Genomic DNA, 135625 nt, shown 5'->3' with positions numbered 1-135625 from the left:
ATCTAATCAGGGGTCATCTAGTCAACCTGACACCATTCTTGAGATGCCTAAACGAGTTATCAAGAAGCCTGTTAGATTGATTGAAGAGATGGAGGGAAGAAATTGCTGTGTTGATGCGATGACAGGTTATGCATTGAGTGTAGCTGATGATGTAGAGTCATTTGAACCTGCCACATATAAACAAGCAATTAGTTGTAGTGAGTCTGCGCAATGGCTTGCCGCAATGGGTGAAGAGATGCAGTCTCTTTACAAGAACAGAGTGTGGGAACTGGTAAAGGTACCGGAAGGGAGGAAGCTTGTGGGTTGTAAATGGATTTACAAGAAGAAAGAAGGGTTGTCGGAAACTGAGCAAATACGTTTTAAGGCTAGGCTAGTTGCTAAGGGGTTCAGTCAGGTAGAAGGGGTTGATTTTGTTGAGATATTCTCACCTGTGGTTCGACATACTTCTATCCGTGTGTTATTGTCAATTGTAGCACATTTTGATCTTGAGCTGGAGCAGTTGGATGTTAAAACGGCTTTCCTTCATGGCGATTTGGAGGAGGAGATTCTGATGAAGCAGCCCGAAGGATTCGAAGTTCCTGGAAAGGAACACTATGCCTGCAGATTGCTAAAGTCATTGTATGGACTTAAGCAATCCCCCCGACAGTGGTACAAAAGGTTTGATTCTTTTATGGTTTCACAAGGTTTTGACAGGAATTCATATGATTGCTGTGTGTATCATAGTAAGCTGGATAATGGTTCCATGATTTATCTTTTGTTATATGTTGATGACATGTTGGTTGCCACAAAGAATAAATCTGATATTGCTAGATTAAAGGAGATGCTTAACTCGGAGTTTGACATGAAAGACTTGGGTGCAGCTAGGAAGATTTTGGGTATGGAGATCTACAGGGATCGGGCTAGAGGTAAGCTTTTCTTGACTCAGAAAAGCTACATTGAAAAGATTTTGTCTCGTTTTGGGATGGAAAAATCGAAGCCTATAAGTACGCCAACTACTGTTAGTTGTAAGTTGTCTTTGTCTATGTCACCTCAATCAGAGGAGGAGTTGTCTTATATGTCTAGAGTTCCATATGCAAACGCGGTTGGTTGTTTGATGTATGCTATGGTCTGTACTAGGCCGGATATTGCGCATGCTGTTAGTGTTGTAAGCAGGTTTATGGCTCGACCTGGGAGTGAACACTGGCAAGGGGTGAAAAGGATTTTTCGCTACCTGAGAGGGACAACTGATATTGGTCTTGTGTACGGGAATGGTAGGGAATGCTTGGTCACTGGGTACAGTGATTCTGATTATGCAGCTGATGTGGATACCAGGAGGTCTGTGACTGGTTATGTGTTCACTTTGGGTGGTTCTGTGGTTAGTTGGAAGTCTACATTGCAGTCATCAGTTACGTTGTCAACTACTGAAGCTGAGTATATGGCTTTAACTTCTGCAGCTAAGGAGTCTATTTGGCTCAAAGGCCTAGTAGGTGAACTGGGTATTGCACAGGATTTTGCTACAGTGTATTGTGATAGTCTAAGTGCGATTTGCTTAGCTAAAGATCAAGTACACCATGATCGGACGAAGCACATTGATGTCAGGTATCATTTCTTGCGTACTGACAAGAGGATTAAGGTGAAGAAGATTGGGACTGCTGACAACCCGGCTGATTTCTTCACTAAGCCTGTTCCGTTTAGCAAGTTTAAACATTGCTTAGACTTGCTAAATATTGATTACTACGTGATGTAGTAGGCCCTGAGGGGCGAAGTTGGGGAGCTCCTGGTGTAGGTGTGTTGGCCTTAAGGTGGAGCTTGCCCGGGGCTTGTGATGCAGGTGGAGCATTATGAGTTGTTATACTTGGAGACGAGTATGTGATGGGTCTTGGTTGAAGACTTATCGGGATGTATGGCTTATGCATGAGTCTTGCATCGGGTTTGGCTTGAGATGTTTTTCCACTATGTCTTGATGGGGTCGTTTGCTGACTACGAGTTCTCGTCAAGGTGGAGATTGTTGATAAGTATTAGGTGACTCGTACTTCGTAGCTTTGTCCGCCCGATCGGGCGGACATTGCCCGGTCTGACCGGGCGGTGGGGGTTGGATACGTTGAAGCATTCGTATGGAGTTTTCTTCTCGCGCCCGATCGGGCAGACCTTGCCCGGTCTGACCGGGCGGAGAAGGAAAAATGCGGAGACGCGGATTTTACGATTTAAAGTTATCTTTTATGTTATCTTTTTGCCCAAGTATCTTTTATTTTAGGGATTAATATAAAACCTCCCTAATATTAGTATAAGGGTTAAGAGAGAGAGAGTGAGAGCCGTTCTTGAGAAATACAAGAATCATCTTTGTAATCTTTGCCAGTTTATAGTGAAATCATTCGATCTCGGTGCCCGTGGACGTAGCTATCACATCGATAGTGAACCACGTAAATTCTTGGTGTTGTTCTTATTGTTTGCATTGAATTTCTTTATTGTTTTCTTGTTTGTTTACGACCTTTGCTTCCGCTGTCGCACAACAATGTATAAAAAGGGAATGTCGTTAATGGAAAATAGTAGCAGCAGAAGAAGAGAAGGTTGTTAGAGTGCCATTCATTGTCTGGGGAATGTTCTAATTTCAAATTTATATACACCTTTTTTTTTTATATGATACTGGTATTATTTTTTATTTTTTTTATTTGTTTTAAATGGGAATGAAAAGGAGGGAAAATTTAATAATAGTGGTGAAATTAATTAAATAAAGAAGGGGTTTGGTTTTGTTTGCATGGGATGTCATGTGTGGAGTTTTCTTTTTAAGTAGAGTGTATGGGTGATATGTCTTTTTGTGAATCTTGTTATAAAGTTTGCCAACTCTATTGATTGTATTAGAGTTGGCGAATTTAGAGTACGACATGTGCGTTAAGAAAAAATTGAGATTGGTTAGGGTCTGTTCGGTTTGTTTTGGAATGTAATAGAGTGATATGTGTTTGATCTTAAATCAACATTTAATATTCAAGTTGAGATGATTATGAGTTCGGAGGTGAGTTGGATGGGTAGTTGATTTAGTTTAACTAGGTCTAGTATTAACGTGGTTGATATAGAACTATAGACGTAAATCTAGTTTGAAAACTTGTTCAGCTGTCTCGAACCGAACATAATCTAAGCAACCCATATGTAATGTCTACCTCTTAACAATTAGGCTCATATTAATTAATAAAAATAAAATAGAATTAATGAAGACAAGGGGATCTTCATCTTTGGTGAAACAAAAAATGGTGGAAAAGGAAAAGAGAGTACAAATCAAGTAACAAGGAAAGGACAAGGGAGATGAGAACAATTAGTTTTGGATACAAGTGAATACAAGGCCAGCAATACATGTTTTGGTTGTTTTATTGAGTAATGCAAGTAATTAAAAAAATTAGGGAAAAAATTTGACAAAATTTGGAGTTAAGGTAAAAACAAACATAAAGTGCAAGGGAAAGAATGGTTAGGGAAAAGGAAATTACAGAACACAAGGACTAGATAATAGAGACAAAAAAGGGTAATCTAATGGGCAGTTGGAAATTGGAATAAGGTAAAAATTATTTTCCAATTACCACCCTTTAAGTATGTTAAGTTATGTCATACAATTGAATGTACACTATTCGTTTTCAAAGTTGGACTCATTTACAAAATAATACTCCGTAATTTTGTTTTTACTATTTTTGTTTCATAATTTTTGCAACTTTGTAATATTTTATATCTCATAAATTGTATCCCAAAATTGCAAAAATATGAAATGAAGGTAGTAGAATATTTGAAAAAAGTGAGTGAGGGATGCTAATTAGCTAGAGAATTTTTTTTTTAAAAAATAAAGAAATGGAATTTTGGATAATGTAAGAGAATGAGTAGAAGCAATGTGTAAATATTGTGAAGGTAGAGTAATACAGATTGCTCCATAATTTACAATTGCTATAAGTACATTTAAAATTTAGAAAAAATAAATTACTCTTTAAAACATCATGGATAGTATAAGTAAAAAGTGAGTCGAACTTTTATTTTAAGGGACCATAGAATAAATGAATAGAAACAATGCAATGTGATCTCCGTGAATTGGATCAAGATGTACTACGACGTTGCACTTAAGCCGCCAGTTTGTGACATAAAAAAGTCATTATCAAAATAGTGATAGTCTGTAAGAAAATTAAACATGCATTTGTCTGTTGGTGATGATCGAAAACTTACCATTGTATGAGGAACAAGGATGTGGTTGTCATTTTGTTATGTGTTTGATGATTATTGATTCAACGACATCAAAAGCTATTCATTGGGCCTTTTCTTCATCTTGCTCTTGTGTTTCTGATCATTGATGGCTTCCTGGACTAATGGTGTACGTTCTCCTACACGGATTATTAAACAATCGATTCGGTATAGTAAGTAGAGTTCGTTAGATGATAAGTGTAGTGGAACTCGAGCAATGCTCGGTATGGTAAGTAGGGTTGATAGTAAATTTAGTGAAAGAACTCAAGTAATGTTCGGTATGGTAAGTAGGGTTGATAGTAAATTTAGTGAAAGAACTCGAGTAATGTTCGGTATGGTAAGTAGGGTTGATAATAAGTTTAGTGGAAGAACTCGATCAAGCTAAGGTTAACATTGATATATCAGCATTAGCTAGGGTTAACTTGAACCAAACTCAAGCTTGTCGAGTTTATTATAGTATCAGACAAGACACGTACATCCTTAATTAAATATAATGAAATTTCAAGATTACATAACTAAAATTACGATGGTGTACAAGAATTTAAAATTTGGATTGAAGGAGATTTGATTAATGTGGCTCGTAAGGTTGATAAGAACACGCAGGGTTTGTTCCTCTCCTCTCTGGCTAATCTATGAATCTGTGATGATAGATATAGGAAATTTAGCCCTTGATTTTGATGTGTACGTTATTTTGTTGTTAGGAGGGTAGGTAACACGGAAACCTTCTTGTGGCAAGATGGGATTATCTTGGTAGTTCGGATCTAATATTTTGAATTTTAGCCCAATATAATTTTCACCTATACACAATTAAAGATATTAATGGTCAAAGATGCACACTGAAAATCATGCAAAAGCCAAGTTAAACTTTGAATGAAGTATTCAAGATATCACTTGTGAGAAGTTTAAAATCTAGAACATAATAGTATAATAAATACATGTAAGTTTTTCAAGCAAATATAGTTATCACAAGTATGTTGCATTTTGTACCAAGCTAAGCTAGGTCTAGTGGAAAATATTATACCTTTCAATCTTGAGGTTGAGGGTTCAAGTTCCACAAGAGGTACTTTGAGGGTGGGGATCCCTTACCTTTCCCCCTTACTCTCAAAGTGTCTGACCTGCTAATATCGGACTAAAATAACCGTGAGGATTAAGGTTCGATCAGGGTCCTTCCCTTATCGTAATTAAAAAAAAAAAAAAAAAAAGGTATGTAAAAAAGTTAATATTATAATTTTAATAAAGTCTCATATGACTATTGTATACTTCGTATTTGATATATTTGATCATGAATTCATAACTACGAGTATGTCAAATTAAAGTTTGTTAACTAGCGGGTAGAGTAATGAAACCAACCGTTATCCCTTTCCTTTTTTGCAAAAATTGCAACAAAAACGATAGATAACTGAAGATTGAAGAATGCTTAGTACCCCACTCTTAACCTTTCCCAGATGCAAAACAACCCATTTTCAGCAAATAAAATTTAGAAATTGCAGAATTTTCAGTTTTTATTCCACCAATTTCAAATTCAATCCCAAACCCAGGTTAGCTGTAATCTTTTTATGCAATCAATTGTTTTATTTTATTTTACTTTCTCTTTTTTGTCAATGATTATAGTTTTATACACTATGAATATATAATTGTATCAATCCAACACATTTCCGATTACCCACTAATTGATGTTTGAAGATTATAATAGAATTATCAATTTTATCATAAAGCAATTATTTTTAGAAGTATTATTAGTATATTAATTATCAATTTTATCGTAAAGCAATTATTTTTAGAAGTATTATTAGTATATTTTTAAGAAATTTTAGCGTAAATGCCTAAATGGTGGGTCATAAAATTCAGGATTTAAGGGATTTTGTCCTGTAAGTTGATATGTGACAACAGCTTTTGGAATTTTAAGTTTTAATTACTAAAAAGAAGAGGCTGATATTGAGATTAATTCTGCCCTAAAAGTTGTATGAAGAAAGTGTGCAATCAGCTGTTTAATGGGCAGTAAAGAACCTCCATTATAGGGTATGGAATTGATAACTATATTGTATGGATTTCGTCGAAAGGACAGCTTAGGGTATGGAATGAGCATCTTGTACATGTAGGTTTTTGAGGTATAGGTGGTAGCAATGATAATTGATCCTTTGAACCTAAGTTAGGGCTTGTTCTATTCAACTTAATTTCAGCTCACTTCAGCTCAGCTTAGCTCAGCTCAGCTCCAATCACTTCAGTTCAGTTCCTAATTTCCTTCTCTCATAAACAATTCGTTTCAGTTCAGTTCAGTTCAGCCACAATCAGTTCAGTTCAGTTGTTTTCAATAAATCGGAACAGGCTCTTAGAAGTTAGTGTGATAAAATACATTGAACACATGTGAAATTCGGAATGTGATTTGGTTTGATTGATCAAGGTTAGAGCTTTTCGCTAATCCGGAATGCGAGGAGCTTTGTGCAAGTGGGGATTTCAAAGCTTAACAAGTTATGAGACTTTATAAAGATTTGCCTAATGTAATTATAGAGTTGTGCTTTATTGAAATGTTAAAATGGGATTGGACTCTTGATGTTGTATGCATTGGTTGCCGTTGAAAAATCAAAGTTTAACAAGTTATTAGAGTGATTTGCCAAATGTAATTCTGAACTGAATTGTGCTTTATTGAAATGTAAAATGGTACTGGATTCATGATGTTGTATTAGTCGTTGATGGAGAACATGGTATGTTATCAATTTAAAAATATAATTATTATTATCTTCAGGGTGTTTTTGAAGTGGACATTTTCTTGCATCCATGACAATATGCCGAGATTGGCTTCCTGTATTATCACCATATACTTGCTTTCCCTTACCCCGGAAGTTAATGCCCAAGACCATTCACCATATCTGGTTAGGTACGCTTGTGAAGATGTTAAAACTTATTACTCTAGCATCGACCATCTGAAAGGTAAAGCCTTAAGCAGAAAACTGAACTCCATCATAGCAGGGCATCACTCATTGTCGTATAAAGAGGTGGTTATGTGTCTATGCTGTTTGTTTTTATATGAATATCTGCGGAACTGAAGATTATCAGCCTTAAATTAGGTATGGGATGCTCTTAAGATTCTTGACGCTGCTGATATTGATAAGCCAGAGGCATCATCTGGGATGTAAGTTCCTTATCAGTATTTTTCTGAATGTTATATAGTTGAAATGTACAATTTTTGAAGTTATTGCTGACTTTTTCTATACAGAGTTGAAATCTACTCGTCCAGAGTTGCGCCAAAGCGTTTAGCTGGAAAACTTGAAGGCTGGAACAGTGAGCGATTCCCCTGGCTCTTTTGGTGCAGCTTTTGCTTCTTTGTAACCCATCGTGCTTAATAAATTGTCAAATGTTAAATTATATCATCTGCCGCTGCTCTGTGCACTTGAAGTATAATTATTGAATTTGTAACATTTTCTACCCCATATTTTAGATGCACATGTTTCTCTAGTATATCCATTGCATTACGCTGGCCTAAGCACATGACACTAACATTTTATTTCCCCACCGTGGTTTAATGCAATCTCCCATGTTATTTGATTGCTTTTGACATTTAGTCTGTCTGGTGCTTATTTAGGAGAACATCTCTGGCCTCATTCTTATGGGCTAATGCGTAGTCCATCTTTAACTGATTTGCATAACATTCGTCCAGCAGATGCAAATGGTAAGAAGTTCTAATCTCATTCTTTTATGCTAGTGAGGCAATACTTATTTAATTGATTGAGGTTTTAAATTTTTCCAGTGAATTCATCAAGGGGGAATAAGTATTTTGGAGAATGCCAAGTTGGGTTAACTCACTGTATGAAGCCTGCAAATAAGGAAGCTGCTTCTGACACAGAAACAGATATGAAGATATGGGCACCCCCTCTACGGTACGTGCCTGTACGTTCTATAGGGATTTTGGAGCTGTTGCTCCTGTTTTAGTCACAGTAAACAGTGTCAGCAATAATTTCAAACAACGGGGAAATAAGGCAAAGATCACAAGTTGTTTTAACAATGTAGACTTTTTATAGTAGTTTTTTTTTTTTTTTTTATATCTGAGAACATGTTTACTGCTATTAGTTTCACTTTTCTTAAGGTTATGTCATCAATTCATACAGGGTAATTGTTAGTGTTGCAAAAATAAAGAATTATACTTCCTCCGTTTTTATTTTATTGCACCATTTGGACTTTGACACTATTCATTTAATGTTCTTTGACCATCATTTGTGATTTATCCATTAGGAAAAATATAGTCATGAGAGATCTACTTAGATTCGTCTCGAAATCTTCTTTTCAAATATCAAATTTTTATAATTTTTACAAAAGTATAATAGAAGATATTAACAGTTAAAGTAATGCATTGGCAAGCGTGAAATGCCTCATGGTGCAATAAAAAAAGAACGGAGGAAGTAGGTAAGTTGATGTATTTCTGGTTTTCTTCAATGCCTCCAGGTTAGAGGAGATGTTGCACGAGCAGTGATGTACATGGCTATTCGCTATGGGTTTCATCAACCTGGTGAAGGTCCTGTTCTTCGCCTGTCAGACTCTCCAAGCATGGGTAGGTTGAAAGTTGAGCAAAAAAGTTACTGTAGATAGAATTCTGCAAGAAATGAAATTGTCTGAGGAGGCAGTAATACCTTCCCCAAAGGCTTCTTTTAACTGACACATACAACTCTTGGAAAACTCTTCTCACTGTCTTACTGAAATGCTATTTGTTGGTCTATGGTTTTGGTTACCTTGTGTAACATCCTTCAACATGAAACATACTATTCTGCACTTAATATTTTGTTGTGGGTACCTCTGAAGGACTTGGATTTCAATACTTTTATCAGAATTCAGAAGTAGGGATAGTGGGCTTTGCTAGACAAGCTCCTTGGAGCTAAACTATGATGCTCGTAATGGTTTAGAAAATAGAATTCCAAATTTGATTATAGACTTGATCATACAACGTTTACTTGATTATTTTCCGTATAATTGTAACCCACCAAACTACTAGGACAACTATTCCTACTATACATTTTTTTTTTCTTCTGAATTGTCCATGAAATAATTCATTAGATGACTTATAGAGATAACTGCTGGGAATTTTTGTAAGTAGATGTTCAGAATATGAACTTGAAACTATATTAAGTCTGCATTCTATGATATGATCGTAGGAGTTACTGAAGCTTTTGACTAGTTTGCCTTGTTGACTCTTTGCAGTGAAGAAAAAGATGGGACTTCTCTCTGTTTTGTTGAAATGGAATGAGTTTGATCCTCCATCCCAAGAGGAAAAGCAGAGAAATGAAAGAGTATGCAGGCTTTACCAACACAATCGAAACCCATTTGTAGATCATCCAGAGTATGCCAATCTGATATGGAAACATGTCGTTTCAAATCATCAAAAGTCTTCTAGCACCTTGAAGCTGTTGTCAATCATCCAGAATAAGGAGTCTGAAAAACGTGAGGTATGTAATACTGATATCGCTGTGTTGCTTTTACAAATAGCCAACAATAGTCAAATCTGAAATCTCGGCTGTACGACAGTACGAGTGCAACAAGGAAATATATTAGATATTTTTTTTCCCATTCACCTCTTATCCTTGATGATTTCTTTTATATATCCTTATGTCCTCTCTTGATTAATTTAACAGCGTATTACTGTATTCATATACTCCATATCAGGTATCGCTTGATTTTGAATAATTCACTTCTGACAATTCTGTTCTCACAGTAGGAATAGGGAGCCATATTGGCCCATATGCCTCTTGCTGCAAGATCATAGAATAGTCCAGCATACATGTCAACACACATGTAGTGATATTTACTATAATCTTCTTAGAAGCTTTATGATTTATCAATGATTTTTATCTCTATCTTCTTGGTAGGTTCTATTCTTAATGTTGGGGTCAGTTTCTTATGTACTCACATGCAAGAAAATTAATACTAGTAACTAAGAAACCCCTTTAGTAAGCTATACAATTCATTGATGTAGTTTCCTACACTATTTCTCACCTCAGCTTGGCTTGGTTTCTGAGTGCAAGCAGCGCCAAACACTCGAATAAAGTTGTAGACATTGTTACATCGTAGTTTGTGTTATAGTTTGATACTGAAAACTTAAATAGTATAATATTACATATATGAGACATAATCATTCTTTCCAGCCTCCAAAAGTGAAGTGTGGCCAAACTTAATTCTTTACTAATTAGGATTGCCTACTATGCAGTAAAAAATTTACTTGTCCTTTGAAGTTCTGATTACGTTTACGAGCATTATCAAGATGGAAATCCAGAGTTCGTGTGTAGAGCTATGCCTAGATTATGGAAGCGATGACAATTTGTATCAAAATCTCCTTGTGCTCTGCTGATGAAAGGTGTTATTCTATCATCTGTCAACCGCGCTCATGTCAGAATTTCAGAAGATGTTGAGCAGCTGAGAGCCAGAACTCTCATCCTGTGCTTGAGCAGCAACTTATATACTTCGTATCCAATTTCAGTAAGGTTGCAGATTTGTATGGCATCCGTCTTTGAAATTTGTTTAGGATTGTCCAAATTATACCCAAAAAATTGCCTTAGGCTGTTTTTTCACCATCAGTCGACCAACTTATGCTTGTATTTGATCATTATGATTCTGTGAGTTATATATCTGTAATTGGTGTTATGTCAGTTGGAGTTCAGAGGGTGCCGAATTTTGAAGATGCACTCCCTTTTGATGATTAGTTTAGAAAGAATACAAGCATGGCACTGATCATGGTTGAAATTGGCATTTAAACATAGTAGATTACTTATAAAACAAACGAGGGTCATCATAAGCTTAATTTATTTAGTGGCGTAACATGTTACTTATAATCAAAGCTGAAAATGCTTCACTTTAAATTCGAATGATGCAAACTACTACGTATTTGTATAGTTGTATTACTTATGAAGTTGTAATGATGAAACCCATGAGTTTAATGAAACCATAAGAAATCTCTCATCATTTCCTGTAATCTATAATGGTCCATGTTGAAACATAAACTTTTGAAGGTCTATTTCACCAGTGCAACTCTAACCAAAACCTCAATCTCCTCCCTCGGTGGGAACAACGATGTCAATGATGGCGGCGATGAAGGGGCAGCGACAACACCTCACTACTCCACTAATGTATTGTGTATACGGCAGGAACATCAGCTTGGAAGGTGAAGGTCATATGAGGTACACAAATGAAGTGTTAAACACACAAAAATATATTGGGGTTTAGCTGAAGCAGCCCAATCAAACTTGTGAAGTAGGAAGGCCCATAAAAACTAATAGAAGGCCATTTAATCATTAAGAATTCAAGGTCACTTGCGAAATTCTATGAGCATAAGCATAATAAAACTCAACACGATGAGCACACACATTGGCGCGCCACCTACCTGAGCTTAACCAACTCTTTGACACTCGGGTCTATCACAACCCAATGTCATCTTAACCAACCCTTTAAACGCTACTTCCGACATCTAGCTACCTAACTAGCATTCCTTTGGAGCCATATCAAAGTAGTGACTATGGATGGCAAGTGGGCGGTGTAGATGTGGATACCTCTTCCTCCATATCTACAACCACCTACAATTTCTATACCTACCACCTATGTGTAGCACCCCTGATGACTCCACCTTGATCTGCTAATTAGATTATATGCTTTACATTTATGTTTGTGTGATGGAAGTCAAAAGAGTCCACATGTATTTGGAGTCCAGCGTAATTTGCTCATGTATGATGGTTTATTTTGTCTCTTCATATTTTGTTAGAAGTCTTTATAAAGATAAGTTTCTGACTTCACTTATATTTTTATCCATATGCTATGATTAAGTTTGTTAAAGATAAATATATTTCTTAGTCATATTATTTATCTCTTTATAACTACTATTTAATTTTTCAGATTATTTTTGAATAATTATATCTTGTGCTACCTAACCTAGTTTCAAGGATATTGTTAGTTTTATTGTTGCACAGGGTAAGGCTGATGTTTTATTCAAAGATGAACGTTGAAACAAAACAACAAGATGAATCCAACGTTTGAATTTTGAAAGCTGCTATTTTGAAGGAGCTGTTTTACAGGAATTCTGTTGAAGTTTTTCAAACGTTTTGAAACAGCTCTACATCGTTTGAAATCAGCCCTAAAGCCTTATAAATAGCGTGAAGACTTGCTGGAAATAAATCAACCGAAATATTCAGAACAAGAACACTCAAGAATTATCAAGCTTCATACACTATAGCAAGAGTGTTAAATATTTTCTCTCTAAGTTCTTTAATACCTTATTGTGTGATTAGATTGAGAGAAAAGAAAAGTGTATCTAAGAGTGGAAAAAGTATATATCAAAAGAGTGATATACTTAGAGTAAATTTATAATACTCAAAGTATAGTAAAAGTGAGTTAGCTTTTATTTTTGGGAATTGAGTGTCTATGGTGTAGCTGGGGTGATGTGGAGAGAAGATAGTGAGATCTTCTAGGGTGCTTTAGAACTCTAAGGGAAGAAATAAAAGTTGGTTTAAAATCCTACGGGTTGGACAACCCTAGACGGAGACGTAGGCCTTTGTGCTGAACTTTGTAACAATTTCCTTGTGTGCTTTACTTTCTGTTCTTGCACTTATTTTTGTGTTGCTTAAACTGATCATTTGCTAAATTCAAACAAACGCATCTAACATTCTGATTAGCAATCAGCTTCTCTGTATCAATTGTTTTCAAAGCCTTGACTTTAAGTCTGAAATTAGTTTATTCCGCCTAGAAATTAATTTCAAGACCTTGACATTTTCAGTTTTGCGAAAAACACTCATTCTCTATTCAACCCCCCCTTCTAGAGTATTATTGTGTTCATTCAATTACCATTGTGATCCTTTCAACCCCAAATCTTCCTCTACGGAAATACTAGAATAATATGTATAAAATATCGTAGAGATAGACTTGTGCGTATTACCGCCACGTGAAAATGTAAGGCTTTCTTAACTAACAAAAAAAAATGGCAGCGGAAAATAACGACTTTTATTAATAACTATAATAACCATAAGATAAATATTGTTTGAAAAATATTCCAAATAAAAACTTGTCTGGCTCATGAATAAATAAATTCCTAACTAGGTGATCCCAATCCCGACTCGAGTATGCGCACGATGAACTCCACACCTGAAATCAAAACTGCTTACCTATAATGGTAAACAGGGCGAACCAAAATAAAAAGGAGAACGGATTAGCAAAATCGCTAAGTACATATAAGTGCGGGGCATGTAAATACTTTTATTAGGCAAACATGCTTTAGAAATAATTACTTTAAGTTAAACATACTAAAATATGACTTCTCAAAATTCATCACTTTTCAAAATTAGACTTTTCAAATTTAGACATATTTCCACAATTAATTTTTCTCACCTAAGTGTGCACACCCCCCAACCAAGTCAAATTATACTCGAGGAAAGACCAGATCATACAAAGTTCATGGTCTTACTTAACCAGTCCCGAGTAGAGGGACAATAAATATTAAATATTCAGGCCCATAATGAGCTGCAATCTTTAAATTAATTCCTTTAATTCAATAACTTGTAATCAAGTGATTTATAAACAACTTTTATTAAATTAATCAACACTTTAAAAATCAAACCTTTAGATCATAAAATTATATTTTAACACATCATTAAAATCATCATTTCAAATCTTCCATACGTAATTCAAACAATCTTTAATTTAAACATTCACCAAAACATGCATTCAAAACTTGTATCAAAGTCCTAGTCACCTATACGTACCTGATCACGGAAAACAAAGGTACGACTACACTTGATCACGATCGAGAGCATCCTCCTACAATTTAAAATTTGCCTTAATTAATATTAGGTTAACAAATAATCCCAAAATTATATACACTACTCTACTTGTGCATGAACTACAGAAACTATTAACCTTATCAAATCAAAACTTTAATTATTTTTATACAATAATTCATGTTAGTATTAAAATAGTAATTTTAGTATCTAAATTGTAACATTAGTATCAAAATAATAACATTAGTGCCGTAGTAGTAATAATCATGATGATCATAAGGAGTAAGAGGAAAGAAAGTTATATTTATTTTGTTCTTGCGATAGTAAAGGAGGGAGGTGCTATGCACCCAGTTGGCAGCAAGCTACAGCCGCAACAAGTGGCAGGACGGAGTAGTAGCAATGCGGCAAAGAGGTTGGGGTTGGTGGCGGCAACGGTTGAGCAGTGCGTTTGCGGTGTTTGTTTAAGCAAGATAACAAGAAAGAAATAGAGGAAGAAGAGGTTGTGAGTTCTTAAGAGTGTAGAGGGAAATTTTCTTGTTTTTGGTGTGAGTAAATGGGAGGAACTAAGAGTCTATTTATAGGTGATTAAGGGTAGGAAGATAGAGTTCAAGAGAGTGTGGGATTAGTATGAAAACAAGATAAGTTTAGCTTAGTTAAATGAATTGGAATGCAATTTGGTCTAGGTTAATTTATGTGGGAAATCAAATGAAAAAGATGAGAGAAAAAATAAGATTAATGTTGATTTGGTTGGAGGAGTAAGGATTGAGATCAAGATAATTAAAAGAAATTAACTACTTAAAAGTGAAGAAAAACAATGCCATCATACCTAAACACTTGGCCAGCAAGTTTATAAAACAAGAATCTCTCTCTCTCTCTCTCTCTTTTTTTTTAATTAAATCAAGAAAATAATTGATTAAATCAAGTTCATCTTTAAAATGCAAATATATAAAATATTTTAGATGATATCAAAACCAAGATTAGTTGTGAATCATAAGATAATAATTAAGGTTGTTAAGTATTATTAATTAAGATAAAATTCGGAAAATAATATAATTAAGTTCAAAACAACGTACAACATAAATTTCGAAATTAATAAAATATGGACTGATTAAGATTATTAATTAATTTAGAAATATGAAAATAGTTAATTGTTCGAATAATTAGATACTTATATTTTGGCGCCAAAAATTAAAATTTATTTTGGCACCAAATTCAAATAATCAAAGGAATAATTAAGAAAATACCCATAACGGGTACATTTAACGTGTATGTTTTCTACATCCAAAACCTGCCCAAGTGTGTATAAATCTAAATCCACACCTGCTCCACCACTTAAATCTCCACTAGCTGGGTATAACCCGCACATGCTCATCTATTATCCAGCTACTACCCACATATACCTACTTGGAACTATAGAGTATATATTTTAGAAAATATATAAAGTACATATATGGAGCATATAGTTGTGAAATCAAGGAGGAGATTTGATGAGTGAGTGGATACGAGGCAGATTAGGCGGAAATGATCTCAAATCTACCACCTACCCATTGCCCTTGATGGATATGACATTTTAATATCCATACTCACTCACTATTCACCTACGTCATACCCATACCCACTCCAATTGTGATTTGTACGGTGCAAACTCCACAGAATTATACCCACTTGTCATCCCTAGATTCTACCGTTTTAGTGATATACTCACACATATTCATACTAACCGACCCAACCCCAATTCCAGACAATTTTTTCCGACTAAACATCGGTGACCTGTATTCGGGTTTCAAATTGATATTTTTTTCAACCCAAATGAGCTTAAAGCTATTTTGTCTACAAACCCGTCTGACCCATCATAGCATGGCCTAATTTTACTCTCAACAAAAATATGGCGTTATTTTGAGCAGATTTCAACAAAGTAGAGTACAGAGTAGAACAAAATTCAAGAGAGTAGAGTAGCTTTAATGAACAGAGCCTGAATATAGGTTTTTTGACCGGCCCGACCCTAAGTCCCGAACATTTACACGTGACACGGCCGTGCGTCCGAGCCCGTGTCTGATAGTGTTAGGGTTTCCACCCTAAAAAGAACTCACTCGAACTCTCCATCTTTCCCTCCTCTCTAAAGAAACTCAACCCCCCAATTTCTACGGCTTCTTCTTCTTCCTCCTCCTCTTTCTCTCTCCCCCTTTCTCCGTCATCAATGGCGGCCGAAGAACCCTTAGCCTTCACAGAAACCACCTTATCTACCTCCCTAATCAAGGGTTTAGCCTCCTGCGACACTTCTGTTCGATCCAAATCCCTAAAAACCATTCTCAATTGGCTTTCTTCCCAAACCCTAGTTTCCGACGATGAATTCAAGAAGCTCTGGAAAGCTCTTTTCTACTGTATGTGGCATTGCGACATGATTGAAAATCAAACCCAACTCATCAATCGTCTTTCTACTCTTCTCCCTATACTCCCTTACCCGCTTTCTCTCTCTTACTTCTCTCACTTCCTGCTTACTATGCGGAAGGAGTGGCCCGGCATTGATCATCTCAGGTTAGACAAATTCTACCTTTTGATTCGTTTTTTTGTTAGGAATTTGTTTGTTTTGTTGAAGGAATTGAACTGGGATTTGTCTGTTTTGGGGGAATTTGTTGGGGTTTTGGAGAAGAAGGCGTTCTTCTTTGTTGATGATGAAGGGAAAGGGGATAATGGGTTGGGAAATGGGGTTACTTATCATATTGTTTCGGTTTTTTGTGATGAAATTAAGCCATTTTTGCCATTGAACTTGGAGGTTTTGAACTTGTTGTTTCGACCGTTTGTTGGGGTTTTGAGTAAGAGTGATAATAAGGTGTTGGTGGGTAAAGTTAAGAGTAATGTTTTTGGTAATTTGATTAAGAATGGGAAGGGTTTGTTGGTGGCGAAGAAGTCGGGTGATGCCGAGGTTGATGAGAAGGGTGAGATGATTTTATTTGGAACAATTGGTTTAGCAATGGGATATGGGACGAGGTTTTACGAGCTAGGTTCGGCTCCCGATTGTCTTCAGGGGAATAGGAAGGTGATATTTGGTTTACAAGAGGAGTTTTCGAAGTTGGAGAAGGAGAAGGCGGCTTTGGGTATCGAAGTTTCGCTTCCTGAGGTTGATGGTGAGGTGCCCGTTCTAGTTTCTAGCAATGGTGATGTAAATGGGGTTGTAGAGGTTGAATTGCCTAAGAAAGAAGCTTCCAAAGAGAAGAAGTCAAAGAAGAAAAAGAAGAAGAATGAGGTTGCTAATCCTGGTAGAGCAAGTGGGAATGATTCTAACGGCGATACTGATATGGTTAACATAAGTGTGAGTTCGAGTGTGGAAGTTAAAGATGTAGGGAATGAACTAGAGGAGAAGAAGTCAAAGAAGAAAAAGAAGAAGAATCAAGGTGGAGCAAGTGGGAATGATTCTAACGGCGATATTGATATGGTTAACATAAGTGAGAGTTCGAATGCAAAAGCTGAAGATGGAGGGAATGCACTAGAACTAGAACTAAATGAGGACATGATGTCGAATCTCCAAAAGCAGTTTGAGAAGATTGCTGCTGAGTCTGGATTGGATGGTGATGGATTGAGTGCACTTGATTCTCCGAAACCTGTGCAAGTCAGTGGCAAGCCTGGTAAGAAGCGTAAGAGATCAAAGTCAGTGGCTAATGCCGATACAGGTGGCCATGATGATATTGAAAAGGGAGTTATGCTGAACACAGAGGAGAAGAGTGGAAAGAGAGTTAGATTTGCTATGAAGAATAATATCGTTTGGAAACCTCATAATCCGTTACCACCCCAAAATGTAAGGATACCTCCATCTTCCACACCTAGAGGCAGTGCCCTTAAGAAGGGTGTGTCCCCGGGACCCATTAGAGATTCATCTCTAGATGCTAAGAAGAAGAAGAGGAAACCTAGTCCGCTGAAGAAATCTAGGAAGGTGAAGAGCATATCCCCCTCAGTCAAACGTGTTAAGAAGAAGAAGGTCAAGTCATTGTCTGCCTAGATGCTGCTCCGTCTTACATTTGGGTGCAGAAGTTAGAAGCCCCCCGTGTTATATGGTGTGAAATCGATGAGGTGACTGTATTGTGCTTTGTGGATTTCTGTCTTGTTGTGAGCCAGATAGTAGAATGATGAATGAGGCACAGAGAGTATGCTTATATATTTGGATTTTCTATAATACCATGAATCTATGATTGCCGTTTGATCATATGGAAAGGTAGATTATTGAATTAATTCTTTGCCTATACTTATGCGACATATTTTGTGATGTGAAATACTCGGCTTTGATCAGACTGATACTAAGTTTCAGGTGAATCAACCATAAGTTTTGTATTCAAAATTTTTTTCCCCAGATTCTACTTCAATTTTACAACTTTGTAACTTTTTTGTTTTTGTTTTTCAAAGACATTGTAATTTGCAACATGTTTACTTTGTTTTCTAACGGTCTAACCCAAAGAAGTGTGGTTAGCTTAGAAATAGAAGCTGTTATATTTAGGAAGTAGATCCTCTCAAAAATGCTGTTCTTTGCAAAACGAATATCTCTTTGCTTGGTAAAAAAAACTCAGATGAAGCTATTGACACTCTTGGCTGTTTCAGAATATGGATCCTTAACAGTTCAATTGGGGTAAGCGACATGCTTTTCTTAGCAGATTATATTATGAGGGCTTGAATCCTATACTTCGTATTTGTTATCTGGGCAGTGGATGTGTAGTACTCCGTATTCTTCATATGTCCACTGATCCACTCTGTGCCTCTGCCTTTTGTTACAAAGTTTGCAAGCAATGCAGCAACTTCTCCAATTCGTGTTTTGCTGTTCTGTTTAAGTTTGTTAGTGCATTTGTTGGCTTACGAAATCATCAATTGTCCTGTTACATAAGCTTTTCACGTTCCTAGTCTTCCTACTGCTTAATGCTGAAACAATTGTGCATTGCTTAGCGGGGGAAGATGGTAGCTAGCCATCTTCAAATCCTAGCAGGAGCTTTTGCTTGTGCTATCTGAAATCGTGAGCCCTTTTGACCTTCAATGCAAAAGTGTCAAACTACTCATAAATCTTCGGTCAATTTCTATGGTATTAGTCTCTCTATCCCTCTAGAATAGTAGCTGCTAACCTCATAATAACTCTGTAAATATATGAGTAAAGTTTTGCCTCTTAAATATCTCTTGTTTGTTTTTGTTTTTTTTTTGGGGTTGCACAAACGCACGTTTTATTTCTGTACTTAGAAAAATAAAAAAAATTCAAACGACTCACTTCCTACTTCATCTCCGAGACAAGGGAAAATGGCAATATCGTGCATCATGGTGATGACTGGAAAGTGGGCAACAAGATTAACAACTTATTCAACGAAATTAATTGGATACAATCTTAATTAAATAAGGCTGGATGAATCATCTTGTTTAGTGATTTAGTCATCGCTGTATTTTTCTAATTACCAAATTTCTATAAATCAAAGTCTAATGCTTTCTACATTCAATTAACATTGATAATCAATAATAGTAAACATCCCTTTTTTTATTTTTAAAAAAAAAAAAAATTGTTTCCGTGGACTTCAATTGCATCCGCTATTTTAAATTCTATGATGACTGTTTTTTTTTTTACTCTCTTGTGGAGTATTTGGTCTACAACACACATGGGACTCGGTTGAATCTTTCTAATAATATTTTATTTATCTCTTTTGTCTAAAACTAAAATTACCCCAATATGGATAATATATTATACTCCGTGTGAGTGATGATTTGACATTCTATAAATTGATCTTATTATTGTAAGAACACAATACTTGTAACTAAAAGTGTCAAAATCATTTTTCAAAAAAAAAAAAAAAATAATTCAATTTTCATGGTCTAAACATCTTATTCTCTTTGATCTTTGTAGAGCATAGCTCTATTCATTACTTTATTAGAGGCTTTTCTAAACCCTTTTTAAGGAGAGGACAAATACTTAGTAAAATAAAGGGAAGTCCTACCTTTAGTTTCAACCCATACAAAGTAGTACTCATAAACCCATGTGCATATAACTTAGTAAAAACTCAATTCACTTAATTATTTACCACTTTCCTTACAAAAAATTGTAAATCCTAGCCTAATGTAATAAGTGAGATAAATTAGTACAACAAGGTGTTATTAGGGGGGGCCTAATCCAAAGGCTAAAAGGGTGTTAAAAAAGGGCAAAAGAATGAAAGAGTATACCCCACAACTAAGTCACTTTTTCTTGGGCTTTTGTTGTTTTTAATTTTAAGAAATGAAGGGTCACTTTCATGGGCTTTGATTCTAATTGGCCGGTCACCGCCCACCTCTCATTCTCTCTCCTCACAAAGCGGAAGTCAGCAACATTACCAGCCTTAAGGTTTTATTCTTCTACCATCTTTTTTGCCCTCAATATTCTTCTAATACCCATATCATTATTCCATATTTTAGTTTTTCATAAACTGATTAATTTAATTAGCTTCAAAAACAGGATTAAGTGAGCTCAACAAAGAAATCAGATTTTAATACTTGTTGACTAGTCAAACGGGTCTCAAACCGGGTCGGTTAGTTCATATTTGAGCAAATTTAAAAGTTTTTCTATGAGTCATTATAAGTTCTTGTGTATTATATGAAATTATGAAAGTGATTTATAATGTCTAAAACACAGAATGTGTACGTGTAAAATACTTACACGACACATTATATTTTATTACTCTATAATTGTTTCATTTCGAATTTTTCAACATTTACCCGTATTATTTTGACCATGTTATCTATTAGTGGTATATATATAAAGTTAAAATAATTTTTAGCATGTAATTTTGTTTTTATTTATCACAATGTATATTTTTTTAAGATACGATTATTGTAGATAAGAGTTTGTTTATTTAATTCAGTTCTAAAAGGAATTAGAAATGATAATTGGACTAAGAGAGGGTTTAGATGGGACATCCAATTCTTGAGAATCTTTAATGTCAGTTTTCCAATTTTATTTGGTTCAAAACTTGGAAAAATATTGTTTCAATTGGTAACCCAAGGTCCTTTAGATAATAAATTATTTAACGAAGGTTTATGATAGAAACTTATGTATTTGTAATTTTTGTAGTGAAATTTTTTTAAAATTAATGTGATTAGGATATTTGATATGCTACAAATATTTTTGTGAAAAGAAAAATTACAATTTTTTTGTACAAGTTTAAACCCAAAAACTTGATTCAAATTTGGACTACAATTAACAATTCTAATTTGATCTTGATTAACTAATAGGAACAATTTTGATAAAATCAGTTTCGATTTAGTTAGATTTTAAATCTGCACACAACCTTACATTAACATGTAAAATTATATGCCCAAGACAAATTGAACAAAAATTTGATTCGACAAATAATATATAATTAGCATGTATCTATACTGGTAAGTGGCACAACAATGTGATATCAATATTAGGTGTGATGTTTATCTCGAGGATTTAAAACTTTAGGCTTAAGGCCCTTTGATCTACATTAATTTTAGAAATAAATCACAAGTGATATCAAATTATTGCTAATAATATAAGTGATTTATTGTGTATATTAAGGAAAGTTATAATTTTACATCATTAATTAAAATCTAACGGATTCGTATTCGATCGACTTTGATCTATATCACCGAGGATCAGTTTGACAATATCAAACAAAATCGAGTTTATGGTCATAAAATGTTCAATTTTTTTTTTTTTTACACCTAGTACGATGTCATATTTTTCTTGTCTTCTCTTTAAAAAAAAAAAAAAAAAAAATCTGGTTTTTATCTTGTCTTGATGTTGAATAAGAACAAAAAAAAAAAAAAAACAAAAAACTAAATCAACAATTTCCCACACCTGTAAATGATTCGCTGTAAAAGAATCCAAAATGGCAAATTACCCATTTATTAATTTTACATTATTTGATGTTTTTCCATGTCACTTTCCTTAATTAATTTTCTTCATCCTTAACCTCTCTTTCTCTCTCTAAATCTGGGCACATTTCATTGATTTTAATTTCCAAAAGTATGTTTGATTTTCTGATTAATTTATGATTTATCAAGATTAATCACCCCCAAAATTATTGGCATAATTTTTTAAATATAATTTTTGTTTTTGCAACAGATCATCTCTGTATTGTAGGGGCCGTTAGTGATAAGCACGCCTGGCACTCTCATAATTCCCTCCAAACGCCTTTCTCTCTCTTCCTCTCTTTCTCTTTCCTTACTTTCTCTCTCTTCCCAAAACCATTCAAGGGTCTTCATTTCACAATTTCATCATCAAAGGTTGAATCTTTTTGAACTGTTGCAGATTTTTTAGCTTTGGATTTCTACCCTCTTCTTGTAATAAGGTAATTTTATTGACTTATTTCTTTTAATTTGTTTAGCTGCAAGCTCTATTTTTTTTTTATTTTTTAATTTTGAGAATTTTTGGATTTTATTTGATAGATATGTTCTGCTTATTGTTAATTTTGAGAACTTGGGTGTGTTAATATTAATATTGTTTTATTGTTAATTGTTTTTAATCTATTGACTACTTTTTTCTGGGGTGGGTTGAGGTGGGTTCTTGTTGAATTTGGGTTTTTTGATCTGTTTGAGTAATGTTGATCTAGAGAAATGGGTTAGATTGATATGGGTGTTTTTTGGGTGAATGTAATTTAGCTCATTTTGTATTTGATGGGTTTGTTGGGTGTGGATTTCAATGGTATTGGTTGGGTTTTGTTGAATTTTAATAAGGTGGAAGAGGGGTGGATTTCAGTGTCTTGAAAGAAATGTTGTCTGTTTAGATTAGATGGTTGTGGAATTTTTGGCATTTTCGAGATCGAACAAAAATGTATGTTCCCATTTCCATTCCTTGTGTCTGATTGAGAGCCAAGCTGCGTGACGGCACCGGCTAATGACATTTGCTTTGAGATTTGGATGACATGAATCGTCTATTTGATTGCCATTCCCAAAGGGTTTTGTTTTTGGATGAGTATCAACCAAATGCCGTCATTTCCTTTTCTTAGTAAGTTCCAAGACCATTGGATTGGGTGTTTGCTGCCTCCGCCTTTTACTGTAACTGAATGTCTCGGGATTTGGCAGTCTATCCACATTTTCCTGTTTTCCATGCCTTGCTTCTCATCTTGCTATATGCTGTTAACTGTCAACTTTGGCCTAATGCTTCAAAATTGTACTTGAACTTGTTGGAATGACTAGAGTTTATTGCATGGCTTATTGAATCAATCTTTTTGCCCTGCGGGATGGGGGAGGGGGGGGGGGGTTGGGGATGAGGATGTTAGTTTCACCATATCCTGAAGCTTCAGAGGAATAGTTTGGGCTTTTACCAGACTCTATGCAGTACATGCTTCAGAGTTCAGTAATAGATTGGGGTTGATATCAAAGGTTCTGTGCTATCTGCTGGGGCTATTTCCGTGGAAACTAGAAAGCATTTTAAATGAGGAGTCTGTGAGAAGACAAGGTCTATAGTAATGAGGTGTTTGCATAATAGTAACACTCGTTTTGGGTTTCTCTTTCGTGCCTTTATGACCTGTTGATACTTTGTTGAAGTCATGAGAAGCACTGCATTGAGTTATAGGCACCTGTGCTGTGCATATGGCTGGAACACAAACATCCAAGCTTGTTGTTCAATGTATATTGCAAGGTAGGGTATCAATTAGCATGGACAAACATTGTGTCGAGTTGAATCTGTTAGAAAAGCAGAGGTCTGCTTTTTCAGAAACCATACAGGCTCGTTGATTTGATATCATTTAGAATGGCTAAACTGTTGATCTGTCCAATGTTTCTGGTGAAGGAAATAATTTTGGTATTGGGTTTTGCAGCTGGAAGATGGTGCCTGTTTGATAGGTTATCAATACTTTTAAATGTATTGCCCCTTGACGGATCATAATATCTTTGGATAGTTTGTCCATCTGTGTTTTAATGAGGGGGTTTTAGTACACCTATGTCTACATGAAAGATACTTGTAGCTTTATATTTAAACCAATTGGAATGGCGGTAGAGGCTATTTGCCTGAAGAAAGCTCCAACTTCATTTTTCTAACCAATGCTGTATCACTTAGGTTCAGGACGAAATATTTTATTAACCAAAATTTAGTCTCAAACTGTCTAGGGAGTATGCCTTCCTTGCTAATGAGCAAAAACTTTATATGCTAGTAGACTAGTGGGTGCCTGAAGGTGCAGACAGAGAGGATATATGGATTATCGATCACAGTTTCTATTATTATTGTGGTTTTTGAAGTGCTGAGTTGATCCTGATTGTGCATACACCCACACTTATTGGGATCCAAGGAGAAGATTTGTAACACACACACTGACGCACATATTGGGATCCAAAAAGAAGATTTTAAAAATGAGGATGAGGACTGATGTGCTGTTTTTTTCATTTAATATGCATGTTTTTACAACTGAAATGTGCATAATTTGATTTCCGAGCTGATAGTATTTATCAATTTTCTTAAAAAAATGAAACATATATTATATATGAGTGAAAAAGCTGCACATTTGGTTCAAAATATATGCGCTTTCAATAATATATATATATATAATCCTTCTCATCTTTCTCATTATAAGGATTTACTCATTTTAACGTATATTAGTAGCTTCACCTGCTTTGATTCAACTGAATGAAGTTAGCACCAAGGCCACCAAACTGCCAAAGGGTCAAATGCCAATTGGGTTATATGCTGGTTGACTTCAATCTCATGATTGAAAATAGTTCCTCACTTCTTGAAGAGAGCATTCTAATGGTAATTTGGAACACAACTGTCACCTAATCTTTATGATGCAAGCTATGAGAGCATGCACAAATTCAATAGTTAATAAGCATTGCATATAAAGATCTCTTCTAAATACAATAAACATGTATATTCGATACAAGAGGTATACCCTCAGAATTTGGTGATAAAAAGATTAAAGGCTTCCCATTAATTTGATTATAGTGGACTTTGCTATAGTTAAGGAGATTCATTTACAGGTCTTACAAGTCCCTTAGCTATTGAAGCATATCTTTGTTGTTGTTTATACTTTTTCTTTGATTTTGTTCCTAAGCAGCTAGAAATGTTGATGCTTTTATTTGTTTACAATATTAATTATTTGTTTTAATTGTAAAAATTTCTATCATTAGTTTTGGCTTTTATTTCTATTGGCATTTCTGTCTCTTTTTCTGCTTCCTTCTTAGGGAGAAATATGACACAAAATACAAAGAAGTTTAAACTTTTTCTGATGCATTCTTTGTATTTTTTCCCAGGTTTTTTTTTTCTGCTACTTGATTCAAAAGTTCTGCTGTTGATCTATTCAAAAATTTATTAATTCCTACAGTATGTCTGTTTCCCTGAGAGATCTTGATCCAGCATTCCAGGGAGCCGGTCAAAAGGCGTATCCTTTATTTTATAAATATATTTGAGTATCTGCTTTATTTATTTTTTTTTTTTTTTGCTTTGCATTGCTTTAATATCTTACTCAAATATTCAACTACTTCGTATATGACTTATATTACCATTTTAGAGCATTCTCTTTTCATCTTATTCTTGCTGTGTCGAACTTACTTTTGCTCAACTGAACTTATTGTTTTTTGAACTGGTTGAATAGAAGGGGATGACCATTTCATTCAATATACACAAATATATATTTACTAGGAGAATAATTAGTCTGTGATTAGAGAATAAATTAACATAAATCTTTAAATTAGTGGGCATTATATATTCACCAAATTATTGAAGATATTGACCTTGATTAGCTCAATCTTTATCACTTCGCAGCCTCCCACGCCGTCTACTCGATGATGATGATAATGAAGAAAGTGTTTATGTGGATGGTGGGTCACGGGAATACAAGATGGTAGTGGTAGTTTTGGTTGTTCTGTTGATAGAAGAAAGTGGGTAGTAGGTGGTGAGCATGGTTTTGGCTATAATTCATGATTGGTGGTTCGTAAAATGGTGGTGGAGAATTTGATTGTGGTTGGCATCGATGAAGGACAGCAGATGAGGAGAGTAGTTGAGTGGTGGTCATAAACGTGACTACGGTGGATGAAATGAGGGAAAAGTGGAAAACATAGGAGAGAAATTGAGTGATGAACCATGGCTTAAGGAGGAGATAGAATTTGGGTGGTGGGCATAGTAGATTTGTGGATGGTCTGGTGGTCTAGGGGTGGTCAGGTATGATGGAGGGAGGAGAGAGAATAGGAGGGAGAAGAAGAGTAAACTAACAAAAAAAAAAAAAAAAATCAAAAAATTACTTGTTTTACAGGTTGCAAGTCATTTTGGACGTTTAGAGAAGGGGATGCCTAAAGTTGGGATTATCTTGATATATGTATTAGGGATTAAAATGAGAAGAGATGCAATAGTTGGGATTGTTCATGTAAAATTTTCCTATTATTTATTAGTTGAAGTATTATCTTACAGCCCCTGTTGCAAAAAACATATGCAGAAATAAAACTATTATATTTATAAATCGAGATCAAGATGTACTTAACATCAAAAAACATGCTAAGGCCATGTAACCTGCAATGATCATGTGAATAATGTGATTATGGTTAGTATGAAGAATGTATTGGGACTCTTTGTATTCCTTAAAGTCTAGAATGAAAGATGTGCTTCATAAAGTTCTTACAACGGACATGAACTAAATTTTTAACAAGCAACATCTTAATTAAGTTCCACAAGGATAAAAGAATGTTTTATACTCCCTACATTATTGAACACATTATATGTTGTTGTTGGAGATTAAACTCTAACTACATATTCCTCTTAAAGTGTAATGATGAAAGTTATAAAAAAGATAATATTATGAAAGTTTTAAATACGAAGTATAATTTTAGCAGCATACTATATATGAATTTATCAACGTTGTTTGAGAGCAATTTATCATCAAAGTTAAGACGGAAGCAAAATGCCATCTATATATGGACGGAGGGAATAGTGATTATAATTTGTTTCAAACTGATTATTTACTGGATGAGATTGAAAGTTATTATAAGAGAGGGAATTTATGTTCAAAATTAAGCAAACAACTTGATTAGCTAATCTTCACAATCCTTTTTAGATCAGCTGAAGAGGTTCCTGTGAAATTCTTCCATATATGTGCTCTAATAGTAGCCATATATGACCCCCAAGTGAAATTTGTAGAAGCAGCCTTTTTTGGCAAAGTCCTGGTGCCATCCTAATCTTGGTTTTCAGGACCTTGTATATTTGTATTTCAGCACAAGCTAATTTAAACATAATGAAATCGAACATTTTGGCCTTATCATTATGTTTAGTAATCACTATCATATTATGGGGTCTATATGGTCTACTAAATAGAATCTGTAACTATGATGTGGGTAACAAAGACAAGATGCTTATGCCATATAAAAGTTATGAGTATATTTTTATGATGTGCAACACTTTTATTTCCTTGACAACTTGTAGAGGATTGGAAATATGGCGCATTGAGAATTTTCGTCCTGTACGTGTCCCAAACTCATCCTATGGGAAGTTTTACACGGGAGATTCTTACATTGTATTGAAGGTAAATATTGTTTGTAGCTTTGCCTTGTGCTTAATTTTCCCTCCTCCATCCTGGTACTTACTAAAGTTTTAATCCTGTTACTTTGTTTTGAGTGGCTTGGAGTTGCAGTTCTGACACTTTGTTTTGGCTGCATCTCTTTTCCTGGAATTTTTGTAGTTTACAGACCCTAATATTGTTTATTTTTTGCTTTATTAGACAACAGCATTAAAGAGTGGTGCATTGCGTCAAGATATACATTATTGGCTTGGTAAAGATACTTCTCAAGTAAGTCTCTATCCAATTTGTTCAGTTTGCATTGTAGAGCATTATTTTAGTTAGCCCACTTTATGGAACTACTGTTGATAAGAATAGTAGAAATTCTTGACCTTGTTAATTGCCTAAAATTTCTAATACAGAGACTTTTTTGGGATGAGTTATATATTTAAAGTTATAAACATTGATTTTCATCAAATAGGATGAAGCTGGTGCTGCGGCTGTAAAAACTGTGGAGTTAGATGCCGCTTTGGGAGGTCGCGCTGTTCAATATAGAGAAGTGCAGGGCCATGAAACTGAGAAGTTTCTTTCATATTTTAAACCATGTATCATTCCCCTGGAAGGGGGAGTTGCATCTGGTTTCAAGCATCATGAAGCTGAAGAATATAAGTCACGCCTTTATGTCTGCCGAGGGAAACATGTAGTTCATGTAAACGAGGCAAGTTAATGACCTTCACTGATATGATGATGGATTCATGGGCCACTTGTTTTATATGTGCCTTTGACCTGCATCATTGTTTTGTCTAATGGCATGATAATATGATATTGTGCTTGCAGGTTCCTTGCGCCCGATCCTCTTTAAATCACGATGATATATTCATTTTGGACACTGAATCAAAAATCTTTCAATTTAATGGCTCCAACTCTTCCATTCAAGAGAGAGCTAAAGCATTGGAAGTTGTTCAGTATATTAAAGACAACAATCATCATGGAAAATGTGATATAGCTGCAATTGGTAAGTGTATCTTCTAAGATGGATGAACTCTACGAGCTTAAATCTATAAAAAGACAACATCAGGTGACTAATTTGTTGCAATCTCTTTGTCTAAAACATCTCACTATTATACTTCCGCTGCAAATCAAAGAGTGGTTTAGTTTTGCAAAGATGGGTGGCAATAATAATCTCTTTAGTGGAAGTTTGCTTTGAAATTCAGTCCCTCTCTTCACAAAGTTATTACAAGCTTGTACGAAATTAGGCTTTTCTAAAGTAAACCTAGGAAGTTTAGATTGCCTCTTATTTTTTTCGGAGTTAATGTAGGGGATGGTATATTGGAGTATGAGCATGGGAGCAGGTCTTCTCCATTCTCATTTTTGTCGTCTTTCCGTTCAATCTTTTCTGATGGTAAATGGTGGTATTCCTTCCCTGTAATGTCTTTGTAGGAGGTATCCTCAATGTGACAATAGGAAAATTTATAATCTATTGGGCCTAGGCCTTCTTTATTGTTAATTTGTTGTTCTTCATTAGATTTTATGGACCTAAGAGCGTGAGGGGGAAGATTCCTCTGTCTTTTCTGCAGATTCCTACTAAGTACCCTAACTCCTAAGTCTCCTAAGTCTTTCCTTTTTCCTTGTCTCTGCCTAAAGTTGCTACTTGAAGGCCTGCAACAGTTGAAGCCATGAAGGTTTAATGGCTCAAAGAGCCAATGATGCCTTTATGTGATGTATCTTGCTAATGAAGTAAATCTCTAGTGGTGTGTGTGTGTGTGTTTAAAGAATTTCAAGCTTGCTACTTAGTGCCGTTAGTGGCATCAGCTTTTAGAAGGGATATGTCCTTCTATATTTGGAGTACTAGCAGAGTAGCAGTTGCAGCCTTGCAGGTTCTTCTCGTGAGTTTAAAAAGGCATAGATGGTAAAAAGTCCTCTGCCTTTCAGCTTCTTGGTTATATTGTAATGTGGTGGATAGTGAGGAATGATAATGTCTTCTGAAATCAAGTTTTTTAATAAACTTTTGTCTGGCATAGAGACGATAGAGTAGAAACTCCTTTTTCCCTTCTCTTTGAAGTTTTGCTTCCTGGATTTTTCCTGGAATGTCGGTTACTAATGTAAGACATAATTGAAGTTCTTGTTTTTATTGGACGATGCCTATCCAATGATACTTTTCTTGTATTGGAAAAATCTAGTCATCTAAAAAATAAGGTTGTAACTAGTGGTTGCTTTTAGATTTATGTGCTTCAATGCTTTTACAGAGGATGGGAAACTGATGGCTGATGCTGAATCCGGTGAATTTTGGGGGTTTTTTGGTGGGTTTGCTCCGTTACCAAGGAAAACAGCTAGTGAAGGTCCCAAGAGTGCTGATCCTACTCCTGCCAAGCTTTTCCGGTAAGGTTTATTCGTTATTGTTACTTTTGGCTCTTATGTAAATATTTTGGCTTTAAAACAACCGATTGATTCTGCTCTTGTGTTTTATTTTTGTCTTTTAAGCGTTGAGAAGGGACAGGCAGAACCAGAAGAAGCTGATTCATTAACAAGGGATATGTTAAATACAAATAAATGCTATATTCTGGACTGTGGATCTGAGGTTTTCGTATGGATAGGAAGAAGTACCACTCTTGATGAGAGAAAAAGTGCAAGTGGGGCAGCAGAAGTAAGTTCTGATCCTTATTTTATCTCTTTCTATATTGATATGGATACCTTCTTATTTCTCTTGTCGTTTCTGAACAGGAATTGCTTCGGAGCCTTGACCGACCAAAGTCTCATATAATTCGTGTAATTGAGGGATTTGAGACAGTGGCCTTCAAAACAAATTTTGATTCATGGCCTCCAACTGCTGAGGTTGCTGTATCAGAAGATGGAAGAGGCAAGGTTGCTGGTAAGTGATTGGGATTTCCTGATGTAGTTTTTGAAAAGTATTGACAGTCAGGCTCTTGTGCCACCAGTTAGCTCTTATTTCACTTCATTGTTTTGGATAATGATTTTATTCGGAATTTCACCTTTCATATTCCTTTGTATTTGAAACTTTCAACTCTTTTTTGTCTATACAGCTCTTCTCAAACGCCAGGGTGTCAATGTAAAGGGCCTTGTGAAAGCTGAACCTGCAAAGGATGTGCCTCAAGTTTACATTGACTGCACAGGAAATTTGCAGGTATAATACATATGGATGCATTATCTTTATTTGTCAGTCAGATTTATGTTACCCAGACAAGGGACTAGCTCTGGGTGCCACAACCTTGAATCTCTGACTTTGACACGTCACTACTCAAATTTTTTTTGACATAAGGACTTGTCAATTTTTATATACACAAATGTGGGTATGAAGCACTCATGAAATACATCCCTGGTTCCAAAAGACTTTTGCATGTACCTTTTTCATGTAATCAGTTTGCAAGCAAACATTTAGTTCAGGCTGACTTGTTTGATTGTTTTTATACTTCTAGTCTTGGGAACATGTTCAAAAAACAGTATTTTGTAATATCTAAACACTTCAACTACTTTATTTTTTTTATTGTTTTTTTATAAAGTAATAAAAACATATATGGAGTAGAAAGACTAAGAGAGTGTCACCCACTCACCCTTACACCAAAGGAGGGCTGATTAGAAGAAGTTCTCAAGCTGTTATGAGACTATTTATCTTTAAAATCAAAATATGTCAAGTAGTGTTCAGATGCTAAAACTTGACTCCAGCTATACAAAAGCTTCCCTAAGATGGTGCTGGAATTCTTTTAAAGCTTATCACTAAATTTCCAGCAGAACCGTCTTCCATTATTCGGCAGGCCAACCTTCATCCTTATTTTCCAAGCTACAAGAACATATCTTACAGAATAAAGATGGACCCAGCTTAACCCAAACTAGGATAAAGGTGAGTGCCAAAGAGAAAGAACCCAAGGACAGATAAGCAACAGTTGAATTTCTATTTAAATACAAACATAAAGTGTGATATTTTTCCAAGTTTTGAATTCTTACTGTTATGGTATCAGTGTGCAACTTTATCACCTGCATTGACGCTCTTCTCCAACATTGCACCCAATATAGCAATTGCTACCACATTACTTTTCCTGCACTCACAGATACTGCTTCTGCTGTTAATCCCATGAGTGGTGTAAAAATATTGTTATAGCTTCTAATGTTTTTGTTTACAATGGTTGTGCAGGTTTGGCGTGTAAATGGTAGTAAGAAGAGTCTCCTCTCTGCTTCTGATCAGTCAAAGTTCTACAGTGGAGACAGCTACATCTTTCAGTATTCTTACCCTGGAGAAGATAAGGAGGAACAACTTATCGGAACATGGATTGGGAAGCAAAGCATTGAGGTTAGTATTTAATGTTTCTGTTTCTTAGCATAGTACGCAGTCAAAGACTTGCTTGGATCAGAAGTATATTTTGGAAAATGAAATGAAATAGCAATTGTTCAACCACTAATGCTTATAAGACTTAGAAACTAAGTTTGATGTGAAACTCTGAAAGATGACTGATTATTGAGTAGCATTGCTATTATGAATTTGAGGATAGGCGTAAGATCTATTCTCACCTTATTTTAACTTATCTCAGGCAATATAAGTTCATACAAATTAAGCTTTGGGCCAATAAAACCACTACAATAAGTTCTAATAGGTGCAAACAAGTACAGATAAGTTTAGGCTGGTAACTAAGATTAGTCAGGTGTAGAGAACACAACCTTGGTGTTTGATATATGTGGAACACAGACAACAGTAAACATTAGTTGAAAAAAAAGGAAAAGAAAAGAACCAGGAACCCACAGATTTCATGGTTCAGTCAATTTGACCTGGTCCAAAGTTGGGAGGTTGATAGCTTTTAATGACGCCTTTATATAAGACATAAAAACCCTTAACATCCCTTTAATTTCCAGAACCATATAGAATATCTAAAATAGTAAGCTGTAACCATCTCGGACTTAAATATCAAAATTGGGTCTATATAGAAATCTGCCCAATAACCCTTGTGAGTTGTGACAGCAATAATGCCCCATGGTTCGATCAGTTTGAGGCAACGATGCCCATAATCATCATGAAATAGTCACATGCACAGATTAATCATCAGAAAAATATAGTTTGGCTAGGTGGAAACGATTTTTATCTGAACAAATATGAAATAGTGCTCTCAATCCTGGTGCCTTTTCATGTCCTTTTCGTGTATAGATGTATTATTTGTATTATGTTTCTATGTTTGTATCCACACAAATACACACATACAGATACTTTCAAATAATTTGTGGCCATGTGAATATGTGATGGCCTCCTTGCTTTGCGCTGATCGTGCATGTTGTTTATGCCTACAGGAGGAACAAATATCAGCCACAACCCTGGCTAGCAAGATGGTAGAAACCATGAAGTTTGTACCAACTCAGGTACCATATCATTACTGTTACACAACCATTTCCCAATTTCTCTGACGAGGCTTGTTTTTATAACCTGTATCTGATATTCAATGTTCTTTTTTTTTAAGGCTCGATTTTACGAAGGAAGTGAGCCGATCCAGTTCTTTGCCATCTTTCAAAGTTTTATTGTTTTCAAGGTGTGTAGATACTCAAAATTTTCAATCGTACCAGTAGAATATTCATTAGTATCTCTACTTTGATTGTGCATGAAATTTTATGAAAATTCAGGGTGGACTAAGTGAAGGATACAAAAAGTACATTGCTGAGAAGGAGGTTCCTGATGACACATACACAGAAGATGGAGTTGCTTTGTTTCGAGTTCAGGGTTCTGGACCTGAGAATATGCAAGCTATTCAAGTAGATCCGGTGTGTATGTTTACTGTATTTCTTACACTTGCATAATTATGACATATCTATAGAAATAGTAAGGCTATAGGCCTATAGCCTTTCTCCAGAAAAATCTCTATGTGAAAGTCTTCAAAGTGTAATTTGACATCAGGTCTCATGAAGGCAAATGCAAGTATGCAATTTCCCTTAGCAACTATGATGTCCCCAGGGAACTTAAATGGGGAATCTGGCTCTTATTCCTCACATAATCATCATATGTAATGTAAATCCAAATTGGCATGTTGTTTGGTGTTAGCCCAACCTTTGATATAAAATCAATTTCTAGGATGACCTCAATCAATGGATGTTTCTGGCTAAAGAGGGCGGCTTGGAATAGTAATCAAAGGCATAGAGATATACCTCGTTGTCCCACCCCTAAAGGTTGATAAGAACTTATTTTCTGAGATATTGATGCATCAGGAAGGAGAATTTCCTTTCTAGTTTAGATCTTTTGCAACTCTTTTGAGGGGTATTTCTTCTGAAATTGTCAAAGCCTCTTTAAAAAAGCCTATTATTTTTGTTGGGGCAGGGGAGAAGGGTGTGAGAAGATGCTTGGGTTGTGTTCAAGCTTTCAACGATTATAATCTGTTTTTTTATCATGCGATTTCATTTTTTATCATCATCTGCTTATTTCATATTACTTGCATTAATTAATCATGGTTAATTGCATCAGGTACCATCATCTTTAAATTCTTCATACTGTTACATATTGCATAGTGGCTCCACTGTATTTTCTTGGTCCGGAAATCTCACGTCAGCAGAGGATCAGGAACTTGTTGAGAGGCAGTTGGATATTATCAAGGTTCGGAAACTTTGCTCTTCCACTCTAACCCAGTAATTCCTTAAGGCAAGGAGGGATAACTTGTTTCTTTCATTTGTGGTGATCCCTTGTTAAGTTGTTATTTAGTTTGTATTGCTCATTAAATTTTTAGGAGAAGTTCATTTGTGTTAAACTATCATTATTATCATTATTAATTGAAGTTTATCTTTTATGTTTGTAAGATATTTTTTTTTGGCACCATCTGGATTCTGGGGTGTTCACCACTTATTCTTTATGCTAGCTGGGTTGTGGGCACTGGGGAGTGAATTGCTTGGATGTATTTCCTCTAGCTTAGTATGATAAAAACCAATAATTTATTCTAGTCTACATGTTTTTCTGCAGCCAAACTTGCAGTGCAAAACACAAAAAGAAGGAGCAGAATCTGAACTGTTCTGGCAGTTGCTAGGAGAGAAATCCGAATACCCAAGCCAGAAGATTGCCAGAGAACCTGAAAATGATCCTCATTTATTTTCTGTCCACTTTTCTAAAGGTCTTTAGTTATTATTCAGTATTATGTATTCTATCTTATATGACTCGGTTTTTTAATTTTATATATCCACTGACATTTTCCTGTTTTTACTTCTCTTTTATTGCTGGTTGATGAATTGCTGCTGGCGCACAGGAGTTTTGAAGGTGTGTAAATTATGCAACTTTATCTTATGTTTAAGCATTATTATTTTCGATACACTCTTCTGTTATAGTTCATTTTTCCTGATTAGACTAGTGGTGTTCAATTTTGGACAAAAGCATTTTTATGTATCATGCTGGAGTAGTCTTCTGCACCTTCAGCCCTCTATAAGGAAAGTGGGATGACCTTTCATAAAACATTATAATTTGTGAGCCTTTTCTGTCTCATTTGGAGCAATATTATTAGTAGTCAACTATAGAAACACTTGTAGGCTGAGTTCTAAAACCCAATATCTGAGAGAACTTGATGTGGTGGACAAGCACTTCTTTGCCCTGCAAAAGTCATCAACTAGTCTGATACAATATTACGTGAATATGTGATTTTTGATTGTTTGTTGATTGTCTTGGACTCATAATGGATTAACTAATACCAAATTAATTTTCGATTGGGGATTTAAAATTTTAAATTTCTTTATGAGGGCAGACTCACTTTTCTCATGGTTAATTCCATGACAATATCTGCGATTGCAAGTTATGATATGGACTTCGTTGAGTTACCACTGAATATTTAGTGATATTCATCACTTTACGATACATAATCTGTGAAATTCTTCGTGATTTAATAATTTATTTTAGTTTTTTTTATGAAATTTCTGCTAATGTAATGTTAATCACAGGTGGCAGAAATATATAACTTCTCTCAGGATGATCTAATGACTGAAGATATATTTATATTGGATTGTCACTCGGATATATTTGTGTGGGTCGGACAACAAGTGGATTCCAAGACCAAAATGCAAGCTTTGACTATTGGGGAGGTAACTTTTTATTTTGTTGGGAGCTACACTTTGCTTCAGACTTCACTGCAGATTGTCTTGAAATATTGCCATGCTGTTTTATATTAATATTTAAGACAGAAATATATCATTGGATCAGAGTATTGAGAATTTTTAATGCAGCAGAAGAGGACAAAAACACCTCTGAAAGTTAGTAATGAAAAGTTGTCTGCCAGTTGATCAGTCATACTATACATCATTTAATAAACACTCTAAAATAAAGGGACATCCTCCAAGGAGCTATAAAGAGTACAAAATATCACAATCAGATGACTGATGATTTACATCTGTTATTTTAATTTTACTTAGTAGGTTCATGGTATCTACTCTAGGGTTTTGCTGTTTTCACTTGGTAATTAATTACTTTACCTGATTATTTTTATTCATTGGGAACTTGGGACTTATCTGAGCTTACTGCAACTTTTCAGTAGTTATTATAGATGTGAAGTTCACTTTACTTGCCGTCCTTTGAACTTATTGGAATTTATCTAGATGTCTTCTAAAGATCTAAAAATTTATTTGTTTGAGCTGAAATAAAATCTTACTCAAATGCTGAATCATAATTGAGTTATCTAATATTCTTCCAGGCCCACTTTCTTACACCATCCATTTCTAGACTTTCATGTAAGAGAACAGTCGATTATTTGAACCTTTACTGGAAGAGTGGGCTGAGTGCCAGTTATTTATTTTTTTGATGTTAGTGGAGCTTTGGAATGAATACTGTATCAGTGACAGTTTCTTATTCTAACTAGTGACATCAAGCCACTCATTCATTCGTTTATTCAATTTCACTGAAGGATCATCTTCTGGAGGTTGATGATTTAACAGAAAACCTTCCACAGATTGTGCTGTACGCCTGTACTTTTATAGCAAAGAATTTAGTTGTGCCTCTTATAAATTGGTTTCTAGTTAGTAGAGCCAACACCACTCTTGTACTTGTCATGATTTCTATGAATCTAATCTTTTAACATTTTTATTTTATCAGGATGTGTTCCCTTGTGATAATTCTGAACTGTGATCTTGTTTTGTGACAGAAATTTGTGGAACGTGATTTTCTTCTAGAGAAGCTCTCCCCTAAAGTGCCTATATACGTGGTCATGGAAGGGGGCGAACCCCCTTTCTTCACTCGATTTTTTACATGGGACGCGGAAAGATCAACTGTTAGTATTACAGTATTTTTGCATGATTTCATTATTGAAAGCATCATTTTAAACTCTGCATTTACATTTTACTGTTTATTTTCGGACAGATTCATGGTAACTCTTTCCAGAGAAAATTATTATCACTAAAGAATGGAGGGACCCCCTCAGTGAATGTAAGTACACTTCAGTAACCACTGCAGTTGCATATCCATCCTCGTTATATTTCATTTAACTTGTATCACAATTGTCATTGTTGTATGCTTGATATAGTTGAAAAGGGTAACAATTTTATCTTGTGATCCTGTTTTATGTATTGTCTGATTGATTATTCGATGTGTATCCAGAAACCAAAGAGGAGAACACCTGTATCATATGGGGGAAGGTCCAGTGTGCCAGATAAATCTCAGGGCCGTTCAAGGAGTATGTCTTTCAGCCCAGACCGTGTGCGGGTGAGAGGCAGGTCTCCTGCATTTAATGCACTTGCTGCTACTTTTGAGAGCCAAAATACCAGAAATCTTTCAACACCACCTCCGGTTGTTAGAAAGCTTTATCCAAAATCAGTCACCCCTGATTCCGCCAATTCAGCTCCAAAAGCTGCTGCTATTGCAGCACTTACTTCAACTTTTGAGCAAACTCCACGAGAGCCTATTATTATACCCCGCTCTCGTAAAGGTAAGCATCCTTGAAGTTTCTGTGTTGAAATATAGTAGAATTTTATTCCTCTGTATCAAACTTATAAGAATCCTTTGTTCTATGCTAAAGTGAATTCAGAATCTCCTAAAGAAACACCAAAGCCGGAATCAAATTCCAAGGAGAATTCCATGGGTAGCATACAAGAGGATTCCAAGGAGGATGAGGCTGAAGATGAGGAGGGACTCACCATATACCCATATGAACGTTTGAAAACAATATCAACTGATCCTATTTCTGATATTGATGTCACTAAGCGGGAGGTCTGTCTCTTTATTGCTCGCTTTAGCATCCACCCCCCTCTACCAAGAAAAAAAAAACACAGAAAAATTTTATTTGGACATCTAAAGGCGTGGTTGTAACAAGTTCAGGCTTCTTATTTGAAATTTGCTATGTTTGTGCAGACTTACCTCTCTGCAGCGGAGTTCAAGGAAAAATTCGGGATGGCAAAAGAAGCTTTCTATAAGCTACCTAAGTGGAAGCAGAATAAGCTAAAAATGGCCTTGCACTTGTTTTGAGCATCGTCAGCAGGTCTCAGTTTTCTCTGGAATTGCGTATTGAAGGATCTTGCCTTATGAATCTGTATGAACTATGAACTCCATCTACAGTTCTTGGGATCTTCTGATTCATCTGTCACTGCTTAACGGCAATTCTGACTATCCTGTGTTTTTCTGCAGTGATACTTCATTCATCTTGGTGTGAAGGGACAGCATCAGTGTTTTTAGGCTGCTTCTGCTCCCAATAACTTGCCCTTTTTTGTTTTTTGTAATAGATGGGTTATTAGAAATTTATTTGACGAAAATATTTTTTTCTCCAATCCCTGCACCGGAGCAGCTGGTTTGGTACGTAGTTTTGGTTCAATTTAGCGACGTCATATTCTTTAGGTCACAGCATGGTTGTGAGCTTGCATTTTTGTTTTGATTCCATTCGGGTCTTTGTTGAAGATTTATTGAGGAATTATAGGATTTTTAATGTCAGTGCCATTTAGGTTGTACTGAAGAGCCAAGGGGTTAAAGGTTTGTACAGAAGAGTGTAAAAATCTAGTCATGAGTTAAATCATTTTTTTTTTTAATAATAATAAGGTGTGTATTTTTCTCTTATAATATTTCACTTATAATTGTTATCCTTTGGTTAAATAATTGATGCATGTATGTGGCGATGAGTTTTTTGACACCAATTGAGGTGAGTCTGTTACACAATACTAGGTGCATTTTTTAGTTCGAATGAGCTCCAAAGGCATTAGAAATTACTCCCTATAATTTACTAACAAGCCTTTAAAGTTTGCCACTAGGATTCAAGACCTCATTAAATTAACACGCATAATATTAGTCTGGAGATAAATATGCTTAATGGTAAATGCGAATATCATCTTATTTTTAACAAAGCTATCAAAGCCAAGATTAATCAAATAACCAAACTATTCAAAAATCCAGCTTACAAGCTTCTGTGGACACGAGTAAGCAAGTGATTGGTGAAAAAAAAAAAACCAGCCACCACCTCTCCCCTCCCCATCTCCGGCAGCCCCATCCTCCCCAGTCCCCACCCCCACCCATGGAAACCGATTTGATTCCTACCCCTACCTGCGAAGAACCACCCCTCCTCTCCTATCCCCCACCACAAAAACCACCATTCTCCCCTTTCCCAACACTAAAACGCCTCTTTTGGAGGTTTTCGAGGCTGAGGAAGGGGTGGGGATGTAGTTTCGGGGCTAGGGAATGGGTTTTAGGGTTTGGAAAGGGAAGATGGTGGGGTTTCCGGTGGTGGGCTAGGGGAGGAGAGGTGCTTTTGGGGTGGCTGGATGAGGAGGGGCGGTGGTTTTGGGGGGTTAGGGGTGCCGGAGGTGGTGGCTGGGGGTTTTGGATTGGTTTTTTTTTAAAAAAAATTTGTATTATTTATTTGATTAGTTATTTATTTATTATATTTTTTTTTTGAACCAATTGGGTGATGAGTGATGACACGTGTCTAATACCTTATTATAATAAGTTAGGTGATGATGGGACTAATAAAAGCGAACACCCTTGAAGTTGGGATTATTCAATAATAGATTATTAAAAGTGAATGGACTAAAGTTGAGATTATTAAATCCAATATTTTTTTTTCTTTTTTTTTGGAACAAAACAAAAACGCAAATAAAAGTATAAGGTAGAGTAAACAGGACGGATGAATGCATGTCAAACTACAACATCAATCCAATCAAAGCTATCAGACTTTATTCGTTGATCGATTGTGTGTTTGACATAATCACGCAAAATGAATCCTCCCGCTTCATGTGAAGAAAATGCTACATAAATAGTTTAAAAATAATTTGATACCGGTATTAGAATAGATGTATACAATTCCTCCACCAACAGGATAGGATGAACAAATTGAGCAACTTTTGGCATTTGGGAAGAAAACTGGTCTATGGAACAAGAAAATTTGCTGACCAATCTGTAATACCCCTTAATAATTCTATATTCTGTCTACATATATTTTATAAAGAAAAGTTTAATTTGGTTTTTACTTTCTATCAAATTTACGAGTAAGTTATTTTTTTTTAAGTTTCGTCCAAGGAGGGTAGATTGTAATACCCTAATATTTAAAGAATTTATCAAATATATTTTATGAATAATATATATATCTTAAATTATTTTATGAATTTTATACTCTATAGCTATCAATTGTTTTACTGCATTATGATTTATTTTCTTACTTTGCCGTTTACTTGTCACTTTTGCTTTTGAAACAATCAGAACCTTGATTTTCTTATCAAGCAATACCTTGATTTATGAATTCACCCAAACTTTTAGCATCAAGCCTTTTATATTTACCTTTGATACAAATTTTACGAGAGCTCATGTACACCATTTCATTTTCTCATGATCAATTATTGGACGTGAGTTTCGAGTGGCGTGCAATTGATTGACTTAATTATTTTGCTCATCACTCACTGTGCAATTTGCGTGTCATTCTACTTGGAGTGCTGGAGTAATTGTTTTGGTATTCGTCGGAAAGGTAATCACACTTGTCGTTTTGGAGTCGTATGTTTTTATAATTTTTTTTTTATTAGTAATCACACCAATCTTAATCTTTAGAATTGTTTAATTATAAGTTATTGTTTTTATTGATTGTACAACGTAGTATTGTGTGTAAATTTTATAATTTGTTATTTGTATGATAAAAGATTTATATATACTCGTATGTGATTAGTGTGCTGTATCTTTTATTATATGATTTAAGTGTCGTATCGATTGATTGTGTTATTTATGCTAGGGTTTCTAATGTTGTTGCTATAGGGAGTATTGTTTTATATTATTGAGGTTTTAGGGTCATTAATGCAGAGTATTATTTTTGGGTTGTGAGTTAATTATATTTGGGAGCTAGTATGTTTGCCCTGTAAGTGTTGAGATATTATATGAATCGAGTACGTCATGTTATATAATTTGGGAACCTGTGCCATTATTGAGATATTGTTTATTAACTTGTGAATGGTTATTTGATCAAGTATGAGACCAAAAGGTTGAGATAATTATTTTGTTCTTGGTTTGAGGCTCGATGTTAATTACCTTAGTCCTTGGCATGGTGGTAAGGAGATGATAATCATGAGTTAAGAATGAGGTACAATCTTTATTTATATATATTTTTTTATGGTCCCCTACAGTGGGATTTGACCCATATTGGTCATGGTTAAGGTGTTTTCTGGTTATTGAGAGTATTCAAGTTTTTATACTTGTTGGTTTATTTATTCGAATTACTCATGTCCAAGGCTAGGTATAAGACAAAGAGCGTGGCACACTTATGGGATAAATGAGTTAATTGAGTAAAAGATCGTATTATTTTTCGAGGTTGGATTTGACAAAGGTTATTTCAGAGTACAATGTGTAATGTAGTTTCGAACTACATTGTTTAAGTGAGTTATTTATATTAATTATTCTATTGTTCTTTGTATTTTGATCAGTGGTGATTACTCAGCTTTTTGCTTACGTGTGTGTTGTTTGTTTGCTTTGCTACTTGTGTTTGCGGCCATGTCTTTTTCTTATGGTGGCCCTGCGACAATCTATTTTGGGATTTGTCCTTAATGGTGAGCAATCAAGTTTGTCTAAACAGGTTGATCAAGTGATCGTAGCTAAAGGAGCTCAAGTGTTTCGATTAGTATTTTATAACAAGTTTGTAAAGTTGTATAAATAGCTCACCTAGTTTATTGGGTTGTAATTATTGGGATTTTGTGAGCCTTAGCATTTGACAAGTTGTTGAGTGTGGCGGTAATACCTCCGATTTAGGTGTATGCTTCCGCAGTTTTATTCAAAGTTTGTTTATTTTTCCTTTATTTATTATTTATTATTATCTAGTAAATTGGGGGTGTTACAATCAGTATCATTAATAATGATACATCTTTTAGTTATTTCTATCGCATAACCAATCTTCAAAAAGAATGAGAACATATTAACAATAGATAAACAAAGTTGTCAATTTTGATTAAACTGATGTCACTGGCACCGAATATGCATATTATCATAAACTGATTTTACATTGGGTTGATTAAAAAAATTGTATCCATTTTAATTTTTTTTTCATGTAATTTGTAATTTCGTAAAAGTTTTTCTAATATTCTTTTTGTTAATTACAAATCACTACTCTGGTAAGTCGTAAGAAAACATGCAAGAGACTGAGAGAAGACCCTAACGCTCTCTAGTGAAGAAAATGATCTTTTGCAAAGATCAAACAAAAAATTCAAGAAAGTCACTAATAACATAGAAGATGTTTCTATGCTAGAGGCTGATGATATTCAAGCGGAAGATGAGGAAATTCCGGTGGTAGCACCAAACTCCTACATTAAGGCTGGAACAAGGTTTGGTGACTTGAACCTTAAAAATAGGCCCTATTTGATGAGGAAGATGAAATCTCTGATCAAGAGGATCCCTAAAGGGAGAATCTGATGATGAAAGCTGCCGGTGATCCGAATTTCAAAAGTGGAGAAACAAAGGTTAAGACAACCTTGGAAAAATTCATTGATTGTGAAGCTTTTTGATAAAAGATTGAGTTATGATATCTTTGTCAAAAACTGAGACTAAAATAGTGTTTGAAAGGTGTAGAATTTGTATGAACTTATGGCCTAATTCTCAATAATGAATTGATATATAGGTAATCCTAACCCTAGAATTACCATAACATTGGTAACTAGAGATTAGAAAACAATATAAAAGATAACCCCAAATAACTACCAATTATTCCCACAAAATATTTCACAAAATATATCCTCAATACCCCTCTGAAGTTGGAGCATGAGTGTAAAAAATGCCCAACTTGGAGAGAAGATAATCAAACTGGGATTTCCCAAGGGCCTTCGTGAAGATGTCGGCCAATTGGGAAGAAATAGAAACGTATGATGGAGAAATTAAGCCTTCATTAATCACATCTCGAACGAAATGACAATCAACTTCAATGTGCTTGGTTCTTTCATGGAAAACCGGATTCTTTGCAATGTGCAAAGAAGACTCACTATCGCAAAACAACTTGATTACCTTTGGGTGTCGCACACCCAAGCTCAACAACAAGGCCTTAAGCCACTTTAGCTCACTTGTGATTGCCGCCATAAACCGATATTCGGCCTCAGCAGAAGACTTTGAAACCGTGTGTTGCTTTTTATACTTCCAAGAGATAGGCGAATGCCCAAGAAACACCAACCAACCTGACAAAAAACGACAAGTAAGAGGACAAGCCGCCCAATCTGAATCACACCAACCTTGCAAGGTTAGATCACTCTCAGCACTCAACAAAATACCCTGACTTGGGGTACCTTTTAAATAACGAACTATGCGCAGAGCCACTTCCCAATGTTCACTGCGAGGCTCTTGCATGAATTGAGACAAGATATGAGCAGAGTACGCCAAATCAGGTCTAGTGACCGCAAGGTAGATCAAACGGCCAACTAGCCTACAATAACACTTCGGATCCGTAAGAAGCTCACCTGTAGCAAGGCTGAGCTTGTGGTTTTGCTCAATGGGAAAACCACTCGGCTTTGCCCCCAACAAACCTGTTTCAGAAATAATATCCAAAGTATACTTCTGTTGGCACAAAAACAGACCTGTAGAACTACGAGCAACTTCTATGCCCAGGAAATACTTCCAAGGACCAAGGTCCTTCATTTTGAAACAATCAAAGAGATAAGCTTTGAAACCAACAAGTGTAGCGGAATAATTCCTAGAAATAATAAGATCATCAACGTACACTAAGACATTTATTTGAACAGTGCCTTTAGTATATGTGAAAAGAGAACAATCAGAGTAAGATTGTAGGAAGCCGTACCCTTTCAAAGCCACGAAAGCTAGGTGAGAGATACTCAATCCTTTTCTACTAGTTCTTGCCGAAATCTAAGCCCCAAATCGAACTTCATGCTCAATAAGATGAGCCAATCTCTCCATACAAATTACATATAAATATGGCGAGAAAGGATCTCCTTGTCTAATGCCCCTACTAGGAGAAAATTTTTCCGTAGTTTCACCATTCCATAAAATCTGTAATTTAGTTGAAGTCAAAAATTCATCACAATATCCACCATGGACTGGGGGAGCTTCAATTCCATAAGGGAGTCACAAATAAAACTCCATCAGAGTCTATCGTAGGCTTTTTCGAAGTCAATTTTTACCGCCATATAACCTCTTTTCCCTTGTTTCCTACACATCAAGTGAAGCATTTCTTGCACAATAATTATATTATCAGTGATTTGTCTTTGAGGCACAAAGCTACACTGTGTTGGTGAAATAATACTAGGCAAGATGGGTTTAGTCTATTAACAATCACCTTAGTTACCAACTTATAAACAATATTGCACAAACTGATTGGTCGAAATTGCTTGGGGCTATTGGGCACCTCTTCTTTAGGAATTAGAACAAGATAGGCATCATTCAAGCCCTCTAGGAAGCATTTTCCCACGACGAATAATAGTAGACAAGTGGAAGTACCTCGTATTTTGATCTCCGTCCCGAATAGCTTCAACCCGGGATTTTTGGAACCAAAGCATCTCCTCTTTCTCAAGAATATCATCCATCTTTCTACGAAGCTGAGCTTCTAATTTCAAAAGGTGAGTGACCCTTCCTCGAGACAACACTCTTTGAATTCCCTCCAATCTCGCCCAAATTTCAGATTTCTTGCAGAATATATTATGAAACACTTGCTTCTTCCAGTCATTTAGGAGATGAGCAAACCTCTGCAAGAAACTAATTAGAGGCTCGGTATTTCTCCAATTTGCATGCACAAATTCATCAAATTTCTCGTGACACATCCAGGCAGCTTGGAACCGAAAAGGTTTACAAGCCGTAGGTACAGGAGCGAAACCATTAGTGTTAATTAGGATCGGATAATGATCTGATAATTGACATTATAGTGTTGTTGATTGTTATATTTTGATGTTTGTGATTGCAGATTTTATTATATGTGTAACGTGATGTGAAACTCACGTATTTTTATTACTTTGTGTTATTTTGTTGTGTTGATTGATCGTGTTATTATTTTAGGGTTTTAATGTTCTTGTTCTAGGGAGTATTGTTTTAAAGTTTTAGGGTTACTAATATAATCTTGGGTTGAGAATTAATTATATTTGGGTATTAGTATTATTGCCCTCAAAGTTGAGATATTTTTGAATTAAATTGTTATGTTATTTGGGAACCTGTGCCAATATGAGATATAATATATTAGTTTATGAATGATTGTTTGATCGAAGTATGAGATCAAAAGGTTGAACATTATTATTTTGTTCTGGGGTTGAGGCTTGGCGTTATTGACCTTAGTCCTTGGCATGTTAGTAAGGAGATGATAATCATCAGTTAAGAATGAGGTACAATCTTTATTTATATTTTTCTATGGTCCCCTACAGTGGGATTTGGCCGTATGTATCTGGTTCAAGGTTTATTTTTTATTTTTTTTATTCTAGTTATTGAGAGTATTCAAGTTTTTATACTTGTTGATTTTTGCATTCGAATTACAAGGCTAGGTATAAAACAAAGAGCATGTCACACTTATGGGATAGATGAGTTAATTGAGTAAAGGTTCGTATTATTATTCGAGGTTGGGTTTGACAAAAGTTATTTTCATAGTACAATGTGTAATGTAGTTTTGAACTACATTGTTTAATTGAGCTAGTAATGTCAATTATTTTATTATTATTTGTATTCTGATATGTGGTGAATACTCGGCTTTTTGCTGACGTGTGTGTTGTTTTGTTGTGATATTTGTGTTTGCTGCCATGTATTTTTCTTATGGTGGCCCTGTGACGATCTATTTGGAATTTGTCCTTAATAGTGAGCAGTCAAGTTTGTCTAAACATGTTGATCAAGTGATCGTAACTAAAGGAGCTTAAGTGTTTCGATTAGTCTGTTATAACGAGTTGGTAAAGTTGTATAAATAGCTCACTTAGTTTATTGAGTTGTAATTATTGGGATTTTGTAAGCCTTAGCACTTGACAGGTTGTCAAGTGTGGCAGTAATACCTCCGACTTTAGGTGTATGCTTCCACAATTATTTTATTCAAAGGTTGTTTATTTTTCCTTTAATTCTTATTTATTATTAGTTAGTAAATCGGGGGTGTTACACTTCTTTTCGAATAACACTAATTGGGATATTTGAGAGGCTATATGTGAAGAACTCAGGATGGAGTCGACAATGGACTTTGGGAAGTACTTAGGTGTGCCAACCATTAACAAGAAGGTCTCGAAGCAGGACTATAATTATTTGATTGAGCGAATTGACTCAAAGCTGGCAGAGTGGAAAGCAAAGACCTTATCATTGGCTAGCCGCACCACTGTAGTCCAATCTTGCTTATCGACCATCCTTTTCTACACTATGCAAACCACCAAGCTCCCAAAGGCAACTTGTGATGATATTGACAGAAAAGCTCGCAATTTTCTTTGGGGTTCTGCTGATGAAGTGCGAAAGACTCACCTGGTGGCGTGGGATTCTATTACCAAGCCAAAGAAAGAAGGAGGGCTTGGCTTACGCTCGATGCGACAAGCTAATGCGGGTTTTCTCACTAAGTTAGGTTGGAGAGTTCTAGCGGAACCTAATACCTTATGGTCTCGGTATCTAAGGAATAATATAGATATATATGTTCAAGGATCGACCCGATTCCTTGAATGCTTGGAGAGGTATAATGGCTAATGTCGATGTTTTTAAGAAGGGAATTGGCTCTGCTGTTGGTAATGGGAGAAGGACTAAATTATGGGTTCATCGATGGGCTACCAATGAGCCTCTGTTGGCTTTGACTCGATTTGAGCCTCCGGAGGAAATCACTGATTGTACAGTGAATGATATGTGGAATGTTAATACTGGCTAAAAGTATGAAATTTTTGCAGATTATCTCCCAGCGACCGTTCTTGGAGAAATTGCTTCCTTCGATTTATGCGAAGATGAAAAAATGGTGGATGAGATTTTTTGGAGGGGCACTCCTTCGAAGGGCTTTACTTTAAGCTCTGCTCTTAACCTGATACGCAATGGTGACTCACCTGACATTGCCAAGTAAAGGGTTGGAAGTGTATTTGGGGTGTTTTAGTACCTTAAAGAATTCATATGTTGCTTTGGCTAGCCCTGCGGGACAAACTCATGGCGAATGTGAATCGTTTTGTGAGAAAGATGACCGATGACCCGCGGTGCCTGGCGTGTGGTGAAGTAGAAGGAATTGAACACCTATTGCAGATTTGTCCAGCAGCTAGGATGGTTTGGAGGAAGCTTGGTTGGTAAGCTGAAAATATAATGAAGGGGGGATCGTTCAAGGAGTCGGTTGTGGCTAATCTTCAAGGGAAACATGGAGCGTGTGGAGAAGACTGGCCGATTGCTTTTGCTACTACTTCTGGTGGTTGTGGCGTTGGCGAAATGAGAGATGCTTCTCTCGAGACATCAACTTTCCTTTAGACCAAGCTACATTCTTGTTTGCTTGCATTGGAGAAATTAAGAGAGCAATGTCAAATAAAGTGCCCTCTCATGATGAGCGTGTAGCTAGGAAACGTGAGCAGCTTATTAGATGGAGCTTTCCAGGGGAAGGTTGGGTGAAGCTTAATACTAACGGAGCTTTAAAAGGAAATCCAGGTGAGCCAGGAGCTAGATCCGATCCGTGGGCATAGGGATGAGCTGTACCAAATGTTTGCTACTAAGTGCGGTGCTTGTTCTTGCACCAAAGCTGAGTTATTTGGGGTTCTTCGTGGCTTAGCAGTGGCGTGGAATGGTGAGCACAGGAAGGTGATTTTGAATGTGGATTCAGAGGTGGTATTGCGGTTGTTGGTGGAAGATGAACCTATGGTCTCATCGTATATTCACTTTATCAGAAAATGTAAGGCTTTGATTCGTAGACAAGGTTGGGTGGTGAAGGTGAGCCACTGTTATCGTGAAGCAAATAGAGCTGCCGACTAGTTAGCTAATCTTGGGGTGCAGCTAACGCAGAAGTTTGTCTGGTTGAGGCGGTCCCGGAGGACCTTCGGGCCGTTTTATTGGAGGACTTGGGGGGCGTGACTCAAGCTAGGATGGTGCCAGTTGCTGTTGACTAGTGCTAGAGAAGCTTGAGTTGTAGTAGTTTATTTTTGCTTTGTTTTCTTTTTCGTTTTGTCTTTCTTTTTGTTGCTATTTTGCTTTGTTTTCCTAGTGTGTGTTTCTCTCTTTTTTAGGGGCTTGCCCCTCTCTTTCATAAAAAAAAAAAAAAAAATCACTACTCTTTTTGTGATTGAATCTAACCATAAAGTGAATCTCAAACTCAATATTTATTTTAAAAAAAAAGTTGAAAAATAATTGTGCTAAAAGAAAATTTTACTTGATTTTAGAATCAATTTTAATTTGCCGAAATTTGGGTACTCGTACTTTTAAAATCTTCTTAAAATATACACTTTAAGATATTCCCAAAATGTGAACATGGATCATCCATTCGTGTCTCCATAAAGAAATAATGTTTAAATATTTCGTAAAATCGAGTCATTAATAATTTTTTCTCCTCATCAGAACAAACATTGAAAAACATAACTAAAAAATAAAACAATTTTGAACAAAACAAAAACGCGAATAAAAGTAAATGCGGAGTAAACCAAACGGATGAATAATGCATGTGCATCAACCCAACAAAGTTATTAAACTTTATTTTCAACTTCAGTAACACCTTGATCGATTGCGTGTTTAATGATATCACGCAATCTAAATCTTTCCGCTTTGAACGATGAAAATGGTATAAAGTAGTTGAAAAAAGAAATCTGATATCACCATTAGAATAGAAAAATACAATTCCTCTACCAATAACCTAGCTTTTCTATGTGATGAAAATGAGACATTAATATTATTAAGGCCAAATTAGAAAATAACACCTGCTAAAAACCCCGATTTTGATAATAACACCTGTTGAAAAAAAAGTTTTATTATAACACCTACAAAAATCCCAAAATTTTGGTTTCACCACCCACTAACGGACTTTTGGATGGAAACCGTTAGTGGGGCTCGCCATGTACACGTGTCAATAAGATATTGGTTTAAAAAAAAGATAAATAAAAAAAAAGTAAAATTAAAAAAAAAAAAAAAGAAAAACCCCTAAACCCTAACCCAGCCACCACCGGCGACCGTCACTCCACCGCCGAAGACCCCCACTGCCGCCGAAATGAAAATTGCTTAAAATCCACCCAGGCGGTATTAAAATCGGCTAAGGGTCTGAGGACATTTTTTGTCAAATAAACTCAGAAATACCCCAGGCAGAGCATCACCGGCTGAATATCTTGCAAAGAAAAGATTAAAAAAGATAGAAAGCACCACAACCGGTATGGATGCCGGCTGTAGGCACTGAAAAATTTACCAAGGTCACTCAAAGATACCCCAGACAGTTGATTCTGGATGAGGGTATAGTGGAACCTGTTTTGAAAAGAACAGAGATTGCTCAAACAGGCCCCAGACGGTGAATCACCGGATGGGAGTATGTTGAATGCAACTTGAAAAGATTTTGAAGACACCTCAGACGGAATGCTCCGGCTGAGGTAGCGTAGATATTAAAGTCATTAAAAATCGAAGAATGTAACCCAAGCGGTATTAAACTCAGAAGTACCCCAGGCGGTGTTTCACTGGATGGGGGTACATTGAATTCATGATTTTTGAAGGTTGAAGACCCCTCAGACGGAGCTATGCCGGCTAAGGGAGTGAATTCAGTATTTGGAAATGGGTTAAAGACCCCCCAGGCGGCATGCAACCCAGATGGGAAAATCAGTCAAGATCCTTAAAATCAGAAGTCAAAAGTGAAGAGAAAGGGGCAGCCGGTACCTTGTTGAAATTGAGCAAAATATACTCAACCGGTAGCCGAATGTGATTGATCTACAAGTGCCAGATGAAAGAATTCTTGAGGAAATTAAGCAGCCGGTGTCAGAGCTCTCTCAGAATTTTTTTTGAAAATTTTGTAAAGTGTGGAGGAGAGAGGTGATGTCTCCTATTTATAGGAGAGGGGCAGAAGGCGAATCAACACCTTCTGCCCTGAAAATTGAAAAACTCAAAAAAAGGAGGGAAGTAGGCGAACCGTCACCTCCCATTCTTCCGACGCCTGTCACAGGTGACACGTGGCTATGCCACGTCACACCTGTGAGGGGCAGATGTTTAGGGTAAAAATACCCCTAGACACGTGGCCCTATAAAGGCCTGCCACGTGTCAAGGTTGCAACGGTCAGCAAAGGCCCAATCCCTTTGCGACACGTGTCCATTGTACCCTAATTGAGGTGCAGTTCTCCCCTACTATAAATAGTAGGGACAGACCTCATTTATGGGGATCGATAATTATTCCAACAACCAACCAAACACAAAACCCATTGCAAAAACGCTCTCCAACCAGAGAAGCATTTATTATTCTATATACCTCTTTAAGAAAGATTATAACTTAATCTTCGGAGGCGGAACTCCCACCCCCCATCAGGAGTCTCCGTTATTTGTGCAGGTACAGGCGAAGGAAGGAGCATACTAGGAAATTGTAACTCTCCCGCAGGACACATCAAAAAACCCCGAAACAGCAACAAACTTATTCTAATAGAGAAGTTAATTCATCCGTTGTTGTAAAACAAATTCAAACAATTTATGAAAGTATTTGATCAATCTTTTAAGTGACGAAGGAAGATCATGAGAGTAATTTAAAAGGCATAGAAGGGCAAAAGGTGCACAAAGATCGGAGTAACTATTTGTTTATTTGTCTAAATCGTTATAACAATCCTTTTAATGTATTTAATATGAACTCCATTCCAACCCTATCACGCGTCCCATTTATACTATTGGTAACTTCTATTTGTGTCACACGACCCGCATCACATCGTTGGATCAAAGGTGTCAAAAATTAATTCGACTTGGCTCAATCCGACACGATCCAATAATAACCAGATTCAGATTTAAATTAACATGAACACCGCAAATTCGTAGCTACACAAATTAGCTGCACCACTACACCCATATATGAACATATAGTAATTCAAAAATGAACATACGTTTTTCTTTTTCCCTTCTTTATATCTTAACTCTCTTTCTTCTTCTTTCTTACCTCTATTAATTTTCTCTCACCTCTGTTTTCTTCTCAGTCTGAAATTTTCTATCTCCTCTTTTTTTCCCCTTTTTTATAAGTTAATATTCTTTCTTACCTCACTTTCCTTCAATCTTTATACTTCTTTGTCCTTCTAATTCGGATATTCTCCAATTCGTCACCATTGTAGCACTCCATCATCATCATCATCATCATCATCTATGTCATGATCGTGAAACTTAAGGTAATTTTTTTTTTTAAAATTATAAATATGTGAATGTTGTAAAATTGTTGATTTTTATCAATTTTGCATCTGTGATTCCTAATCTATTATGTTATAGATCGATAATTATTGTCTCTATGATGAACCAAGATTAGATTTAAGGTGCAAATTTTTAGAGTTAAAATAATTACAACCGAATTTGTGTTATGTAAATAAAAAAAATATGAACATACAATACTTTAAAATTGAACATTTTGTATAAAATGAACATTTAGTACACTAAAAATGAACATTAGTATATAAAAATGAACATAATTTAACGATATATTTTATCTTTATTTTTTGTTAATTATTATATACAATGAATTTGAACCTATATGAATATATGAAAATCATGTTCATGTTAAATATACTAAACGTCCATAATTTTTTTAAATGTGTTCATTTGTTTACGTGTTTATTTTTTTGAATTAAATGTTTATTTTATATAATGTATTCACATATTTTTATGAAATGTTCATTTTATTAGGTATGGTTCAACTATTCTATGATTGTATGATAAATGTTCATTTTTACTATACTAAATGTTAATTTTATTTATTTATTTATCTTTTTACATGTTCATTTTTTATTACTAAATATTTTTTTTATTACTAAATGATCATTTTATTTTTACGTGTTCAAATTTTTATTTTTACTAAATGTTCATTTTTAAGGTCGTGGTCCATCAATTTTATGATTATATGATAATCATGTTCACTTTTAATATACTAAATAATCAATTTTTTTAAACATGTTCACTTTTTAATACTAAATGTTCATTTTTTATTGCTGAATGTTCATTTTTTTTTGTTCATAATTTTTTACTAAATGTTCATATTATAAGACGTGGTGGGTGCAGATAAGATTTATTATATGAGCTCAATAATTTAACCTAGATCAAACATGAACTAGACCCGATTTAACTAGACCCAACCAAACCCGACCCAATTATCTCAATTGACACCTAATATTGGGAATTTGTGACCCTATCCAAAATTCCAAACAAAAGTAATTTTAATAGAATTGTTTGAAATTTCAACTAAACATTAATTCACCCCGACCCAACTCCTTCGTCTATACCTTTGCTTGTAAAAAGAAACTCCATTGCAATTGAACTTCTAAACCTCTTTCAAATTCTCTTCCTTAATTTCCCCCAATTTCAATTAATTCTTCATCAACTCTTTTTATATCAATCTTAATTCTTCAATTTCATATTCTAATCATCATCTCATCAATTCTGGAATTCAATTACCTCAATTGCTCCTCAAAATTCTTCCGGAATTTGAATTTCCGAAAAGGTTTAACGAACTTAGTCGTAATTTGTTGATTTCGGGTATGTAAAGCTTATATATTTCATAATTGTTGTTTGATTATGATTAATTTTGAAGGTTTATATGACGAATCGTAAATCCTGTTGCTGCGGAATTTGTGAAAGCTCAAATCTTGCTTCAATTTGTACTGTTTGTGTGAATTACAGGTAAAATTGAAGTCCAAGTTTCTGTAATTTTGAGCTTTTAAGCTTGAAAATTTTCGTCTCTAATTTACTAAATTTGGTTGAATTGAATTGAGTTCAGATTGAATGAGTATTACACTTTGCTCAAATCGTTACGGAGTCGCCGTGATCAGCTTTACTCAAGGCTAACAGATAAGCTAGTTTCCAAGGTTTGATTTCTTATTACATTGCAAAAATTCTGATAAATTTGATCACAAATCCCTCTGTATAATTTTTTTCAATAATCGCAACTTTCTAGGGGTTGGAACTTGGATGCATAGTTCGTAAGGATAGGGGAGAGATTTAAATAGAGAATCGTGTGATTACGAGAGAGATAGAGAGAACCATTGGCCAATTAAAGTAACGATTTTGCATCTTTGCAAATAGGAAACCATTGCAATTATTAAAGAACGAAGGAAGCATATGTGGAGTATGTAGGGTATTTGATCATATTTTCTCAAATGCAGCAAAATCAACTAAAAAGAAACAAAAAATCAGTTTACATAAGGTAATGCCATGACATAATGGCGCGTAAATCAGTCTGATCTCTGATGCTGCACCTTCGTCTGGTTTGGACATCATCTGTACTATTGCGCTTTCAAGATATAGCTGCAGTACTATTTTTAATGATCGAGAGAGTCGTGTTTTGTTGTAATCCATGCTCTTTTAGCATCATATTACTTGTATTGTGGAATCCATGTATGTTTGAGTGATCTAACTGAAAAAAATAAGAGAAGAAAATAGTGAAAGAGAAACTTATATGTTTTGATTGTTGTCCAATAGGGAAAGACTGATGAGCAGATTAATTGGAAGATAGCTCAGAATGAGAAGATTGCTGGGCTTAAAGAGAAGCTACGTAAATCGAGAGAACAACTTTTGCATGGTTTGGATTTTGTTCTTGTTCCATACTACTTATGGTTTTGTTGGCTAACCATGGCATGAATGTAATAGTGGTTTATGAATGGCAGGGAAGTCTAAATTGGAGAAGGTGTCTAGTGATCTTAAGGTGACATATGGGTTGCTTGATTTTTCTAAAAATATGGTACTCACTTTGCCCCCCACTCTCCTTCTCTACCTTCCATATTGTTCCTGGATGTCATGTTTTAGAGTTTAATTTGTGTGTTTCAAAATCTTTCAGACGTATTTTTTATTAAAGATTTTTAATTTCTTTATTTTGTGTTTAGTTAGAAAAACACCGCGTTGAACAGCTGGAGAAGTCTTATCCTAATTGGATATGTACTCAGAGTTTGGGGCATGTAAGTATTTTGTTATGTATTCCCTTAACTAGGCTTCTTTTATATTTTGCAGTGGATATTATAGGCCAGCTAATAGGTTTTTTGATATGGCTCTCTTTGATGAACTGCAGATGGCAATAACTTCAGAGCGTTTACATAAACAATCGGTTATTATAAAACAAATCTGCAAATTGTTTCCACAACGTCTGGTAGGTTCCATAAACCCATTTGTTTTCTTCAGTTTTGGCATTTTTAATATTTTCAAGTTGGATATTATATACTACCTCCGTTTCATATTTTTTGCAACTTTGGGGTATTATTTGTTAAATATAAAATATTCCAAAGTTGCAAAAAAATATGAAATGGAGGTAGTACATGTTTCATGGATACTTTTAAATGTGTCCTGGGACATAATTGTTAAATCTCTTTGCATTTCTTTCACCTTTCCAGTTTCGCTTATGATTAAATATGTATGCTAATTGCCTATATGTTGCTAGAATTTTTACTTTCCTAATTTCTTTTTTCTCCGTATTTGTAATGTCCGAGCAATTCTGTTTCTACTGAAAACTGAAATTTTGGTTTGCTTCTTATGAATGTTGCTTTGAACAGTTTTAGTGGCACTATAATCTGTGCTCTGAACCCCCTTCTGATTTTCTCAGGTCAAGGTGGATAATGAGAAGAAGGATGGCTTTAATGGCCAATATGATGTAATTTGCAATGCTCGATTACCACGGGGTTTGAATCCTCATTCTGTTCCATCGGAGGAGCTAGCAGCATCTCTGGGGTATGCACATTTTATTTTTTTTTGGCAGGGGTTGGGGGGTGGAGGTGGCTTATGTTTTCTCTTATGTTTCTTTGCTGGTTAGAAATGCCACCATCATTAATCATTATGTCTTGTGGGTATCACTTTATGATTTTACTAACTAAAACAGGAAAAATGACTATGAATTTCATTTTTATCATTGGATGTGATTAGGTGAAGTTTTGAATGGAGCTTCATTGATGACACTATCTATATAATGGTTGAAGAATAATAATTTTATGCCCCTTATATCAAGATATTAAGTGAACATGTAAGCAATAATAGTAAAGTAGTGAGTGTAATGTTTCAATGAGAGCACAAATGAGTTTCAATGACAAATGGTGTTCCTGCTTTGTCAGACGGAGTTGCTGTTTTATGCAGTGAAATTTATTCAGTTCTTATTATTTAAGGCATATATTGAATGTTGTAGTTTCTCAGAATGTTTAATTATGAAATACTAATCAATAAACAAAACAGGTATATGGCGCAACTGCTGAATCTTGTTAATCATATCCTGTGTCTGCCTGCACTTCACAACTCTGGTTTTGCTGTAAGTTCTCATTCAGATGCTTGATTGTGTTAGAAACCTTATATTTTAGCTGTCCTATCTAATTGTTGGGAATCTATTATCTGTACTATCTAACTCTGGTTTTGCTGTAAGTTCTCATTCAGATGCTTGATTGTGTTAGAAACCTTATATTTTAGCTGTCCTATCTAATTGTTGGGAATCTATTATCTGCACTTCACATATAAGTTTGATTCTTCTATTGCTATCAATTTTGCTGCTATTCAACATGCCTAATTCTCTCTTCAGGGTTCTTGCTCTCGAATATGGCAACGGGATTCTTACTGGGATGCTCGTCCATCCTCTCGAAGGTATTAATTTAATATCTAGCTTTGAATCTATTATTAGTTTATAGCTCCCTCTATTCCTTTTTGTTTACCCGACTTTCCTTCATTGGGATGACCCAAAGTATGTGGACCATTCTTTATGTGACCACGAAGTTTTTTTTTTCTACTTCTTCTTGTATGTTGAAGCTGACACCCACCCTCCAACTTATTATCTCTACTTTTCCACTCGTAAAAAAGCATTCCAAACCCCAAATGACAAAAAGGGATAGTTGGTGTTACTCTTTAGCTGGTATGCTTGAGGATTTATATCTTGATTGTTGTTGCGTTTTCTTCTAAATAAATCATCTCAACTGTGATATATTTTTATTTTTTTTTCTGTTATCTGCAGCAATGAGTATCCTCTTTTCATTCCCAGACAAAATTGTTGCACTACTGGTGGAGAAAACTCATGGTCTGAGAGATCAAGCCATTTTGAAGTGGCATCGGTAGAATCTGAGAGGAAACCCAAATTGGATCCTTCTGGAAGTATTAGTTTCAATTATTCTTGTGCATCACCTCATTCATTGGAGACCCACAATGATTTGCAGAAAGGGATTGCTCTTCTTAAGAAAAGTGTGGCTTGTGTGACAGCATACTGTTATAACTCTCTGTGCCTGGATGTTCCCACTGATGCTTCTACTTTTGAAGCATTTGCAAACTTGCTTGCAACTCTTTCGTCTTCCAAGGAAGTCCGTTCTGTTTTCTCCCTGAAAATGGCGTGTTCAAGGTTATCTAGCAATACTTACATTCTAACCCATAAACTTATTGCATAAGTCTTTTTAATGTTTGCTGTAATAGACTATATTATGCATCATTTCTAGAACCAGCCAATCTTGATGCATTCTCAGCATGTGAAGGGAGCGGTGAGATTATTAGCCTATCTACCTCAACCATTAATACAGCATTACAGATATACAATGTTATTATAGTTTTTAATATATTTTGGTTTTCCTAGTCCTGCCATGTCCTTTTTTTTAAGGTCTTTTCTGCATGCATAGGGCTGCATGATATTCACTACTCATTATTATTTTAGATGTGTGTGATTTTGTGAAATGTGCTGTCTTAGTGAAAAAGATAATTTAAGATATTGGACATCCTCCTCTCTCTGGAAAAAATTGTGGCGATTTTTTTTTTAGCTCTACTCTTCCCCCACCCTACAAAATGAAAAAGAAAAAATCTTTTGAATTATATAAGATATTTCTGATTTAGATTGAAGAGCGTCGGGTTCACACAAGTGGGAGAACACAGTTGCCATACATGAAGGGTTATTGAGTAATTAAATCTTTCCTGGGTTTGTTTTACCAATTTTCAATTTCTAATTCCTATTAGTTTCTTTGCTTTTCCTTATTGCCTTTTCAGTTATATTATATGCAAATAAAACCAAGTTTAACAATCTTGACTATTTCTTACCATCCTCTCCCATTCTCTCTTTTTTTAGATCATGTAAGCAAGTTCAGCAGTTGAACAAATCTGTGTGGAATGTGAATTCAATGATGTCAAGCACAATGCTGGAAAGTGCTCATGCACAACCTGCAATGGTATATCTTTCAGCTACAACTCTGCTGTATTTCTTTTTGGACTACTTAGCATGGAACAGCCCCCTACCCTCCCCAACTACCCCCCTCCCCCAAAAAAGTATGTGTGAGATGGTATGTATCTTGGTCTTGGTTTTGTATTATATTGCCGTCTTCCCATTTGAAGATTTTGTTTACAAATGATACATGTTGATGCTCCATCAGTAGTGCAGTGTGGCACTTGAAATTCTGAAATTGAGTGTAAGTGCTACCAAAGAATGCATCATGGATGCTGTATATGGAAAGGCTGCCTTAAAATTTCATGTTGCACAGAGGAAATATGAGCCTGGCAACACCCCCCCCCCCCCACCTCCCCCTCTCCAGGAATTTAGAATTATTAGCATGTATGTGTCTTTAAAATCAGCAGTGTTTTGCATTATCGCGTATGCTTGATTTGTCGTTTATTTTATTTACGTCAAATTTGAGCTTGTTTCTGTTGCTCTTATTTTCCCTCCTGAATGATTGTCGTTTTTCTGTTTAATTACATGGTAGTATTTCTATGTTTATAGACTTTGTATTGTTTTACTCAATTTATTTTTCTCATGCAGAGAAATATGTGGGATAAAAACCTTCCCTATTTTGCACCCAGTTTTCTATATGCCAATGACAGTGCTGATGCTAGTAAGAATGAGAGCGTCTTTGATGGATGGGACCTAGTGGAGTATCCAAAATTTCCTCCGCCGCCATCTGAAACTGAAGATATTGAGCACTGGACTCGAGCCATGTTCACTGATGCCACAAAAAAGTAATTGAAGCCAAGTCATGTAAGTATTCTTTAACAACAAAGAACTCAGATTGATGCTTTTTCACATGCTGTTATGAGACCCTGCTTTCTGTTTGATTAAAATGTCTATCTTGATGTTGCTCCCTCTTTTTTACAGCCATTCGCTTCATTTGTAATTTTGTACAGGGCCTCATTTGGGTTTAGAAAACCTTTTGGTGAAAGATTAATAATAAAAAGAAATTTTGGCAGTAGCCCATCAGTCCACAGACATTCCATTTTAGTCTCCTATTCTTGAACTTGACTTTTGTGACTTCCTGGTCATATATTCCCCGACTCCTGACTTGATCTGCCTTTCAATGCCTATTATTCTAAATACTCAGTGCTCTTCAAATTCCTGAAGACCTTTAGTAACTATGACAAATTATCTTTAGGTTTCGTTATATTGAGATAGAAATCTAGTGTATAAATGTATCTTTGTGATTTCATTTATCTGGAGTCTGGACACTATTATACTATGTAACTGCTAAGTGGTTTCCCAGAGACAAATTTATTGGATTAAGATGAAGTGAATAGTTGTTGGGGTAGCTCAACTTAGCTTTTTAATATCTTGCTTATTTTTTTCTACAGTTAGATCTTGCATGCAGTATGCAGTTATGCACGGAATTTTTTTTTTAAGCAACTGTAGCCTTCAACTTGTTATTCATGCCAAATACTAATTTGCAACTATTTTGTTATGAGAGGCATTTATGAAAACATCTTTTTTTTTCGGGCGCTTTAGGCTGTGACCCAGTCAGGTGATATAATATAAATTGTCATCATTTTTGTTAATTTTTGTGCTAAAAGTCTGTTGATTTAGGCCTCATTGTCATCATGATGCTTGATAAACAAGGTAGCAAAATTATGCTATACCTAAATAAGATCGAGGTTCCGGTTTTTTAAGTGCCATCATGCACCTATAGTTCTGTTTGTCGACCTACATTCCAAGCAGCAGATATGTCGGTATTGCTGTTTCATAATAGGTTATTAAAGCTTTGGAATGTGTGTAATAGACTGATATTACTAATTACAGATATTGTATAAATGAGATGAAAATAAGAAGAAAGCTTGGTATAAGATAATGGCAAAAGTGGCAAATTGATTACAAGGGGTATATATCTGCCTACTTTCTCCTTTCTCCCCTCTCTCTATTTATACTAAGGCTAAAGACTATTAACCTAAGAATACTAGACTCCCCAAATTGCCCCTCCTAAGGTTAGTCTATTACAGTATGTCTTTATAAGTAAGTGTGTTCTCGGTGTGGAAGACTAATACACTGTTGAGGATCTCTCTTTTGCTGCAATTTGTTTTCCCAGAATGAATTCTAACCATATACTATCCTTTGTTTCTACTGCAGGTACATAATGGCATAGATGTTAGGTTTGAGTTGTGGCAATTGAAGAAATTTGAGCTCGACCTGTCAGATCTGTAAATACGTAATCTCCCGCTTATCTGACCCATGTAAATGCAGAAGTGTTTTAGTTGATATAGTAATTATAGGGATGAGGTAGACCATGATATTAGACTAACAGTTTAATTAATCTATCACATTTATTTTGAGTTTATGACTGATTAATGTGGGAAAAAGAAAATATGTATGATTTTTGATTGTATATATAGAAGTGTGAGTTACACAAATACTTTGATAATCATAATCTATTTTAGTCGACACATTTATGTATATGTATCCAAAGTGCCAGCGTCGATTTCATTCAAATCTTTCTAAGAAATTCAGGATAGATCACCCACAACAAAATCCAAGGCAAATCAATTCGCTTGCTCATGTCTTAGCTTAGCTCGCTTTAATTAACACCATGGGTAGATTGAGACTCCTTGATCTATGTTACAATCATAAATTGGTTTCACAAAACAGCTACATGGTGTCGAAAATAATTATCTAATAATATGCAGCTGAACTAAAAACGCTTACATTATTTTGGAATGTAAAATCAAACATGAAATTCACGACATACATGAATTTACATAAGATATATAGAATGATTTTCCTTTCTTTTAATCTTTCTTTTAATCTATAACCAAACTTGGTGCTGAAATTGCTTTAAAATAGAAGTTACTATGACTATTGCAGAGAAACGAATAGATATCCAAAATGTTGATAGTGGAACCAGAACCTCTTTGGCAGGGCTAGTTGGTGATGATGCATTTCTAGCAATCTGATGAAAATTTGCAGAACGCAAACAAGCTCTTAACATGCATACATCGGCAATCAGTTGTCATGTCCTTGGAGCTTAGACCGAAGTGACATCTCAATCTCCTCAAGTGACCGGCCTTTAGTTTCTATTATGAAGGTATAACAAAACATTGCAGATAGCAAGGACACTCCACCAAAACTCGTGTAGATTGGAGCAACACCAAAGATCCTTTGTAATTCAAGAAAAAATAGACCCACCAAGAAGTTGCAGACCTGCGAAACACCAAATGCGCAGATACAATTATGAAATTGTAAAAAAAAACTATAAAGGTGATGACAAACACTTTCCAAAAACAAAGAAGAGGGATTTTTTTTATCCAACTAGGCAACTATGAATTTCATTTGACATATTGTTATCTGGTAAGAAGCCTAACGGTAAAGAATGGAAAGAATGTTCAGGCATACTGCATACAGGATACAGGAGAATACATAGCAAGCTTAGCACAGCAAATAAGTACCTAAACCAGTTTCCAATAAACCAAAATGAAATGGCCAAAACATGTACTCTTCCCGTACACATTAAATACAAAAGGAAGCAGAAGCTATTGTTTGTTGATGTCCATACAAACAATAACAGGTACTGATTAGAGGAAATGTGTCCCACAAGACTCATCAAATCATCTCATTTATAACAGAAAATGTTGGTTCTAACTGTAAAGATGTAGTTGATGCTAAGAAACAAAACATAACATTAAAAGAAAAGGCGTATCAAGTTATATTCATACATCAAACTCCACCCTAATAAATATACTTGAGATCACAAAATATAATGATACTCTTGAAATTACCCCCTTTTCCACTTCCTGTCCTGTCAAAAATACATAAAATAGCAAAAGATATGCTCAAGGAGTCAAGGATTAACTGGTAATCATAATAGCAATTCAGGAGGTCAAAAGAGTATTTCTAATGATGTGTGTGCAGCACACGGTGTCATGAGATGCACAACCAATGAACTGATTGAGATCATGGGCGTTAAATGCGTGTATCCACTGTCTATCTTTGCATACTTGTGTAAGTTTTAGAGTCAAGGAAGTGTTTCTAACTATTCATATTAAATCAAGAAAATTGATAGGATTTTCCGCAAATGATGCACAAGGAATTTTGTGCATAATAGACAGATTTTACTTCTCGTTGGTGCCATACTGCCATTATATGGGGGATTTCCCTAGAACTATGCCCATCATGTTAAGCATAGTTGCCACACCATTTACTTTCTTTTTAAAAATTCTGTTTCCTTGTTTAAAATAAATTCAGACATACCCAGTGGACAGAGAAACTGAAACTCATAATTTTTCCTCGCATCCTACTGCCGCTAAGCTCTGGAATAATAATGCCAGTCACTGGGCCAGCTCCAATCGCAAAGGAGTACATGTACCTAAATTAGAGGAGCAAATTCAGCATATTTTCTTATAAAAGGTATGTAAAATGAAATTTAGGAGGTGAGGACATTGGATTACCAACAATATAGGATCAAAACTAACAAATCAAGCTACAATTGCTTAATGATGGGGAAACTGACAAACAGCTAGAAGCTCCATATAAAACAAGTAACATACAACAAGCTTCATTGATTGCAGGTCCCAAGGTTACTAAATTAGTGCCAAAGCTCACCACCTATCCAAGAGACGGTCTCATTCAGAAAATAATTGGGGGCTTGGGGCCTCTCAATCACTAGCTGATACACCTTTCTCTCATACTTAAGGAATTAACAGACTGAAGAAGATGTGCATGGCATTCAAATAATGGTTGGCCTAGTGCTAGTGATAAGTATAGCACTTCTAAGATAAAAGTTTATGAGACTCAAAGTCCATGCAGAATTGAAAGGTATTCAACATCTTAGAGTGCCTAGCCCTACCCAAACTATATACCCACTAAGCCTACAAGCTTGCAAACAAAAAGCAACCGCCCTTTTGCTTTCTCTAGTAAACTAAGTCTGGTTTATTGTTAAGGACACATAACATAAAGAGCAGGAAAGGAGTCACAATATCAGTAAAACACTAAGGTGCACGGATATTTTACATGGGATGCCATACGTGAATGTCTAATGCATCTCTACCAAGTACCACCAAGCAAGTGTTTTTTTTTTTTTTTTTTTTTTTTTTTAATTTTTTTTTTTTGTTGATTAACTTTCATAACCACACCAATGTGTCAGTCTAGCCCAGATGCTTAATTCAAGCTGGGCCATGTACTATCATATGGCAGAACCAGCCTAGCCCAGCGTTCAAAGCAGCAATTAGGATTACAGTACAATTTTTGGGGCACACAGTCGCCCCATTCCAGTTCACTAAACTAAAGTTTATTTACAACAAAATTGGGATAAACTTGGTCTTTCCAGAAACCATTGACCGAATAGACTTGAGTATTCACATGGGACATAATACAATATACATACACATTACCATCCCTTTAATTATTACCTTGTACCATACAGGTCATGAAAGGTTCAAGCACATATAAGAAGATTATAGGCTTGGAACAGCTCAGCGGACGCCATCAATCCTCAACAAAAGAAAGTTGCAAATTTGAGTTATCAAAAAGCATACCCTAATGTACCCAGGATTGATAAGTTGTGACTGACATCTTCATCTGGCAAGCTGATGGCATATGCTGCAAGAAACATCGATATAGCCTGCAAAATTTAGCAAGGTTACATATCTAGAAACTCATAAATGTATGACAAGCTGATAAAATAATCACAATATCCTTTCCACATTCCAATCCCCACTCCCCCCTTCCAAATATAGAAAAAAAGTTTTGTAGAGAGCAGTTTTGTACTTCCTCCATATTTCTCTACACAATCCTCCTTGATCCTGCGAAGTCTCACATAGCAGTGTAATTCACTCTCTGCCTGTAGGCACCCATTACCATTAAAAAACCTCACCATTCCCAAATAACTTCCAACGAGAAGTCTTCTCCTTCCTTGCTTATCAATCAAGTACAATGCAGAAAGAGCCCCTAAAGTTCACATAAAGAGTGCCTCTCAGTGTGAATTTATAGAAATCACTTGATATAGGTAAATCGATTGATAATATCCTATAATTAATCACTCTACTGTGCATAAAATACAAGGATAACCAAATCCTTTTCAGCCTAAAATTTGACCTTGGTAAGATGGTAACAAGGAATTAGACTATTGAGAATTGATGGGCAGGTTATACTATATAATTAGAAATACATTGAAGCAAAGAAGCATATATAATGTGTTACTGCACCTGCAAAGTTGGTGAGCCCGACATACAGGCTTGCTAAAGCAGCACTTGTAATCCCAACATCTTGAAAGGTCAAAGATGAAAAATAAAGGACACCATTTATCCCTGCAAATTGTTGCAGTAGAAAAAGAAAACCTCCTACAAGTGCTACTGCAGCAATTAAAAATAGTGCATCAGACTTTTGCAAATAATTAACATCATCAATGTCCTCGTCCAAACAAGAGAAAAGAAGTTGAGAGCATAGAGTGCGGGAACTATTATTAACTTCCCATTCATATATAATGCTAATAACTAAATTCTACTTGGTAGATACATTAATAATTTTTTGTAAAGGCTGCTTTGAATTTTAATTGCATGATAAAGCAAGGACCCCCTACCTCGCCCTGGCCCCCAGAGTTAATCAGTGAAGTAACAAACACAAAAATCTAAAGCTGGTGGAAGGTATAGCCTATGGTTTCATCCCCACAACTCCCTCTCATGAAATTACTTGAGTCCAAAAATCCCGGTGCTCCATTACCCACTGTTAAAGGGCTCATAGAAGTATAGGACTCAAACTCATAGATCATTTGGTCCTTATTGTGTTGAACGATATGAAAGAGCCAGCACAGCAAAAGAAGCTTAAGCTAATGGTTACATCTCTCCTTATGATTATAAGTGATAATAGGCAAAAGTTTTATTAGAGGCCTTGGTATTAGTGATATTGTATGATATGGTAGCCACTTTGTAAGAGATTGAAAGTAGCTAAGCTACTTCACACAAATATTAAAAATACAGGAGCATCTAACTTTAGCAGAAGCCCAACATGCATATTAATACTAATCCAACCTTTATAGTTTGGCTCCTTGAAGAGTTCCAACCATTTCGAGTTGGTATCTCCCTCAGTTCCATTAAATAATAACTGAAACTCTTCTATAGCACTATCAACTTCTGAAGGGCCCCAAAGGTTACAAAGAATAGATTTAGCATCGTCAAGTCTCCCTGTCTGCAAACACGTTGCAGTCACAGGATCAAAATACACAAGACAACCAAGCAAAAAAAAAAAAAAAAGCATCTATATATAGAAGACATACTTTACATAGCCATCGAGGGCTGTCCACTGCAAACTGCATACCAATCATAAGAAGAAACCCAGGGATGCTCGCAATGTATAGCAATATCCTCCACCTAGAAACAAATTGTAGGGTTAATAAAATAATGATTTAGAAATCAGAGCCATTTTCAAAATAGCATAAGATAGAATATGTTTCACGTCATGTCAGGTTGATTAATAGTAGATATCATCAAGAAAAAGCTACAGGCAAATAAGTTGCAACAGCTCATCCTACCTCACTGCCAGTGCAGCATAACTATCAAGCTGCTAATACTACTACTACAACTACTACTGCTATCTTAGTAAATATTTCGTATATTATTGTTCCAAGTTCCAACCAATATTCCTGCTGATACGTGGGGGGCGGGGGGTCAAGAGACACTCTTGATCAAACAAAAAAACAAAACCTCCCCATTGTGTAAATTGAATATGAATCTTTGACAGTCTAATGATGCTGCCAGTAAAGGATAGGGGGTAATAGTGACCTCCTCAAATTCTGTCAAGGAAGAGATTCGTATTTGGAAAATGCTGGTCTATGAAAAGTGACATCATAATGAGATATATGATACAATGTCCAGATATCTTACTTGAGCAAGAAATCATGTAGTTAACATCAACAAAGAAGTTGGCCAGAGCACCTAGGAATGCAGCACAACTCCACCTTTACAGGAGCCTTAAAGGACATTTGTCACCTTGGACAAAAAAGCCAACTACCCTTGACACAAGCAGCTGTCTCACGTACTCCATCATAAATAAACAACTTTAAACTACATACAGATTTAACTCCAAATAACTAGCACAGTAACACCTCCATTGGCCCATGTCACCTACAGCCTATTCAATGAATTTGGCTCTTCTTTAAAATCTGACCCTTCTAATCAAACTAATAGAACTATTTCTGCTTTAAAGCTCATTTGATTAGGATGCTTATCGCTCAAACTTTTCAACGTCTTTAATCTCCTTAAGTGCCCTCCAATTTCAAATTTCGCATCCCTAAAACCTTGAATTGACTCCAGCTTTGCTTGCAAAATTTCATTTTATTTTTCTTTCACAAAGCTAAACCTCGCCATCCATCCACCCAGTTTGAACACCACCATACCGCAGTTGATCACAAAAATTATAGTGCATCAATTCAAATAATGGAAAGAGTTGTAATTTAGGATAATATAGTGTCTTAAGCAAATATAAGCTCCAGGCAGTCACAAATAAAAACAACCTACACATTAATTCTCAAGTATAAACCACTGAAACCCAAAAACAAAATATATATGCATATATGTAGATGTATACAAAAACACATGCTTGTACATGTATGTGAATTTGTGTGTGCATGTGTGTGTGCGTGTGTGAATATTCCCCGGAAGTAGTCTGTTTCCTTATGCTTCTATATGATGGTTCATTGATTACTTTAATACTTCAGAAAGACAACCGAGCCGAATCTGACAATGGATAAAAAGAGTACAGCAAAAGGAAGCCCGATAAAGCATTAAAAATGAAATCTAAAGGGAACAATCTTCAAGAACCAAAGTCTGAATAAGGAGAAAAGAAAATAAAAAAGCTCCTTACCTAACCAAATATTACAGATTTGATCCTTCCAAAGGGAGCCTACATCCTCCATTTTGCAGAGTTTTTGGTGATTTTTAGGACCTATAAAAAAATTTATCTCTGTAATTTATGTCATTATTTAATACCTTAATTCATTAAGGGACAGTGTAGTAATATATTTAGAAGTGTTAGGGAAACAATGAAAGATTTGGTGTGGTATTCCAACTATAGTGGAATAAGAAGACAGGTATCTTAATCAAGTCACAATGCTTTTCAATTGAAGGGTTCCTACCTCCTATGTGTAATGTGCAATGTGCTATAACATTAAACGAACTATTAAAAAACAGAGCAAATATGGTATTCGTGTTTACATGATACTAGAACTAGGATGATAATGGTACAATCTAAAAAAGGAACAAAATCATATATTTGAGCCTTAATCCCCATGATGGGGTTGATCACATGAACCAGTTTTTTTTTTTTGCAAGGAGAGCATTTTTATAATTAGCATAATAATATCATATTATCATGCATGATGCCTCATAGGAGTCATAGCTAACGCAAGACTCTAAACCTGGTGGGATTCTAAACAGAAATTGATCATAATAAAGTACTATAACAGTAAAATAAGAAATTCCCATCAACAATTTATGAAATTGCTGCAACTGTAAGGGTGACTATTATCTCAGTTATCTGTCTGACCAAAACACGTCTTCAGTAGATAATGGATACTGATTTTTTATTACAAGAACTTACCAATGTGGATCATTTTCTGCTGGAATCGCAATTAACAAAGAGGCTATGATCCCAAGACAAGTACCTATCTGGCACAATGATCCCAAAGATCCCCTATATTTTGTCGGTGCTACCTACAAAATAACAATAGTATATTGATAAAGCACCAGTAAAGATAATTGTGGAGAAACCACTCTGTTGTCACACATTAAGTATGGATTCTATGCTATATTCTGTACAATCTATTTTATTACTGTAACATTTGAATGCTTAATTTCAAAGAATTTTTTTTGAATAATATTCTTTCACCTGGGCAATTTTTGAATGACAATGACAATAAAATTTATACTTAATAACAGTAATAAAAGTTAGAGTAACATATGTGGTTGATAATAATCAAAATCATACAAGGAAAAACCAGCTCAATCTAGAACAGATAACTCAGGCTAAGTGGCCAACTGAACAAAATCCTAATTTTAGCCTATCCAAAGAGGGAAGTAAGATAATCCTTAATCCCTGTCATGAAGTTAAAGATCAGAAAAGTTAAAACTTAAAGAAACTTTCAAATTAGTTATATACATTTATATGTTCTCCTGCTTTACACACAGCACCCAAAATGCTTTCATACACAACACCAATTAACCTTGTAGAGCCTTAACAAAGATGTCACAAATTTCAAAGTGATGAACTCATTAAACAGTAGTGCTGAGCTCTACTGCACAATCACCAAGACAGGCACACTCCAATACTCAAATCACACATAGCTGATAGCGGCTCTGATGAATTATTGTCATTCAAATTGTACAGCACTACCAAATGATCTTTCATCTCTTGGCCCCTGGATGATAAAATATAATTGCACCCACTAGCCTTCATCCACCCGTAACAAGAAAATGGAAAAAGAGTATACAAGAGGGAATGGCTAGGATCTCTTTGCCCCGGGGTGATATATATACTTGCACCCACTTGTCCTCAGTCCTCAATTCTCCACACAAATAAAAAGAGTAGGCATAGGGGTATATAAAGCGAGGGAACGGCTAGATCCACCATGAATCAATTATACTAAGATTGCCTAGTTCAAGAATAGATTATGTTCCAAGCAATAGCCTAACATGAAAAATGGAGTAAGATACGAGTATCACAATCTTGCATCTCTATTTTCTTTTCGTTGTGCTAAGATGAAATTTGGCCTCCAATACTAAGAATGCCTAGTTCAAGAATTGTTTATGTTTAAGCAATAGACTTACATGACAAATCGACCAATCAGCACCCAATTTTTACACTCTCAAGCCTCCTATCTGATCCTTCCACACAGGGAAAGAGGAGATAGCCAGCAATGGCTGATCTAAAGCCAAATTGAAGAAATTCAGAAAGAATAAAAAGACAGATGTACAAGTAAAAAGAAGAACTGAGAAAAGTGGGAGAGATAAGCAAAGAGGAAAGACTAAGGACCGAAAGGGGCAAAGGGCGATAGAAATCACTAACCTAGCAGGTTGATCTGAATCCTCAACCCCAAATTTCCCATTAGTCAAGGCAGCATCCAAGATGTACAAGAAATAGGCTGCTGCCTCACCTAAAGAATTGGCCCACCTAACACCATTTTTCTTAAAACCTCATCAGGCAGAAAAGATGGCCCGTTACTCCCACAATTTCTCAAGCTCATGAAGACAAGAAGAGGTACTACGGCCAAGTGGAGCACAGTAGCACAATGAAGAGACGCATCGTCATCAAATAATTCCACGAAGTTGTGTTGGGAATGTACATATGAAGCGGGATTTTTGGAAATTCTGTATATTTGAGATGTTACAATGGAGTCCTATGCAGAGAAAAGAAAGGGTGATAAGTGAACAAGTATGGAAGGTTCCAATTGATTAGCCTAAGTACTGAGTTACTTTAGCTAACTTATACCTCACCAACACCAATTAGGGCCCAACAATATCAATAAATCATGTTAATAGGGTATTAGTTTATAGAGAGAATGTATTAAATCTCGGCCGTATCACTGCATAACAACTGCATTGTACAGGATTTTGAGCTTATCGTGACCGAAAATTAGGCCGCAACAACCTTATTCCCACATTTACCGTGAAAGTGGTAATGCGATCGCAACCGCATCCGAGAAGTAAAACCATGATAGATACTATCTTTTTTTTAACAATACACTTCATTAGTTCATTCTCACTAACCAATAACTTGCTTGAAAATATATAAGGCTAGTCAACTATAAAGCACACTGCAAAGAAGAGGAAATAAAGACAATTGGAATCATTATAAAAACGCGAATAGTTCAACCAGAAAAAGAAAAAGGCCTTTATGATAAATATTACATAAAAAAAAAAATGGATTGTAACTAATTCAGCAGTACCTCTGATATGTAAATTGGTACAAGAACTGTGTTCACCCCAATACCAAGGCCCACAAGAAATCTTCCCAAAAGTACTTCATTAACAGAGTGTGCTTGTGCACTGTCAAGGTATGAAGCAGGCAGCTCAATAAGTAAACAAGAAATCAAATTTGCTTTAGAAATTATTATAATCTATGCAGCTTATATGCAAATCTAACAATTGAAACAAATAAATTCATACACAAATGAAATATCTTCTAAGCTTGTCAAATATTCGAAGTTTGAATTTTATATTGAAAGATTCATAATAGCTGGGAAGGCATCAAATTCAGGGAGAAAGCAACAAAATGATATTAAAATATATGAGAAACACCAAAGGAGGGTTCAACCATGGACAAAAGAAAGTTAAAGCCAACAATATCATGCCTTCAAGGCTATTGTTTATTATTCTACTCATAAAAATTATTCTGTTGAGATTATATTCACCAACTTGCAAAATAAATTTTTCTTCACAGCATCTTCAATTGAATCTTCTCATTACCACTGCTCATGCAGGTTAAAAATGCTCTAGGAGCAACCTTTGTCTACCAATTTTCATTGGAGAAAATCGAAACTGATTCTATTTCTCTTCAAGAATTCAACGTTAGAAATACTTCTTATATAAATGAGTACACAATATGTTTTTTTAACCATTAGGAAGTCTTGAAAAAGAAACACACTTATGATTCTGGAATCTGGATACCAGTCCATGCTATCGCCTAATCAATAAGAGCCTCTGTAAGTCAATAAGTGAGACAATTCCAGAATTATCTGAAATGTAAACCTTTAAATGTTTTGGATACCATAAGTTCAATAATGAGCAACCCACCTAAGAATCTAAGATGGGTTTCCAAATGCCTACTTTATGAGAGAAATAACTAATGAGCAATACCTTCTCACTCCAAACACCCTAACCTTCTCTTACAGCGCGCCTCTTCTTTGTTTGCAAGCCTCCAGAGCGACTTTGCCTTGGCTTGACTTCTTCATTCATGATAGACTTCCAAGACCACACAATCTTGCTAGACTGATGTACATATTCCCACTAACACAATTAAAGCACTTATCACTATCAGGTTCGGAGGTTCCTAGTTGTCCCATAGGAAGTCACGTGTAATCTTCAAATCCCAACTCACCCACTGAGATTAATAGTCTTCTTGACAACTAAACTTGAAGCGCAGCATATATGTAAGTTCAAATTAACAAAACCTCAAAACATTTTCCTCCAGAAACTATACCTGGCAAAGAAGAAATTGTGGGTTATTGCTCACAAAACTCGAAAATGAAGAACACATAGAGTGAATTTAAAACAAGTACAGCTTCCAAAGAGAAGAATGAATACTTAATGGAAGCAGTACAATGAAGAAAGGTAATCATTAAGAATTCGGTTGTCCTCTCAAGATAAGGAAGAATGTACAACAGAAAGATGATGTTAATCAATAAAATCATTTAAAAAAACTAAACGCAAAGAATGCAACACTGATAAGAAGACATGGCAACTATATCACAACCAAGAATCCAAGATCATGATAACAGTGTCTTAAAGTCCCACAAAATGAAATAAAGAAAAAGGTAAGAGACATTAGTAGCATAAGTCTGAAAGGCAGACTGAGTCAAGGATCAAGCATCAAATCAAAAAATATTAGAGAAAAGAGATTTTTCTTTGGCCAAAAGATGCAAGCAAGAAATCCCAAATAAAGAATGCCATAGAATAGAAAATAGAAATGATCCGAGTCATCTACTTTATCCCTAAACTAAACCTTATGTCGAATTTGTGATTGCCCCTTCCATTCAAAATTTCAAACCCATAGATAATAAACCAACCACAAGGTTATAAACCTTTTACCAAATCCCAACACTCATCATTATAATCACAATCAAATCATCTCAATGACCATTGAAGGGAGCAGCCCTCATATATTCAAAAGAAAACCTTAGAGGATCAAAAGAGGAAGAACTACTGATTTAGTCCACAATTGTAATTGTAAAAATGACTAACAAAAGGAACCGAGAGTTCTAAATTTACCAGCTCTCAAAAAAAAAAGTCATTCGATTAGACATGTACACATAAGCCATGCCTTTGGTGATGTAAGGAAACATTGTAGAATGATAGTCATATTGCAAAATTGCACTAACAGTCATACTGCTACCACCATAACAAAGATGTGATGTGAATTTTATATTCTTTTTAAAAAAAAAAAAGTTCGTTCAGCAATTACCTCAAAATAGCACCAATAATTAATGGGATAGAGTCAATTTGAAGTGTGCGCCGACAGCCAAATTTGTCAACCAAGGCTCCTGAAATAAGACTCCCAATGAAGGCACCAACAATAAATATGCTCACTACAAGGCCCTCTATTATAGAGTTCCCCTCAAAACCAAGTTCTCGTGCCACTGATGCAATAGGGCCATTCATGACTCTGCAAAAAAAAAAAAAAAAAAAAAAAAAAAAAAAAGAATATACTGCCATTATTTCCTACTTAAGGCTCGTACTAAACTCATAACAAACAAAATCATGGCAGACAAAAGATGAAGCATATATGACTCACGAAAAAGCATCAGAATTTTGAAACTCAGCTAGCACTGGAACATTTAACAGCCATTCAAGAAAAAGGTATTTGATGATAGAAACTACTTAACATTCTTTTTCCTGTTCCTTCGAACCCTTAAATTACGAACAAGGAGACCATGGCTTTAGTAAATACATTTGTTACTTGCCTTCTTAACTTAATACGGAGTATAAAGCATGTATTAGGGCTTTTGTACATTAAAAACAACACTTAGCCACTTGGCATTAAAAACAAAATACTTCCTCATCAAGAACTTACCCAATATGATAGCCAAAGAGAAAATTAGCCATGGATGCTGCCAAAACATGGGGCAGTGCAGGCAACCAGCCCAAATCAATTTCTTTTGAACGATCATAAATCCCTTTCGATAACTCCTCCGCTTTACGATCTACATACATCTCAAACCAAATTTCACAATATCCATCAAACACAAGCAATGAAAAAAATTCAACTGCTTTCATTTCTAGCACCAATTATGAGTTTTAAAGGTTTATCTTTATCCCTACATAAATATTCTAGATTTCATTTCAAACAATTTAACAGCCTAAATAAATACAAGAAGTACATATTAGAATTAACAGTGCTCATCAACCAAATTAATAACTAATCATTTTTCACCAATGGGTCTGAATTCAACCTTTTAGTCACTCATCAAACAAAAATTCATTGAAAAAAACAAAGCAAGGATTTGATCCTTAGTATCATAATAATATATTTGTCCTCAACGATTTCATGAATCACAATAAAAACTATGTAGTAGTATATCAACCCAATTCTTCAAATATAACCCCGAACCAAATGTGGTCTATTAAAGTGAATCAGACAAAGCGAATAATAACATAGAAAACCCATCAAAAGAATTACAAAAGGATCAACCAAAACAACTCAAACCTGGTATTTGGGTTGAATTTGGAGTAGCCTCCTGAAACTGCTGCTTTTCAGAAGCACAAACAGAAAACTGTTTCAGGGGTTTAAAGTGACGAAAACGCATAGAATTATGGAGAGAGTAATACATGAGTTTGGTGGAAATGGAGGTGGGTTTCGATGGTAAACCGCTAAAGGGAGGATGAAACGCTGTAACTGTAGCTATTGCCTCCATTCTAGCAACTCCTACTACTGTAGTACTGTTAGGTTGCGTACTAGTGCTTTTGAAGGTGAAATTTTTTCCGATTGTTTGATTGATTGTTTACTCCGTACTTGCTTCTCTTCTATCATTAGAGAATTCAATTAATAAGTGTTCATAGGGATGCGTGATCTTCCCATATTGGGAAGCGAAATCGAGGTACGCATATGTTTATTTACAACGATTTGACATAAGATATGAGTAAAAACCATCTAATTGTTTGCAAATAATTTGAAACAAATATACAGAGTAATATTTGATAAGAAGATACTTCGTAATTGATGAGATTTTAGTTTTTTAGATGCGATTAGAAGATTTAATCACAAAATTATAGAGTAAACAATTTTTTGGTGTTTGAACTAGATGATTTAAATAGTTTATTGGAGTTTTAATAAACTACTCACAGGGGGTTTGGCGTGTGGGAATGGAAATTTGGGGAATTATAGTGGGAATTTGTTGTTGGGAATTAATGAAAGGGAATAAAAATTCATAGTTTGATAGTTGATAGGAATATGTTGATAGCTATTAAGAAATTACATCAATGCCCTTACTCATATCTTTCCCCTTCCTTTTCACCTTTCTCATTAATGGCAATTTAGTCATTTCTTACCCTTTCAATTCCCTTCCCCAATTCCAGCTCCCCCTAGGTAATAAAAATGTGGGAATTGAGTGAAAGTTTATTTTCCATTCCCTTTAAACAAACAAGGGAATTAGGGGCCGTTTGGTTCGCAGTAATAATCAAAGGGAATGGGATTCCATGGGAATCATTCCCTTTGTTGTTGTTTTTTTTTCCATTTCAATCATTCCTTTTCCCCTTTGATTACCCAAAAACCTTTTGCTCCCATTCCCCACCCCCCTTACCTTTTCTATTCCCTTTCCCAGCCACCAACATACCCACCATACCTTTTCCATGTTGGAACTCGCCACCCCTCACCGAACCACCGCCAGCGAAAACTGACCGCGAAACCTCAGCGAAAGGCCGACAACCACGGGCGATACCGGTAGTTTTCGAAGGCCAAGATCCGGTGATCGAATTTGCAGGCCAAGCTCCGTCAAAATTCGCAGGCCAAGATCCGGAATCTATGGTCGCCTCTCCTTTCGTCGCCCCTCCTCTCACCGAAGGCCAAGGTCCGACAGTTTTGGGTGGAAGAAATCGGTAGTTTTCGAAGGCCAAGATCCGGCGAATTTGTAGGCTAAGCTCCGTCGAAATCGCAGGCCGAGATTCGGAATCTATGGTCACCCCTCCTCTCACCGAAATCCACCGGAAATCTGGTTGCGTGGGTGTGGTGGTGGTGGTTTAGTGGTGGTGGTGAATCTGGTGATTCCATTGTTTTTATTACACCAAACAACATACTACATTTGAGGGATTTTCATTCCATTCCATTCCATTTCATTCCCTTTGTTCATTCCATTCCGTTACCCCATGCAAATCAAACGACCCCTTAGTCATGTTGGTAAATATATTTCCATTCCCACCTTCTTAATCCCACATGCCAAATATAATTTGTAAATTGCACAACCTGGCATTTGGTAAGAGCTGTCTAAATACTCGAATTTTTTTACAAAAATAAGTTATATTATTAATGTAAGTGTTAGTCAAAATATGTAATGTAACTAACCTGTCAAATCAGTTAATACAACCAAATATATCAAAGCAGCTACCAGCTAATTATGTATCAAATGTGACACAAAATCCTAACACATTAAAAAAATACTCCAATGATGCTCCCTTTATATTACCCTATGGCTTATCATCAAGAATAAATCAATGTCTTTTTACAATTTTACGGTATATAACTCTTTATTTTTCCATTAAAGAATTTATGTTGATTTCATACTTTACTTTTAACAATTCGTGCGTTGTGCAAACCAAAAGACTAGTTAGGAATTGAAACGTATAATGCTTGTGTAAGTGTGTAACATGATCCACAAGCATGACATCACATTCCCCGGTTACATAAAAGATCTTTTTGATGAAACTCTTCATACACTCACGAGAGCAACATGCATTAGCAATTTGGGATTAATGACGTACATCTAAATTGTTTCTTATACGAACCATATGAACTTTGGCCTTATTAATTAAGGATCTAAACTTTCATGACCTATACAAATGTATGTAAATGTTATGGTCAATTACAAGGTACGGGACTTGAGTCCCACATTGGTCATATGGGGTGTTGATGTAGAGTTTATATAGAACAATGAGTTCTCCTCATCTTGAGCTAGCTTTTGGGAATGACTCTGTTATTATCTTGTATCAATGGTATCAGAGCTGGCCACCGTTTCTTCACTTGTGAAACACTGATCCACTTATGTTTTTGGCCCCTGCGACGTCCCCCACCTTACACCGGCTCAACCCCGCCACTGCTACCTTAGTTTGTGAGCTATTCGAGCTCATCTTAAAGTTTTGATGAGATGGACATACAAAACTTGACTTAAGAAGCTTGTCAACAAAATTACAGTTTTTATTCACCATTTTTTTTTTCTTCTAATTATAGCATCTAACTTAAATAAGTTCTCCTTAGTAAAACTTTAAATAACAGGTGAGAAACTTGTAAGAATTAAAACACAGTTACATTATAGAAGTTAAAGTTTTTTAATTCAACTTCAGATTTATATATTGCAATTTGAAATTTACGTGATTTGTGAAATATTATATCTCTTTTTAAAAAAAAGAAGGTAAGATAAGTTCAAGTAGAATCATGCGCGTGATAAATTTAGATTGAATATTGAAAATTATTTATGTTTAGGCATTCAAATGGTACTATGAGACTAAGAGATGTTTGGAGTTTCATCAATGTACTCAAACTTCATCAAAGTACTGATAACATAGTTAAGCTACTTCAAACTAATTGTTCATTTACCAAATATTTCTGTAAAAAACCAAGTACCAAGCACTCTCAATCCCAAATGATTGGACAAAGAGAGAAGCGTAATATTCCTGCAATAATTCATAAAATGTGCATGGACAAGAGGTAAGAGAATATCTCAAAAACCATTCATACAAAGTTTCCTCGACTTAAAAGTACAATATCAAAGGGTAGTTATTGACATGAATCCCAAACTCCAATAAAATATATTCTATTCATTTCAAATTGTTTGTCCTAAAGTCATTTTTTAACTTGATAACTTTTGATTGAGTAGATAGACAAAAGAGACCAGATAAGGTTAAATACACTATATTTGAAAATAATATTGTAATAAAAAAAATAAACAACCATGTGACCCGAGTGTTGTCTTAGAATGTTACTTTGAATAATTTATTTATTTTTTATTATTTTTTTTATACAGGATTTTGGGATGAATTTAATATGTACTAGTAGGTGTCTAGTTGATAACAATGAACTAATAAAGTACTATATTGTAGTGATCAGCACATTAGATAATACATTTGAAATACTGTGTTGAATAGCGAAGAGAATTTAAAGAGTTTTATGATTTTTTTTTATTTTTTTTTTAGTTTAGATGCTTTTTTATTCTACATTTAAATATATTTATTTATGTATATGGATATAGCATAATTTTTTTTTATTTTTTTTTTGGGCAATGGCTAGGCACGCCTTTTCGATTTTTTATTTTTTGTAAGGAAGATCTGGCTGTTGTTAAAACGTAGTACAGTACTATATAAGGCAGACAATGGCGAAAATAGAATACTGTACGAAAAAACTTTACAGATTATAATACTAACTGACGAACAAGAGAGAGAAAATCAAAGAAAAGAAGAAGAGAGAGAAAATCAAAGAGTGAAGGTGCAGTGAAGCTTTTGTATGGGAAGATAATCATGGCGTCTTCTTCAAGCGACCCCAAAAATCCTTCTCTTCTTCCAGTCGAGTTCACCAAAGGCGTTAATGGCCTTGACAAGGTCATTCTTCGCGAAGCTAGTGGCGTCTCTGCCGAGGTATTTTTCTCTCGATTTTTTCGGTGCATTTGATTTCTGGATTTCTGTCGATGTTTTTCGCGATTTCGTTTTGATCTGTTTTGTTCTTGAGGTTTCTTGATTTTGCGCTGGATTTTTTAGCGGCATTTCGTTGTTAATCGGATCTATTTTGCGTATGTTTGATCGAACATTTGCGTGTTGTTTTGCGATTGATTTGATAATCGAAAATAATCGAAATCTGTTTGTTGATTTTGTTGTTGTTTGTTGAAATTGTTGTTTATTAGCCAGATTCTTGAATTCTCTGCGAAATGACGATATTGATACTTGATTTTCGAAAATGCTTCAATCTAGTCGCAAACTGTATAATCGTTTAACCTATTTGTAAAATTGTTCAATCGTTCAATTCAGTTGTGAAATTGTGTAATCGGTTCTTATTTTACATGAAATTCTTATATATTATTCTTCTTATTTTTCCTTTTTCTTTATGAAGGTTTATCTCTATGGAGCTCATGTCACTTCTTGGAAGAATGAGAACAGGGAGGAGTTACTTTTCGTAAGCAGCAAGGTGAGTTAATTTTTGTTTATAACCTGAGGATTTGATACGTTTGAAAATACGTGTAATCTGATGTCATGTTGTTGATAATATGTTTATATAAGAATGTGTGCTGTTTTTATTCTGTGTATGATTTTAAATCTTGTATGTGTTTATGGTATTAGTCATGGAAGCACTTTTGCGAGCAATGTAGATGGTTTGCAGCTGCTGTGGCCTAAAATAACAGGTTGCAGTAAGCTAAAAACCTTTTATAATGTGGTTATGATGCGTCCAAGATTTACCATCAACTTTAACTTGCTGCCTTATCTTATAAGATACGCTTTCTTGATGAAATTTGAATACCACAGCCGCACACTCTGTCATAGCTACACCTGTTCATTTATTTTTTGTAATTTAGAAATGGTTGCTAGGTAGATATTTCCTGTCAGTGACTAACTGTCAGATCTTTTTAATTTGTGTAATTGATCGAGTTCTTAGTTTTGTGCTTGTCTGAATTTATAGGGTGTTTTGGTGTAGATTCTTGGAATTGGAAACCAGCTTGTAAGGCTAATATTGATAGAATATTAAAGCGAAAACACTCTTGAAGAAAATAATGTAAGAACCTCCAGGATTTTGAGAAGATGGTGGTACCTTATTACTTTTCTCCTTTAGAGAGAAAATAGTCTGTCATTTGTTAGACTTGGATGTTGCCTTTGGGTTGGGGAGAAATCTTCTTTGTCTTTTCTGCTCAAAGGGGAGGAGGGAGGGGGGGGGGTGAAAAAGGTTGAAGGCAAGGAGGAAAAGTTAGAGCACGAGGGACTGAGGGATGAGTAGAATCCTGGATATGACCCTTGTAAGCGACATACACTGGCAGGTTCACCCTTGTAATAAGGAGGTGCATCGTGCATATGACCCCACTTGGAGGGAAAAATATGTGAGGATCTTCTATCATGAGAAACTTTGTAAAAGAAGGCAGGTTGCTCAGAACCATCACTTTGAAACTGCCTTTTCACTGGCCTGCATTAATATCAATTACTGGACTATCTTTTTACTTACCAAATACTAGTCGCACCCTTAACTTTTGTGCTTCAAGTAATTTACTCTACTAAAATTTACAGTTGACCCCCCACTGTATTAAACTATTAACTCTTGTATCTTTTTATCTTGACCTGGATGCTCTTAAGAATGCTTGTTTTAGCTGCATGGTGTTTCTGGTAATTTGATCTCTGGTCTTGTTTTTATAATAGCCTGAATTTATCTTTGACCAATTTATTCCCCTCATATTTTGTTGCTTGTATTTTCAAATTTTATTACTAGATTGATTTCCTAATTCATAGGAGTGTCTTGTGCATATTGTCCCTGTACATGCTGGATTAGTTAGAGCCTATACACATGACATCTTGAAATTCAAATATCTTGTTGGATGCTATTATTCAATTCGAGTGTTCTGAAACTGAGATTTCTTCTTCCATCTGCTTTTACTGATATTTGTTGTGCTGTCCAGGCTATCTTCAAGCCCCCAAAACCAATTCGTGGAGGCATACCAATATGTTTCCCTCAGGTATATGCTCCCTGCCCCTACTCTTTTCTCTCCCTTTCATTATTATTTGTCTTCATTTCCCTCATGTGAAATATGTACCATATGGTGCAGTTCAGCAATCATGGAATCCTTGAAGCTCATGGATTTGCCAGAAATAGAGTCTGGAAAGTTGATCCTGAATCACAACCTTCTCCTGCAAACTCAGTTAACAAGTCTTATGTTGATTTGCTGCTGAAACCTTCTGAAGATGATCTGAAGATTTGGTCTCACATGTAAGTTTCCCCTCTGATGGGTGTATGAATGTTTGAATATTGATGTAGATGCTGATATTTTCGAAGTATAAAATTAGAGAGTATTTCCTTCCTTTTGTTTGTTAGTCATGTTGCTGTACCCATTGAATTGAAACAACTCATGTCTTTTGTAGTTTTGAGTTTCGTCTGAGAGTAACCTTGGGCCCTGGAGGAGATCTGATGCTGACATCACGAGTTAGGAACACTGATACAAAGCCATTCACTTTTTCATTTGCTTATCACACCTATTTCTCTGTTTCTGATATCAGGTATTACAACATTTTGTGCTGATAGTATATTTTGTAATTTTGTTTTTCCGATATTTTCATAATAGTCAGTATAATACCACACATGTTTCTTCTTCTTCTTCTTCTTCTTCTTCTTCTTCTTCTTCTTCTTCTTCTTCTTCTTCTTCTTCTTTTTTTTTATTTTTTTTTTATTTATTTTTATTTTTTAATTTGAATTGCCCTTATCTTTCATGCTGATACAGAAACATGATTTGATGAGCTGGTGTAGAGAAAGTTGTCAAACTCATTTTGAGTCCTGCCTTTGTTGACTAGGCGTGCATGTACATTCTTCTGATTCTTTCAGAAGAACTGTCTATATGTTGCAGGATGACTGGGCTAAAGAGTTCTTAGTTTGAAGCTAAAAATAGGAATCAGTTGTCTTTTTTTATGTCCTTTATTCATGCCTTAAATTATGAATGGTTGGTTTTATGTAATTTTAAGTTCTTTGCATGATGAGACATAATCGAAGGTTTATACAGGTTAAAAATTTGGATAATTTTTTTTAAAATTCTTGTTCTTCCTGGCTTCACGAGGAGCTTATGCTTCAAGCTTATAAAAGAAGAAAACGTATTAGTTTGCATGAGTTTCACGCAGTTCTGGTCTTGAAGTTCTTTCCATATGCTCATATGCGTGTACTTATGTTTTTTGAGTAGGCTGTTGGTTAGGAAGTCTACTGACCTACAGCTTGAGAACAAAAGAAGCAGATTGCTATTTTGTGAGAGTGTGAGACTCAATTTTGTACACTGTTGTGTTGAAATTTCATAGTGTTCCTAGGGGGAATTGAAGGTGAAGGTGAAGGTGTGGGTGAGAGTGCTTTTAGGTTACTACCAATTAGTTTAAGAGATGGGTGCTGTATATCTTGTTGGTTGTGAATTGATGATTCAAATTTATGTTTTGAACAAATTTTGCTTGAAGAAGGGCTGATATAAACATGGCTATGAAGCATGCATCTAAACTTAGCTGTAGACCTAATATAGATGTTAAGATATTACAATCTATTGCAGCTAGATATTTACCTTACAAATTTGCTTGTTTTCTACTCAGTGAAGTCCGGGTAGAAGGATTGGAGACTTTGGATTACCTTGACAACACGAAGGGCAGGGAGCGCTTTACTGAACAAGGGGATGCCATCACATTTGAAGGAGAAGTGAGTGTTGCTTTCTTCTTTCTTTCTCTCCTCCAGGTGCAACATGAAATTTATCAAACTTTGTTGTGTATCAATAGATTGACAAGATATATCTAAGCACGCCCACTAAGATTGCAATCCTGGATCATGAAAGGAAAAGGACATTCGTGATTCGTAAAGATGGACTACCAGATGCTGGTAAGCATATCCCTAGTCAATTTTCATGAAATATATATATTCGAAGAATAATTACGGGTGAATGTTGCATTATTTTAGTGAATATTCATAGCTGACTAGATGTAGCACTTGGATGACCGTGCTGTGAAAGCTGTCATTATCTTAAGGATATATCTCTATGAGAATTTTAATGCTGTCAATGTTTTTTAGAAATTTACGTTCCTTTTTTTCTTTTTTCACCTTGTGTAAGGCTGGATAATTGTGCCTTTTGTGAAGTTGTGATTGTTGAAATATTTTCTAAAAGACGAGAGTTATATCAACTTCCCTTCTTACCGAAGTTGATTTTCTTTTTTTAGAAGTAACCTTTTCATGCGTCAAATTCGATGAAATTAGTTGATTTTCTTGACCTACTGACTGATTGGCTTATATAGTTCAACTGAGAAATATTATTTTCTTTTGCAGTGGTATGGAATCCTTGGGACAAGAAGGCTAAGGCATTGGCTGATTTTGGAGATGATGAGTACAAGCATATGCTGTGTGTGGAACCTGCTGCAATTGAGAAGCCGATAACGCTCAAGCCGGGTGAGGAGTGGAGAGGCAGGCAGGAACTATCTGCTGTTCCATCTAGCTATTGTAGCGGGCAGCTTGATCCTCGGAGAGTTCTACGAGGAAGCTGAAGTTTTGTTGTCGTCAACGTCCTGTACAGGTTATTTCCTAAATCTAGCTCCCTTCATTCTTGAAGTGGTTAACCATAGGTATGTTAGGACTTTGGCTATAAACCATACCGTGATTTTGCATTTCATGGAAATACAAAGATTGGTTAGAGGTAAGGTTAATTGTATTCTTATCTTCCTAGTAGGATCTAGATTGTGATGCTTATGTTTTGCTACCATTCTGTTTGCATAATAGTTTTAATAGACTAGATTAATTTTTCAGTTCATTGCATGAAATTAGTTCATTAAGAAATTTTGTCCACCAGACTTTTGTGCCTGATATCAATATGTGGAGCACAAAGCATTCTCTGGCCTACTGGCCTCTGACATCTTGTTTTTCTCATCAGCCTTTTGCAAATGTATTTAAAATTACAAATGCTGTGACATTATTGAACTATAGTTGCTGTGCCAGTTAATCTCTTATTAGATGTGAAGAATGACTAAACCTAGGCCATATGCTTTTCTTATGTGATCTGGATCGAACTTTTCTATTGTTATGTCCCAGTAGTCTGTGGTTAATGATAGGATTTTCTTTCCATCTTCTGAGTTTTCTGATCCGATTTTTATCATTTATTCCTTTCTGGGTGACAGATGGGTCTTTGTGGAGCTCTTTGCATATTGAAGTTGGAGTAATGAGGTGGAATTCATGCAAGTTTACTTCATCAGGTTTTTGTTTTGCTGTTTTTTCTACAATGGGTATATGGCGGATTTTTGAGTCAAGAACTTGGTCAAATAATGTTTCGTTATAATTGGATGGCTATTTTTGGTGGCATGTCAAAGCGGAACACTTGTGCTGACTATTAGAGTCAATACACCACTAATTGTGGTTACAGAAATTGCATAATGTAATATCTTTGTAGTAGATGGACAAAGCTCTTGCTTTCCTTTTTGACGTAAATTTTGAAAGCATGAATTTTGAGACATAGATCTTTTTACAAATCTTGCCTGAAGGGGCCTATAATTTTTTCATTTGAGTTGCACAGGGCATGGTTTATGATGTTCAGGAATGGATTATTGGGGATATAATCCCTAAGTGTAGGAAACAGGGTAATAAGTTGAAACAGTGTCGTCTGTTTCTTGAAATTGCACCATTCAGTTTTTTTCAAGAATGGATATTACTCTTTAAAGATATTACAGTGATCAAATTTGTTTGGGAAAGACTGGCTGATCTTGCTTCGGTTAAAGGCTTTAGTTTCTAAAATTTTGATGATACCTTCCAACGTATTTTGATACTCCGTATTTTGTTTTCCTGCATAGTTTGATGATATTGTCTTCAATCCGTTTTGTTTTTCTGTAGTTGATTTTCAGTTCTCGTACCTTATTAGTTGTGCAGCTTGTGCATACTTGTTTTCCATTACTCTATATTTTTCAATAACAAAGTTGCTTTTTTTTTTGTTCAGTGATCTGCCTGAGACAAAAGTGATGTTAATTCTTAATAAGTTGGCAGTCTTGATACTTCTTTAAATGATACTTCTAAGGACCATTAGTTAAAATTTTTGATTTCTTCTTTAATACTTGGTTGTTTTACAAAATTTGCCAATTTTAAACTATTTACAACTAGTATGTGTTACTTTAAGAAATTTAAAGTTTGGGACCTAACTAGAATCTACATATGAACTTGACCAAAATAATATTTAGTTACTTAAGGTATTTATATAATTAGGGCTTGGCTGTTTGGTTTATTTGGTTACTTAAGGTATTTATATAATTAGGGGTTGGCTGTTTGGTTTAGATAATGTATTAGCTTCCTCTGCAAACTGTATAAGCCTATGAAGCTCCTTAACCTACAAGAGTAATTTCCGAAGTGTCTGGATCAATCCTTTTGCTTACGATAGAATTGTATCTGTTGACCGTAGGTAAAAATGGAACACATGCTTGATATGTGCATATGCGGAAGTACACGGACACAACTTTTTTTCAGACTAACTACACTTTCCGAGTACTCTAGGAATTTGATCCTTTGTTCAAAATTGTCATATGTATTATTCGAATAGTTTAGGATGTCCGGAAAAATAGCACTGCAGTTAACACCCTCCTTGTGTTTATTCACATGTTGAATATACACAAGGTGACATTATTTTTGTGTTATAAGCACCTTTCAAGAATGTAATTGAAGAAAAATATGAACATTATACATATAATGACCTTAAAGCAGAGTGGAAAAAAAATATGAACATTATACATATAGCCACACTTGCACCCGAAAAAAAAAAAAAAAAAAAAAAAAAAAAAAATCTAGCTTGACAACCTGTGGATAGGCTAAAATAATTCAACATCATAATCTGGAATTTGATTCAGTGCAAGATAGATTATCAGATTAATTAAGATATAAAATCAAAATATAATGTGGGATCAATGATTCTCCCTAACTTATGTGGTATATGTCCATGATACCTTGATTTCATGTGAACAAATTATTTTGGACAGCAAATTATAGTTCATCCATTTGGAAGATTATACAATTCTGGGTTTTATTTTTACAATCATTATATTCCTTGACTCCCTGTGAATTGATTAACACTTATTTTGCTGTTGTAGTTAAGTGGATTTTTATTTAGTTCGAGTTTATGGTGAGTTTATTAACACTAGCAAAGGGATGATGTTATGATATTCTGACATAATTATATTACTCCGTAATTGGTCTCACTAATGAATAGACCATGGTGATTATTCGATAAAGGAATGAAGAAGCTTACTTTGGTGTCAATCCGGGTCACTGTGCCAAGTTCAATTTGGTGTATTCGGGTCGGAACTTTTGAATTTAAGTAAAGCTAAATCATTGTGTCCATGCAAATCGAAATTTTAATCAAGTTACTTTTTAGTATCAGCTTACTTTTTATCTAGGGGTAACTTATATTTTTCGGGTGATTTCCAATTAATCAATTAGTGTTCTGGGATTTTGTCTCCCTCCACTAAAAACAAAAGATGTGGCAAATAATAACTTTGATTTATTTAAGTTGATAGATCATTACTATTTTATAGAAGTATGTTGTTTTTGCCTTATCATAAAAAGTGAGCTCTTTCCCTAAATAATGTTGTCTTTTTATCTAATTCTCAAAATACAGTCACTTTTTTAAATATTCCCACAATACTGTTCACGTAAGCAAACGTATAAAAACCGGGTTTTTTTTACGGGTCAATGAAAACCGCTACTTGAAGTAGCGATTTTCATCTGATACGTTAAAAGATGAAAACCGCTACTTGAAGTGGCAGTTTTCATCTAAAATGTTTTTTTTTTTTAAAAAAAAAAATCCAACACACATAACATCGAAATTTACCGTTTGCATTTCTCAACTCCATTATCCTCTTCATCCAAAGTAAATCTTCCAAATAAATCCTATCAAAATTTGAAATCCAACATTTCAACCCTAAGTAATCATTGAAAAACTCCCAATTCCAATTTCCTCCATTAAAATTACGATCACCAAAATTATTATTTGACAAATTTAATAATTGAATTGAAATAGATAAAGAAATTAGGCATAATACTGTGGCAGTGGAGGTTCGTCGACGGCGAACGCATCTCCTAGCAATGGCAGGTGTTGAGGTGGTTCTCTTCAAAAATCTTGAAGTTTGTTCTCTATGGATCAAGACTAAGAGAGAGAAGAGAGGAATGCTTTTTTTTTTTTTTTTTTTATCAGTACAAACCGCTACTTCAAGTAGCGGTTTTGCAATAAAGCCGTTAAAAAAATAAACCACACTAAACCGATGACGTGGACAGTATTGTGGGAAATTATAAAAAAATGATTGTATTTTGGGCATTAGATAAAAAGACAACATTATTTAGGGAAAGGGCTTCCTATTTTTAGAATAATAAAAAGGATTTTTTAGATACACCGCAAAAATCACACAAATTTGATTATAACACCACCAAAAAAAAAAAAAAAAAAACTTTTATTATAACACCACAAAAAAATGCAAAAATTGAATTTCACCACCTCTTAACGGATTCCATCCAAGAATCCGTTAGTGGAGCCCACAACAAACACGTGTCACAAATATATTGGTTTAAAAAAAAAAGAAAAAAAATCCTAAAACCTTAACCAGCCACCACCATCAGCAGCCCTACAACCCACCACCGGCTTCCCCCTCTGCTGCCAAGCCAAGCCAGCCACCCAGAACCCCTATTTCGTTATGAACCCCATCACCCCACCAACCCTACCACCAATAGCCCCCCGCAAAGCTAGAATTAAACCCGGATTTGCGGGTGTTAGGGGAGGAGGTTCCTGGGTATATGGTGACAGGGGAGCAAGTTTCGAGGCTGCCGGCGTCAGGGGAGGAGGTTTCGGGGGTTTTTGGTGTTAGGGAAGGATGTTTTGGGGGTTGCCGGTGTTAGGGGAGGTGGTTCGGGGGTTGCCGATGTTAAGGGAGGGGGTTTTGGGCAGTGCTGTGTTAGGGGACGGGATATCGGGCGGTGGTGTTAAGGGAGGGGTTCATCGGCGGTCGGCTGGGCTGGTTCCTCATCGAGGGTGGTCGCCTGGGTTGGAGTGACGGCGGAGGGAACCGGCGCTGGTGGTGGGGGTGGTGGCTGGGTTAAGATTTTAGGGTTTTCTTTTCTTTTTTTTTAAAATTTTTCTTTGTTTTTTAATTCAATATATATAATTGACATGTGTGCAGTGTGGAGTTCACTAACGGTTTTTTTTGGATGGCAAAGTTAAGTGGTAGTGAAATCCAATTTTTGAATTTTTTTAGTGGTGTTATAATAAAAGTTTTAAAATTTGTGGTGTTATAATCAAATTTGTGTGATTTTTGTGGTGTTATTTTCTAAAAAATCCTACACTAAGTAATCGTAACAAAACTAAAATCTTTATCAGTTCAATTGATGCCTAGCAAACCTTACCCATATTTAACACAATATGAGGTACAATATAAGTCAACAATTGAATTATACTCGAATAAGATAATCGCATTCAATTTTGATTCAAATTAAAACCAAATATGACCCATAAAGAAGTACGGAGTATCCTATATTAAATTTAATTGGTTACAAATTGTTCATCACCTAAATATGACCCAAGGTGGACCTAATTTCAATGGCATGCACGACGTGCGTGCCATGCTTTCAAATATATAATATTTCACATTTAAAATACTTTGTATTTCAGTGTATGTATGCTTCTGTGTGCCTCTGAACCAAATCAACCAAGGCCTATAAACCTAACAAATTTTGTGAACCTTATTTATTTATCTTGCTCTCAATTTTTTGTTGACATAAATTTTCCCATTCCCTCAACTTGTCTCAGCCTCAGGATTATTTAGCAAACTTAAAAAGTAGATAAATAAAATAAGTAAAAAGGTATTTACAGAAAAAAAATATCAAAAGTCAAGACAGAATGTCAGCTAGTTTAGCATAGATATGAATCTTGAAATTACCTGATCCACAGAAAGAAGTCAAGAGGAGAATGAAAATAACAGCAACTAACTGAAGCTGACATTTTTTTATGAAAAAAAATCTGCATATTTAGCAATACTTGCACAAATTCAGCTCAATATTTAATGTACCTCCCCTCAATAAGGAAAAATCCTATATGTACACTTTGTCACTAATCTGGGGAGGAAAATCATCTTCATCACGTTCCGTAATTCACCTTACAAGCGGTATTAGCAAATACTCTGCATAAAATAGCTGCAAGGAGAAAAGACCTTTCAGATGATTATCGATGCAATAACAAAAATCCCGTCATGAAAGATGACCACTGAATACCAAAAGAGTTTATTACGAAGGAATAAGACTAGCAACAAAATACCAACTGAACATTATAGTGTAGAGTACTGACATCAAGGGGTAATATGGCATCAGTATCATATTACCCTGTACAATACAGTAAGGAACTGAATTGAATTTCCTATATGAGCAATATCAGCAGTGCTAGACCATACAGAGCAAAAACATAAAGCTATTCCCCCTTATGGAACAGCGACTGGCATTAACGATGCAATATTAAGGGTGAAATGAAAAATGGTGCAGTCTTACCTTCCAGATGAACATGTAGAAAGAAGTGATTGCAACTTTGCTGCTAAGATCAGTAGAATTGGCACTTCTCCACAGCATTGCAGCCAATATACCATGACCAACAACCTACAAGAAAAAAAATAAAGGAACGAAGTTACACCTTTTTTTAGCCCTAATCCCCATTTTCCAACGTTGGAAAAGAATTAGGCTTAGCCAATTTTATCTTTGAGATTCAATTATCCAAAAGTGTTTGAAAACTCAACCATGGTGAGGGTAGGGTAATCATGCTACCGTAAACTTGTAAACTTTTCATTTCAGGACATATCTCATTAATTTCAATTCCATCTATGACCCTAGAGATGGGAAATCTAGTAGTGAAAGAGCTCGTTTTTTAAAGATGATAGCTAAAACAGGGTGGAAATATTTTCTAGACATTCTACATTATACAAGGTGGAAATCTATCATATAGGGAGTTTCATTTATCAATGGTGAATAGTTAAGCAGTGACAACAACCAAAATTCACACAGATATTCTCGGTCCTAGATGTGATGGTTCACAGTGAATAGGTACCCTAGTGTTCAGCAGCAATCTTGGTTAAATGAGACATCTAGACATTCTACAGAAAGAAATTTTCCATGCGTGTTTCGCTTCTCAACATCTCATTAACATCAATAAAAGATTTCATGAAACCAAGGACCGTAAATCTACTAAAAGGTATCTAAAATACAGAAATAATTGACATGCTTTTATTCAGAGTCCATATATGAAGCACATTGCACATACCGTGATAAGTTTGCTCCAGAGAAAGGAGGATGATGCCCCAACTAAAATGGCAACAGCATAAGCAATTTGAAGTAGAGAAATACAAATCCAAAATACCTGCCAGATTTGCAATAAGAATAAAGTCATGTAGTCTGTAAATCACATATGCTTCCCCCCTCCCCCCCCCCCCCCCCCTCCTCTGTGTTTATTACTTATTCAAACTAACCCGCTTTTGTCCCAGTCGTACTGTAAATGATCGGATACCAAATATCCTATCACCTTCCATATCAGGTATGTCCTGCATAAAAGAGTGGTTCTAAACGAGTTACTGGACTTGAGCACTCAACATTAAGAATTATGTTTACGCAACATAAATGAATCACAATTCACAAGAGTAAACTATTATACATCATTTCTAATTCAGATTAATGACAGATTCAGATTAAGTTAATTTGTTGGCAACTTAATGGTCTTTAAGCATATCAAAAACAAGAAAACCTGAACCAAAACAGTTCAGATATGTGTGAGCAGTTCGTCCTGTGCAGTCGTGCAGAAACATTTTTTTTGACAGTCTAAGAATACTGCTTTAGTGAACCATTGCAAGGCCTGGTTCCAATAGGAAATCACAAAACAATTTCTTTAGTTACCTAAAAAATAGCAACCCTTCAAATGAGGAGTCTTTTAATCAATATAGTTGGTGTTCTTGAAATATCTATAGACAAGATACATATGAACAAAACACAATCACATTTTCTACTATGGTGCTTGACACTCTGCAGTCATCTCTCAATCGAATCACTATTTCAAATGGATATGAGTTTACCTTAAACAATGCTATAACCACCGAAAAGAAACTCATAAATGCAGTTGCAAAAATCAATGGCCTGGAAAAGATAGCTGGTCTTCCAAAGACATGCGTCTGCAGTAGTTGCACACAAACCAAACATCTTTAGAGACAGTAAAAGACGAACAAAAGCTAATGAAGTTTATGCATAAAGTTTAAAGACAGTATAGCAATGCATGATCACCCATCTCTTTTCCCATCAGGTGTTAGGAACTCATATAACACTTTTTTCAACTTTCTTTATATCAGAAAAAGTATGATCCCCCCCCCTCCCCTCCTCGAGAGGTGGGGCGATTACAGTTGGGGGACTTAAACACAATTTTGGGCTGTTCCAATTAAGCAGCAAAACTTCCAGAATGGATAACTATATGAAGTCAATAGTTCTGACAGTATATGCTAAGTTTCAATAACAGAATGGATATGCAAATACCAACAATATTCATGATGAGGGTCAGAACACCACCTGCATGTGCAGGAAAAAAGCAATTTGAACAATTATAGCTCGAACCACGAGGATACACATTGCTGCAACAACAGCAGATCTCTTCCATCTCAACATAGGCAGCTGAAAGTCGAAGAGGAAAGAACAAACAAATATTACCACTTCATAAAAAGTTAAAAATTTCTAAGCAACAAGACATTATACTTGTCAAACTACAGTAAAGAAAGCAAACTTAAAATTGCAAAAAGGGTTTGAGAGATACTATTCAAATTTTTCAAGGAACTTCCTCATTTATAAGAGCAGCTTTTAGATACTCAGTCCCTTTGGAATAAACACCAGCTGGATTTCTAAAAGCTAGTGAAAATAGCATCCAGATGCTAAAGAGCACAAAGAGGTTACAATCTTGTACTAAATGGATATGAACAGAAAATACAACTTAAATTCGGAAATATGATCACCTGTCTCTGTGATCATGGTGTTGCTCAGTCAGGGCAGAGTTTAAACCTAAGTAACATACTGCTACGTAATATGTTCATCAGTCATAGAGACATTTGGCTGGTCACTAAACTCACTACTGTCTCCGTTCAAGAATATTTCAACTTTATGACCATAGTTTGATTAGTAACACCAAAAAACAAGGAAAACCAAGCATCACATACATGTCTCTGACAAACCACTAGAGCATTAAACCTTACATTTATGGAATATGCTGTACCAAGCACAAAGCTGACAGAAAGAGCCCAGAATAAGGGCCATGAACCAACAACTGACCACAGCCAAAAACTCTGCATGACAGACAAACAAATAAATGAGACTTACATCTAGTAATTCAAGAAATCTAGGACGGAATAAACATACATGGAGATAACAATTTGGGATCGATGAAGAACATGCAATGAACGGACATGAAAGATAAATGTCTACAAAAGGATGGAAAGAGCAACCAACAATTTGGGAATAGGAAATACAAATCTTGAAATAGATGTCTGCAATGCACAACCCGAAAGCTGAAAAGCATTTCATAAGCTAACAAAAATTATGTAGTCATTCTCAGCAGGGCATTTAGAACTCCTTACCAATATGGCAAATGATGTAACAATGAAGATACCAGTTCCAGTAGAATATTCCCCAGATGCGAGAGGAAGATATGGTTTATTGACCTATAACCACATTAGGATGTACACACATTAGATACCATGATTCAAGTAGCATGAACAACAAAAACTACCCAATATGGATTTCACCATCAGCAGGTTCTGTAGAGGGACTACTTTACTCCGCCTTACACCTAACCAGTGTATACTAGTGACAAGGTTATTGACCCAACTTAACTGAGTATCAAACAATTACACAGTATTGTCTAGCAATGTTAAATACAGTCCTTAGTGATTTGGATTTTTTTATTTTTTATTTTTCCTTAGTAAATTGATTTTGTGGCAGAAACATGATTTTTTTTGAGATTGGGTCTATACTTAAGCAGCTTCAAGTTAGACGCCTCATCTCATGGTTCTGTTCAGAGCTATATCAACTAATTTCATTGTAGAGAAAGTAATATAAACAGCATATGCCAATATGTATTTGAGTAAAATGATGTCAATTGTGAATAAATGGAAGGCAAGATATTTCAAGTCCATACCTTGTCTATCTCTATGTCAGATATCTGATTCAAACCTACGATGTATATATTCATGAAAAGAGCAGCAATAATGGCCTGAAAAAGAGTCATAGATAATTGATCAGGAGAAGCATTTATTGATAGAGAAAACGCTTCAAATATACCTAGGTAAAGAGGACAGTGAACACATATATCCAGCATTACCTCTAACATTCCAGTGAAAAACATAGGAGAAAAATCTGAAAGCTTCTGCACTGCAAGTAGAGAAACTGAAACTATGCTCAATGCCTGTCATCAAAAAGTAAAACATCCAAGTTATATAATCATAAATTTCAACAGCATAGGCATACAAGCAGAATCAGAAGGAATGAAGAGATGTGAATATTAATAAGACAATGAAAAGGTCGAAACCTTAGAAAACTTAACTGTTCCTATAACTGTGTGAGGCCTTGAAAACCTATAAAAGGCATCCAAAAAATTTATAACTGAATTCCAAATATTCTTGGGTTCATAAGTGTTTGGTTCAGATTCAAGCGACTGTCCGCGGCACGCAACTACCAAGCGTTTTCTACTATATGTCGGGGACAGCATAAGCTTCTTTTGACCAGTTATAGTGTGATTCTCCACCAACTGTCGCTGGTACCTCACATTGCAAATTCCCTCTATCAGACTCCATTCCTTAAACTTCGAGCCTTGGATTGCTAGATCAGAAACATCAGCCTTAACATTAGTCTAACACTATATCCCAGGCAAAGGACAGACAGACAGACAATCAAAAGGCTCCTTAGATACATTCATGGCTAGTAAGATATTTTTATTCTTCTCTGCATTCAAATGTTTCTGTTTTTAATATCATACAACCATATGGAATTGAATTCTCAACAACAATAAAGCATTAGTCCCAAATTGATTTGGGATCGGCTAACATGATTCATCATGAGGAACCGTTTGTGAAAAAAGAAAAATTCTACCTGGAGCAGATAAATGACAGTGAAACTATTAACTTAAACATCAAATCAGAAAGCTTTCTCTACCTCATAGTGGTATACATTGATCAACACATCATTAATTATCATTACCAAATGCACTAATACGAAACCTTCAACAACATGTAATTTGAAATGAAGATAGTACCAAATTACCAAAAACCAATAACAGTTGGGAATCCGCTTTGTCTACGAATAATTGAAACTACAACGATTATTACAAGGTTTGCAACACACCACACAAATACATAATCAGAAAAGACAAGCATCTTATGATTGGATTTTACAACAAGCAATAATTTTGTACATGCATCTTGTACCTGACTATTTACTAAAATTTTAGACCCACATTCTACAAATATAGATAAAAATTAGGGAAAAAAGGCAAAGTTTAATCAAAACAAGTGGGGTTAGACAAAACATTACTAAAAGTGGGTTATTTTTTTTTTCCAAAATCCCAACAAAACCCACTTCTTAGAGCTCTATTTTAAGCAAAACCCAGAAATTAAAGATCAAGAATCATTCAAAAAATGCAACTTTCAGATCAATAAACTAAAAAATAAAGCAATGAATTAGAAACCTTACAATTTCTGAGTGAAGGAAGATGAGCAGCAGCTGATAATTTGTGTGAATTTGGCCTAGTAAATGACCCAACAATTAATGAATCCATTGTACTCTCTCTATTTTTCTCTCCTCACTTAAATAACCAAAAAAAAAACGAGGAAAATTTCTTGTGAATCAGTTAGGAGAAAGACGCTTCCAGTTGTAGCAACTACTCTATGAGACTATGACAGTACTCAGTGAGGAGGATGACACACAGCTGACAAAACCAATTCTTTTAAAAAATTTGAGGGAAAAAACCGGAATATATAATTCGTGTTTTATAATTTTATTTAACGATTTTGATGTACTCCGTAGTCCGTACTTAGTTAGAGATGGACATTGGTTGGGTTGGCACGAAAGCTGGCTAGGCATGATATGAATATGGTTTAACTCGACACAAACTTGTTCACAAGCCCTGCATCACGACTCATCAGTGTGTCATGGGTTGTGTATAGATATATTTTCAAAATTTGACATGAATTCGACACGGCACAATGGGGTGGTCGCCTAACCTTCTTAATATTGATTAATTTAACGGTTATTTCACGAAATACTTATGGACTACCACTTTATTCATCATATACCTATCACAATTTTCAAATTCACCATATAACTATGAATTTCACAAAAATCTCATCACCAAATGCCTTTAATGACTAATGGCGATTAACACTGTTAGTCATTATAGTTAATTATGTCACGTGGCAGCCTCTAATTGATTCTATTTAAAATTATTTATTTTTCTAAATTACTCAATTAATTGCTAAAAAAATTAATAATTGACAATTAAAAAAACACCACTAGGGTTTCGGGGGAGGGGTGGTTGGGGGTTTCAAGTGTGGGGGGGGGGGTTTATTTAAGAGTTTTGGGCGAGAGGACAGGAAAATTTGGGGTGGGGGATGATAGTTCAGGGGGAGGGGCAATGGTAGGGGCTGGGGAAGAAGCAGCGTCGGCGCGAGGGAGAGGGGTCTGGGCGCCGAGGGTAGAGGGTGAAGGGGATGGAGAGGGTGGTTGGGCTAGTGGTGGTGGGATTTTTTTAATTATTATTTAAGTTTTTTTAATAATTAAAAAACCAATCAGAGGCTGCAACGTGTCATAATTAACCATAATGACTAGCAGAGATAACGACGTTAGTCATTAAGGGTATTTGGTGGCATCTTCGTGAAACTCATAGATATATGGTGAATAAAGTAATAACTCAAGAGTATTTCGTGAAAAACCCATTAATTTACTATAGTCAAAGTTTATGTATGTCACTCAAAAAATCATGTTATTAAAAAAGTACAGTCAAAATTAATTTATGAATATGAATAAAAGTCGTCCAACGTGTCAATTTTTTTTAAAATGATGGAAAACTTATTAAAGGAAAATAAGGAATATTTGTAAAAAAAAAAAAAAAAAAAAAAAAAAACCAATACCAAATACACTACTTTTCAAATTAACCACTTTTTTTTTTTACGAAATTAAAAAATATCACCCCAAAACGCAAAATCAGTAAGTATCACCACCCTATTGGTAAAAATAAATAAATTAAAAAAAAAAAATTACCCCCACCCCAATCAGCCACCTCCAACCACTGCTCCTGCTGGAGAACCCCACCAAGCCCCAACCCTGCTCGCCCGACCACCAAGCCCCCTCCAATTTCATCCCTGATGTTTCCCCTTACTCTCTCCTCGAAACCCTAGTTTTTTGGGTGTCCTACAATTCGCAACACTAGCCGCTAATTCACCACCACTCTTCACCTTAGAATCATCTAAATTGTCCAATTCCCGACAATTTACACCGAAACTAACCATCGCCAGCGACTCATCTTCATCACGTATCTCGTCTTGAGGGGGAAATCGTCGAGGGGGGAAGGGAGGGAGGGCGAATATATATGGACGGGAAAGGGAGGGGGTGCCATAAATCGTTGTTGGGGTTCACCGGCAGGGGTAGTATAGGCTGGAGGTAGTTGTTTGAGGTGGGGGTGGTCCAACAAGTGGTTGGTTTGGGTGGGGTTGGCAAGAAAAGGGAGAGGGGGTGGCTGTTGTGGGATGGTTGGGGATTTTTTTTTTAATTTTGTTAATTTTGATCAGTTCAATAGGGTGGTGACACGTGGACCCTTTATTGGAAAACAGGTCGGAATAGAGGAGGGGGTGGTGGTACCTACTGTTTTTGCGTTTAGGGGTGGTATTTTTTAATTTCGTAAAAAAAAAGGGGGAAATTCTACATGGTGGTCTCAAGGATTCTATTTTTCTACATGCAAGACAAACTTTTTTCCAACTCTCTTAAGTGGCACCAAGGTTTTGAAAAATTAAGCATAGTGCCCATTTTTTGATTTTTTGACTAACTTTTTTAGTTTTTGGTTAACCATAAGTAATTAAAAAAAAAATTAAAAACATTAAAAAAAATAATAAATAAAAAAAACCACCAGCCAGCCACCCACAGTAGCCGGCACCTGCCGTACCCATTACCCCCGACACTGGCGCGCCCTAACCCCCCTCCCTCGGCGTCGGTGTAACACCCTAGAAATTCCTTTCCTTTAAAATACCTATTTTGCCCTTTTTAAAATACGAAATAGGAAAATCTAAGACATTATCGCCACCGTGAAAACAGATAAGGCAAATACGAAATAGGGATTGGGCACAGTATGAAAGATCCTCTAGAAGCACATATTCCTCCAAGGGGGCGATTGGGACGCGGGTATAAGGGTCTTTATGACACAATCGACAATTTTATTCATTTTCAATTAGGACTTGCTCTAGCCTCTTTAGGGGTTATAACTTCCTTGGTCGCCTAACACATGTACTCTTTACCTGCTTATGCGTTCATAGCACAAGACTTTACTACTCAAGCTGCCTTATATACGCATCATCAATACATTGCAGGATTCATTATGACGGGAGCTTTTGCTCATGGAGCTATATTTTTCATTAGAGATTACAATCTGGAATAGAATGAAGATAATGTATTGGCAAGAATGTTAGACCATAAAGAAGCTATCATATCCCATTTAAGTTGGGCCAACCTCTTTTTAGGGTTCCATACCTTGGGTCTTTATGTTCATAATGATGTCATGCTTGCTTTCGGTACTCCAGAAAAACAAATTTTGATCGAACCCATATTTGCTCAATGGATACAATCTGCTCATGGGAAAACTTCATATGGGTTCGATGTACTTTTATCCTCAACAAGTGGCCCAACATTCAATGCGGGGCGAAGTATATGGTTGCCTGGTTGGTTAAATGTTGTTAATGAGAGTAGTAATTCCCTATTCTTAATAACAGGGCCGAGAGACTTTTTGGTTCATCATGATATTGCTCTAGGTTTACATACGACTACATTGATCTTAGTAAAAGGTGCTTTAGATGCACGCGATTCAAAGTTAATGCTAGATAAAAAGGATTTCGGTTATAGTTTTCCTTGCAATGGTCCAGGACGAGGCGGTACTTGTGATATTTCGGATTGGGACACATTTTATTTGGCAGTTTTCTGGATGATAAATACCATTGGGTGGGTTACATTTTATTGACATTGGAAACACATCACGTTATGGCAGGGTAATGTTTCACAATTTAATGAATCTCCCACTTATTTAATGGGATGGTTGAGAGATTATCTATGGTTAAACTCCTCACAACTTATCAATGGATATAATCCATTTGGTATGAATAGTTTATCGGTTTGGGCGTGGATGTTCTTATTTGGACATCTTGTTTGGGCTACGGGATTTATGTTCTTTCGTGGTGTGGATATTGGCAGGAGTTGATTGAAACTTTAGCATGGGCTCATGAACGCACACCTTTGGCCAATTTGATTCGATGGAGAGATAAACCAGTGGCTCTTTCCATTGTACAAGTGTATATATAGTAAATTTAATGACAACGGTGAAGGTGTCATAATTTGTCTATATGTAGATGACATGTTGATCTTTGGAACAAGTATGTCACAAGTTGAAATGACAAAGGAATTCCTTAGTTCAAAGTTTTCCATGAAAGACATGGGAGAGGAGGATGTCATCTTGGGCATAAGAATAAAGAAGGAAAAAGGGAAGTTGATCTTGTCACAATCTCATTATATTGAGAAAGTTATCAAGAAGTTCAATGTAAGTGAAAATTCTCTTTCTCTTTATTCAACACCTATGGATCCTAGCGTAAAATTATTACCTAATGAAGGTAATGCAGTTTCACAACTGGAGTACGCAAGAGTAATAGGTTGTTTGATGTATGCCATGACAAGTACTAGACCGGATATAACTATCGAGACTTTGGGTTATCCGAACATATCCTTCGTGAAATGGTTCATACATGTTTGTTGCCAGGGGAAACAAGATCGAGTTGGTAAGCATAAAAAAAGTTTTTCATTTCTATGATCATCATCGTTCATAGATAGACCCTTTACCATTCTGTACAAATGGGGTATTCTATTTGTACAGATAGGGTAGAGGACACATTCTTTTTTTGTTTGTCCATTCGTTTCCAACTTTTTTTCGATGCGTGGTAGAGCAGTTTGGTGGCTCGCAAGGCTCATAACCTTGAGGTCACGGGTTCAAATCCTGTTTCCGCAAAATTAAAATTTTGTCCAAAATTTGAGGTTTGAATATGTTAACTAGTAAATTAAGAGAGCACTATTCTATTAGGTACTATTCGCTTTTTTTTTTTTTTTTTTTTTTTTTTTTTTTTTAAACAAGGTACTATTTGCTTATTTGAGAGAGCATATTTACATGAATTATCGAGTGTATGAGACATGTGAGTATATTGTATATATGGTTGGTCGTACTATAGATTTTCTTCAACAAAGTGTCAATTTAAAAGCTTCATTGAATCATTGAATCAATTTTTAAAATCTACAAATCAGTTACTAAGGTTCTCTAACATATTCAATATGCCATAATTTCCTCTTTTTTGTGAACTTTTTCATTTCGTACATGATCATCACTAACTTGCTCGTACACTAACTTGCTTGTACTGTCGTACATAAACTTAATTTCTCTCGTTGTCCAAAAAAGAAAGAATTCAGTCAATGAATTGTATGTTCCTCCTAAAAAAAAAGGCTTGTATGTTGAAATCATAAAAATAAGAAATTGAAGTTATACAAACAAAAACATCACACTTGTAAGAAAACAACAAAAAAAAAATTTGGAAAAAAGGACATTGCTCACACATATCACACTCGTACGAGTGCACATCCAATCTCACTATTTTTTTTAAGTATTAATTTTCAAATTAGGAAAAATTTAAGCATTATGTTAAATTATTAGGGAGTAATGTTTTACTTCTCCATTATTACCTTTACAAATTGCATATTAAATAATACATTAATCGGAAAAATTACACACAAAAATTTATAAAATACATAATAGTACTCTTATATAGTAGCATCTTTTTGTAAATAATACCCTCCCATACCAAAAATTAATTTTTGTTTTTTTTAAAAAAAAGTAAAAAAGTAACAAAATGACATATTTTGTGCATTGCAATAGTCAAAGATGGAATATAATTTGTGGATGGAGAGACTTTAAAATTTAATTACTCACAATATTTCTTTTATTATTAAGATTTATAGGTTGCTAACAAACAATGATATGATAAAAAAAAATTAGCAATATATAGATCTCACTCAGTGGATAGTTGTTAAGTCCAAAATTCAGTAACAAATAAAAAAACACAAACAGGCTCTAGGTAGTCTAGGGTGCTACCTTGGGAGCATCATAATAGAGGGCAAGGAGGAATTTCCTACCTTGGAGGCTTAGATAGCTTAAAGTATATGCAGGTCGACAACAATAAAACTTGCGATATAAAATTAGGAAGTGGACCATTAACCAACTACACCAATATAAATTTCCTATCATAAAACATTACTACATAATCGCAGTTATTTAGCTAAAAAAGTAAAAGTTAAGTTAAATTATGAGGCAAATTGTAAGGAACAAAATAACGGGTGAAATATATAAGTAGTAGCTTATTTTTTAGGAGGGTAAGGGGAAGCGGGGAGACTGTTTATTGTTCTATAAATTGGTGATTGGTGCTACTCCTGAAATCCTAAATCTGCCACTGTTATCAGGTATGAAAAAACACGTGGTTAATGCTTAATTGGGGATGGCCGGGGAAGTGCACATCGATTTTTCGAACATGGAATAACCTAAATTAAAGATGTTAATTGTGACTTGAAATCTAGTGCAATGGTGAAAGGCCATCTTCAAACGCAGATATCTCTCAATACAGAAGTGATCTTGAGGCAATTCAAGTTGGAGGTGATAGCTTGTTTTAAGAGCTTTCCAACGATAGGTCGTATGCCCAATTCTGATTAGAAATGAAAAAGTTCTGGCCGTTTTACGAAATACTGTTGAAACTGGAATTTCTTGACGTGCAACCAGCAGCACGTCCGTCTAAAGCCAGCATGCCGGTGCTTCATCGAGGATCAGACAAGAGTGTTTTGTTTCCTAATTTCGGGTACACTTATGACGGCTACTAATGTTATTCCTTGGGGAGTGATTTAGTATTTCTTTTAGGGTTTCCTTATGTTATATAAGGAGTCGTTGGGTGAACAATTAGAAATACTTAAGTGCTCATATTGATTAACCTAGCCAATTCAAGCCAATATGTACATAACTCCACTTGAGAGATTTTGTGAGATGGAGAGTGTTGTATCTCCTTTGTTATATCTCTTGTTTATCCTCCATGAAAAGCTAATAAGAAAATATTATCCCTTACCCTGTGAACGTAGGTCAACATGAAAAGCTAATAAGAAAATATTATCCCTTACCTTGTGGACGTAGGTCATGTTGCATTGACCGAATCACGTTCTACATTATTCTCAAATTTTCATTTTATATATTGTTGTTTATGTTCCTTACATATCAAACACATAACCTAAATCAATCGATCCTCATCTATTTCCTTTCAAAAGAAGTAACCCAAGTCTACCATAAGCGCCAAGAACTAGGTTGTACATGTACCATTAACAATGAATGGCTCCAAAGTTGCAAATTCAATGCAACAAATAACATTAATATTATTGCTGTACTTATATTATGGATATGGTACAAGTTGCCAAGTAAAACCACACATTGCATAACCGTTTCGTTCTTTGTGTGAAGCGTTACCACAATCAAGTAATCGTACGAAGGCAGTAAAGCCAATAATATAGGCTACATATCTCAGATTTAAAGTACTACTTTGGTGTATATGCATTATATTATTCCTTCAATATTGGTGTTTGCCTATGAATGATGATATTGTTGAGATAAAAAATAGAAATAATTTAAACCTATCAAAATATCACCGATAGGATGATATATAACCCGATCCCACTTCAATTTTGCCAAAGGGGTAACTTTATTTGGTAATTAGCTATTGATTGTTGATCAGGGTTTGATTGTTGAGGAGGATAGAGAAGGTAAAACACTTGTTAAGAAAGTTACATAATCAAATCTTGTGATTTTCTCATGATCTAATTTTATATGTGATTAGGCACATCGTATGCCCATCCATCATTGGGGTTACTTCGTTAGTGATGTGGTTCTAAGGCATCAATATTGTTATTTTAATTATTTTTAATTTTACTATTAGGTGACTGAATTTATTAGGATATTTTTGTTAGTTTAATTCGGTTAGTAGAAGATAAGCTTAACTTTAAAGATCATATTTGCCCAAGTTAGGGTTAGTTTCCTACTTAGATTAGAATTAGTTCTACACGATTTTTAGGCTAATTATTTAGCTTATAAATACGTGATGGTGTTTATCGAAAAGTATGATTGATTGATTTGAAATTTATAAAGTTTTACGTAAGCTTGTGTTTGTGTATTCTTGGCCTAGGTTAGGTTTTAAACTCGTGTTGCTTAGTGTTTCTTGACCGAGACTCAAAATTCCAAACCTTTCAACTGAGATTGAAGGTTATATCCAATAAAATCCATATCAAATTGGTGTGGCTGCTGTTTGACGAGACCTCAGTTCCGAAGGTCATATTGATCGACTTCGTTCTCCTTCGTTTCTATAGCTTTTGAGGTGATTCTTTTTTTCAAATTAGTTAATATTTTTTTCTAGTTTTCACCTAAAAAATTTGAAATTTTTTTGACGATCATAACTATTAAACTGGGTTCGTTTTTTGCAACTGGTCAAAAATCGACCTAATCTGACAGTGTTGAGAAAAAAATAAACTGCGAACACTTGGCTTGGAATTCTTGGCTGATTTTTTGGTAGATTATTGTAGAGATATAGGGATAGCATCATACAAAATTTCAGATGTTTTCGAGGTGTTTTGTTTGGGTTTTGGTCCTAAAGCATTTATGGTGGAAATCAAGAAAATGAATGAATGTTTGGATAGGATTGAAGCACGACATCAAAGATGTATCGTGAGACGTGGCTTACAAGATATGTCTTGTGAGAAGGAGAAAGTAGAGCAACCTATTGTTGAGGCTATATACGAGGAAAAATTTGTATCTTTACCGAGTGATAATCTTACAAATCCAATTTTAGAGCAACATGAACAACTAGTAGAAGAAAAAGAAATTATGGAGCACAAAAGTGTATATCTGTCTAGTTCCATCTTAGACGAGGAAGATAAATTTGTGGTATGTAAGTTGGAATCAAAACGTATTGACAAAGGTGTGTCATCAATTAAATTTGATGGTGATAACTGGGATGCAAATATTTTGACGGATTATTTCAATAATATTAATCGTATTGACAAAGGTGTGTCATCAATTAAATTTTTGGAGCATTCAATTGAAGTTTGTGGTGCATTCAATGGTGTAAGTTATAAGCATAGCGTGGTTGGATGGAAACATATTCTTTTAGTTCATGTTCGATTAATTTGGATGATATCTTGGTTCCATGCTTTGCTAAAACTTGGGACAAGTTTTTTCAAGAGGGGGAGTATGATGTGGTTCCAAGGCATGTTATTTTAATTATTTTTATGTTATTTTTAATTTTATTATTAGGTGACCGAATTAATTAGGATATTTTTGTTAGTTTAATTCGGTTAGTAGAAGATAAGGTTAACTTTAAAGATCATATTTGCAAAATATTATCTTTACAAGTTAGGGTTAGTTTCCTACTTAGATTAGAATTTGTTATACGCGATTTTTAGGCTAATTATTTAGCTTATAAATACGTGATGGCGTTTAACGAAAAGTATGATTGATTGATTTGAAAATTATAAAGTTTTACGTAAACTTGTGCTTGTGTATTCTTGGCCTAGTTTAGGTTTAAGCTCGTGTTACTTAGTGTTTCTTGACCGAGATTCAAGATTTCAAACCTTTCAACTGCAATTGAAAGTTATATTCATTAACATCCATATCAGTTAGTGTTATAGGGATTATTTGATCAGTGTTACAAAGGTTATTTCGTTATTTCGTCAGTGTTATAAGGGTTACTCGATAAGTATTACAAGGGTTACTCGGTCGGTGTTATGAGGGTTACTTTGGTTTTTTTTTAACAAGCGGCCATATAGTGTGATCAACCGCACACAAAATGTGCTGTTTTTTTCTTAATAATGTCATAGTTTTAGAATGTCTTCTACATCCGTTTTCATTTTGGATAATGCATTTTGAAAGATATGAATTGGAGATAAATTTGTTTGTGTCAATATTCCAATGTTCCCTATTAGACATATAAACAAGAAATGACTATGAAAAAAAAAATACATATATCTATGTGGTTTACTGACAATGTGTTAGCTATGTTTAGAAATAAACATGTTGATCAAGTTCATATTGATTATGAGTTTATGACTGATGAGGAATATTGATTACATTATTAGAGCATAAGGAATATTAACCAAGTAAGGGGTCGTTGGAAACGGAATAGGCTTAAAAATATGTCCAAATAAAAATTGTAGCCCAAACATACATTATGAGTTTGGGGCCCTAAATCAAGGCATGTCACACTTGGACCCCAAATAGTGTACTGGGTCATTCCTAAGGGCATGTAGATTATAGACATATAGTTTCAACTTTCAAAACATGTTAACTTCCTAATTTCAATTTAATTTGAATTTTACAAGTGTAATATAATTGGAAAATATTGATTATTGTAAGATTAATGTGTGATAACCAAGACACCACCAAATCTTGGTCATTGAACTAGAGAGGTTTGAGTAGAAATATATGTGAAGTTGAGAGTTTTAATTTCTAACTCTTTCATTAATTTAACTAGATTAGTGAGGGAGATAAGATAAGGAGAATTTGTGTGTTCATTTTTTTTTTTTAGCTAAAACTAATTGATTGGAAGTTGTACATTAAGATAGTCATCGATAATCATAACTTGCAAATTTGTGTCAATTTTCAAAGATTTTTTGCATGATAGATGTATGCCATGCAATCAAATCAAACATAAAGGACAAACCAAGGTATTTTTCCGTATTAGTGGTACATACTAATTTGTTTCTTTGCGATCGATGTTATTAAACTTGAAACGTACTCCCAAACAAGTAAGATTAGACACAACCTTTAAACTTGCTAGACCTCTAATGTTAATTAATGATAATCTAACCTTGCATGCTAACCAAAATAATTAATTCAATTCCATCTATCCTCACAAAAATTAATTTCATGGCTCAATAAAAGATTCTCTTCTATCATTATTGCAAGCATTTAGAAAACAAAATAATTGAACTAGTTGATCGAAGAACATTGCACGAAACAATGTTATGTCTATGCAAGTGCAAAAACGATGATAGTAACTCCCATGTAAAGCGGTTGAGCTTTTCCTTAAACTTGCATGTGCTCCAATGTGAGTTTCTTTACTCCAACAAGTAATATTATTATTATTATAAGCATGTTTTTATATTATATTGTATGGTTATAATCTTAAGCACATGCCTTTGACACAACTTCAATTCTTATTCAACAATTTCCACTCACGTCATTGGTTGGCATTTCGAGTACTAATAATTAATGATTTAGTCAAAGAAGATATGTACTTGTCATTTGTTGTATGAATCCATTATTATATTATCTAAGATAAGATTCATATATAGAAGTTAGAACTCCTTGTTTGATTACTTGCATGGAGTTACTACATTAATGAGTCGAGTTCAGCCGAGTTGAACCTGGTCTTCCTTGTAATATATATGTCCGGAGATATAATTGTGGGAGAATATAAGACTGGGAGAGAGCCTATCCACGACCTATTAAGATCATGTGGGCCATGCGAAATGTTTGGGAATGCTCCCGGTGGGATTATATTACAATAAGAATAAGAATAACTTGTTTTGAGTATATATACTAGCGGCTCTCTGTAGATATTCTTCGATAATCCGATTTATTGTTTGAAATATATTAAGTGGATCAATGTCAATTCTCACAAACACACCGTATCCTATCGTAGTGGCCAAGTGGGTAACTTATAAAGTGGATCATGCAGGTCATGTAGGGCGTGAACTTGATATTTATGTATGGTTTACAAGTTCTACTTACATTTTACAAAAAGTGAAAATTGAAGATAGTAAAATCATTATAGAACTACTTCATATGGAGTATAATTTTCTTGTATATTAAGTATATTATTTATGAAGTTTGTATTGGAAAAAAAATAAAAATAGATTTCTATTCGGATTTAGATTGGTACATGGAGATTTCTCTAAAAAGTTGTTACTCAGCTTGTAAACAAATTAAAAGAATATACTTTTTCCTATTCATAAGGGAGAAGTAAAAAAGGTGAACAAAACAAACTTGATTAATTCTTCCGTCTTTTATTATCTTACAACAGTTACAAGTACTAACCTTTATTTGATTTATGTATTTGTTGATTTAGATTTTATTAGTAGATGTCGGATGACTTTTTATTAATGAATTGATTTTGTTAAAAAAATAAGAAAAGGGAGAACAAAAGGAGTAATTAACAATATCTATGGATCGCATGGTTTAACGTAAATAAATAGATGTTGATATTTAAACCCTGGAAACAATAAACTTGTTTTACTCCAGGTAACATTCTAAAATCATGCCCCAAATATTATATAAATCGTACCATTTTCTGTTTCAAAGCAGTTAGAAGACTCTTACTACATACCAACATACGGCGTTAGTTATAGCATTTTTCATACAATAACGCACGCAATTTATTTAATTTCATGTCAACATGTATACAACAATTTACTCAATGTGATCTCAGAATGTTGAAAATTTTATCAATTTATTATTACTCGTATTATTTTGATTATTTTAATGGCATCAACTTTATTTTTGGTGTTTTTTAGAAGAAATAATATTCAAATAAATAGTCATAACTCTGACGAAAAATTATTACGAGTACAAAGTACAAACAGATAGTTTATGATGAGATTTTGGACTTTCTTTATGATTAGTATTCACATGGGCAGTCTAGAAAATCCAGGAGTTATTTTAGCTCTTTCAATTTTTGTTATGACATTTTTCATTAGATAATATCTCATACATGTACAGTTGTACTCCGTAATAAGCTAGGGTGCTAATCAGGTTTAATTATGGCTAATTACTTAGGTTCAATCAACTATATTCATATGATAAAAGCATGTCTAATCAAATCTACATTAGGGTTTTCTTGTTTCATCCCATTTATAAAAAAAATTCAGACAATATAAATTCAAACAGAAAAAACTTCAATAATTTCAAATAAAATAAGTTTAGACAAAATAAAATAATTTCAGAAAATATTAGTAGAACCAAACAAAAAAATAACACACCATTAGTCATTCAACAACTACTAAATTGACATTGTAAAATAAATTTATACTGTATTGCGTAACATACGAGTTGAAATAAGATACACATAACATCAAAATCGAAAATTTTAAATTATTTCCTGAGAATAGATGATTGTAAGCATTTAGGCTCTGTTTTATTCACCTAAAGTATTATTGATCGAAAATTTAATAAGCCAAGCTAAGGGTTGATAAGTTGTATTAACACATTATTTTGTTCACCTTATATTTACTTATTATAAAAAATCAATTACGATAAGTTCCAGATAGAATTTAGAAATAAATAATAAACTCATAGCATAAGTTAAGATAAAGATTACTCAGACTAAATTTATACCATAAATAAATAATACTTCCTCCGTTCTTTTTTACTTGACCTGTTTTATTTATCACGCTCGTCAATGCATAACTTTAACAATCAATAACTATAATTCCCCATAAGTAAAAATTATAGAAAATATATATTATGATACTATTTACTGAGACGAATCTAACAAGATCCCACATGAGTTAATTTTTAGATATATATAATTCACAAAAGACGGTCAAAGGAGAGGTGATGAATAGTGTAAAAGTCAAAGCGGATCAAATAAAAAAGAACGGAAAAAGTAATAAATTTAATTTAATTAAATAAATAAGTAAAAATCATATAAATAAAACTTGGCGATTTCAGGGTCCAGCTTCCATATTATTCTCCGACCCATACATCCTTTTCTAAATGATGAGAACTTTACCTGTTAATTTGGATACTAGTGGCATATGGTTCAGTGCATGCCACCATGTGATATTGCATTAGCTAAGGAAAGCATATAATTAACTTACAATTTTTTTTTATTATTATTATTTTTTTTTTTTTTTTTTTTTTGAGTGGGAACCTTGTGTTGTGCGCATTTACGATGTACGGAATTATATAGATGCTTCAATTATACGGATGATATGATCATATGCCTTAATTAAATCATGATTATTAGCGTTAATCATAAGTTCTTGACATTATTCAAAGATGGTAAGATATTTGACACTTTTTTGTGCGTTAAGACAAAATTAATTAATGGGAATTAACTATCAATTTCACATGAAGCTAGCTACGTACTTGGTACTTCCATGTTATGTACCACTAGTATACGACAAAATGTCATCTTATAATTTAAATTATCACCGCATAATATGTCAATATATAATAATAAACTTCACAAAATAATAGAAATGAATTTTATCATGTTTTGCTTTATTGTACATGATAAGTACTTTATCCATTTCTATTTATCTATAACATTTTGTTTTTTTTAACAAGAATTTATCTTTAACATTTTAACTTTACACCATTTATACAAAGTACATATTAATTTTGATCATATTTTTTTTCACTTATATATTAAATACAAATGTAATCATCATATAAAATATTTTTGAAATAATCTTTATATTTTTTTAAAGTAAGTATTAATTATATGTACATTATGTAATAATTTAAAATATTAATAGTAAAAAATTGTATGTTAGTAAAAGTTAAACTATTACCCCGACTAATAAAATAAGGTGAAATGTTATTTAAGAACCTTCCAACCAAATTAAAGCCAATCTCTCGTGGATCATGACACGAGAAACTTTTTCATGTCATCTAGATATCAAATCTTACCTTATATTATTATCACCTAACATTTTATTTTTTTTAATTTTTGCCTCTTTTGATGATGTCAAAGCTAAGATTAAAATATTTTTAGCTTAGGGTACGTACGCAAATCTAACTAACTTTATAATTTTGATTCTTCACTATATGAATCACATAAACACACAGCAAAAAAGTAGGTCCATCCTTAAAATTATTGCTCTTCTTGATGAATTGTTGGTTCTCTTGATTATAAATGTCATCTATGATATTTTTTTTTTCTTCTTCTTCTTTTCTTTTCTTTTCCGAGGGTCTCGCTTGATCGTACATATGCAAACTTGTGGAGGAAGGGCCGAAGGGGCATCCTAGCTTAGGGGACATTGCTCCTCCTCTTCTTAGTTTTTAATTACCTTCCAATTATCAACTGTTACACTAATTTTCATGTGGATGAGATTGATCGAGTGATTTTGGTTGGGGTTAGAAAGCTGAACCTTTTCTATCCACTTATGTTCTGCGTAACAAGTCAGATATGCTCTAATAAAATTAATTTTTAGACATCTGAAATATGTATGAATAAGGTTTTTTTTTTTAAATAGACGTACAAATAAGTTCATTTGCTCTAATACTTTTTTATTGCACAATGTTATCCGCTCTATTCACTTCACCCTATTTTCATTTATTTATAATTTAGTTGAGTCAAGATAGATTTCAAGACAAATAAGCGCCTACAAGTTTAGAGAAGATAAGTATGTCTAATTAAATTACATAAGATAGATAAGTTCAAGACTGATCAATCTATCACAAGTATAAGATACAATTCGTTTAATTTAGTACGTACTTATAAGTTTAAATAATTTAAGTATTTCGTACAAGGCTCTATTCACATGACCTTATATTGACAATTAATTCAAATTTAACTTAATGCAAGGAGTTAAAAAGACTTTATTGACTGTAAATTGAAATTAGATAGCCTTTATTAACATTTGTTTATACTTAACTGAATTTATTTTTCCTAAAAGGCAAAAGCTAACGAGCGCCCCCGGGATGTTAGATAAGAGAGCTTAAAGTGGAAATATTAAAGCAAAATAAATACTAATTACGCCGATCGACGCGTGATTTGGCATGCTTTTCTAACTTAATACTATTTTTTAGTAATATATTAATTAATTATCTAACGCCCCGGGACGCTCGTTAGCAAGATCCTTCCTAAAATTATCTTATCAGAAATTACTAACCCTAATGGTGAATGAGATATTATAGAGACGTTCAGGACTTCAGGGTATATTAGTTTATGATTTCCCTCCAAATTAAGAACTCAATTAGGAGTATTTACTAACTCAAGTACTCAACCCAAAAATGATAATGGCTAACAGCCCAATTCGTTGTCCGATATAGGTACCCCATAGATGCTCAACGGTGGCTGCGATGGGTGGTAATGATAAAGTGATACATGAATTATGATGAATGATGGCCATGGACGGTGGTTTTCACGGTGGAGAGAGAAATTGAAATGTAAAGTCAGCTACTTGCTCATAGAGTATAGAGAAAGTTAATTAACCGAAAGCTGTACATTGCGTAGACCTGCCTATTTCAGTCAACCTTTTGTGTAAATTGTTTAATATTTATAGATGAAAAATGGATTTTATAGTACAATGCAACGTGGATTTTAACATGGTAGTGGTGGTTTCAGGTGATGGCCAAGATGAAGAGAGAATGAAGGCAGCAAAGTGTCGAACTCGGTCATGTTGGTGCCGCATTTGGTGTTATTTTTGAGGCCTTTCTTGTGAGGTTATACCCAAGATGAGTGATTTTGTATGTTTTTGATAGGTTTAGTAAAGTGTAATCTTTACAATAAGTGGCATCCGTTGCGGTTGTAGTTGTCGTTGGTGGTGGTTTTGATGATGAGAAAATGAAGCTTAAGTAGGCTAGTTGAGGAAGTGGTTATTTTGTGACTGTTAGGCACACTTTGAGGTGAGTTGTCGTCGTGTTGAGGTGGTGCATTCGGGTGTCGATTGGTGGTGTGTGTTCCCTGCAGGGTTGTGGTAGTGGTAGATGTTGTTATGGTACGTCAAAGTCAATAAATTTCGAGTAAAGTCAATTGTACCTTGGGAATCAATATTGAAGAATTAAACCTTAAAATCAAAAGGAAATTCAAGTATATAAAGTCTTTATTGGAAAAGGAAGAATGAATGTGAAAACAAAGACTAGGAAAAATGTTAATTATGTTTAGGAAATAAATAGCAAAAATCGGGTTAAATGACTTCAACTCACAATTACACCAAATTTTTCTTCAGAAGTGTGAAAATTATGTCTATGAAAATTGAACTTTATGTAAATATGGACTGACTTTGGCACTTGAAAGTCAGAAAAAAAAAATGGAAAAATATCATACCTTTGTGAAATTTTGCAAGGAGTTTTATGTAACATATATCTTGAGGAAAGTAGCATGCACCAGTGTTCCTGTAGTTTCTACTGCTGGTTTGGTGGAATTTTAGAATTTTTTTAGGGGGACAATGGAGATCATAATTTATACATGTTTAATAGATGCTTTTTCAACGTTTAAATTAAAGTCAGTTATTTAATCATGTCATAGAGGGGCATACATACGTACAGGTTCCTCTGAATTCGGTATTGTTCGTGTCGAATTACTGTTTAAGGTTGACGAGGGCCGGGCGTCATTAGGTTTAAGTTAAGTCGAGTCATATATACTTTTGGTTATATTCAGTTATTAATCTTTGGGCTGAGTCAAAATCATTCTTTTAACTTTGGATACAATTTGTATTTAGCTTAAGTAATTTTTGTTAATTAGGTGTATACTCACATTAAGTGCCTCAATTCAGGGTATGTCTTAAAAGGAATTTCACTTGGTATCAATAAGGACAACAATTGCATTTAATTAAGATCAAGAACAAGAAAAATGAGCGACTAACCTAACACTCAAGTTTGGTGGGTCATTTCATCTATTAGCAACAATTGCTTTTAGGATAGAACACAGTTAATTTTGTATAGAATTATGCTTTGTTGTGACGTAGTACTTGCTATAAACCCATTAAAGATTTTTCGAGATTTAATAGACTACCAAAAATCTATCTAGTTTAATATTGGTAGGAACATACGGAGTACGAGTACTGTATATGACTATGGTTTGTTAGAATTTGTTTTATACACCCGGGTATATCGTACACGCGGGGTTATTTGCTCATTACTTTTTGCTCATTTAATAATGAGCAAAAAGTAATGAGCAAATAACCCCGCATGTACGGTACACCTGGGTGTACAGAACAGGCTCTCATAGTTTGTGAGATCCTTAAATTCTTGCTCTATTCCAATATGTTTTATATTACTACGAGTAACAATTTTTCTTCTTTCATACACAATACTATATAATCTACTCCTTAGATAGGTAATGCCGTCATGATTTATCAATTTACTATCCTAATACAAAGTACATATTTACTTGTTCGCTTTCTATATTCTAATACATTAACTTATTATTGTAATTCAAAATGCAACAAGGATGTATATTGTAAATTCTTCCAACTAAATGAATAATAATGTTCACATGATTTTTAACACTAACGAAATGCATGGTCCGTCAAAAAATATAAGTATTTACTGAGAAGATGTTTTTATTTGATTTAATTATCATCTATTTGATAAATTTAAAACTCTTTGGAGATGTAATGATTTTTTTTTTATATATATATGAATCAATCTTTTTATCAAAAATTATACAAGTATATAATATAAATATTTACATAATAAAAATACCTAAAAACATAATTCGATAAACCAGCTAATAGTGAACCTCAATAACTATATGGCTATATAAAACTTAAGCGCGTAATACTTTTTCATGGGATTTGTCCACGTACAAATAATGTTATTATTGGGACAAATAATTATATGGCTGTAAGTTGTTATTTGTGAAGAAATCTTCTTCTTTTTCCATCTTCTCCTTCACCTCCCTTGCATATCAACCGCTAATTTAACATGTTCACGTTGTTTTTTTGCCCTTTGCCTTTGCTATATTAGTACTTTCAATACATATACTTTCTTTGTTTATATTGGAATTGAATACGAAAATTAAAACTTGATCGGTCAGTCTCTTGTAAAAGCTCGGCCTAAATTATAAACAAGTGTTAAACACTTAAGGGTACGGACTGTTGACCTGATTTTTGTTTATCAATACTTATTGATCATTTTCTTCACTAAACTTAAGTATTGTCATTGTTCAGAAAACTTGACCTATTTAAGCTTATTTGTCTAAATTTTAAATTGATTTGAACACTATTTTATAAAATGATTGAAAATAAAATATAATAATAGTTGAAAGATGGCATGGTTCACTATATATAACTACCCAAGTTAGCCATATAATCTTGTTTTGAAACTTTCAAACAAAATAGTCAGCTTTATAAGACAATATGAAATTATTGAATTATATATTTTGTTAGTCAACTCACTTAAATTGAACTATGAAAATAATATATTAATGACATTATTATATATTAAAAAAGGGAGTTTAATTAATCTAGTAAAAACGTAGAAGCATATTTTAATTTTTTAGTAAAAGATAATGTATATAAAAAAATTCATAACAGTGACTTTTTTAATAGTATTATTAAATTCAACGGATAGAAGAAATTGCGGTTAAGCATCAACTAGATAAGTTGGTACATAGAAGAGGCAGATAAAGCTGGAAAAATAAAAAGAGAAAAAGAAAAATTAGAAGGTCAGAAAAAGGCATATTTAACCCAAAAAAAAAATGTATTAAAAAAGCATATAAAATTAAAAAAAAAAAAAACTTTTATCGTTTTTTATTAGATGCATCACTTATTCACTTTGTATAAATAAAAATTTTAATTTAGATTTATCAATTTTCGTTAAAGTGTACCTACTAAAACTCTCTATATCTTTCCAATGAGATGGACCCTTTTTATTTTTTCTCTTTATCTCATTGTCGTCCGTAATTACAAAAGTGTTAAATCTACCAAAAAAACAGAGGATATAATAATAATTTTTTTTATTTTTTATTAAAACATTAATTAAAAAAAAATAGTGGTAAAATAATGAAACGTTAAAATAGCTTTTAAAAAGAGGGAACGGCCATGGAGAGAGACGCAAGTGGTGCTCGTGAATTGCCAGTCTATAACTTGTTATGCTCCAGCATGGCCACGCACTTTCTCTCTCTCTTATTAGTAATTATTATTACTATTATTATGGACCCCAAATCATATAAATTAACTATATATTATATAACAATAAATATGTATTTATACTCTTGAGTCTTATGCTACAGCCTACTAGCTTATGATGATTACGTATAAACTAATTATAAATTAATAACTATGTGTATCCCGGGCGTCGGGAGATGCCTCGGGTTGCTAGCTTTGTGTACTTCTTTAATTTAATAATTATTTTCGACTATTTATATAGTTAGTGTGTGTAGTGGTTTGGGCGTTACCTCAAATGTCACTTTTTTTTTATACATCATATGTAGTTATTCTAATTTACTTAATAAATGAAGGGAATATATAATAATATTATGTAAAATTTGAAATATTAATAAAAGATAGTTGAGATGGTAAATGTATTACCTATATGTATCGGGGGTTATGGAATCGAATCTTGTTCAAAGCATATTTTATTTTGTTAAATGAAGTGGCTAGCTTACGTGGCGCATATGTTTTGGATGGTGATGTGGCATTGTGACATGGCACACATATTTTGAAGAGTATCACATGGCACCGTTCCTTTAAAAGGAACGTCTTTGCTGTCACTGTTGTTGTCGTTGTAGCTAATGTTGTTACAAATGAGGGAGCTAACCCTTAGATAAAAAAAAAAAAAAAAAATAAGGTCATGTTATATTTATTGAACTTGTTTCGGGGTTTTCTGATGTCCTGCGGGAGAGTTACAATTCCGAGACTGGAACCGGACGCCTGTACCTGCAAAACAAACGGATGCTCCAGATGATTGGAGATCCGCCTCCGACGGTCAAGTTAGTACTTGGTTAAGGAGTAATTAATGCGGAAATTAAAGTGATTGGGTCTCTCTAGGTGAGAGAGTTTAATGTGTGTAATCTCTGTTTTTTTTTCTTAATGAGGATTAAGGGAGGTATTTATAACCTCGGGAAACGTGTCAATCTAGGTTTAGGTTAACCTTGGGCTGATTGGGCTTCCCTCGGAAGTTGGGCCTTGGTGACCAGTTATCCCAGGTGTCATGGGAAGGACACGTGTCGTGTCGTAATTGGTCCATAGTGGACGGATCATTGCTTGACACGTGGCAGGCTCCTATTGGCCCATGTGACGGACACATGGCGGAACCTGATTGGTCCACTTGTCAGATGGTGATTGGTGGGAAAAATCCCCTAATCATTTGTCCCTCACAGGTGGCACGTGACTGGTCGCGTGTTACCTGTGACAGGTATCACCCTGTAACAGGCGACGGCCTGCTACAGGTGTCACTCGGCGAGAGGCCGAGAGATTCTCCCGCCAAAATTTTGAATTCTGGAAGTGACCCTTCGCCTTCTCACTTCACCTATATAAAGGAGTGTTGACTTCGGTCATTTTCACACTTGAAAACTTTGTGAGAGAACATTCGGACCCCTGAACTTGCTCTGACATTTTGGACCCTTTCTGCCTACTGCCTGCTCTGACAAGCCGACTGCAAAGGATTTTCAGAACTTCATCAATCGTCACTCGTTCAGGTAACCGTCGGTTCTCTTACTCTTAATTTTCTCTTTACTTTATTCTTTTTTTGAAATGGCACCACGGAAGCACACGACACGACCTAGGTTAGTGATCAGCCGGTCACCGGGGACGGCTGAATCTAGGACTAGGAGTGCCGCCTGCCCTTTTCTGGACCCATCTTTGCCCTTTATACAAAGTCCGACTGTATCTGTGTCTATGCAGAGCATGATGGCCAGAACAAAAAAGACTGCCAGGATCTCAAACTCAGACGGCTCCTCCCACAGGGTGCCGATTAGTGAAACATCTGACCAGGCGCCAGATGTGGAAGTGAAACAAAGCGGCTTGAAAGCCGGCAGTTCTGAGGGAGGAGTCAAAGTGACCCCTTCCCATTTTACAGTTGACAATTCTACATTCTCTCCTGCTCCTTTTAAAGGAGAGAAGGCGGGCCCCTCCGGGAGAGGGGAGGAGTCGTCCTCTTCGGACTCGTCAGAGGACGATTCCGAGTCTAGCTCTTCTGGCCATGCTTCTCTGGACACAGAAGAGAAAAACAGTCGCCTACAAGAGGCGAGGCTTTCTCACGCAGTTGAGAAGGGGGACGATTGGGCGGAGCCATCCGCCTCTCACCGAGAGCAAAATACCCCCTACTACTGCACGGTACCTCGGGGCCGGATCACAGCCATGCAAGAGAAAGTGGAGAGCTTTATCGCAAACCACACAATGGGCCCCGGCTTTTTAGTGTTCGTGCCGGATCCAGAAGACACAGTCGTCTGGCCGGCTGGTACCAGTTATGATGGCGCCTGCTTTGGCTGCTACGAGGCGGCCATCAAGGCTGGGCTGCGCTTCCCACTACATCCGGTTGTTCAGCGGATCTTGGATGGGTATGAGTTGGGGTTATGGCAGTTAGCCCCGAACTCCTGGGTCAACGTACTCGACTATGTGGCCGGGTGCGAACTGCATGGGGTGGAGCCGAACTTCGAGGCTTTCGCCCACATGAACTACCTCAGCCGGACCCCTAAGGCAGGCGGTACCGGCTAGTATCAATTGATGAGCCACAGGGGCTACCTCATGACGAGAGGTAAAGTAAACAAATGGAAGGACTGGCGGAGCACCTTCCTTATTATTGAGAGTTCAGACACAGAGCTGAACAAGCGCTTCAATAGGTGGAACAGGAATCCGCCCCTTCTTGCAGGCGGCCGCAGCATGCCGCCTGTTCCCCCAAGGCTAAGAAAGAGATCCTAGATAAAGGAATCTTCAAGGTAGAGTCGAAGGTGAACTCTACCTCAGGGGTACGAGAGCAAGTACCCCTGCACTGCGTCCCGAGCTTCAAATGGCTCTACGACGAGTACTTTTTGGCCGCCTGTGGCCTCAGCAGTCGGTGCTCAAGAGGTAATCGGCCTGTCGAATACTCTGCTGTTCCGTGCATTTTTGTTATAACTTTTATTAACTTTGCCGTTTGTTTTTGCAGCGGACGCTATGAGCAAAATTACCGCCTCCAAGACTGCGGCGGCCATGTTGCGGGCCTCCATCATGCAACAGTCTTCAACCGACTCCCCCAACAAGGGGGCACCCTTGATGGGCTTCGAACCTTTCACCCTCTTTTTGGAGTTGTGTTTATGCATATACTGACTCTTTTCTTCTTTTTTAGACGGGCGCTCCAAGAGCTTCTTCTTCCCAACAGCCGGACCCCAAGGCCCGGAGGACGACTGTTGCGAGCTCTCCTGGTTCTGCCAGGAAACATGTGGCGGCTGAGAAGCAGCCGGCCACTTCTTCTAAAACTCCAGCTGGGCCACCTAGAAGTATGAAATTATCCTTGTAAATTTTAGACTTGCTCCCTTCTTTACTAGGTCTAATCCGTTTGTTTATGCTTGATGCAGCCGGCCCTCAGGAGCCTGACTTGGTCGAGGTGGCCAAGTCTATGATCAAGGCCGTTCCTCCAGCTGAAAGGGAGGCGGTCAGGGGTGTCGGCACCCTTGACCTAGACGGGATTGCAGGGGTCCTTGCTGAGGTATACTTAGCATATTTTTGAGTATTTGAATTCCAGGACGCCTGTTTTCTTTTTTGTTTGGAAACTGACGCCTGTTCCCCTTTTTACTTAGGCCCTGCTCCGAGTGAACGGCCTTCGCAAGCCGCTTGACCGGAAGAACAAAGAGGTAAAGGCTGCAAAAGCTATGGCCGCCTCTGACTGTGATAAGGCAATGTTTCAAATTGCCCAAAATGAAGTTTTGACCATTGATATTCTTTATTATCAGGCGCAGGCTACCGCCGCTATCCGGGCTCAGTTAGAGGCGGCCCAGAAGAGGAATAGCGAGCTGGAGGCGACCATCAACAACCTCAAAGCCGAGCTGAGACCTCTTCGCCAAAAGATGTCCTCATACGAAACCTTGGAGAAATCCTTGGCGAGCGTAAAGGTACGCCTGGTGACCCAGGAGAAGAGTCTTACTCAGGAGCTCTCGGAAAAGGCCGAACAAGAAAAGAAAGAGTTGGTCCGGGAGATGATGGAAGACTCTGCTCAAATCCAGCGCATGACCTGGGGCCGCCTCTTCCCCAATGCCGACTTTGCCTCATGGGAAAAAACGTACCGCCAGTGTTTTGATAGATATAATCAAGAGATCCTGGCGGCTGCTGAGGAAGAGGCGTTGGAGGAGGAGGAGGAGCCGGTAGTGGCGCTTGTGCCGCTTGGGGGTAATGCATCAAAGAAGGATGCAGCTGAAGCCGAGTCCAACAAGAAGAGTGCTGACCAGGCGGCAGCTGCTAATATTGAAGATCTTCCCCCTTCTTAAGCTTTATGTCTTCTTTCCACGGCCTGCGTGCCTTTTGTTTGTATTTACCCGGCCAGGGGGCCGGGGCTCTGAATATTTTGCCGGTCTTTAATGACCGGCTTCTTTAATGAATTTTTTTGTTTTGCTTCAAATTTGTTCAAGTATTGAATTATTCTGATATCCAATTGTACACTATACCGACTGTTTTACATGGCCGATAGTTGCAGACAGGTACGGATAGTTAGTCACGCCGCCTATGCCCCTGGACGACTGGTCGTCTGTTTCCAGGCTAGACGATCAGTCGGCCATTTATTCAATCGGTATTCGAATCATTTTAAAGACTGGATCCCCTTTAGGCAGGCGATCCTGTCCTTTGTAAATTTAACCAAGTAAGAGAGTGGTTCCTACTTGTCATGTTTTTAGGCTAGAGACTTTAGGCCGTCTCTGAATATCAAGCGGTGGGTTCCGGTTGTTCCCCTTTATTCGCCAATGTCTTTTGGCTTTTAACTCATAGGTTGTTAACTTAGCAGGAGTAGTGGTTGAGAGCCCCTGTTTGCTAAAAACAGGCGGACGACTCATACCTTTTAGGCTACATACTAAGTTTGAGAGAGTGACTATGAGTTAACTTTGGTGTTACTCAGTCGCCGTCTCTCCTGCTTGAGTAGTAAAGGTACCAGGCGGCGGAGGCCGGCTGAACCTTTTGATTCGCCAATGTTTGTTGGCTATTAACTCAAGAGGTACCCCCTGCATTTATCCCAAGTAATACAGGCGGTCATCTGACTCAGATGCACACTGCTACCACTGGTTTGGTTAGTGATACAGTTATCCTTGTCTCAAAAACGGCTACGTGGTTGCCCTTGGGGACAGTCGTATAGGTGCCGTGTAATTAGTTTATAGAGCAATGTTTCACCCAAAAGGGAGCTGCTCTCTGCGACGAATTTCATCCGGAGGGATGCCGCCGGACGCCTGCTATGATGTTGGGACAGGTCGTATTAGTTTAAAGGTTGGATCAGTTGGCTTGCCACCTGGACTGATCATTCGGCTTGTGGCCTTGGTTAGTTCTTGGTGAACGTAGGTGCTAAGTAAGAGGAGGGTAGCCGCCTGTTTAGGCACAGGGTCGGCCAGGCCCTGATCATTTTTAGCTAAGTATAAGGGGGGTGGCTGTGTGCTTTGGAACCAGTCGGCCCTCTTCTATGGAGAGTAGCCGACTGTATATCCAGACGGCATGCCCCTGAGTAAAATTTTCAATGGAGAGTAGCCGACTGTAAAGTTACAGGCGGCATGCCCCTCTGAGGATAGAGTAAAATACTCAATGGAGAGTAGCCGACCGTAAAGGTACAGACAGCATGCCCCTCTGAAGATAGAGTAAAATACTCAATGGAGAGTAGCCGACTGTAAAGGTACATACAACATGCCCCTCTGATGATAAAGTGAAATACTCAATGGAGAGTAGGCGACTGTAAATGTATAGGCGGCCTGCCCCTCTTAAGTAAGAATAAAAATTAAACATGGAGAGTAGCCGACTGTTTGTCAGTAGGCATGCCCCTCTTAAGTAAAAATGAAAACTGAGTATGGAGAGTAGCCGACTGTTTGTTAGTAGGCGTGCCCCTTAGTACAAAATTGAACATTAAGTACGCAAACTTTTATTAAGTAGCCCTTGACTATTTATATCATTCAAAAGAAATATTTCTTAAGATTATCTACATTCCAAGTTCGAGGCAACGGTTGGTCGTCTGGTGTTTCCAGACGGTAGGTACCGTCCCTGACCTCTTCACAGATTCGGTAGGGTCCATCCCAGTTGGGAGTTAGTTTGCCAGACTCATTAGCCCTTCCAACTGCTTCCATTTTTCTAAGTACAAAGTCCCCCACTTTGAGTGGACGCCTGTGTACTTTTTTGTTGTATGATCTAGTCATTCTCAGGCGGTAAATTTCATGGCGCAAGACAGCATTGCCCCTTCTTTCAGGAAGTGAGTCTAATGCCAGGCGCATGGCTTCCCAGTTTGCCTCTTCGTCATATAACATTACTCGAAGAGTCGGCTCGTAGTGTTCTATTGTAAGAACAGCTTCCGCACCATAAGTTAGGAGGAATGGAGTTTCTCCAGTCGCCCCTTTTTCAGTCGTCCTAATGGCCCAGAGAACGTGTGGTAATTCATCCGCCCATAGGCCGCCTGCTCGTTCAATCTTTTTCTTGAGACCGTCTGAGATGATTTTATTAAAGGCTTCTACCTGGTCGTTTGCTTGTGGACGGCCGACAGATGCAAAGTGGTGTGCAATTCCTTGGTCACCCAACCAGCTTTTGAGAACAGGCGTCTCAAATTGGGGACCATTATCAAAAACCATAGACATGGGAACCCCGAACCGAGTGATGACATTTTTCCAAATGAATGAAATTACATCCTTCGTCTTGATTCCCTTTACAGCCTCCGCCTCTACCCATTTAGTGAAGTAGTCGACTGCAACAAGTATGTACCTCCTTTCGCCTGTAGCAGGCGTATATGGACCCAGAATATCCATGCCTCACTTAGCAAACGGTAGTGGGCTATGAATGGTAGTGAGGTCAGTAGCCGGACGGTGAATTAGCTTGCCAAACCTTTGGCACTTGTCACATTTTTTTCACCACCTCCATTGCATCTGCTTCTAAAGTAGGCCAAAAGTAGCCCTGCTGCCTTGCCCGTTGAGCAAGCGTCCTACCGCCTATATGGGAAGCACAGTAACCAGAGTGAAGATCGTCTAGTATCTCTCGTCCCTTTTCTGGAGTAACACACTTTAAGAAGGGTTGAAGATACCCCCTTTTGTGAAGTTCTCCCTTTATTATTTCAAAACTGGTTGCTCGTTTTTTCAGTGCTGCCGCCTGTTGATGATCATCCGGCAGGGTACCGTTTGTCAGATATGCCCTGATTTGATCCATCCAGGTTGAGCTTCTGTCTAGGATTCCAATAGGGTCTTCCTCGATGCTTCTCTTCTCCATTACTTCCCAAAAAACAGTTCGAGGAGTATCACAGGAGGCGGATGATGCTAATTTTGACAGTGCATCCGCCTGGTTGTTTTCTGATCTCGACACTTGGGTCAGATGGAAATCCTCAAGGGAGCCGACTGCTTGTCGGACCGCCTGTAAATACTTGATCATGGCCGGATGGGTTGCTTCGTATTCGCCATTGTACTGACTCACTATCAATTGTGAATCGGAACAGGCGTCTATTTTTCTTGCCCCTGCCGCCTTGCACATGCGGATTCCGGCTAGTAAAGCTTCATATTCTGCCTCATTGTTTGAGGCCTGAAAACTGAAGCGTAGAGCATACTCGTACCTGTCGCCCTGTGGCGACTGACATATGACGCCTGCTCCACAACCATTTGAAGTAGAGCTTCCGTCCACATATACCTTCCAGACCTGGTCTGTAACTTGTGAGTCAAGAGGTCGAGTCATCTCAACAATAAAGTCAGCAAAGGCTTGCCCCTTCACTGCTTTTCTAGGCTCAAAAGTAACTTCGAGGCTCTGTATTTCTATGGCCCATTTGATCATTCGGCCTGACGACTCCATGATGGTCAGTGGCCGCTTGATAGGTTGGTCTGTATACACGACGACTGCATGTGCCAAAAAGTAGGGCTTCAATTTTTTAACAGCCATGAAGAGTGCAAGACCAAATTTCTCCACTAAGGGATACCTCAACTCGGCATTTTTCAGTACATGACTGACAAAGTAGACCGGGAGCTGACAGCCGTCTCTTTCAGCAAGGAGAACAGCGCTTAACGCATGATCAGAGACGGCCAGGTACATGTAGAGTACTTCTTTGGGCAAAGGGCTGACCAGCCTCGGCAAGGAATGCAAGTGAACTTTCAATTTCTGGAAGGCCGCCTCAGCATCCGGCCCCCATTCAAACCTTGCCTTTTTCTTAATTGCCTGGAAAAAGTATAGGCATTTGTCGCCTGATCGGCTTAGAAATCTTCCCAAGGCCGCCAGACAACTTGTTAACTTCTGAACCTCTCGGATGGTACGAGGCGATTGCATGCCGATGACCGCCTGCATCTTCTCAGGGTTCGCCTCTATTCCTCTCTGATTGATAAGGAATCCGAGAAATTTCCCAGACTCAACTCCAAAGACACATTTCTTGGGATTGAGCATGACATGGTGCCGCCTGAGTGTGGCGAAAGTTTCTCGGAGGTCCGACAGATGATCTTTTTGAAGTTTAGACTTGACAATCATATCATCAATATATGCCTCGACATTTCTCCCAATCTGATCAAAGAACACAGTGTTTATCATTCGCTGGAAAGTGGCCGGGGCATTCTTAAGACCAAACGGCATGACCGTGTAACAGTATAACCCCTGATCAGTGACGAAGGCCGTCTTCTCCTGATCTTTCTCCCATAAAGGAATTTGATGGAAACCAGAGTAGGCGTCCATAAAGCTCATCAAAGCATGGCCGGCTGTTGAGTCGACCAGGTTATCAATTTTAGGCAGAGGGTAACTGTCTTTGGGGCACGCCTTGTTTAAGTCTGTGTAGTCTACACACATTCGCCAGGTGCCATTCGGCTTTTTAACAAGCACCACATTTGCAACCCAGTCTGGGAAGTAACATTGCCGAATGAACCCTGCATCAAGTAATTTTTTAACTTCGGCGGCTGCCGCCTGACTTCTTTCTTCTCCATGGTTCCGCTTCTTCTGCCGTACCGACTTCTTTTTCGGATCCACGGCCAGTTTATGTACCGCCAGATCAGGACTAATGCCTGGCATTTCATGGACTTCGAATGCAAAGATGTCCTTGTATTCTTTCAATAGTTTGTGAAAGTCGTCACCCAGGTCCCTTAGAGCAGTCGTCCCAACCTTGATTGTTCTGTCAGGACGCGAGTCATCTAACATTAGGTCCGTATGCTCACCAGCTGGCTGAGGGCGGAATTCATCCGACCGCTCCTCTGCCAATGATTGCTATTTTCTGTCTTTTCTGGCGGCCCCTGTCTGGGATGCCTTTCTCTTCCTGCCGCCTGCTTCTTGAACAGGCGCACTTTCCTTGACATTGTCAAGGTCTATTTTTCCACCGCTCGACATAGTGGCCATAACAGTGGGCTTGACATCCGAGAGATAGCACTCTCGGGCCATCCTCTGATCTCCCCTTAGGGACCCGACTGTTCCATTATCCCTCTCAAACTTGAGCAACATAAGAGATGGGATTATAACAGCCTTGGAATTATTCAGGGTTGGTCGTCCCAGAATCATGTTGTAGGCCGAGAGTTCTTCTACTACCAGGAACCGGACTACCATGTGTCGTCCTTCCCCTTTTTCACCCAGGCGGATGGGTAAATCCACTCGTCCCACTAGGTGGACGACTCCTCCTCCAAACCCTACTAAAGGGTGGGATGCCGGATGTATGCAATCAGTTTGATATTTTAGTTTCGACAGACATTTGCTACTGATGAGATCTGAGGAGCTTCCGGTATCTATGAGGATTCGGCCTACTCTCTGGTTGGCCACTTTACATTCAATAACGATAGGGTCGTCATGCGGTGTTCTTACCCCTCCTAGATCTTCTTCAGTGATGACAATCTCAGGAAATGAATATTTGGAGGGCCGTTCTTGGTGAACGGAATTTACATCTAACCGTCTGATATTGTCTTTGTTGCCCCTAATAGTGGGGCCGCCTCCTGAGAAGCCGCCTGCAATGGTGTAGACGACTGCATCATCTGTATCGGAACTGTCGGCCTGTTGATTCTTTTTGGCCGACTGCTTTTTCGAGGAAGTGTTCCCCGTAGATTTCTTGACATAAGTGTCAAGATCACCTTGCTCAGCCAGGCGGTCCAGATACCGCATGAGACTGATGCATTCATTGGTGTGATGACCAACATCTTCATGATAATCACAGAATTTTTCTTGGTTCCGGTTGTTTGCAGAACCCTTCATGGGGACCGGCTTCTCAATTGAGATCCGTCCCTTGATTTCCTTTAGGATAAATTGGCTATCCTTGTTAAACGCATACTTTGGGGAGTATGGTTTGAATTCTTTTTTCTTTTTCTGGGCCGGCTGTTAAGAGGAATCAGCCGCCCAAACCTCTTTTCTCTTCTCGTCTTTGTTTGACGATTGTTTCTGTCGTCCGTCTCTTTTGTCGGACCTTCTCTCGTCTGACTGTTTTACCGTACTACAAAGATCAGTCGCCTGTATATAAGTTTCCGCTTCAATCAAGGCCTCTTGAAGAGTCGCCACCCTCTTTCGGACCAAATCAAATTTGAAGGTCGACCCGTCTTTGAGACCTCTGAAAAAGTCAGTATAGGCTACTTCATCCGGTAACCCTTGAATCTGTATTCTCATCAGGTTAAACCGCCTGATGTAAGAACGAAGCCCCTCCTTCTCGCCCTGCTGAATTGTTCCTAAATCAAGGGTCGTCTTCTTCGCAGGGATGTTCATGGCGAAGTTGGAGGTGAATAAGTAAGCAAGCGTCTTGAAGCTATTTACACAACCAGTCGGCAGGTTGCCAAACCATTGTTGTGCGATTCCTTTGAGAGTCGCTGGGAAACACTTGCACCAAGTGGGATCATCCAACCCTTGAAGGTACATCAGGTTGGTGAATGCCATCAGATGGTCTTCTAGGTTAGTAGTGCCGTCATAGGCGCCTACTAATACATTTTTCACTTTGGCCGGCTGAGCGGCTTCAGTAATTTCTTTGGAGAAGGCCGACGGCTGTTCACCAAGTCTAAGCAACCGTAGCTGCCAGTCCATAGGTTGGACGTTTTTTGCTGCATGTCCACCAAACGGAGGTGGCCGTAAAAAATACTGTTGTTGCGGTACAAACAGTAAGTTTGGTACCGCTTGGTCGCTATGATAGCCGGACTGACGGGAGGTGCCGCCTGACTGACTCTCATGATACGACTGAGTATGCCTCATCGAGGTATTTCGCAGACTGTCTTGGAGGTTTGAAGTAGAGGTCGACTCTGAAAATCGGTCACTCTTCTTCTGCTCTAGCAGTAGCCGAGCGTCTGTGTATGTTTTCCTCGACCCGTCCGCCTGAATATGACGAACATATTTCCTATTTCCTGGAGTAGGAAAACGGTATTTTGTGAAATCAAGGGCAGGTGGCTCCCGCTTCCTAGATTTAGGATGAGGGGTCGCCTCTCGCCCTTGAACTGGCTTCCTCTTCTATGAAGTGAAGGGTTTCTTAGCCGACTGCTCCTTGTCCAGAGCAGGCGGCTTCTTGTTGATCAACTCTTGAATTTCTCCCTTGAAGTCCCTCATGAAGGTCATGAGTTCGTTCCTTGTGATGGGAGCAGACCCATCAGTCGGCTGCTGCCGAACAGGCGGTACGCCTGCTGGCTCGCTTCCTGTATGAAGTTGTTCCCGTTCCCTCCTTTCGGTATGACGGGTACGTCGGGCCCTTAGGGTCCCGTCTGAAGCTGTGTGAGCTTCAACTTCAAATTCATTCTCAGTATCGTGGTCCGACTGAACTAGAGGGTCGTCCAGGGGACGTCTCTCTTCAGGAGTCGATACAAACGTGGATGCCATCTCAGAAGTACTCTCCCCACAGACGGCGCCAAAATGTTTCGGGGTTTTCTGATGTCCTGCGAGAGAGTTACAATTCCGAGACTGGAACCGGACGCCTGTACCTGCAAAACAAACGGATGCTCTGTATGATTGGAGATCCGCCTCCGACGGTCAAGTTAGTACTTGATTAAGGAGTAATTAATACGGAAATTAAAGTGATTGGGTCTCTCTAGGTGAGAGAGTTTAATGTGTGTAATCTCTGTTTTTTTTTCTTAATGAGGATTAAGGGAGGTATTTATAACCTCGGGAAACGTGACAATCTAGGTTTAGGTTAACCTTGGGCTGATTGGGCTTCCCTCGGAAGTTGGGCCTTGGTGACCAGTTATCCCAGGTGTCATGGGAAGGACACGTGTCGTGTCGTAATTGGTCCATAGTGGACGGATCATTGCTTGACACGTGGCAGGCTCATATTGGCCCATGTGACGGACACATGGCGGAACCTGATTGGTCCATTTGTCAGATGGTGATTGGTGGGAAAAATCCCCTAATCAGAACTCAAATTATTTTTCCTAAACTTTTTCATTGAAGTTATTGAGCTTTACTAATTAAAAATGAATTATATTAATACTAGTTTTAAAATCTTTTTGTTAAATTTAACTTCTTATCAAAAAAAAAAAATTATTGAATCGAATTTATTTTTGTTGAAATGAACTTACGGAGTATTCTTATTACTTGTTATTAGAGTATATAAATCGATCCTAGATTTCAACTATCAGATTAAGATTTTGGTTGAATTAGTCATTTAACACTCAAAGGTCTTTAACAAATATTAATCTAATGTGTTGTGAACGAGCAAGAACTCAGTACAGTTAATAACGATTTACAAAATGTTGATTGTGATGCTAAATAAATTGTACTTTAATTTTGAGGTTCCGATGGTGACTCTTGAAGAGATGGCTTTGTTTAGGTTTTACCTCACTTCCACTCTACATCATATTGAATTAATTAACCTTTTTTTTCCACACTAATATACATGTTTATGATCTATATGTCTACTAATCTAAGTGTGTAACTTTAACTAATACATGTGTCTGCACATCTTTAACCATTTTAATTTTACATTAGTGTAAATTATAAAAATATGATATTGTGAATATATACACGGTCACTAACCCAACAAAAGTTTATATAATAAAGTTTGGCTTAATATTTACTCATTTAGGCTTTGTTATCTTTACCTCGTATTTATTGAACTTAAATCATATTTGTTTAACCAATTATTTTTTACTAATTTTGCTATTATATATTTATTTTTGAAGTTCGTGATTATATCTATATCTATAGATATATTAAAAAGCGTTCCTAAAGTTGTCAATGTGCCACGTGTACCCATTCTCGCACTAGAAACATGCCACATCATTCACAATCTTTATTTCACGTCTTAATTAACCAAAAATGCATGCAATGAGGCTTGATCACTTACCTCCTTAAATAAAAAACCACACTCATTATCATCTTAGCTACAAATGAATCATGTTCTATCTATCAAAATAAATATATAATACATTTTAGAATGTATCATAAAAGCGAAAATAATCCAAAATAATATATCTTCTACCAGTTTCCTCAAAAAAAAAAAAAAAAAAAAAATTCAACTACCAACAAGTCTTTCAAGCTCTTTAAGATTAAATTTTTTTTAAAAAATAAATAAATAACACCAAAGTAACACCCGAAGCAATGCTCGGGTCACACACTAGTTATTTTATTAAAAGATTGATTTATAAATAAAAAGTCACATGATATTCATAAAGAGAGTAAGGTCTTATTAATTAGATGTATAATACTTCTATAATGAGTCTTCAACTTTCTCTTTTATTTACTTTATTTACCTCTTAAAAAATTTCTTAGTTTGTAACTTAACAATAAGTGAGTACTTTCTCAAAAAAAAAAAAAAAAAATTAATTAAATAAAATAAAATAAAATAAAAAAAAGTGAGTAAAATATGGAAACGGATGTGTATATGTTTATTATTCCTTAAAAGAATTCCTTTGTATTAAAAATACTTGGTGAGAGTGAGAAATAACTTAAATGGTTAGCGCTCTCCTTTCGATTTCAGGAAATCCTAAGATCGATTATTATCATCCATTCACCCGCCCTTATGACTCTCTATAGTCTAAACGCCAAAAAAAAATACTCCGTACAAATCAATTTTATTTTTCTTACTCCATACAAGTACAATATAAAAATAAACACAAAAGGAAAAGAAAAAAATCTCAATCCTGCTGTGGTGACGACTCAATGTGAATATTATTGGGGGACCCACAAACTCTAGAAAGTCAATGATCCCCTTAAAAAATATCAATAATAGACTTTATAATTAGTAAATTTAATTAAATAATTAATAATTGATGAGTAGATGATTAAGGGGCAGTCCAAATTTTACTAAAACGACCAAAGCAGCCGGCGGTAGGTCCAAATTAAATTAACCATTCCATCAATCCTTAGCCGTCAAATGTGAATTTTTTGACTCTTATTATTTTTATTTATAAGTCAAATTCAACTGCATCATTTGCATTTACATCCACATTTTCATTGTTTTCTAATTCTTTCTTTCTTCTTAGTTCTTGTTACTAAGGTAGCTAGTAACAATTTGATTGTTGTCGTAAAGGGCTTGCTACAAAGTACAATTTGACTAAAAAAAATTCCATCCACAAATTGTTAAGAGGATTATGCTAATAAATATTCATTATTCTAAGAGATAGATTTTGTTTTTTAACTAATTAATCTTGTGTTTTCTTTTTGTGCATATATGGTTTAGGTGTCCCTTCAAACTTGGGTGTTTAGAGTTGACAAAGTGATAAAGTGGGGTAATGGATAAGTTAATGTCACTTCTATGAATCTACTTGTTAAGTTTTCCGTAAAACATACTCCTAGGTATTAAGAAAATAGCAAGATATACTACTATCTAAAAAGAAGGGTTTATTAGGCGATGACTATCTGCATGTGATCTAACGAGGTGATAAATTCCACATCTCTATTAGCTTCTCTATAGATGTGTCTGGATTGGAAGGACACAGTTGAATTTTCCAAGGACGACAGAGCTAAAAGATTTCACGTTAGTATATGGTATGTGAATATATGATCATCGTTAACATATTTTTGGACCATTAGAAGGTGTCATGTATGTCTAGATGTTTTTATAGCACCATTAAATTATCTAATTATGGTACTATCTACTTATTTTTCCTATACATATCTACTATTTACATTGTTTTATTTTTGCTAGCACATAATTTTGACTTTGGACAATATTCATATAAGTTACTGTGATTTTATTTTGTACTTAATAGCTAAGAAGAAAAAAAATATATAATAGTATAACTATATAGGGTTATATTAGATTTGTCTCAATGTAAAATTTTCTTTTATAATTTTTTTATATTATAATAATTGGTGATATTAAAATTTAAAATCATACATTCATAAACATGCTTAAATAATGTATCAATTAAAATAAAATGAAGGAAGTAAGCTTTTGTGGGGGTCCCTTCAAACTTGAGCATTCAAAGTTGTCAAATTCACAAAGTGGGGTAATGATGATAAGATAATGTCAAATACTCAAATCTATGTTTTTACTTGTAACTAGCTTAGTGTTGCAATCAAGTATTAACTTTCATTGAGCATCCAACAACCTTTTACTCCGATATTCAACAAGATAAGTTTACGTACATTGTCGGACTAATGTAGTAATGTATGTTGGTTGTAATAAATTTCTTTGATTTCAAGCTATTTTTCCTTTATGAAGAATGATCCACATTATCCACTAGTGTAGTAGTGTTAGTTGGTTGTGAATTGTGATGACCTTATTAAGTATCACACTATTTTAATATATATATCCTATTTTACAAAGTCAGAGTCTCAAACTTTTTCATATTCAATATAAAACTACTCTACTAGCTTGGTGTTATCTTCTCTCATAATATATGCAGTTTCAATATATAAGAAAATACCACATTACTATCGTTCTTTATTTACTTTAAAACTATATGTATCATTATAAATGTAAAAACTAATATAATGTGAGACGAAAGATGTCGTATATTGTTATATCGGTATACGGTATTCCTCCACTGATCCGGCCGCCAATTTTCGTTTCTTATACATCACGGTTTAACGTTTTAGTTTTTGCCCTATTTCTTAAACAAAGCTTGTCGAGTCCTTGTTGATGGCTACTCAAATTCCACATCTTTGATGGCATGCATGTTTTTTTTTTTTTTTTTTTTTGCACGCCAGTATTAAAGGAGAATTATGGCTCTAATAGAAGAGGCCAATCACGGTGTTGTGTAGTGACACTCTTTTTTTTTTTTTTTTTTTTACACCATGACCATATAATCACTTAGCGTGAAAATCAAAGAATATTATTAACATGATGGAAAAAAGTCTATAAGTCAACCTAGAATCAACAAGACATTTTTTTTTTTTACTTTCCAAGCTTTAGATATACACTTCATTCAGTTTAAAATAGACAGTATGATTAAATTTTTATGTTTACTCGTGCAAAACTTTGATAATAGTGGAATACCAAAGGTACATATGTAACTATGGTGTAATCGTATTATATTTTTATTCTACTGTTCAACTCCGGAGAATCAGAGATCATCTTTTTACAATAGTGAGCTAAAAATTTACATGGTTGTGTAAAAGGCCTAATAGTGTAAAATTGATGACAATATAATCATTGCAATTGTTCGGTTTATTATTGTAGGGTTATTTCTTTCAATTTATGGTAAATCAAAAACTCGAAAAATTTACATCAAATAGATTTCTTGAATAAAGCAATACATACATCTTTTTGTTATCCTAAGTTTGATCAATTGTTGATTGATTTGAAATTGACTTCAAAAGCTAAATCTATCCCATGGAAGATGCAAAGAACATACATCCCCAATAAATAGGAGAACCTAAACTTTAGCATAACACAAAGTTTGTTGAACAGTAAAGTGGAGAAAATAGTACTTACAAGGACGTTACCCATTGCTCATTGCCTCATTGGCTAGTATTATTGTGTTTTCTAAGTCAAAATTCCACGTTACAAAGAGAATCTAAAATTATTGTTATTGTTTTCTAATCTGTCCCTATTGCCCCCATTTTCTTGTCTCTAGATTCTTTTTGATGTAGAATTGTAGAAAATTTTGAAGTAGTGGCAAGAATCATCAAGGTTTCCCAATTTGAGGGACAAAGGCACAAGGCAACTTCCTAAAGTATGCATTTTTAGACTATAGCATATTCACTTACAATAAGTTACAAAGTATTATCCTTATTCTAGATGCTTATATATTATCTCGACATGAATCAAATTTGATCTAAACGACTTATTTATTACTTTTTATCTTTGGAAATAGTCATTAAAGATATAGTTGAATAAACAGTATATATATGATCAAATACTAATCTATTGCATCAACCAGGCTTTTCAAAGTTAAACAAGATTTTTCCGAACTTTAGAATAAAGACGCTCTTTTGGGCTTCCTAAACTCTCATAAGCAAGCTAAGGCAACAACAGAACGGACAACTAATGATCAGTTCTAATCAAAAGTAACAAGTGATCAGCTTATATCTCAAGTCGGGATTATACATAGGGGACAGGCTAAGCAACTCTTACCCATTCCAAAGAATGCCCTTTCAAGCTATAGTTTTATCATTACTCTATAATCAATAATTACCAATATTTTAAGTATATATATGATATAGTAATAAACTAGTGTAATGCGTAATGTTGTGATGTTACTTTCACATTACAATAAGATGAGGGGAGAATTATGTAAGGCAACATAAAGTGAGGTGATGAGCAATTGAAGGAAGAAGGGCTATTATTGGCTCATCGTTGACAAGTGTATAATGATCACTTGCCCCTTAGATGGGTGGGGCCCACAACATTTGAGAATTGAAAAGACAAAAACGGTGTCGATTTTATGACGCATCCTAGTCATTTTCGGTTGTCCTAATCTCTCCGTCTTATAGCTTCAAACAATTGATACTATTCTATTTATAAATCTTTTAATTTCACTTCACTAAAATTTTTCCAATGAATATGATGATATAATACCTTCTTTTTTTTTCTTTTTTTTTTTCCTTCCTTCCGTAGAATAGACTTTTCTTGATAAAAAAAAATTGGAATTATACTTGTCAACTATGCTAGCTAAACTCCTTCAATTCAAACATAACAATTAAAAAAAAAATGTTTGCAAGCTAAACTAATTAAAGCTTACTACTCTTTGTATTTCTTTTTGTTAATGTGTATATTTTTCTTATACTTTCTTCGTTTCTATTTAGTTGATACGTTTAGTTTAGACACGCATATTAAGGTGAGGACAGAGAAGAGAATGAGAGAGAATAATAAAGCAAGTAGGGTAGAGTAGTAAATGCAAAGTATAAAACTTACCCAAAAAGGAAACATGTCAACTAAAAATAAATTTCTAAAAAGAAAAACGTGTCAACTAAAAAAACGGAAGTAATACATTTTATCAAGAACATTGTAGAATCCATTTGCATTGAAATCAATAAAGCTTATCCATAATTTTAACCAAAAAAATGAAGGGACTAGTTTATTAAAATTTGATGATAATATTAATGTGAGCTTAAATATTTATTATTTGAGTTAAACGATATCCGATCCACATGTGAATAAATTTCTCTTACATATTTAAAAGTAGTATTGGAATTCATTTACATTGAAATCTATGAAGATTATAAATAGTTTTAACAAAAAGAAGTAGAGAGAATAATCTATTAAATGTGCATAATTAGACATTTAGACCTATGATTCATTCATCTAGTATATACTTATTTTAAGTTAGAAAATATTTTAAAATTTTTTGTACAAATATGTTTTAAATTCATACAAACCTATTAGTTAAACATTAGAATCAAAATTTTTTAAAATTTCCTCAAAAAAAAAAAAAAAAATAATAATATACATTTTTCTTTGAATAAAGATTGATTCATAGATAAAGTCATATGACATCTACAAAGAAATTTTAATGTAATAAATACATGACAATTGAATCAAATAAAAACATCCTTTCAGCAGAGCTACGATTGTTGTTGCAAATCGTACATTCTTCATACCCTATTTGACAATTGAATCAAATAAAAATAATATACTTAAATTCAATTACTAATTAGAATAAATTCTAATAAGTTTGAATTTCCATTTTAAGAAATTTAGGTCAAGGTAAGGGTTTTTTATTTTTTTTTTCTATCACAAGGTCAACATAAATTAAGACTCTATATTAATAAAACTTTTTGTTTGGGAAAAGATACTATTTTGTACTCCCTAGCTAGTCCCTCCATCCTTAAATTTTTGTCCCAGCCCAGTTTCTATTTTAGTTGGTTTGACCATTTAAGTTTGTCACGTACAATCCATTTGTCACATAATACAGTGTTTATTTATGCTTGAACGATACTCAAGACAACTTTTGATCATCAATATATTTAATTACCTACAAGAAAAAAAATACCTCCTTCCGTCTTTTTAGTTGGTATTACAGAGCATAAACCTACATACTCGCTGCCACGAATATAATGATACTTCACTTGATTATTTTATTGTATATATTAATGAATTTTTTTGAAAAGTTTTAATTTGACCTAAATAATGTAATATTCCGTATTTTTATAATATTTTTTTATATATAAATTATTTATTTTATTTATTTTTATAAATCAAAATGATTCATTTCATTTTAAAAAGAAATTAATTATTTAAATATTATGTAAGTGTGTATAAAATAATATGAGTCATTAATTGAGGCAATAAAAAAGTTTTGAATTGGGTTACTTTATTAAATAGTTGGATCAACTTGGTGGAAAATACTTGGTGGAAAATTAAGGGCACTTAAGAGCCCAACAAGTTGGCCCCAAAGCAAGAAGTTAAGAAGGGGTAGGATATAGTAATGGTTGCTTTGTAATTATGAGTATATGTTTTAAAAGGGGAGTATAAATACTGCAAAACCTCTAGATTTTTCACTCGAAAATCATTATTGTCAGATTTCACAAAAATTCCAAAAGTTTTCTCTTTATTCTCTCTCTTTTTTCTCTTTATTTTTCCTCTCTTTTTCCCATGCCTCTCTCTTCTCCTCCCCTCACGGCCGACAGCCACCAGCGACCACCGGCGACCACCGCCGGCCACCCTCCTCTCTCCTTTTGTTTTTGGTTCAGTATTATTAAAAAAAAAATTCTTTTTCTCTTCCTAATTTAATTCTAGTTGTTTTTATTAATTTAAAACATGATTTTGATTATGTTTTGGTATTGATTTGGATATTTGATGTTATTAAATTATTCATATAATTTACAGATTTTTATTTAATTAAAACCCCAATTTACAAACCCTAGAATTTGGGAATTTATTGTTTATAGTTAGGGTTTGACCCTAGGTTGTTGTTGTTGTTTAATTAATGGTTTAAACATGTTTTTAATGAGTTTAAAGCCCTCAAATTAATGCTGAAATTTATTTATGCACACTACTTTTTAATTATTGAGTTAGGGTTTGATTACCCATAAAAGGAAAAATGGTTTTAATGATTTAAATATGATCTCCTAGCTTATTAGTGATGTTTTATATTAAATAAGTATGCTGGAATTTTATTTAAGTCATAAAAATTAAGTCTTTTTGAAAGGATTTGAAGTGCCCACTTAACGAAAAAGTTTTATGGTTTTTATGTCATTAAATTGGGTTGATTAGTAAGGTTTAAAGTGTATTATAGTTGCTGAAAATTTGTGAGAATAGTAGATTAATTATAGTTATGTATTCTTATTTGTAGGAAGCTTCGAGCTAGATGATTTATAGCAAGTGTGGCTGAGTTTAGGCATTTTTCAAGGTACGTATTTGCACAAGAATATTTGTGTGTGCGTAGTATCATGCTAGGATTGTAAAGTATGATTTAAGTGATGAATTAGTAGCATGTTTGGTTGATTATATGCTTGGAATTGATGTTGGTTGAGCATGAATTGTTATGTAAGCATGTGAATATGTTATTTGAGGCATGATACAAGTTGAACATGTATGAATCATGGAAGTATGTTTTATTTTCAAGTATTAAGAAGCCATGTATTTAATAAGCAAGGCTTATATATGAATTAAAGAGCTAAAGTTAGAATTATTGATCATGATTCATGAATTTATTTCTCACCCATTTATTATTGGTTTTGAGTCAAGAAGTTAATTTATTTATTTACTCGCTCATGTAAGTTGAGTTTGAGTTAAGGAAGTTTAGTAGTGCATTTTATGCACCAAGATAGTAATCGTGCAATTTTGTGCACAAAACTAGGCAAGGAAACCTAATTAAAATAAATAGTATGTGCTCACTAATTATTTCAAGAATGAATTGAAAGTATGTGTTGTTGTCATGTTTATTCTTGACTGATTGGTTGGAGTCATCACATGTTAAATTGGTAAATCACGTAAAGTGTAAGAGCATACGCACCAAAACTCTTGGAACATATATACCTTGAGTATGAACATATGGGGGGAGTTATGGGGTTTTATATTTAACCATAGCTTCTACAGGGGTACATGATGCTATTCTTTCTTTTATTGTTTATGCGTTGGAATTCCGTCACAAGTGTGACATAGTAGGTGCCAATTGGAGTAGCTCCCTGGTTGGAAGCTCACTATTTAAATGGGCTATTTTCAAGGAAGGAAACCCATTCGATACGTAATCCAAAATTATTATCAATAATTAATATTTCTAGTTATGAGTCAAAGGTAAGTTGACTTGTGATTGTATGGCGAGCATGTTTTAATTATTTTATTTTGATGCTAGGATATTCATGTTAGCGTGGTGCATATGTACTCAGCTTTGCTGATTCGTACTTTTGTGTTTGTGTTTGGCTTTCCTTTAGATTAGCCCTTCTATGACCCATTTATATGGTGAGTAGAGGATTGAATAAAGAGGAAGTAACAGCATGTAGAGCATGTTGGGATAGAGTGCAGAGAGTTACTTGTTATGTTTCTTAGTTTGATATTTTTGAATCATTGGTTATTGTTTACGGACTAACGATATTATGTTTATTTTTAATTGGTTTTTAAGAAGGGCCATGTTTGAATTGGTTCCAACTTGTGAATGTTTTATTTTACTTTTGTTTTGAGGTTGTGAACTCAAGTTTTATTTTAAAAAGTTGGTTTTTGTTTTTAGGCTTCCGCTGTGTCACTTTAAAAATTAGCATTAGCCGTTATCACGGTGGCAGTAATACAATAAACATACATTGTTACAGTCTATTATGAGATGGAAAGAGCAACATTTTTTGTTGTAGGGCTCAAAACTTTACGTTCAGTCTCACCACTTTTGTCTCTCATCAACTCCTTCCAAACAAGATTAAAATGATGACTTCGATCACCACAATAACACAAACTAAAAGGAACGGAGAGAGTGTTTAAAAAGTATTCATATGTTGACACAAATTGTCTTATGTCATGTACTCATGTATGAAATTGTCTGATAGCTTACTTGTTATAGGTTGTCAAAAAAAATTTATTATATTATAAGTTATCAAAACTTATTTGGTCTAAACTTATACGAAGTATTACTTTATTTGAAATTATTGCAATTTATCTTGAACTAGTTTGTTGAACATGTTTAAACTTACTTTAATAGCTTCAATGTAGCTCAATAACCTGATTGTGAATGACTAAGTAATAACAAAAAAAATCTAATAAGTACAAAGTTAAATTGGCATATATAAGCTGAGACTAACAAAGTTGGGGTGAACAGGATGGACTAGGTACCCGGTCATATTTCTCGAAACTAGAACCAAAAGTCAATTGTAACAGAATTTGATATATTGGAACCAAAACTGGTGAAACTTTCGATTCTAAAAGTACAGAATTCAAGTAATTGAGGTATGAAATATGGGTTTAGAATGGGTAAAACCCATACCTTGAACAATAATTAAATTTCAACCCCATAAAACCTTGGTTTCATTTGTTTCCTATTCCTAACCCATAATAATATGTGAACCAAACACCCCCTTAAGAGTATAAAATGGAGTAGTATTTTATTATATCAACTTTATGTTTACTAGAATAAGACAAATTATCTTCAACGGCCAACGGGTACCAAGTTTGTTTTAGAATTAATTCAGCCCTTTGGGTGCTCGTTTTTTTAAACCAACTCTAACGGATATCCAATTTCAGAATTAGTTCTAATAGTACCCAATTGATATCAAGTTAAAAGAAAAGGTGGAATCTAAAGGCGACATCGATTATTAGTTCCAATAGTACCAGGTTGGTATGAAGTTTTTTAAAAAAACCAAAAAAAGTGGAATTTAAAGGCGACATCGATTATAACCTAGTCTAAATTTTGGATATGAAATCGATTGTAGAGGTACCAATTTTTCTTACAATTTACAACTAACTGTTCTTTATTGATTTAGGTACAAGAATTTTTTTTTTTTTTTTTTTTAAACAAGGTAACTAGTATTTTTGCACATATTTATTTGATTTATAACAATGATATGTATTAAAAGGCATTGCTACCTTCATGGAATGGAGGGAACAAAGGAGCATTACTATAGTAACTTAGTGGGCTTGTTAATTCCAATTTCTATTCCATCGCCGTCCAAAAGAAAACTAATTTATTTTTATATTAATGCATGATTTTCGAATCTCATGCTGCTTTTTTTTTTGTTCTAAAAAAAAAATAACTACAAAAAAGTCTAGTCACATTTACCAATATACCAAAGATCCAATGAAAAAAATCTTATCGCTGAAATGTCAGACATTTGATTTACTAATTGAATTTTATTGTGATAATTTTGTTAAATGACAAAAATCTAGAACTAAAAAATGTAACAATTTGGAAACAACGATAATAATCCCTCTAAAATAAAAACAAAATGTATATCATTAGAATATTTTTTACTTCCTAATAAAGTTTACCAATCAAAGACGGCGTGGGGATGGAAGATGACAACTCCAAGAGAAGTTCATTTCATGCATCCTCAAACCAACCGACATGTCACCGGTAGCATGAGAGAGATACGATACTCATTTCCTTAATTTACTACTCGTAACG

At 35.5% G+C, this 135625-nt stretch overlaps 8 protein-coding genes across 12 annotated transcripts; 6 read left to right on the top strand and 2 right to left on the bottom strand.

Annotated features, from left to right (window-relative positions):
* The first annotated feature begins 5380 nt into the window (after positions 1 to 5380).
* Positions 5381 to 9620, top strand: LOC110692278. Of its 2 annotated transcripts, XM_021869279.1 has the most exons (8): positions 5383 to 5726; positions 6932 to 7181; positions 7254 to 7318; positions 7403 to 7467; positions 7769 to 7855; positions 7934 to 8063; positions 8626 to 8731; positions 9376 to 9620. In XM_021869279.1, exons 1-7 carry the CDS (start codon positions 5602 to 5604, stop codon positions 8651 to 8653), a joined length of 750 nt encoding a protein of 249 aa, XP_021724971.1. In that variant the 5' UTR covers positions 5383 to 5601; the 3' UTR covers positions 8654 to 8731; positions 9376 to 9620. The 2 variants fall into 2 exon arrangements, with proteins under 2 accessions (XP_021724970.1, XP_021724971.1); XM_021869278.1 differs by lacking the exon at positions 9376 to 9620 and having other exon boundaries at positions 5381 to 5726; positions 7934 to 8724.
* On the top strand, positions 9376 to 10501 carry LOC110692279 (extracellular ribonuclease-like). Its single transcript, XM_021869280.1, has 2 exons — positions 9376 to 9620; positions 10379 to 10501. The coding sequence occupies exons 1-2, from the start codon at positions 9387 to 9389 to the stop codon at positions 10379 to 10381; spliced, it is 237 nt and encodes a 78-aa protein (XP_021724972.1). The 5' UTR covers positions 9376 to 9386; the 3' UTR covers positions 10382 to 10501.
* A 5517-nt stretch (positions 10502 to 16018) lies between these two features.
* On the top strand, positions 16019 to 18270 carry LOC110692277 (ribosomal RNA processing protein 1 homolog). The gene has a single exon (XM_021869277.1). The coding sequence runs from the start codon at positions 16126 to 16128 to the stop codon at positions 17920 to 17922; it is 1797 nt and encodes a 598-aa protein (XP_021724969.1). The 5' UTR covers positions 16019 to 16125; the 3' UTR covers positions 17923 to 18270.
* Positions 18271 to 21705: 3435 nt separating this feature from the next.
* Positions 21706 to 38361, top strand: LOC110692275 (villin-4-like). Its single transcript, XM_021869276.1, has 25 exons — positions 21706 to 21909; positions 22009 to 22234; positions 25131 to 25258; positions 27289 to 27388; positions 27584 to 27652; positions 27843 to 28079; positions 28199 to 28376; positions 29608 to 29740; positions 29843 to 30005; positions 30083 to 30230; positions 30403 to 30503; positions 31509 to 31664; positions 32651 to 32719; positions 32818 to 32886; positions 32978 to 33115; positions 33810 to 33938; positions 34299 to 34446; positions 34579 to 34589; positions 35261 to 35401; positions 36454 to 36579; positions 36669 to 36734; positions 36906 to 37233; positions 37324 to 37514; positions 37656 to 37833; positions 37929 to 38361. The coding sequence occupies exons 3-24, from the start codon at positions 25203 to 25205 to the stop codon at positions 37767 to 37769; spliced, it is 2871 nt and encodes a 956-aa protein (XP_021724968.1). The 5' UTR covers positions 21706 to 21909; positions 22009 to 22234; positions 25131 to 25202; the 3' UTR covers positions 37770 to 37833; positions 37929 to 38361.
* Positions 38362 to 52023: 13662 nt separating this feature from the next.
* Positions 52024 to 59429, top strand: LOC110692274. The gene is made up of 14 exons (XM_021869275.1): positions 52024 to 52292; positions 52383 to 52471; positions 52569 to 52656; positions 53270 to 53369; positions 53455 to 53528; positions 53671 to 53742; positions 53853 to 53930; positions 54381 to 54505; positions 55001 to 55073; positions 55338 to 55399; positions 55764 to 56141; positions 56853 to 56952; positions 57537 to 57752; positions 59106 to 59429. Exons 2-13 carry the CDS (start codon positions 52389 to 52391, stop codon positions 57735 to 57737), a joined length of 1434 nt encoding a protein of 477 aa, XP_021724967.1. The 5' UTR covers positions 52024 to 52292; positions 52383 to 52388; the 3' UTR covers positions 57738 to 57752; positions 59106 to 59429.
* Positions 59430 to 59526: 97 nt separating this feature from the next.
* On the bottom strand, positions 59527 to 74309 carry LOC110692273 (probable plastidic glucose transporter 1). Of its 4 annotated transcripts, XM_021869272.1 has the most exons (12): positions 72381 to 72873; positions 71748 to 71877; positions 71139 to 71339; positions 68905 to 69004; positions 66561 to 66673; positions 64240 to 64333; positions 63995 to 64151; positions 63173 to 63319; positions 62842 to 62915; positions 62504 to 62589; positions 61221 to 61335; positions 59527 to 60173 (listed from the first exon to the last, which is right to left on the bottom strand). In XM_021869272.1, exons 1-12 carry the CDS (start codon positions 72586 to 72588, stop codon positions 59976 to 59978), a joined length of 1623 nt encoding a protein of 540 aa, XP_021724964.1. In that variant the 5' UTR covers positions 72589 to 72873; the 3' UTR covers positions 59527 to 59975. The 4 variants fall into 4 exon arrangements, 3 of the variants coding, with proteins under 3 accessions (XP_021724964.1, XP_021724965.1, XP_021724966.1); XM_021869273.1 differs by lacking the exon at positions 59527 to 60173 and having other exon boundaries at positions 61224 to 61335; positions 62736 to 62915; positions 72381 to 74308; XR_002505441.1 differs by lacking the exon at positions 59527 to 60173 and having other exon boundaries at positions 61250 to 61335; positions 62378 to 62589; positions 62736 to 62915; positions 72381 to 74309.
* Positions 74310 to 76152: 1843 nt separating this feature from the next.
* LOC110692272 (putative glucose-6-phosphate 1-epimerase) lies at positions 76153 to 82315 on the top strand. The gene is made up of 9 exons (XM_021869271.1): positions 76153 to 76513; positions 76983 to 77057; positions 78529 to 78585; positions 78676 to 78836; positions 78989 to 79123; positions 80186 to 80288; positions 80366 to 80465; positions 80907 to 81150; positions 81749 to 82315. The coding sequence occupies exons 1-8, from the start codon at positions 76397 to 76399 to the stop codon at positions 81119 to 81121; spliced, it is 963 nt and encodes a 320-aa protein (XP_021724963.1). The 5' UTR covers positions 76153 to 76396; the 3' UTR covers positions 81122 to 81150; positions 81749 to 82315.
* A 4165-nt stretch (positions 82316 to 86480) lies between these two features.
* LOC110692271 (homogentisate phytyltransferase 1, chloroplastic-like) lies at positions 86481 to 92731 on the bottom strand. Its single transcript, XM_021869270.1, has 12 exons — positions 92346 to 92731; positions 91201 to 91475; positions 90979 to 91062; positions 90796 to 90870; positions 90236 to 90319; positions 89855 to 89944; positions 89181 to 89282; positions 88697 to 88792; positions 88100 to 88171; positions 87895 to 87990; positions 87132 to 87236; positions 86481 to 86783 (listed from the first exon to the last, which is right to left on the bottom strand). Exons 1-12 carry the CDS (start codon positions 92428 to 92430, stop codon positions 86742 to 86744), a joined length of 1206 nt encoding a protein of 401 aa, XP_021724962.1. The 5' UTR covers positions 92431 to 92731; the 3' UTR covers positions 86481 to 86741.
* Between the last annotated feature and the right edge of the window lie 42894 nt (positions 92732 to 135625).

This window comes from Chenopodium quinoa, unplaced genomic scaffold (assembly GCF_001683475.1).
Source record: "Chenopodium quinoa cultivar QQ74 unplaced genomic scaffold, ASM168347v1, whole genome shotgun sequence".
In the NCBI taxonomy this organism is placed as follows: domain Eukaryota; kingdom Viridiplantae; phylum Streptophyta; class Magnoliopsida; order Caryophyllales; family Amaranthaceae; genus Chenopodium; species Chenopodium quinoa.
Note: the sequence above shows the minus strand (reverse complement) of the source record. Positions and strands in the feature narration are given on the sequence as shown.

Excerpts from the sequence above, each read along its gene's own strand:
- LOC110692278 (XM_021869278.1), top strand. The coding sequence starts at position 5,602 with ATGCTTAGTACCCCACTCTTAACCTTTCCCAGATGCAAAACAACCCAT. Across the intron at positions 5,727-6,931 it reads AAATTCAATCCCAAACCCAG|GGTGTTTTTGAAGTGGACAT; the intron begins GTTAGCTGTAAT and ends TATTATCTTCAG. Across the intron at positions 7,182-7,253 it reads ACTCATTGTCGTATAAAGAG|GTATGGGATGCTCTTAAGAT; the intron begins GTGGTTATGTGT and ends GCCTTAAATTAG.
- LOC110692279 (XM_021869280.1), top strand. The coding sequence starts at position 9,387 with ATGGGACTTCTCTCTGTTTTGTTGAAATGGAATGAGTTTGATCCTCCA.
- LOC110692277 (XM_021869277.1), top strand. The coding sequence starts at position 16,126 with ATGGCGGCCGAAGAACCCTTAGCCTTCACAGAAACCACCTTATCTACC.
- LOC110692275 (XM_021869276.1), top strand. The coding sequence starts at position 25,203 with ATGTCTGTTTCCCTGAGAGATCTTGATCCAGCATTCCAGGGAGCCGGT. Across the intron at positions 37,234-37,323 it reads TATACCCCGCTCTCGTAAAG|TGAATTCAGAATCTCCTAAA; the intron begins GTAAGCATCCTT and ends TCTATGCTAAAG. Across the intron at positions 37,515-37,655 it reads TTGATGTCACTAAGCGGGAG|ACTTACCTCTCTGCAGCGGA; the intron begins GTCTGTCTCTTT and ends ATGTTTGTGCAG.
- LOC110692274 (XM_021869275.1), top strand. The coding sequence starts at position 52,389 with ATGACGAATCGTAAATCCTGTTGCTGCGGAATTTGTGAAAGCTCAAAT. Across the intron at positions 53,743-53,852 it reads GTACTCAGAGTTTGGGGCAT|ATGGCAATAACTTCAGAGCG; the intron begins GTAAGTATTTTG and ends GATGAACTGCAG. Across the intron at positions 54,506-55,000 it reads GAGCTAGCAGCATCTCTGGG|GTATATGGCGCAACTGCTGA; the intron begins GTATGCACATTT and ends TAAACAAAACAG.
- LOC110692273 (XM_021869272.1), bottom strand. The coding sequence starts at position 72,588 with ATGGAGGCAATAGCTACAGTTACAGCGTTTCATCCTCCCTTTAGCGGT. Across the intron at positions 71,878-72,380 it reads AAATTCAACCCAAATACCAG|ATCGTAAAGCGGAGGAGTTA; the intron begins GTTTGAGTTGTT and ends AGATGTATGTAG. Across the intron at positions 71,340-71,747 it reads CTCTTTGGCTATCATATTGG|AGTCATGAATGGCCCTATTG; the intron begins GTAAGTTCTTGA and ends TTTTTTTTGCAG.
- LOC110692272 (XM_021869271.1), top strand. The coding sequence starts at position 76,397 with ATGGCGTCTTCTTCAAGCGACCCCAAAAATCCTTCTCTTCTTCCAGTC. Across the intron at positions 79,124-80,185 it reads TTCTCTGTTTCTGATATCAG|TGAAGTCCGGGTAGAAGGAT; the intron begins GTATTACAACAT and ends TTTTCTACTCAG. Across the intron at positions 80,466-80,906 it reads AGATGGACTACCAGATGCTG|TGGTATGGAATCCTTGGGAC; the intron begins GTAAGCATATCC and ends TTTCTTTTGCAG.
- LOC110692271 (XM_021869270.1), bottom strand. The coding sequence starts at position 92,430 with ATGGATTCATTAATTGTTGGGTCATTTACTAGGCCAAATTCACACAAA. Across the intron at positions 91,063-91,200 it reads CTCACACAGTTATAGGAACA|GCATTGAGCATAGTTTCAGT; the intron begins GTTAAGTTTTCT and ends TTTTGATGACAG. Across the intron at positions 87,237-87,894 it reads TCTGGAGCAAACTTATCACG|GTTGTTGGTCATGGTATATT; the intron begins GTATGTGCAATG and ends TTTTTCTTGTAG.